This window comes from Lates calcarifer, linkage group LG19 (assembly GCF_001640805.2).
Source record: "Lates calcarifer isolate ASB-BC8 linkage group LG19, TLL_Latcal_v3, whole genome shotgun sequence".
In the NCBI taxonomy this organism is placed as follows: Eukaryota; Metazoa; Chordata; class Actinopteri; family Centropomidae; genus Lates; species Lates calcarifer.
The window spans coordinates 24,052,265-24,188,663 of NC_066851.1; the positions used below are offsets into that span (position 1 = coordinate 24,052,265).

A 136,399-nucleotide genomic window follows, 5' to 3' on the forward strand; every position below is an offset into this window, starting at 1 on the left:
TTGACAAAACCAGGGATTTAACCAGGAGCTGCTGGAATACCACTGCCTCCATCTGTTAGTGTGTCTGTGTTACTGTGAGACTTTCAGTGGTGGAAGAAGTAATCAGATACTTCATATGAGTAAAGGTACCACACAATAAAACAAACAAACAAACAAACAGATGGAGGCAGTGGTATTCCAGCAGCTCCTGTGTTCTGTTTGGTAAAATTCCTCTTTTTGTCAGTGGACTCTGGCATTAATACACAGAGATGTTTCTGGATCTTCCTCTTTAATAAAAAGCTCTGTCTCTGTAGGAATCCTATCATCATGTTGTCAGACTCTTAGTGGACGTACTTGAACATGGACGAACGTCCAGTGGATCATACTGCAGCAGTTGTTCAGTGTTCTTGATCAAAACTGAAGCTCCTGACCTTTCTGTGCATGGTTTTATACACTGTTTGGATTAGTGCATGAATGAGCAGGCTCCTTTTGGCGATTATTGATTATTATTGAATCTGTCACAGTCTATTTCTAACACCTTTTTCTTTAATCGTTTTTGTGCTTATTGATAACAGCCAAGCTGCTTCATTTTTGCCTTTAACAATCAGTTTTTAGTTAAATATGATCCTATATTCTTTTTATTTCCTATTTATTTATGTTTTTGGAGGGAGAGGTCACGTTTTCAGATCCCGCCTTCGACAGAGGCGTCTTCAGATCAGGATCGAAGGAGTCTGAGCCTCGAAACAGCTTGCAGACTCGACCTCTGACCTTACAGTTTGCCGGTCGTAACCTTGATCCGAAGCTTTGCTTCTTTTTTTTCCTTTCTTTTTTTTAAAACCGCTGACTTCACCGTGAGTCACCGAGACGACGAAGCTAAACGTGGAAGCAAAACAAACATTTTAACGATCTGAAACTTCCTGATGAAGACGGAGAGAGAGGGAGGAGAGGAAGAGGAGGGGGATAAAAAGGAAAAGCGAGGATGTAAAGCGAGATGTAACTTGAGAGACAGAGGTGCGAGTTAATGTGTCCATCTCTCTGAGTGTGTGTGCAGTCTATTTATCCATCACAGAGAGTGTGTGTGTGTGTGTGTGTGTGTGTGTTGTAAGGCGATTACAGATCTGGAAGCTTTGGTTACATTCCCCTCTCTCATCCTGCCATCCTGTCCGACCAAACGGCGGTGGGTTTGATGGTTTTAGTGCCTCTCCGCTCGATGCAAATCTCATCACCAGTTTTTAGACACGAACACTGGGAAGCGACAAACAGAAACCGGAGAGAGGCCGCATTAACGCCGCCGCGGCTCCTTCAAGAAAAAGAAAAAGGAAACCAGAGGCTGAAAATATGGCGTCGGGTTTCAGCCGTTTGGAAAATATCCTCAATTTGATCAAAAATTTATAATGTGACTTTTAGAGCAGCTTGGGTTTCCTGGAGGCTGCTGCTGCACATTATACAGCTCCTTTAATGTGGTTAACACACTTTAACACACCGCGCTGCCCTGCACTCTGTGTGTGTGTGTGTGTGTGTTAATGCAATATGACTCGACACGTGAGCGTGTATGTGTGTGTGTGCAGTGGTGTAAAAAGTTATTAATACGTATAATTTTCTGGACAACAAGTTAGAGGAGAATGTTTCTGATTTAAGACTGACTGCGGGCTGTTTTTGTTAATTCAGCAAATAAAATACCTGAGAGGTTGTATTAGCAGCTGTATTTTGTGACAAAGGCTGGTGCAGGACTGATCCTAAAACCAGGACGTAAGTTAGCATGTTAGCATGTTAGCTCTTCCTGTTGTCAGTGTGTTTCTGGTTAAATGTCTGAAATAAGGTCTGTGGTTTTAACACAAGCTCAAGACATTTTCAGGTTTTATTCTCCGACATAAAATGGGTCAGTAAATCCCCCACTCCTGATGTTTGAAGCTTTTACGTGTCTTAAAAAAGGCGGTTGCTAACGAGTCATAGCAAGCTTCTCGACTTCTTAAGTAAAATATTAACAAATTATTCACTAATCTTGTTTCTCAGTGTCAAAGTCTTATTTTATTTATTAATTTTCCTAATGCATACACACATATATATACATATATATATATAAAGTTGTGTCAGTAATTAACTAAAACAGCCGAAGCAGGAAGAAACTCAGCACTTGTTGGGGACTACTTTCAGCGGCGGATGAATCCACGTTTGATGCTCTAGTGAGTATTTGTGGCAGCAGGACAGTGTGTGTGATGAAGATAATGATATATTTTGTTCAATGGCACCTTCCATGACACTAAAGGTCATCTTAGATCACAAACATACAATAACTAGAACTGATGAAGCCTTTCAGATGAGAGGTGAAACGTCTTCAAGAAACCTAAAGGAGTCCAGTTGCCTTCAACCTGTTGGATTAATCTGTTTGACACATCTGACGACCTGAAAGTTTTCTTGGATCCACACTTTTATTTTCTCTGTATTTCACTTGTCTTTTCTTCCTCTCTGCAACCTTTTCTTTTAACAGTCACTTCTGCAGCTCATCCATCTTCCCCTCTCCTCCGGTATTTATCCATATTTTATGTTTTTTCTCACTTTTCATCGTCTCTTCTTTCGTTTGTTTGTTGCTCTGTTTTCTCTGATCTGTCTTTTCTTTCACCTGTTTTGATTTCGCTTTTTACTTTCCTTCCTCCCCTCTTTCCCTCTCTCTTCCTCTCCCTCCCCTTCCCTCCCCCCTCGGTGCCGCCGTGTTTATGTTTCACTTCATATCGAGTTGTTCCTCTGCTGGTATCAATATTGTTCGCTGCCTGCGAATCAATAAGCAGGAATAAAAACTTTACCAACCCAATCAATTACGCCCACTTCATTTTCATAACTCGACTCCATCGTCCTCGTCGCCGCGACAACAGCCTGATGATACGGACGCTCTCCTGGGACGTGAGCCTCCCCTCTCTAACCCCTCCTTCATCCTCACCCGTCCTCCTCCCCCTCCCCCCTCTATCCTGCTGCATTAGGTCCAGAATTGTTAACGAGGTATCGGATTCTGCGATGATGGACGTTACAACGAGACACTTTGAGAAAAATCTGAGGCCGGATCGGTTTACATCTAAAACGACGGGATGGGATCAATAACAATATTTTCCCTGGAAAACAGCAGCCTCCCCCCCCCCACCCCTCACCCATCCACTTTAAAAGCCCTTCCACATTCATTTTTAATGGGCGGTGGGGTTAGCAGGGTTAGCAGGCTGCGCGGTTAGCGGCGGCGGCGGAAGGCTAATATGCCGACAGCTGTGCCGCACGCCGGTGCGAAGACGCCGTTTGGGTCCGCGGGGAGGAGGAGGGGAGGAAGGGGGGAGGTCAGTGTCAGCGGCTAATTGGTTCCTTGGCTGTGACACTCGATCCGGCTGATCCAATCAGAGGAGACAGGATGGAGACACAGAAAAGAGTCTTACATCCAGGGGTTAGATGAAGTAACAGAAAACACCTCATAATGTGATGAAATCCAAACTGCAGCCTCAGAAATGACCACACACCAGAACCAGATCCTCATAAAAACTCTGTCTCAGATGTTTATGACATTAAAATGATGTCATGTAGACCGGACCAGATCCACCAGACCAAACAGCACCGCTTCAAATTCACCACCAACAACAAACCAGCATCCAGGACGACTCCAAATCGATATCCTCTGCTCTGCGCGAAAAGACCAGAACCAGCAGCAGTGGAGAGTAACTGAGTACTTTTACTCAAGTACTTAGGCGAAATTTTGCAGTACTTTACAGCTGTAACTAGTTACTGTACAAAGTTAAATTTTACATTAAAACATAAAACACTATTAAAACTGGCGAATCAGGACTTTGTTTTGCCTTCTTTCCCATGAATCATGTGAAGACCCCTCAGATTTATCTGGTGACCCTTTGGAGGGGCCCAACCCTCAGGTTGGGAACCAGTGGACTAAACTATCTGACCGTATCTGATGTAGTTAAACCAGCTCCACCTGCAGCAGCTACAGCAGGAAAATACCACGGAAACATCGATGACTCAGGATCAATGATCTGATCAGAGATCAATCACAGTACAACAAGTACTTTTACTGTCATACTTTAACTACATGAAGTACTTTTACTGTCATACTTTAACTACATGAAGTACTTTTACTGTCATACATGAAGCTGTGAATACTTGTGTACTTTTACTTTCGATACTTCAGCTACACAAAACTGATACTTGTGCATTTTTACTCAGGTAAAAAAAAGAAGTTTGATTGCCATATATTTACTTGTAATGGAGTATTTTTTTACTTTGTTGTATTGGTACATGAAGGATGCAGATGCTTCTTGCATCATTGAGTATGGAGCTGAGCAGCAGACAGACCAGCTGACACACAGGACATCCTACACCATCCTCTGCTGGTGGTCTCACTCTGCCTGACCTCAGATCTGCTGAATCTGATCCTGACACTAATGAACCGGCCAATTTGTAACACGCCGGCCTCTTGATGTATTATACCAATTAAGATTTACATTTTTGTTTAAAGAAGAGGAAAAGAAAAAAGAATAATGCTATTTTTAATTTTGCTGATATTTTTTAGGAATTTGTTCATTGTTTACAGAATGCAGTCAAATCTGAACACACAGACATGATCCACACATTTTTAGATTCTGTGTGAATCCACTTTATATGTTTCATGTGATTTCCATTGAGGAATAACTCAAATAAAAGACGCTCCATCTAGCTGCAGAACTTCCTGAGTATCATGAAGTTTTCTTCAGTATCACAATAATCCAGTAACAGTCGTCTGTACATTTGTGAGTTCACAAACAGAAGCTGCTGATAAATAACTTGTTAACTTTTAAAGGGGTTAATTTGCCAAAATGTAAAAAAAAACAGGCGAAAAATAAAAATGTTGTAGCCTACAACTAACTCAGTGACTTCATACAAACGTTAAACTTCGTGTTTGTGTCTCTAAAATTATGGGACTTTGGACTTTGAGCATCATTATCACCAAGTAAGACTGAGAATAATAATCAGAGTTTAAAACTCCATTAAAATGAAAACTATATGCTACAGGACATCACTTTGGTTTCCACCTTTGTGTCTACAGTTTGGGGAAGACTGTGATAAAAAGACATCTGTCCTGACAGTCGTGTTTAAACGGCGCTGAAGCAGCGAGGCGTGAAAACATCACGAAGCCAAGATCAGAGACTCTGAGAGAGTCTGAGAGACTCTGAGAGACTCTTGAGTCTGTCAACCACTCGACCCCGAACTCAAGCACTGCTGAAGAGGGGTCAAACACACACTCCACAGGGGAGGGCTGTATTTTGTCTGCAGGGTCAAAAGGAGGATTAACCCTCGGATGCTGCAGTGACATCCTCACTTCCTGTTGGTCAGCTGACCTCACACTTCACTTTAAAAAGAGGAGATGAGCTGGACGGATCCTCTGAAGGACGCAGCCAACAAAGGTTTGACCTCCAGACGACCTGAAGACTGAAGCTTCTCGTTTCGACTGAGCCGGTTTAACCTCAGAGAGATCAAAACTAACTGTCCATTTAGAGGCTTCTTTCAAGTTTAAATGTCTCATCAGAAGTTAGAGACAACTACAACTCAAAGTAAACTTAATGACTCCAGGCTAAATTAAACGTATAATAACTTAATCACAAATTAAACTCAACTCATGTTATCTCAGATTAAACTAAACTGGAGTGAACTGCCATCAACTCAAACTAGATCATACATTTCTACACTCAGCGTATTTTAAATAAAGTTAATGCAAACTAAACTCAGACTAATCTAAACTTCTCCAAACTCAAGTTGAGCTCAAGTCAACCCAATGTGAACTAATGTAAACTCAAGTTAAACTAAACCTAATTCAATTAAACTGAACTTGCCTAAATATAAAAAATCAACTCTGACTCATCTCAAACTACATTAAACTATAATTCAGGTTTAACTTAAACTCAGGTTTAAGTTAACTAATGTTAACTTCTTAACTTAAACCTAAAGTAACTAACCTAAACTGAACTCAACTAAATTCAACTCCGACTAAACTAGTTGAGCTTTAATCATCCCAGAATGATTCTGATCTTGCCAACAGAAATCAGCATTTTCAACTCAAGGCCCAATTCACTTGTTTCAGACCTCTCAAGTATATACCATGGTCTTCATCAGGACAGGTAGTGTTAAAGTGCTCAGAATATTGATGCTGCTGATGAAGGCTGTGTGATATGCTCAAAAGCTCCAGAACAAGTGAGTAAGTGGACCCTGAGTTGTCAGTGGAAATAAAATCAAATTGAAGAGTGAAGGTGTCATTTCAGTCGGATATAAATAAGATCTGAGATGCATCAGGCTCCGCCCACACAGTGTGACTGACAGGTGTTGTCTGAAACAGGAAGTGATGAAGAGGAGGAAGAAGAGGAGGAGGTGGAGGAGGGGGCGGAGGATCTTCTCGTCGTCTGATGTCGTGGTGATTCATCGTCTGAGCGACAAAATGGCTTCCTGCTGCAGCGACGCTGTCAGCAATTAGAGCGAGTTTAACACGTCTTTGTCTCACTGCAAATTACTGTTCACAGTGCTATTAATTTACTCTGTGTGTGTGTGTGTGTGTGTGTGTGTGTGTGGAGGCCCTGCTTGAATCCTGCTGAGAGTTACAGTGAAAACCACTACACATCATCCTGGGAATCACATCCGTTTTTCTCTTTCCCTCTCGTCTTTTTCTCCCTCCACGTCTTTCGTTGTCTCTCTTTCCATCTCTTTTCTATCTCTCCCTCTTGTTATACCTTCTCTTCCTCTTCACGTCTAACGAATCATCTTTATATAAGTTCTGACAATTACAAGTAAAACATACGAGTAAGAGAGTTATCTGGTTTCATCCATTAACGAAGAGGCAGCTGATGTAGCTACAGGTACAGAATCTGACTGAGAACGACCACAAAGAAATGCAAAATTACTAAACAGAGATGCAAAATATCTACAGGGATGGAATATGAAACGCCGTAATATGACCACAAAACAAGGCAAGATGATCATGAAACAATGTGATATGACCACAAAACGATGCAGTATGATCAGAAAGATAGAAAAGGGCCAAGAAACGATGTGAAACGATCACAGATGCAGAAATTAGTCTCGCTATAATGAAGAAGTTTGTTGCTTTGGACAGAAGCTGAGTGACTGCAGTGCTTTTTTTTCTTCATGCTTCATCTTCAACGATGAAAAACAAACATCTTTAAAGAGGCTGAAGTTTTACTTTTATCTCTCTGCTGAGTCCGAACCTTCACTTTTAGCAGCGTGTTCCTTTTCTTCTCTTCCTCCATTTCAATCTTTCTCTTATCTCTCACCAGCTTTTCTCTCCTCCTCCTCTCCATCCCTTGTTCCGCCCCCTCCCCTCTCTCTCTCTCTCTCTCTGTAATTGCATCAGTTTTTTTCTCCTCTCTAATATTTGATCTGTTTCTCCTCCATAAAGTGTCTCATTAAAATTAATCACAGGCTGTATTATATCGCTACCTGTGGTGAAAAGTGACAGATTTGCCGATTGCTGCCGTTCGGTTGAAGGAGGTAGAGTGTGTGTGGTGTGTGTGTGTGTGTGTGGTGTGAAAGGCAGGGGGGGGGGGGGTTGAAGTCAAAATGGCATCGCGCTCTGTGTCAAAATCACTTGAGAAAAACTGGAAAAAAAATAAATTCACCAGGTTCATTTGCTCTTTAATTTTACACCAGAAAAACCACGTCATCGATTCCTTTCTTTGTTTGTTTTTGAACGTCACTTTCATGTTCAGCTGTTCTCAGGTAAAACCTGTAAAGGGGAAAACGGTCGTTCTAATGAGATTAGACTTTGTTCAAAAAAGAGGGAAAATGCTGACAGTTCAGCTTCTGCCATGTGACTTTAAATATGAATAAAATCTCTACAGACTCATGCAGTCGCTCTGTTTAAAGCTGCGTTAAAAACAAACAAAACTATACTTTATATTTGAGCACAGTAACAGTACCTCAATGCAACGTGACTGCGAAACAACACAAATAGTTTTACTACTGCTGGAGTGTTAAAAGTACACACATCATATGAGCGACAACCTGAGGATCCAAACACACCAGACATGTCCTGCTGGTTATCAGTCAGTGGACGGAATAACGCTCCAAACTTTAGCCAGGAGAAAAAGTCATTTGAATGAGCGAGCTCCCTGAAATAACTGTCCACTGTGTCTGCTAACCACTAGTCGGTAGCTAATGTTAGCACTTTGGATCTCGCTCTGCAAAGCTTTACTTTGACACTACACTGCAGAACCTGACTGGAGCTTCACCCCACAGTGAAGCTGTTTTTCACCTTTATATTTCACCTTAAAACCTGTTTACTTTTTTCATTTTGACATTCTGTATTAACACATCGGACCTAAAATCACACAAAAAACATAAAATCTGAGCAGAAAACATTTGATTTTTTCCCTGTGAAAAACACAAACCTGTTTAATGAAATGTCAGAATGCAAATAGAAATTGTAAATTTCAAAAACTTATGTAGAAATTTAGCAAACAACAAAGTTAGATGCAACTATTTACATTAAAATGCAGACAATGCTTTGGGCGTTTTTGTACAACTATTTATAAAACAATCAGGTGTCACAATGATGCCACACAAACTCTTCAAACACAAATCCCGTCTTCCTCAGCAACCAAATGCTGCGCGTTGCACATCATTTTTTGATGCAGGGTGTAAATTATTAATCATAAGTCTGGTCTTACTTGGCCTATCAACACGATTTAAAAACTGGGATAAAGTTTGAAGTTCACTTCTGACACAGGTTGAAACACATGTTGCTGCTACCGCACCGGCATCTTTAATCTTACTTCTACTTCTACTTGAGTCACTCTATTAGAGAGTAGCAGTGCTCTCACTTCTACTGTTCCTGTTTACACTGAATCCCACAGTTAACTTGTAAAGTGACGTACGTGACGTTTAGAAACGAGGTGATTTAAAGGACCAAACTAACGGCTGAGCGTCCAGTTTTAACCCAAACATGTGGCCGTGTGTTGACCCTCCCACCTCCCGCCGCTCAGGCTGCAGACGCTCAGTTTGAAGCCGCGACACATTCAGAGAAGAAAGAAAAGAGGACGAAACAGCTTAAAGTCTTTTAGAGGAAAAAACTGTTTAACCTCCGCTGACCTGCCGACTCTGATTAAAGGAAGATTCCACTGTTGGTTTTTTCTCCCTCTGTCAACCTGCTGTTTGCCTCGCCAGCCTCTTAACCCCGATCACCTCAACACACTCACAGGAAACAAGGAAACACAACAGCCCAAAGACACAGCAGGTAGATGTGTGTGTGTGTGTGTGTGTGTTGTGTGTTTGTTGTGTCCTGCCGAGCTGCTGACCTGCTGATCGACCAATCCACTAATTAGCAGCTTTGTCTCTCTCACCGCTGGCAGCCCCAGCTCCGCCTCTGATTGGCTGAGGGGAGGAAGTAAACAGCAGCTTTGTTTTGGAGGAAATGAGTTTGTCTCTTTGTGTCCATTAAAGTAGAAAAGAGGAGGTTTGTGTTTGCAGGTGAGCTGTTGTTTCTTCTTTTCCTCTCTAGAGTTGAAGTAAGAGGTCGCTCACACACTTTAGTTAAAATAAAATATAAAACATCCTTTAGTCTCTTTGAATCAACAGAAACATCCACAAAACTCCCTTAAACATCCTTAAATTTCATTCTAAAAAACATTTTAAACTCTCCCTTAAACATCCAGAAAACTGAAACTCTCTGCATCAATTAAAACTCCTGTAAACATCCTTAAATCTCCTTGAATGGTCTGAAAAACCCTTGACATTCCTGGAATTATTCTTGAATCATCCGACACATCTTCAAAACTCCCTGAAATATTATTAAATCTCCTTGAATCAGACCTTATTTCAGACATTTAATCAAAACACACTGACTTGGATGAGGAACAGAGTGCTAACATGCTAACATGCTAACTCACTCCCCACAGTTGGAGTGTTTCTGACAGAGCGAGGTGTGTTCTCTTCAGCTTCATGTCAGTTTCAGGAGTCACATTCATCCATGAACTTTAATGAAGTCGGACTGTGTCAGATTTAGTGTCGACAGCTGTTATTTCAGTGTCAGATACTTATTTAATCAACATTTAGGTAAATAAAAGATCTGGATCAGCCGGGACCGAGGCTCAAAAACCTGACTGGATCAAGCTTGTGCAGTTAAGTTTATTTAAGCCTAACTTCCTTGGTTGTTTGGGTTTATATTTTCTCAAGGCGTCCGTTCTGTTTGTCTGGAAACGACTTCAGGAAAATTCAAGAACTTCTTTTCTTGTTTTCAGCAGAATGACCTACAGTCCCTCCATCCATCCATCCATCCATCCATCCATCCATCCTTCCTTCCTTCCTTCCCTCCTCCCTCCTTCTTCTCACAGCTGATTGATCAGCTGAGAGTCCTGATTCTGGTTGTAAAACCTCCCGCCGTCTCATTATTATGAGTTTCGCTCCACCTGTGGCCTCTCAGAGCGTCTGTCTGTCTGTCTGTGTGGAGGTGGAGGTGGAGGGGGGGGGTTAAATCCACAGCCCCGCTGGGTGTCTTGTCGTCTTTTGTGGCCGCAGACAAAGCTCCGTCCTCTGCGGTTCTTCAGGGGGACGGCGGAGCGAGGCCGAGCTGTCAGTGTTTGACGAGGTCGCTTTTCAGACGGAGAGAAAAACACCCGTCTGACATGAGCCCAAATACCAAGACCATCATCTTCATCTTCATCACCGGAGGGAAGCAGAAACAGGGAATTCCCTTCAGGAACCCATCTACTGGTTTTACTTTTAGTAGTTTGAGAGAAAACTGAAGTTATCAGCCTCTTTACAGATGAATGATCTGAAGGTAAAACTGTGAAGGTCCAGAAGGTTTGGACGAGTCACTACCTTCAACACACGACTGGTTGAACATTGTATTGTTTCCATTTTCATTTATGCTCCTGCTATGCTACCTGCAGAGCAGCGAGGTCTTACTTTTCACCAGGTGAGTTTGGGTCTTTATGAAATGGTTCAGGACTCGTTTCGACCCTGACGTTAATCTACAACAAATCTGAAAAAGCAAATCGGTCTCTCTTTTAAAATACTATTTTAAATACTCTGATGCCTTTAATTGCTGGTCTGAAACCAGCACAGAAACTGAATCTCACTTTTCTACCTCTTTCCTTCTTTTAGGAGTTTGTTGTGTTTATTAAAAAATGCTGTGCTTCTTTGTCTAAATAAATTCAGAAACTTAATTTAATAAGTTGTAGTGTTTATTTAAACTTCCAGAACAAACTCCTGGAAAACAACAAATGACTGCAGCAGGTTAATAATCTTAATATTTACAGAGTCGTATTTGAACCTGTCACTTTTCTACGTCAACCTTTCGAGATGAGAGAGGGAGGAAAGAAAAAAGAGAAAACAGGGTTTATGTGGAGGAATGTTCAACAGAGGAGGGAGAGAGGGGAGAGAGGGGGGGAGGAGAGTTAAAGCTGAGTGAGTCCGCTAATCCTCTTACCCTCTGTTTTCTCCTCCGACATGTTAACCAGTCAGAGCAACACTAATCCTCTACAGGGGAGGAGGGGAGGAGGGGGGACAACACTGCTACTGTGGGGGGGTGGAGGAAAGAGGGAGGAAGGGAGGGAAAGAGAGAGAGGAAAGGGGAAAAAGAAGACCCCTTCCTCAGGGAGGAGAGGAAGGGGGGAGGAAGGAAGGAAATGGAAAACGGAGAAAGAAAAGAGGAAGAGGGAGGGATAGAAGATAAAGAAGTAAAAAGGAAGGGAAGAGGGAGGAGTGAGAGAGAGAAAGGAAAAGTGAAAAAGGAAGGGAGGAAGCAGGGAGGGAGAGAAAGAAAGGAAAGGGGGGAAAACAAGGAAAAGGGAAAAAGGAAGGAAAGAGGGTGAGAAAAGAGGGGGCGATGGAAGAAGGAAAGCAAGAGAGGAAACAGAGAAGAGGAGGAGGAGGGAAGGAAGTGAGGAAAGGTGAGGAAGGAGAGAAGGAAAGATGGAGAGGAGAAAAGGAAGAGAGAGAAGGAAAGGTGTCAGAGCTACATCATCTCCTGTTGGTTTGACTCTTTTATCCTGACAACATGGAGGACGTGATGCTGACTGGTCGAGGTCGAGGTCACACCTGTCGAGTTTCCAGGTGAGAAAGAAAAACCCGGCGTGCACCTGAGGAAACGATCACATGACCTCCCCCTCCGTCTCTGAGTCGCTCGAACATCCTGCTCCGCTGTGTTTTATTCTGAGCGACGACGACGATGACGACCGCCCTGAACCGGCGTCTGTATCACGAACAGGAAGCGGCGAAGCTTCGATGGACGACGTCCAGACCGGCGTCTAAATTTACATCTCCACCGCTCGGAGTAAATTTAACTTTAACAACGTCAACACATCAAATAAAAAAAAAAAACAACAAACGCTGAAGTTTCTCTGAGGCTGACGGCCAACTCCTCTTCTTCTTCACCTCCTCTCGCTCTGATCAGGAGGCGTCTTTAGCTGCCGCACTGTTTTCTTCTTCGGTGGTGTGCAGGAGATTTAGGTTCAGACCAGTTTAACACCCACAAGGTTTTTTTTTCTTCTTCTGGAAAATTAAAATAATAAAAATAAAAACAAACAACAAAAAAAAACCTGAGGCCTCAAGCTGAGACCGAACACATCACCGTTACCGTGGTGATGCTTCAATGGAGAGGCTTCACGACGTGACGGGAAGGAGAGGAGGAAGGAAGGAAGGAAAGATGAAGACAAGGAGAGGAAAGAGAGGAGAAAGGACAGGAGAAGAGGAGGAAAGGGAAAGAGAGAAAATGTAGAGAAAAGGTGAGAAGAAGAAGAGGAAGGTTTTCGTTCTGTCGTTCTGTCCTCCACTTCTCCTCACCTTTCTCCACTTCTCCTCACCTTTCCTCTCTTCCTTTTCTTCTCCTCTCTCTTCTTCTTTCTCTCGTTACATTCCCTTTTTTCCTTTCCTCCTCTCCCTCTTATCACCTTCCTCTCCTCCTTCCTCTTCTCCTCAATTTCCTCTCTTCCTTTCCTTTCCTCCTCCTCTCCCTCTCCTCCTTCTGTCCTTTTCTCTTCACCTTTCTTCGCCCCCTTTCCTTCTCCTCTCTCTTCCTCCTTCACCCTGACGACATGTTACATCAGAGTCTCTCTGTCGTCCTATTGGTCAATGTATAAAAACGCATCGCTGGGCAGTGTTTCGCGAACCGTCCCTGAAGCCGAACATGTCGCTCCTGACATTTCCTTAAAAATCTTCGACGTGTTAATTCTCTAATCAAGCAGCAGCTGAACCATGAAAACATGTTTAATGTTAAACTTTAACTGTTTCACTCTTCTGTCGTTCCCTGTGAGAACATTTTGGCCTCTTCAGCTTCACGCACAGAAACACACTCTCAGTTTGAACTCACTAAATCTAAATTTCACTCTGCAAACTCCAAACTGTTTGTCCTTTTGTTCTGTTTCCACTTCAGTCCAAACACATCTGAGTTCACTCCGCTGGATTTAAATAATTATCCTCTGCTTATAATCAGAGCCGACGCCGCAGACTAAACTCTGATGTTTGATTTTTGAGGTAAACTTGGACGGTTTCAACCGGGGGGGGGGCTCCGTTAATGCAGGATTTATGATGACCTTTGAACCCCGAGAGGACGCTCCAACACACACTCATCCATAAAGATCCGATATCAGCGAACACACACGTCCACGTCCAACCTGAAAGTGAATACCGCAGGTCGCTCTCATCTTTCCCCCAGTCTCAACACGTCAATCAGCACACTGCAATTAGCCCAACACCCCCCTCCAACACACACACACACACACACACACACAGTTAAAACAGATCTCATTGGACGACATGATCCTCCGTTCACACCACAGCCTGAACAACACCCGACCAGAAACAGGCTTAACAGACACGAGTAAAACACCTGAACCACGGACTGAAACACACAACCTCAACTTCAATAAAACTCCATGTTCAGGGTTTTTCCGTAGGCGCATCGTAAACTTTCTCACTGTTTGAAGTCACGTCATTGTCACGTTTCATAATGTTTTAACGATAATCGTAAACGAGATGAAGGATTTTTGACATTGGACGTCTGGATCTAAATTAGAATTACGACATGACTCGATATCATGAGAACATACGTTCATAAAATCCGAAATGTGCCAGGTGCCCACCTTCAGAATACCTTTTCACAGAATTTGCACAAACACTCACTACGGCACCAACTGTGGATTAATCCGCCTCTGAAAATAGTCCCTGACAAATGCTCTGTTTCCTCCTGTTTGAGAAGAACAACACTGAGCACTGAACAGTGAAGAGTGTGTGTGTGTGTGTGTGTGTGTGTGTGTGTTGCTGGATGCAGCCAATCGGCTAAAAAAGCAAACGTTGCTAATTCCTCATCGTTCTCCATTACCTCAGATCTGTCCCCAGAGACGAGCAACACTGACGGACGGACGGTGAGTGTGCGTTTGTAGCTGTGTGTGTGTCTTAAAGGTGTGTGTGTGTGTGTGTGTGTGTGTGTGTGTGTGTGTGCAGTGCTGATGGATTATGGGAAACCCTCTGGATGGTATCAAACCAAAGACTCAACAACAGCTCAACACCTCGACAGCCCAAACAGCACGAGTCCTGCGCTGAGAGCAACTGCATCTGTGGTTTGTTTTAGTCTGCCTTCGCACCCAGACGGGTGGAGTTAGGGTAACTTTTAAATAATTTCTAATTTCAGGGTGTGTTCACAGCCTGGGTGTTTGTCCAACTGAACACACACACTTTGCTGCCTTCAAGTGGAGCTTGGAAATTTGTGCTATCACCTGTTGGTGACAAGAATCTCAACTGAATTTTTACTCACCGTTAAGACTTTGTTGTCCTGCCACCTGGTTCACAGTGACGAGCTCCAGTCCTCAGGCGTCAGGTCCTCACTTCTCTACCCTCTTTGACGGAAGGTTAAGGGTCCAAGACCTGAGCTGCATGTACAGTCGTCACCTTCAGTGAGTGATCCTGCCGACAACACCAAGTTTATGGTGGAAATTCCTGTTGAATAAAGCACAGAGTCGACTATTTTTGAGTTAAAAGTGGCATCAAGAACAGATGTTAAACTGAAAATGGACTTATAGATTCTCGTTTAGCAGCCCAAGTAAGATGCTCATTGGTATACAGAGGTGGGGAAGCTTAGACCAATCAGATAAACCTATCATGACCCGATTATTCTATCAAGTCATTTATCAGTAAGGCTTTGGGTCATCTGAGGGTCTTGTTAAGGCTACAGTTATCAGTTAGATTAAGTATTAACACAGAGCTGCAGGAATGAACCTAAAACCAGGAAGTCAGTTAGCATGTTAGCATGTTAGCTCTTCCTGTTGTCAGTGTGTTTCTGGTTAAATGTCTGAAATAAGGTCTGTGGTTTTAACACAAGCTCAAGACATTTTCAGGTTTTATTCTCCGGACATAAAATGGGTCAGTAAATCCCCCACTCCTGATGTTTGAAGCTTTTACGTGTCTTAAAAAAGGCGGTTGCTAACGAGTGTCTAAATGAGACTACAGAGGTTGTCGGGGACGTTAACATGAAAACCCATCTACTCACCAGTCCAGTCATGTGACCGTGGTGTAGTGTAGTTGGTTTATAGCCTAACATTAGCTTCTTACTTCAAACATCAGAACAGTGGTGTTCATCTGTGAAGATGATCTGATCAACTAAACCTGAAGGATCAGAAACTTTAGCTGCTCACTGTTTATTTTCTGGAATAATCCAAAACACTATGAAAAAATCCCACTGGCTTTTTGTGGAGGAACCAGGCTGATGCTGAACTTCAGGTTGGACTACAGAGACACATCATCACTGTGGGACGTTATAGATATTTTTATACTGAGAGTTTAGTTAAGTCGAAGTACACACAGTACAACAGGTACTATAACAGTTATCACACCTTGTATACAGCTACTGAGCAGTATAATGTGGACCATGTGTAAATGAAGGAAAATATTGAAATATAACATTAAAATCTTTCTAAACACCGCCCACTCGTTATAACCCCGCCCCCTCTCCCTCCACATTAAAGTCAGTGACTCAGCTGTTTTCAAATCATAGAAGAAGACTGGTGCAATGGCCGCCGCTGCGTTGACCTCCGACCCTGTTGATTTGCAGCGCGGCGTTTATGAACAGGAAGTGAAACTTAAGTGAATTTAATAGCAGGACTGGGAATAGACGGGAATAAAATGGCCCTCATCAATATTGATGCTGTTCTGTTAATTAGACTTCACATCTCCGACTCACAGAGACACACCGAGGGCACTGTGATTGGACGGCCGCCACCGCCTCGGAGTGTGTGTCTGAGAGTGTGTGTGTGTGTGTGTGTGTGTGTTAGGACAGACTGAGGGCACCGAGCGTTGGACAACAGCCACTGTGTGTGTGAAGCAGTGTGTGTGCATGTAAGTGCGAATGTGTGTGTTTGTATGTGAAATCCTTGGTTAATAAGGAGTTTTCTCTGTGTGTGTGTTTGTGTGTGTGTGTGTGTGTGTGTTTGTGTTGCAGTAAATCAATGTGTACATGCTTGCGTGTGTGCATGTGTGTGTTTGTGTGTGTCCATCGTTGAATGAATCCATCCAGGTCCATCTGTTTGGCAGGAGACATGAATGTGAGGCCATCTGTGCTCTCACAGTGTGTATATGTGTGTCTGTGTGTGTGGTGTGTGTGTCAGCCCTGAGGTGCAGTGTGTAAGAGGCAGAGGTGATAAGAGCATACATAGTCACACACACACACGCACTCAAACACACTGTGATCCCAGCTTGTCCTGTATGAGAAGTGAGAACTTTGGTTTTGGCGTCGTTTCACCCTGAGTTGTAGTTAATGACGTGTGTGTCTGTGTGTGTGTGTGTGTGTGTGTGTGTGTGTGTGTGTGTGTGTGTGTGTGTGTGTGTGTGTGTACGTACTCTGGTTTGTGTTTGCATTCACACTAACATGTGTAGCTAAATGTAGTTTGTGTGTGTGTGACACATGATGGTCACTGCTACAAAATCCAGAGCAGAAGAAGAAGAGGGAGAAGATGGAGGAGGATGTTGTGTAGTTTTGTTGAGATGGTTGTGTATGAAAACTTTGCATCATGTGTGTTTACAACAGCTTCAATGCCGGGTCAGATACCAACTCATATATGTGTGTTGTACCGAGACAGGAGCAGAAAGAAGCCCTTTTATCTCTACCAGACTCCATTGACAAAAACAGGAATTTAACCAGGAGCTGCTGGAATACCACTGCCTCCATCTGTTACTGTGTCTGTGTTGTTGTGTGACTTTCAGTGGTGAAAGAAGTAATCAGATACTTTACTGCAGTAAAAGTACCACACAGTAACACAGACACACTAACAGATGGAGGCAGTGGTATTCCAGCAGCTCCTGGTTAAATCCTCTTTTGTCAGTGAGTCTGGTAGTGATATATAGAGATGTTTCAGTTAAACTAAAGGATCTAACTCTTTAATAAAAGCTCTGTCTCTGTAGGAATCCTATCCCCCTGTAATAACAAAGCAAGAACTTTAGTGGACGTACTTTGACGAGGACAGTTGCAGCTGTTAGATCATTTAAACCCCAAATCACAGAAAAATAGGACGCAGGCTAATTACCCTTTAATCTAGTTTAACTGTAAATGTTTCCACACTGTCGCCGTTCCACCAATAACGTGGTGGCAGTAAAAGAAACGTAGCAATGAAGAAGAAGGTAGAAAACACAGGTTTACACATGGGTTACAGTTATAAACATATACTTTTGTTTTCTCTGATTTTGCTTCATAAACTTTTAATCCTTTAATTTCTGTGTGTGATAATTTGTTTTGTTGAAGTTTTGTTTGACTTTGTGATGCTGTTTCAGCCAAGTGTGAGTAAAGTGTTCAGGTTTTATTATTGAAGGGGAAAAGAGGGAGAGGACAGGGAGGAGGATGAATTAAGAGAAGAAGAAAGAAAAGTAAAAGTTTGGAGAGGAGGAAGAAAAAAGAAGAGGGATGAAGAAGAAGACAAATTGATTGGTGGAGGTTGGCCAAGTTCAACAGATTAAACCTGGAGAGATTTCAACACACACACACACACACACACACACTCACACACACTCTCCCAGCTGGCAGGTCAGGAATAATAAACGCTCTCAGAGTTTATTTTTTCTGTGATCTGAGCTGAAGGAAGATTTGGACGAAACATCCAACATGAGTGTGTGTGTGTGTGTGTGTGTGTGTGTGTGTGTGTGTGTGTGTGTGAAGTGACTGTTGAAATCTGCCCTGTAGAATAAACACACACTCAGAAGGTAACGTACACAAGCAGGAACAGCTGGTAACACAGTTCAGTTTCTCTTCTTCTTTTATTTTCTTCTAAAAACATTTCAACCTGTTTTCAGACTCGTTTCTTGTTTGTTTCCTAAATAACTGAAAAAAACAAACAAACAGTGGAACGGTCTGGGAGAACTTGTGTTTGAATGGAAGTTGTGCGTTGTTACTTTCGAACCTGTCAAATAAAGCAGCACAACAATATAAACATGAATTCTTGTTTTTATGTTTTTATTAAATGTTTTCATTAAAAATGTTAATAGGTGTTGTGTTCACTACCCGCTGACACAGTCGGATGTTTCAGACTCGTACAGTCGCAGAGAGCTCAACTTATTTCTTTCTTCCCACATTAACCCTTTCTCCTCTACACAGTACAGAATGAATCTATGACGACAAAGAGACACAAAACTGTCAAAAAAAAAGATGCAAAACTACAACAAAGAGACACACAACAACACAGAGAGAGGAGCCCCTGTCTCCAGTACTGTGGTCATGACCGGAAAAGTGACTTCAGAGATTTAGAAGTTGATTAAAATCTGTGTGTGTGTGTGTGTGTGTGTGTGTGTGTGTGTGTGTGTGTGTGTGTGTGTTGGAGTTTAAAGAAGCAGCTCGAGGTGAAAAAGGTGGAACAGAGCTGGAGGAGGAGGTGATGAAGAGAGGGGAGGAGAGGGGAGGAGAGGGGGGAGTTACAGGCAGCGATAAGACTCAATGTGTGTGTTATGAAATGGATTTCTGATGTTGTGAAACAAACCACACAGAACTTCTTCTTCACCACAGTGACCTCTTTACAAATGACTCACACTCTTTTATTTTGTTAATTTAAATAAAAATCAAACTTGTTTTATTCAGGATGCTCACTCCCGACTGCCCCGCCACAATAAAAGTCCCCCTCTGTACCATCTACAGACTGCACCACAGTCATCAGCTTGTTGTGTTGTTGCGTATAATTATTTGTGTGTCTTCCTGAGACTCTGAGACGTCGACGCTGAAAAGACAAAGATCCACAGACGTTTCTATACGTGCTAAATAAAAACCTGAATGTACAGTATATCGTCCATACAGCTCAGAGACAGACCGACAGATCAGTCCAGGCAGACGTGACCTCTGTCTCCTCCTCCATCTGCAGCCGTCCCCCATGTTTAGTCTGATCATATATTCATCACAGTATATATAGACACGTATAGACGCACACAGACTGAGTGCCAGCAGCAACCGAGGCCTCCTCCTTCACCTCCATCTGTCTCCTCCTCCCCCTCCTTACCCCCCTCCATGTCGTGATTGACAAGCCAGGCTCAGGTGGAAACGAGTGTGGGGGGGGGCGGGGGGGAGTCAAATGAGCAAATCAAACTGACTGACCTCCAGAAAAACTGCAAACAGAAAGACGACGTCCGGGAAAATACACAGAAATCAAACTTCTGAATTCAGACGTTAACATTTGAACGTTTAGTTTTTGTGATAAAACACAACTTCTGACTTTTTCTAATCAATGAAATCATCATTTATTCACAGCCTGGGACGACGTTTGGTTCCTTAAACACACCATGAAGTAACAGAAAACCTGTTTAAACAAAGTCATCCACTGTCTGATCTGTTTCTGTGAGGACGAACAGAGCTGTATACGTCTCCCTGAGTGCTGTGCACTGATTTAAATACATTAAGATTTAAAGCATGTTTATTCCATAATAATGAGTGGTAGCATTGCAAGACATAAACACAGAATAAACCTCTGTTAGTGCTCGATATTTAGATTTATCAGGATGGAATCTGTGAGTCTGTGAGTGAATCCCCTCTCTTCTATCCGGCCAGTTGGTTCCTCCTGGAACCTTTATGACAGTGTCTGTACCAGAGGGAACTCTTTTGGCCGAACACCCTGGTTTACTAAACTCATGCACATCTCTATAGCACATACAGAACGTGATCTGATCATTGTTCTGGGGCCAGCGACCACTTACAGGGGAGAAAATGACCAATTAAAAAATATGTTTACGGTCGTCTGTAGTCCTAGATGCTGTAGGATTTATATTTAACCTAAATGCTTCAGTCCTGACTGTGGCGTCTTACACTTTGTGATCTGTTGAGCCACAGAATAAGAAGCCCTCTGTGGTTTTTCTGAAGTTGTGGCCAGGTATACAACCTTTCACCGGAAAAAATCTTTTGTTTTGTCCTTAAACTCAGATGCAGCTTTGGCTTTGGCTGCGTCACATCTTCATTTGACAACCCTGAAGACACGGACACACGCTGGTCTTCAGTCGCTGTTCTCAATAAAACTAAAGCAGAAATAACTGTCGTCATATTTTCTCACGTTTAGCTGGTTTGGGCTTAGCATCACTCGATGAAGTGAACAGACTTAAATGTGTATCTATCGTTGTTAACTAGATATGCTAATCAGTAGCAGGAGCTGTGCACCGAGTTAACAAGTCAACATGAGTTACTGCAGTGGATCGACATGAGACCTTTAACCTGAAGTTACAAAGACACCACGGTACGTTTTGCAAAAGGTTCCCCTCCACACGTTTGAGGACATAAATAAACTCGTGTTTTTTCTGCAAAACAACAACATGAGAATAACATGTTTCCTGAGGCCTCTCTCTCTAACTTTACACATCCAAACTGGTCGTAAATCCTGCAGGTAAATCCAGGTTTTAAACTGAGATTTAAAATGAGCCTCATGAAAACAACCTTCTAGAGTCGACTGCACCAAGGTCATTATCAAATGTCCGGGACTGGTGGAGGTGGACGAAACAGCTGAATGAGAACGATTATGTAACTACTGTCCGCGACTGAAACGGGAGGTGAAACGAACAGGATTCAGACGAAAAGAAAAACTGAGAATGCAGGAGGTGAGGGATGAAGAAAAAAGAAAGAGGGATGAACTGGAAAGGGGGCTAAGAACAACAAAAACGGAGAGGAAAAGAAGAGGATTTGGAGATGAAGAAAAAGTGAAGGAAAACAGGATGACAGGATGAAATGAGGGACAGAGAGGAGAAACAAGACGACGAAAGGACAGAAGGAGGAATCGGAGGACAGGATGTAGGAAGCGAGGGAGCGTTGGAGGTATATTTAGGAGTGTGACAGATTGTGTTCATGTGTTCTCCGTCTTTTTATCCGTCCTCTCCACCCATCAACACCTCGGATGATAGACGAGGAGGAAAAGGAGGAGAGAGACGAAGAGGAGGCGGAAATATTTTTAATGTCCTCTGTCATCCCTGAATTTTTTGAAAGTTTTCCTGTCTATTCTGATGGCGCTTTGGGTCAATTTGTTCGTTCTGGAGCAAGAGAATGAAGGGAGGATGGAGGAAGAAGAAGAGGAGGAAGGGGAAGTTTGGTTGTTTTGGGTGGACTGTCCCTTTAAGGACGCCTCTGACTGGATAAACAGATGGAGATGAGTCGGTGCACAAAAGGTTCGGACAGAACAGATGAAAACATGACGTAGGCGAACACATCATCCGCAGCGGCCCCGCTCGGCCCAATGATCCAGAAGTTTCAGCAAACTCAGCAAATGAAGCAAAAACCTGACTCAATACCAGCAGGAAAATATGTTTATGTTTCTTTTTTTGGTGGAACTGACCCTTTAAAAAGGGGAGTAAAACATGAAGCAGATTTATGAATGGTCTGTGTTTCTACAACCTCACCTGAACTCTCTCCCTCTGCAGGTTTTACTCTGAAACTCATGACGTCAATGTTAAAGGGTAACTCTGCCCTTATTTCTCCATGTTTATGGGTGTGAGTGATTGATTTGATTTTGTTTAAGATCCTTTTTATTTACCCAAAAACAGACATTTTATCAATACCAGAGCTCCACTGACAAAAACAGGAATTTGTTAAGTTTTGTTTGTGTTATTGTGTGACTTTCAGTGATAGAAAAAGTATTCAATTAATTTAATGACATGAATTAAATTACCACCTAATAACACAAACAAGCTTAACAAATGGAGGGAGTGGTATTCCAGCAGCTCCTGTGGTCTGCTCTGTAAAATTCCCATTTTTGTCAATGGAGTCTGGTATTAAAATTACTGGTCTGTTTCTGCTTAAACAAACAGGATCTTTAATAAAAATCAAATCAATCATTTACACCCATAAACAAGGAGAAATATGGTCCAGGTTTAAAAATAAAACTTGACAGGTTATTACAACATGAAGAAACATTATGTTTTAATGTTTCTCTGCTTGACTTTTATTGTGAAATCGATCACTGATAACGTTGTTTTGTCATCAGTAAATCCTCTCCATCATCTCTCCCTCTCTCTCTACAAAAAGAGTTTCAGTGTTTTTTTAGCAGCAGATACTGGATCAGCAGCAGCAGGATTATCCAACGCTCACACTGAAGCTCTTTGTGTAAAAAATCCAAATATCACTTTGCCTCCTCGGTTACCTGATGATTTCACTAATCTGCTGCTAAGTGGTTAAGTAGCTGTGCTGGCTCTGGGTGTGGTCTGCAGGGTTACAGGGCGCAGTTATCATGATACAGGTGATATCTGTCACAGCAGCAGATTATTATTTTAGTCTGATCGTGTCATACGGGGGTTTTTTATCGCTCTCTGTCATCCAGGTCAGTTTCAGTTCATAGTATTTTCTCCCAGAGTGAAGAGGTAAAGTGTGCAGGGGAGAAAATCAGGAATTAACTGGAAATTTGGGGGAGAATTTAAACAAACTGCATCATATACAAACATAAACATTTAGTTTTATCATAAGCAAACATGCATGCAAACTAAAACAAATTTTAAAAGACATTTTTGGCTTTGATTTATAGTACAGGGGAGAAATTCAACTGAATTTACATTAAATCTGGATGTTTTAACCAACATTATACTGCAACATTTTTTCAGCTACATTTAAGTTCTCTGTTATAGGCTAACATGCAATTTAGAAAATTTCCAGTTTACTCCCTTTAATTCCCATATATTCCTGTTGATTGGCTAATTTGGCTTAAAGTCTGCCATCTGTACTTTCTACTGTTTTCACTTACTGTGTTCTATTAACTATGGGCTTTAAGGTCACATATATATTATGTGTGTGTGTGTGTGTGTGTATATATATATATATATAATAAAGTGAACTAAAATTCGTAAAGAATTTCTAATTGTCAAGTGTGTCAGCATACTGATTAAAGCAAAGTGCAGTGAAAACAGACTAAAGAATAAATCCTGATGTAAACAAATCATGTGACTTAAACGTCCAGTGAATCAATTTGCATTTTCTTTTGCAGTTTGTCTTGAAATTCTGTTAAAATTTCAGCGGCATGTGACTTCTGTAAATCTGACTACAACCCGGTCGTCGTCCTCTTTCAGTCCAGAGGGAGGTTTGCTGATCGACAAAAACACCAGAAGACAACGAACTTCGGAACTTTCACAGTTTCACAGTTTTATCCATAATCAAATGGATGATTCATTAACTACGAGCGAGATGAAAGTTTTATTGTCTTCACAGCTCTACCTCCTGTCACTCTCTCACCGCATAACGGATTATTTAATGGTTGAACTGTTGCATGCAGGCCCAGGTTACTTTTAAATTTATACCATAACTCAGTCATGATACGTATATATTTAGATCCAGTGTGACTTAATCCTTCAGATGATATCCTTATCTCTTCTAAATGTCCATGACTTCAGGGGAAAAAAACACACCTTGCAGCTGCAAAACTTTCCTCAGGATAATCACGTTTTCTTCAGTATCACAGTAATTGACTGACAATCATCTGAACATCCAACAGTACAACAGGAGATGCTAACGGTGAATTCTGCATATTCATTTTCCAAAATGCAGTCAAATATAAGCTAAAAAACCAAAACTCTTGTTGCCCAGAGTGTAACTCACTAAAACCACGGCAATATTATACTTCCTGTGTCTCGTATCGGTTTACATATAAGCAAAGACTTATAATATTTAATATAACATAGTATAACATATAACATAACTGTCTGCATTTGGCATAAAGTTGGTATTTATTTCACAGTAAACAACACCTGACAAACAAACATTACATTAACATGACTTCAGTAGAGAAACATGACCATTTTTCATAAACAGAAAATAAAAAATAACCAATAATTTAAGTTTTAAGTGTAACTGGGCACTTAAAGTCATATGGATTTAAATTCTGGGAAAACACATGCTATATTTATTATTTTTATGCTTTTTTCCCTGTAGTTTTCATCCCAACAGATGAACTAGTACAAACACCCCACACCTCTGTGTAGAATCACCACTTAGCTCCATGTTTGTTTCTACTTTCTCTGTGTACTTTTTAAGTCTTTGTCATTGTACTTGTGTGTGCGCACCCCCCTCCACAGCAACATTAAGCTAGCTGTCTCATTAATCAAACACAGAGCTGTCTCCTTCTCAGACATTAGCGCTCGATTAGCTGTTAATCTGGTGGCCACTCAGCTCTAATCAGTTCCTGGCTGTAATTAGTGGCCCGTCGAACGTGTTCAGCCTCCACACATAACAATAAAGTGATGGAAAATGAAAAATTACATTTAATGACGACAAAAAAATAATAATGTAATTATGTTTCAGTGTGCAGACTCCTCAGAGGGAAAGAAGAAAAGGAAGAAATCCAGTTTATATTTGGGTTGTGTGTGAGCGTTTGGCAGGCTGTCAAAGCAGGAAGGGTATTAAAAAAATACTCGTCACACTGTTTCTGTCTCTTAAAATACCAGAGTAAAGGAGAAAAACAAATCCAAGGTGCTCTCAGTAGAAAAATATACGACACTTTGCATAAACTGCAGAGCAGGTTCAGTAAGGAACCAGAGGGAAACAAGTGGGAAAAAAGCACTGCAACTAAGTCTGAAAACAGATTTCTACCTGTGGACTGCAGGTGGCAGTAATGAGCCAAGAGCAAGCAAACTAAGCGCCAAAAAAGCACAAGAAGATGGCTGCTAGCTGGAATGAATGAATGAATACAATGCAGGTTTCAAATAGGATTGCAAAGGAGAGACTTTCCATAGGAAGTTAAGATGGGCAATATATGGGAATTAACAGGAATTAATGGGAATTAACTGGAAATTTGGGGTAATTTATTCAAACTGTAGCATAATTCAAATGTAGATATTAACATTTTGTTATAAACAGAGATGCTGCAAACATTCAAATTTAAAAATTACACTTTTGACTATTTATGAGTAAAACTTTTTAAAAACAATTTTTTCACTGTACTACATTTAGGTTTTTTTAAAACTACATTTAAGTTCCCTATTGGAGGCTAACCTGCAGTTTTGCAACATTCCGGTTTATTCCCTTTAATTCCTGTTAATTTCCATTAATTCCCATTAATTTCATTTCTGTTCATTTCTGTTAATTTTTATGTATTCCTGTTAATTCCTGATATTTTTTGGTAATTCTTGTTAATTCCACATATATTTCAGCATATTCCCATTCATTTCTGTTAATTCCTGTTATTTCCCATTAATTACTGTTAATTAATTCCCATATATTTCGGTTACTTCCCATGGAAAGTTACCAACTTTGAAAGTTCTTGGAATTTTGCAACCCTAGTTTCAAACCACACTCGAGTTGAACCTCTGCACTCATTAAACTTTTTATTTTTATTATGTTTAAAGTTTTTTGTTGCCATTTCCTCCCTGTCTCTGACTTTATATTTAAAGGGAACAAGAACGCCTCCATCTTTGCTGTCGCCTAGCAACAGAGTCACGATTCAAACCACCTGGATGCAGATCACGGCGTGTTCCCAACCTCCAGTGTTTGACGCGATGACCTCTGAGGTCGCAGAGTTTATCTGCAGCTTGAATATTTAACAAACTGTGTGTTTATTATTTTTTTTCCTTCTGTTTTCATGTTTTGGTTTTTTTTTTTATTTTTCCCTGATGTGTTCACAGACGACGTCAACAGCAACGGCCTCTCATTTTGTCGACCGCTTTTCACTTTGTTTTTACTCTGCAGCTGCAGGCCACTGTCACTCACACACACACATACACACACACATATATGTACGTATACCCTGCTGTGATGTATATGGGGGTTCAGTCAGGGCTGGGGTTAATAGCTGAGCTGTCAGGTTGATGTGCATACCTGTGTGTGTGTGTGTGTGTGTGTGTGTGTGTGTGTGTGTTAATAATAGCTTGCTAGCTGTCACCGCAGATGAGGGGTGTGTGTCAGGAGAGCGAGCTTTAAATGCTCCTCGTCAATGCACACAATGACAGGCCTGCAGAGTGTGTGTGTGTGTGTGTGTGTGTGTGTGTGTGTGTGTGTGTGTGTTAGCATGTGTTAGCATATGTTAGCATTAGTCGTGCAGAATTGTCATACGTTCTCTGTGTGTGTGTGTGTGTGTGTGTGTGTGTGTACGTGCGCAGCCGCCAATCGTCTCCGAGTGGAAAACATCGTGCTGAGCAGAAAAGCAGCCAGTGTCAAACTACCCATCATGCCACATGAATGGCCCTCTCTCTCTCTCTCTCTCTCTCTCTGTCTCGTTGCAGGCGCTATTATGAAAGAGCGAGCTGAAATATTATTATTCTGCTGTTATTAAGCTGCGCCGACATGTCAAGTTTAAATCATTAGCTTCTCCCTCAGAAAACACCGAAGACTGTGCTCACACAAAACACCACAAAATACACCACTTCTCAACACAGAAATGTGAACGTTTCATGTCTTTATTTCTACTCTGAACGTGAAAGTTGTAACACACAAAGCTTCTCTCAGTTCTGTTCCTTTATTATTTCCCTCTGTTTCTTCCTGTTTTCCTTTCACGCTTCAAAAATATGATTCAAATGGAGACGCCATCTTTAATGGCGATAATGACAATGTGGTTGAAACCTCAGACACAAATGAGAAGTCGACCTTCTGTGACGCGCTGTTTGGGTGTTTTTCTGTCACGTTGAAAAATCAAAACTCCATGTCCACAAACATTTGAGCTATACAGCGTCAGGCCACATTCAGACTGACGGAGATCGCCTGGCAACAAAGTTCAATCTAAGGTTGCAAAATATTGGAAATTCTCAATGGAATATATGGGAATTAAAGGAAATAAACAGGAAATTTGCTAAACTGCAGGTTAGCCTAGTAGTTGGAAAAAAACACAGACACAGACGACATCCAGTCAACCAAGTTTTTATGACTGTGGGTAAATATACTTGATCAGTGGTATTAAAATATTAACTGGGTAAAAAAAAAAAAAAAAAAAATATATATATATATATATATATATACACACACACACACACACACACACACACACACACACATATTTTCTTTGTTAGCATTATAGACCAAGCTGCAGCGTTTTGGCATCTGATAAACAGTCAAACTCACACAACTAAATAACAGAAAGAGGACTTCAACTCATTCAAATCAGTGCCATAAAAACTTCTCCACCACCTAGTGTTTTGGCGGCGTAATTGCAGAGCAACACAGCGAAGGTAGTTATCACCATGTAAAATTTTATTATATTATAAACCAATCTGCATCTAATAAATATCAAAACTCAATGACTGTATTTCAGTAGCAAGGTTGCCTATTCAAATTTGGCACAAATTTCCACTAAAAATTTGTGTGAATATGAACTTTACGAACATCGGAAGTTTCCACTGCACTTTGTCCCATTTTGCTTTTATCAAAACATCAGTTTTTTCACCTCAAACGAGCATAACGAAGTTTTGTTTTTGGTCTGTATGCCCACTTAGAAACCCGATACAGTAATTTGAGTCATATTATCTGCATCTGCTGGGGATATTCCTGCTCTCCAGTGGATGAATCCTAGTAATTTTGGCAGAACTTTCTTGTGGCACCACTATCAGACCAAACTCGCCACTCGTACACAAAAAATATAAAAAAAATTTAAGGGCATTTCTGTTCCCCAGAGGATGAACCTTTTCTGCTCTGAACAGAGAGAAAACCAGCCTTTATGGGAGAGGTATGGACATAGAGTTGGGCCAGGATTCAGCATCTCCCTCTGCAGCACAAACCACAATCTCGTTGTACTTTCAGTATAATGACAATAAAGGGCATTCAATCTGAGGAGGAATCAAACCCGTGACCTCCACCAGCCTCAGGACCAACTAATGTTTCCTTGTCAGTGCATTTGAGCAGCAGCTTCTGTGGAGCCCCTGCCGAGCCCCAGAGCAGCCAGTGTCAAAGTAAGCCGTCAGCCGGATGAATGGCCTGCAGCCTTTTGTTCTCCCCCCGCTATTAAGAAAGACCATGCTGAAATATTATTATTCTGCTGCTCCGAAATATGTCAGATTAAATCGTTACCTTCGCTGAGCCACACACAAAAGGCACAAACACTGAAGCACTTCACAGGCAAAGTCCAGGATGTTTTTTCGAGTTTCCTGAAATATTATTATAAAACCATTGTTAAACTGCTCGGCAACATGACAGCTTAAATCATCACCTTCAGCGGCAAAAAAATAAAAAGCGCAAATGTGCTGCCGAGATTTAAAGTGTAACACCGGAGTAATTTAGGGCTTTTGAATCGCCGCCAGCAGCAGGTTGGACCTACTGCATAACCCGGGCTAACCTAACCTCTCTGACTGCAGTTTAACATCCACACACAGTCCAGGCCTGTCTCTCAGCCTGAAACAGCAAAAATAACAGTTTAGCATTAGAGTGTCAGAGAAGGAACAGGAAAGACTCCTTTCTCTTCAATCACAATGAAAATCAGTTTGGAAAAGTATCCAGCTGAAGGAGGAGATGATACAGGATGTTGGCAATGCAGAAAGGATTGATTCAAGTGTTAACCAACTGGAACTCAGACGACAAAAAGTCTAAATGTCCACACTTAAATTTTCAGATAGTCTCAAGAAAAAAACATTTCTGTTGGACTGGCAGAAATGTAAGATGAAGAGAGAATTCAGACACACCTAACCAATCACTACAAGTGTGACCATCAGATTTGTAAAGTTAGTAAAGACCACCAACAACCAGAATCTGGACTCATGCAAACACAACTTTAGAGCAAACAAACATGGCGGACGACAAGCAGGAAGAAGTGATGATGGTGGTTTGTGACTCCCTTTGATGGAAAATTCACGTATAGAAAAGAAAAAAATGGAAAATTTATGGAGACAGCGCTCGTGTCGCCATGTCTCTTGTTTGCTGTGCATCCTTCTTCAGTCAGCTTCTTGATTGGCCATCGTTCCGTTCCATGTGACAATCCTGAACATAAATATTGTACTATTTCAAATAAGGGCGGAGCCGATCATCTTCAGAGATCAAGGAGGGTGAAATCACACTGAACACAACTCACACCACAGGAAAATCTGGTAAGATAATCTTTAGACACATCAGATAATCGGGCCTTTGCTGACTTTGATCGGGAAGGGGGACTAAGGCTACTTCATCATGTTTTCGAGTAAATCGATTTCCCTCCGGCTCCCAAATCTCTTTCCAGAAAATGACTCAGTTAGGGTTAGAAAAGTTCTACGTAGAGTCATGGGATGGCGTATGAACGGCGAGCAACTTTTAAGGACATTTAGTCCTTTGGTGCGTCAGGTTGATGCATTTTAAACATTTTCGCGTGTCATTCAATGTCATTTATCCCCTGTAGACTTCCACCAGGAAGGGATTACATACAACCACACTTTTACTCTTTTATTCGTTCACAATTGTCTCAGTTCAGTTTTTTTGCTGCATAATGAGCATCACAGCCTCATGCTGCTGTGTACTTTTGGTCTTGTTAAAGCTTGTATTTTTTTCTGTTTTCTGCAGCACATGTTTCAACATGAAGACTCAACAGCTACAATAAAAAGGAAACACTTTTTTCCAGTGTTGCACCTCAGCGGCAGCAACACACCCGTGAATGAGTCTGGACGCTGTTTGGAGCAGAAAGGCTGCAGAGTGCGCCTGCAGATGGGGGTGTAGGGCACAAATTCACACAATCACGTCCTCAATGAAAACTCCACAGAGAACACAGATATTACCACAGTTGGCATGAGACGCATTTTCCGATACAGCTGTCGCTGTGCGAGCCAAGTCTTTTAGTGGGAGCTGTGTGTCCAACTGGCTCAACAACAATAAACTCTTCTGCGTCAATCAGCCAATCACTAACAAATGTCACCTTGTTTTCAGCTGCACACTCTTAGTTCTTCTCTTCTGGGGGCTTCTCACTGTCATTTTGCAGTTTTGAAATTGCCAGAATTCAGCAATAGCGCGCTTTGTTCTTTAAAGGAGCATTCCTGTGTTTATTTTTGCACCATTATCCAAAGCTTTTATCGTAGCTTTTTAGATTGACAAACCAATTTACCGTCCAGCCTGCCCTGTGGCATCCATTTTATTTCAGTTACAGTGTGACAGTCCACAAGCAGAAAATTTGAAACTTGCCCCGACAAGGTAATTCTTTGAAACAGATATTTCAGTTTTGCTCTCACAGGGAGATGAATCAGGAGATGCCTCGAGGCCCCAAATCTTTACTGTTTGTACTAAATCCCAATTAGATTTCAGATAAAGAAGTTTAATGTATTTATTTAGAAGGACAGTGGACACCAGCTGTCTAATTTTCAAGTGCAATCCCCTGGCGAGATGTTCAGAAAATGCTCACATTGGTCATTTTAGCATAGCAGAAATGTACATGTAGTACCTTTAAATGACAGTGATGTTGATAATAGAGAGCAGGAAGAGACAGAACAAAGGTTTTAACAAACTGCGGCAGCAAAGTTAAGAAGACGGCGACTTCAAAATTGAAACGACAGTCAAAATCAAAACGCCGCCATATTGGCAGGAAAGCGCACTGTTCAAATTACTGCCAGCCATACCACTGCAGGCAGCTAACTTGTCTCTTTACCTCTTGTATTTATAAAGAGTGAACATAGTGGACAGTTGTTGTCTGGGACAAGCAAAAGAGAGAGCATTTCATCAGATTCCCAAGGATCCTGAAAGATGACAGAAATGGATTACTGCCATAAAACAAGTTAAAAATGAGCAGAAGAAAACTATGTCATGATCAGATCAGGAACAGAATCCAATTCTTCCTAACTTCAATATCTTACAATTTCTAACAGGTTCTATGTTGAATCGATCAAGTTTGGCGAGGTGTAAACAAACCGAGTCATGTGGCGCCGGAAGCTCTATTGTCTCCAACTTTTAAAGATGACAAATCAGATAATAGATTAAATAATGACATGAAATAATGATTCAGTCCTCAGCAGATGTTGGCTGTGCTGCAGTTTCGAGGACGAAGAAGAGATTTGTACTGAAACCACCTGGAAACACTGATTAATGTAGGTTAAACATTTGTTTAGCACCTAGGAGCAGTAGAAACTTCTACTCTTCAGCTTCTACTCTATGTTTCTGATTTTCAAGAGGTGTTTAAATCAACTTGTGTCTGGCGAATAAATGCATAGAGTCGCTGCTACCAATCCTCTACATCTTATTCTGGCAGCCATGACCTTTGACCCTTGACCTTACACTAATAGCATCTCTAAACTGCCAGTATTTTGCCCTCTGTTTTTACACCGTCCTCGTCTCTTTTCTGCTGTTATCTTGCATACAAAGCCTCTCTTTTCACCTCGTCACCACTAGTTCTAATGTTGATCTCTCAGTTTCCTCTACTGTTGACCCCCCTGTCCCCCACCCTCCCCTCTTTTTTTTATGACTATCAGCTGAAATGATTGAAGTGTAAAATGTAAATGCGAGCGTTGATGTAGCACGCCTCTCTACTTGTAATTTGGGAGGGAAAAATTTCTGCACTTTTCACCATCAAAAACTCCTTGAAAAACTCCTCGAAAACGCAACCGCAATCTTTTCAAATCGCTGTACTTCTGCCACTGCATGAAAATCAAGTCTGATTAATTAAGTCTGCTGACAGCTTCACTGCTAATGTTCACCATTTGTCACGTTTCATTGCCAAAGAATCCCAGGAAAACAGAAGTGAAGAGTTAGGGTGAAAAAGTTAAAAGAAGACTTCTGTTGTCTGTGTTTACAAGTGAGAGTACATGTGTTATTTCTGAGGGCAGAGACAGAGGATAAACACTGGGAGTTCGGTTTGATTGATTCACACAGAGAGAGACAAAGTTTCAAAGTAAAAAAATCTACTTTTAAAATAAAATTTGTCATTCAAATTAAAAACTATTTATGCTTTGTTTTCTTCCTGTTTGCTGCTGTCACGGTGGTTGAAGAAAAATATTCTAATCATATATCAAAGAATGACAAATTATAGAAAAGGTCTGCCAGGAAAAAAATATTACATTAATTTAATTCACTCAATCCGTTCACTTCATTTAAATAGACTTAAAAAGCTTCATGCTTGAAGCTCCATTTAGTATTTAACCGAGTTTTCACTTATACTGTGTGATCTTAAAGTTTGTAGACGTATAAATTCTTTTTTTGTTTGTTTATAACACTAACAATATTTAACCTGGGTCTTGAATGGGTGTAAATGATTGATAAGGACAAAAATCTTTGGAAGATCCTTCTTGTTTAACCAGAAACATCTCTATATATCAGTACCAGATTCCATTGACAAAACCAGGAATTTTACAGTGCAGAACACAGGAGCTGCTGGAATACCACTGCCTCCATCTGTTACTGTGTTTGTGTTGTTGTGTGACTTTCAGTGATGGAAGAAGTAATCAGATACTTTATTTGAGTAAAAGTACCACACAATAACACAAACTAACAGATAGAGGCAGTGGTATTCCAGCAGCTCCTGTGTTCCGCTCTGCTCTAAAAGTCTTGTTTTTGTCAATGGAGTCTGGTAGTGAAATATAGTGATTCTGGTTAAACAAAAAGGATCTTTAATAAAAATCTAACCAAATATTTACACCTAATAAAAAGAGCGCAGATTCAAAAATACAGGAGCTGTATTTATCTTTATTGTATGTTGCCAATTAGTTTTACGTGAATACGTTGATTTGTTCGTGTGTACGAGTCCGCAGCCTCTTGATTTCCTCCGTCAAACAAAGCCAAAATGCAGCAAGTACATGTTTGCTCAGAAATGAACTACAACAGTAAAATGTTACGCTACAGAAAATTCAGTGTAAAAAAATCTCAAAACTAAACTAAACCAGAAGGACAGAAGTTGTTGTGCGACAGATTTCAACACAACTCACTACCAGAGTTTTCTGTAAGCGCAGGCTGCAGGCCAGATGGCCGGACATTTAAATATTTTCAGCCTGCTACTTCCTCACTGTTTCAAGTCACCGTCACTTTTTAAAATAACGTTCTTCACTGGATCAGGAATTTTAGTCATCGGACATCGGAGTCTTCAGTAATCAAAGAAACTTGCTGAGCAAACAGTCCCAACAGCGTCACAGAGAAACACTGATTTGTAACATTCAACTGTTTTTAACAGATTTGAATGATCTGTTTCAGAGAGGAAACCTCTGTGGATAATTTAGCTCCTGGTAAAAACTTCCTGAATGATTCACACTGAAGGAATTCCATGATAAAAACAAGCTGAGCTAACATTAGCATCAGCTCCGCTAACAGCAGAGAGCACCGGAAAAACACTGATTTTTAATATGAAGCTACTTTATTCAGTGGTTTTTCTTGTTTAAATCATCAGGTCTGTTTGTTTTAGAGAAGAAGAGACCTCTGAGGAGAACCCAGCTCCTGGTAAAAACCTCCTGAATCTGAACCTACAGATGAAACAACAGGTTGGTTCAACAATGCAAAAGAAAACTTCAGCTAGATTCATGATTCATGACACAACGAGCAAATATTTCCACTGATGGGAATAAAAACAACATCCCAGTCTGACCATTAACTGAACCAGTAGCCTCACTGGTCCTGGTACACACTAAATCCCCTTCTCACTCACACACACACACACACACACACACACACACACACACACACACACACACACACACAGAGCAGCCTGAGGGTTTTATTGAGTTGTGGGTTGTCAAACTGCAGCTCAACAGGTGCCTCCTCTGTGTGTGTGTGTGTGTCTGGACCTTCACACACACACACACACACACACACACACACACACACACACACACACACACACACACTGTGGTCCTGAACAGCTACTGCCCTCTAGAGGCCAATAACTGACGGGTCAATCAGTCCAAACTCTTTTTTTTCCCACCTGACAGTGAACACAACACCTTCTTCTTCTTCATGTCTTTATTTCTACTTTTTTTCTTACTCATGTTTATTTTAAGCCGACTGACACTCTGACATCGATTTAACAGCTGGAAATGTGTTTTAATTTGTTGAGTAAAATCTGAGCTGAAGTTTCTGTCGTTGACTTCTAACACCACGAAGAAAACGAAAGCAAAGAAATAAAGAATTCGTCGGAAGAGAAAGAACAACGCTGATGATAAATGTGGAGGGAAAACACAAAAGAGGGAAGCGAGAGGAAGAGGAAGGGAGGTGAGGGGGTGAGGGATGAAGAAGAGAAAATGAGAGGATGTTAGGAGAGAAGATGGAGAGGAGGAGGAGGAAAGTTAAGAAAAGAGAGGTTGAGTTGAGGATGAAAAGGACGTGAGGGAAGGAAGAAGCTAAGGAGGGAGTGGAGGAAAAGGGAAAAGAGGAGAAGAAAAGAAGGAGAGGAGGAGAAACAGATGGGAAGGAGGAGGAGGATGTGAAAGGTGAGGGAGAGAGGAAAAAATGAGAGGAGGTGAATGAAGCAAGAATCAGAGGATGTGAAGAGAGAAGATGAGGAGGACGGGGTGAGGAGAAAGGAGGAGAGGGGAGAAAGATGATGGAGGAGGAGGAAGAAAAAGATGAAGAGAAAGTCGAAGGTGGGCAGGTGAAGTGGTGGAGGTGGGGGGGGGGGGTAAAGATGACACCCTGCTGCTGTCTTCCCTCTCACCCTTCTCCCCCTCTCTCCCCACTTTCTCCATCTGTCTCTCTCTCTCCTCTTTTTTCCCTACGTTCTCTTCTCTCCCCTCCTCTCTCTCTCCATCAGTCTTCCTCTCCATCTCTCTCAGTTGTCCCTTCTTCTCTCCTCTTTTCCTTACTTTCTCCTACTTCCTTCTGTCTACACTTTCTCTCCCCGTCTCCCCCTCTCTCTCTCCCTCTCTCCGTCTCCTGCTTCTCCTCCCTTTCTGCATCTCTCTCCCTTCCTCTCTGTGTCTCTCTCAGTTCTCTCTTATCTTTTTCCATCTTCCTCCTCTCTCCACGTTCTCTTCCTCACCTCACTTCTGCCTTTCCCCGTCTCCCCCTCCTTCCCCCTCTCTTCTTCTCCTTTTTCTTCCCTAGCTCACTTTTCTCTCTCCATGTCTCCCCCCTCTCCCCTTATCTCTCCCTCTGTCCCTGTCTCCCCCCGTCCTCCCTTTTTCTCCCAATCTGTCTCCCTTCCCTCCTCTTTTTCCCTCCTTTCTCCTTCTTCCCCATCTCTCCCTGTCTCCCCCCTTTCCCTCTTTCCTCCACCTCCCTCCTCTCTCCCCCCTCCTCCCCCCTCCTGGTCGGGGGTCTGTATTGTCCCGGTCTCGGCTCTCTGTGGGAACAGCTCCTCTGTTTGTCGGCCAATAGGTCCAATTCAGCCGGGGCCTTTTTAGAAAGACCAGCACCACAAAAGCCAACGGGAAACGACCTCCCCCCCTCCTCTTCCTCCCCCCTCCTCTGCTGCCGATCAACGTTTTCTTACCCCCCCCCTCCCCTCCCCTCCCACTGAGGCTCTCTAAGTTTGTTTAAGAGATTGAGGGCCCAAAGAAAGAGACAGAAAGAGAGAGGGACGGAGAGAAAGCGTCCGCCCATTAAGGTAATTATATAGAGCCTGTGTTCCCGTGAGGGCCCTTAATTGATGTTAATGTTTGTCTAATTGGGGGGGATTGTGGGGGAGGGGGAGGAGGAAGGGGGGAGGCAGAAAGAAGGAGGTGAAGGTCCTCCTCAAAAGGTTCCTCTTCCTCACAGGACAAGGAGCACTTTTCAGTCCTCCCTCCTCCTCTCTTCTCTCCGTCTCTGTCGTTCACACCTTCCCACAATAGCTGTCACCTCAAGCTTTCTCACATTACCTTTTCTTAACCTCCTCCCCCAGCACCACCTCCTCCTCCCCCCCCATCCTCACCCCCTCTGGGCAGCCGAACAAACTCTCACAGCTCGCACAACTCTGAGGCTTCGTTAAACTGCAACAACTCGACGAACGACAAGAAACCAAACGCAACCGGCGAACGTTAAAGGGCTCGTTCACTCAAATTATATTAAAATACTGTCGGAATGAAGCGCTCACATCCTTCACTAAAAACTCAGAAAACAGTTTAGAATCGTCACATTTGCCCACAGCTCAAAGTTTACAGTGCTTGTTTTTACTTTTTACTCGACAGACTAAAGAAATGAAATAAAATGTAAATAATTCCAAGGAAAAAAACACTGATGAAACTGGAGCCATGAAAAGTTTTTACATTTTCTCAAGTGATTATCAAAATAAAAAGTGAATCAATTAAACCACTAATCTTTAAAGCTGTGATTGCACTGTACTTTCATCTGATAACTTTCTTTTATATTTTGTGTGTAAAATCTTAATTTGTAAAGTAACTGCAGCTGTCAGATAAATCAAGTAACTGTAGTTAGTTATATTTAACCACCTGTTTAATCAGGCATATATTCCCCTTCTCACATTAATAGAGGAAAAGAAGAAGAGGAAAAACTATCCAGTGTTTTATAAGAAAAGAGCAAAGCTAAAGACACCTGACACTGCAGCTCTGACGAAGGTTTGTTTGTCAAAAGTGCAACAGGATGAAAGCTAAAGCTAAAACTAAAACTAAGACTGTAGTGTTGAGATTATCTTGTGTTTAAGGGGCTCACAGCTTTACACTCTACAGATTAGAGTCTGATTTCTTTAAAGTTTAATGAAAACTGTGTCCAGTGTGTTTTAATTAATTTTCAATGCACAAACTGATTCTATTCACCCCCATTTTTGGGGTGAGGGAGGCAGAAATTCTTGGTAAATTACTGCTAATTTAAAACTTTTTTTCCACAGTTTCTAGAAACGTTTGTGTTAGTCTTCATTTAGTCCATTACGATGGAGGAGAGACGTCAAATCATTACGATGGAGGAGAGACGTCAAATCATTACGATGGAGGAGAGACGTCAAATCATTACGATGGAGGAGAGACGTCAAATCATTACGATGGAGGAGAGACGTCGCCAAATATTTTTGTCCACAGTGATGGACAAGAGACGTCAAACAATTAGGATGGACGAGAGACAACGTCAAAAGATTTAGTCCATTATGATGGACCAAAGACAGCATCAAATAACTTTATGCTTTACAACAGACGAGAAACAACGTCAAATAATTACGATGGAGGAGAGACGACGTCAATTATTTTTGTCCATAATGATGGACGAGAGACGAACACTGAATAATTTTGATGGATGAGAGCCAACTTCAAATTCCACTCAGTGAGGACATCATAGAGCTGCACAGATAAAATCCATTAGACCAGGACGAACCAGTCAGGACGAACCAGTCTGATACACTAAGAGAAAAACTTGAACATTAAGTGACGACTGCAGATGTTTTCAAACAGCTGTCGAGTATCATACGATGTGGCCTTCACTGTTCAGCAGACTCATCGGAGGTGATTCCTGAAGTGTTTCAAGTTTCATTAGACTTTCATTTATCACGTGACAGCCTGACCTCTGACCCCCGATCCTCCACAACCTGAGAACTGAAGGTTTCAAGTTCATGAAACCAAACAAATCAAACCGTCAAATCACAGGACAGAATGAAGCGCATGACAACAAACAAACAAGTCACTCTTTTTCCAAACAAACAAAGTAAACTGAGTTGATCCAGATGAACTGGAGCTAACTGACAGCAGCCATTGTGCTGCAGCGACACGCCGCTCTGACACAGACTGACAGCGATTGTTGGTTTGTGTAGGCCCTGACGATGACGACGATGAAGGTGAGGATGATGATGATGATGATGATGATGATGGCGGCGGAGGGTGAAAGCCACCGTCAGCAACCACAACCAACCACCAACCGCCGCCGCCGGGCCTCATGCTAATTACCGCTACATCTGTCTTTCGGTTTTACTTCTTCTTCTCTCGTTCCTCCGTTGTCTGCCGAACAAATAGTTCACGCCACCTCCCTCCCCTCCTCCTCCGTCTTTTCCCTTCTTTACTCCTCCTGACACCTCCCTGCGTCTCCTCACAGCTGGAGGCAGTGTCAGCGCCGCTCTATTGTGGATTGTATTTGCATGTTTTTGTGCGTCGCTTCAGAGAAAGTGTGTGTGCGGAGGGAGCGTTTGGTATTAAACACTGGTGCATTTTTCTCTCTTCCCACATCCTCTCTCTCTCTCTCTCTGTATATATTTGTGTATGCTAATGAGGGATTTCTGTGCTTGCCAGCCATAATGGAGCTGCTGGATAATAACCCTGCAAAACAAACCGAGCTGCAAAAACCAACAAACCAATTATCTCTGCTCTTGTTTTTTCAATCCCACTGTAATTACTGTACGCAGAATATAAAAAACAGAAGAAGAAGAAGAAGTTGCGTTCAGCGTGTTTTCACCGAGACAAAAACGGGGGTGACCCGACACAAATCATGCAAAATAATCAGGTTTGATTTCATTTTTTTCTGCTTCTACAGAGTCACCCCCCCCACACACACACACTCCCCTCCCTTCACCCTAACCCGCCTCTCCTTTGGTTCAAATTTACCCATCATTCCCATGGAGGGGGCCGCGAGGATCGACAGACAGACAACGAGACGGGCGTTAAAAAAAATGACAGCGCGACAAATAACCTTCCTCGCTTTCTGCCCACAAATTCGACCAAAGACATAAAAAAAGCCTCTAAACTATGTCCTGCGGCCAAATGAGACACCTGTCCAAACCTCTAAAGACCTTTTGTGTCTTTCACAGATTCTTTTGCGCTGTGTTCTAATTGGCTGGCTGGCCTCTGTGTGTTAGCGTGCATGGCATGCCCGGCTGCCGGGGGAAGGTAAAATAGGCAGGCGGGGGAGCTGAATAGAAATGTGATTGTGTTGCTGTCAAGCGCTCCCACATGAACTCCCCTTTTCTTTCTCCACCCGGACAGAGAGAAGTGTGAAGGGAGAGGAGGAGGGGGGGGGGGGAGAAGAAGAAGAAGAGGAAGGGTGAGAGAGAGAGTGAGTGAAAGAGACACACTTCATTTGTCATCCAGCGGCCTGATTGGAGTGGCAAAGCCAATTCACATCTCGAGTGGAGTTCCCATCACACAAGCCCCCTATACCAAACCTCCACTCCTCCTCCATCAACCCCCACCTCCCCCACACACACCCCTCCCCCTCCTCACCCCCTGTATCCTGCCAATCAAGCGCAGCCTGTACAAGCTGCCGGTGTTTCGAGCTGAGAGCTTCATCATCATGGATGGGAGCGGTAATGACTCTCTCTCAGGGGCTGTAATAGCTGCAGCTAATGGGGAAGGGTGGGGAGGGGGGAGGGGGATGGGGGGTGAGGGTCATGTGGAAGGTTGGATGGATGGATGGGTGAAGTGTGTGACTGCAGAACTGCCATCACAACTTTTTTTAGGGGTGATTTTTTTTTCAAGTTGAAAGCTTCAGATCGGCTCGGTGAGTTTCGTCACGTTCAGAGCAATTCTCAACAAATACGTAAAAATCAATATTTTAAAAAGTCTCAAAACCACAGGTCGTGTTTATGAAGCATCTCACAGTCACTCTTAGATACGGTACGCTTCAACACTGACTTTCAGCAAGAAGTTAGATAGAATTATTTTAATCAAATTAAATGCATAAAGTGACACTACGTTCTTTACATGTGGTATTAGAAAACCAGCTTATCTGGAGTCGTGTTTATGGAGCATCTCAGAGTAAGACATGAGTCCGAACTGGCCAAAAATTCTGCTACTCTTAGAGCATTTTATCAGTTTTCTGAAATTACGAAATCGAGAAGCTCCGATCTTTTGCAGGAGTTGCAGGAGACGGGTCAAACTGATGTTTAGCAGGAGGAAATGTTCAGGAGATGATTTGGTGACTAAGCATGGGATGATATGAAACTTTCCTGACGCGATTAACAAACATTAAACATTACATTAGATAAATGTTTAGATTAATGTTAGTATAACTAAACTAAACCTTGCTACGTTACGTTAAAGTTACATGTGATGACACAAGCAGGAAGTAGCTCCTCAGGTAATGCACAGATTTGGTTGTTTCCCCACTGCTCAGGGTGAAAAATAAGTCATTAAATCAGATGACGAAAATAAAAAAATGAGTGTGTGCTGAAATTAAGGTAAAACTAAACTTAAAGTATAAAGCTGATGCTGCTTATTGTGAACAAATCCCATGTGCAGACTCAAATCAACAGTGTCTTAGCCTTTCTGAAGACGTAAATATTTAAAATCACCTCACACACATCAAGTTTCATTTTTAAAAAGACTCTGTAATCTAAACAGCTGCTCACTGCAGGTTCCACTAGGACTACTTTCAGCGGGTATTTGTGGCAGCAGGACGGTGTGTGACAGTATGAGAGAGTCAGTGCAGGTTTGGAGGTTTTCTCTAAAGCGAGTTAAAGCGAATTAACCTCCAGAGCAGAGGGGACAAAGATGGAGGCGATTATTCTAACATGTCTTACACCACAAATTAAATTCTCTGAAATTCAGCGTCAGGCCTTCGACCTCTTTTTAAGATTTCTCTCCTCCTGTCTGGCTCGACTCCCGGTGGATTCACTTCAACTTTTTTGTAATAGAAATACATTCCTATTACATCTCTTTTAATATTCTCCTGTCACCTTCTCTCTGTCCTGTTTTCACTCCTAAATGATGCTGTCAGTCCCCTGAATGCAGCAGCGTCTGTGGGTGCAGGATGAGTCATGTGCAGGGGTTTTTCTGCAGGTCTGGCCTCGGCCTCGTCGGCTGCTGCTGCTGGCTCTGCAGATTATCTGGTAAATAGTTGTGTTGTGTCTGTTGCTATGTTGTTTGTGTGGGTGGAGGTGTGAGTCTGAGAGTCTTTGCAGAGGTTACAAACAGTTTCTCTCTTCTTTTTTGTGTTGTTGCATTTTTGTTGACCAAAAAAAACAGAAAATGTCAAACTCTCTTCTTATCTCTGTAAAATGTTTTTCCTTTTCTGTTTACACCTGAGAACTTGTCTAAAAGAGGTTTTGAATTTACTCACACATCTCTTTGCAGATAAATAATCTTCATTCATGTCCCAATAAAGGAAACGTCACCATGTCGCTGTTTTATCACACTCTCAGCAGCAAAGCACAAATTGTGAGATACTGCAGTTTTCTGAAAGTTTTCTGTTGAAAATATTAGACAATTTAAAATGTATAAACTGTAGGTAAACACAGGTAAATTATTCTCAGAGTGATGTATTTTTGGAAGAGCCTTTTAACAGTTTTGCTAATTTAGGAATTGTCTTATCTCCTGATCGTCTCATCACTTGTTTTCCAGCTGAAATAAGGTTTGGTTTTCCTCATAAAATCATCAAAATATCTTCAAGTCAGTATTCAGAGCTGTCAGATATACGTTCCTCTTCTTTTAGGAGAAATTCTGAGGTTCCCAACATGACCTCACAGTCCTTTCTCATCAATTTGGTGTCATTTGTCACCACCCCTGCCCTTGAGCAAGACACTGAATCTCGATCAGCTCCTGGATGCTGCTCTGTAGCTCACCTTTGACCTCTGACCTCCCTGTGGAGGAGGAGGATCAATAAAGCATCTATTAGAGGGATCATCTGCAGGTTGGAAGAGGATCTTAGGAACCTGTAAGAGGTTCAGGTGGTCATTAATGAGGTTCAAAAGATCCTAGTAGAGGACCTGCACTTCACTGAGTGGATCATGAGACTTTTTCTGTAGCACAAACTTTGTTTTTTCTCCAGCGAGTTCTGGGTCTACCCTGGGGTCTCCTCCCAGTTGGGTGTGCCTGATAAACCTCCAAAGGAAGCCACCCAGGAGGCTCAAACCACCTGAACTGACGTGAAGGAGCAGCAGCTCTAAGGCTGAGCACAGAAACCCAATGAAGGAAACGCATTTCACGTATCTAGGATCTACAACTTTCGGTCACGAGCCAAAACTCATGACCACAGTTGAAAGTCAGAACCTACAATAGGCTCCAGGTCCTTTAAAAGGTTCAGGTCATCATTAATCCTAGTCCCAACTAGAAGACCCAAAGTCCACTGACCGGGTCGGAAGCCTGGAAAGTACCACGGGGTATTCCAGACGTTCCTCAAACCCAGAAACGTTTTCCAGCTCCTTCTGGTGGACCCTGAGTTGTTCCCAGGCCAGATGGGATATGCAATCCCTCTACTGAGTTCTGGCTCTACACCAGGGTCAGCAGGCCTCCGAAGGAAGGTGTCCAGGAGTCTAGGGCTGAAGGAGTTATCGAATTTTAACCAAAATTGCGATTTGAACTAATGCGATTAGCAAACTGCAAAGGCTGTGATTATTTTTAGGTCGAGGAAGAGTGGCACGATTATTCAGCAGCGTTTCAGCTTTGCAAGAAGTGATATGTTGTGCAAAACCTGTTACTTGGAAAACCACCACAGGCAGCAGTACATTCAAAATATAAATGCTAATTATTCTTTCATAAGATAATTGTGTGTTTGCAAAAAGGTTATAATTTCTTGAATTGCTATTTATATATTTTCTTCTCAGCCAGATTTGTTTATTTTTATGATTATTTCTTATTTATTAACTTAAAGTTTTGTGAGAATTGTTCTGTGGTTCATTATTTTTATGTTCTACATCTTTTTTTGTTGGAATAAATACATTTTGAATTCATATATTTTCATTCTCACTCTCAGATTACCATCTCTTATGTGGTAATACTCCATCACGTTTAACGAGTGTATAGCGAATACTGAACTAAAGCTTGTCATTCAAAAATTATATCATAAATAAAATCGCAACATCTGTCAGAAAAGTTGCAATTAGATTTTAAAAATTCGTCCTGTAACTAACAGGGAACAGTTCCCCACTGATAACTTGCTCTGTCAGTGAGCTCCTCACAGGGAATTGAACCTGTAACCCTGTCTCATTGGGGAAGTCTCTGCGTGGAGTTAAAGCCTTTAAAGGACTCGTCCACAATATATTTAAAGTGTTTCTATCAAAGCGTGTAATCCTCCTCCACAGGCCTGCTGGGAGTCTGCAGATCTCTGCTCGTCTTTCTCTTCAAAGAACCAGAGACCACACAGAGGTCACAACCTTTGACCTCTGCCAGGATGAGCCCCACCCCCCCACCCCGAAACTGTCCACCTCACCCATTAAGTCAACTTATTATCTGTTGTTTCCTCACTCCCTGTCTGAGCCTCAGATTTATTTGACTATTTAAATAAAGAGAAAAAATGATTAATATTAGACTGTTAGTCAAATTATTTCTCCAGAAAGTCAAAAAGCCAACGATGATTTTACTTTCTTTCCCTCGCTCCTTCCTTCCTTCCTTGTTCGACTCAAACATCTTCAATTCCTTTTTCCATAAGTTTGACTTCTTCCTCCTTCATTTTCTGACTTTTTTCCTTATATTTTTTCTACCTCCCATCTCCTTTCTTTCCTTTAGTCATTTTTTCTTTACTTTTTCTTTACATTTGTTTATTCCTTACATCCTTTTTTCCTTCCTTTCTTATTTGACTCCATCTTCACTCCATTTTTTTATTTCAACTTTGCTTTTCTCTTCTTTCTTATTTTCTTTTCTTTCCTCCGTCCTTTTTATTTTTCGTACTTTCCACTTTTCCTACTTTCTTTTCCTTCCCTCTTTGCTGTCATCCTTTTCTTGCTTCCTTTTCTTTCTTCCCTTTATTTCCCTCTGAATTGGTCTCCTCTCCTCTTTTCCCTCCATCCCATCTCTCTTGTGACTTTCTATCCATCCTTCATCTTTCTCGTACTTCCTTTCTACTTTCCCCCCCTTTCCTTCCCTCTTTTCTTCCCTTACTTTCCTCTCTCCGTCCCAACTTTTCCTCCTTCCTTCCCTCTTCCTTTTTTCTGCCCTGGGACATTTCTACGTTGTTGTTTTGACATCTTTTATTTCAGCCGTTTACCTGAAGCCTCTACAGGTTTAAACCACAAAAAGAAAACCAACAGTTTTATGGTCCCTCCTCCTCTTCCCTCCATCCTTCTCTCCTCTCCTCCTTCCTCCCTTCCTCCTGTTTTCCCCCTCTCGGAGGAGAACTCGACTCCTCAGCGGCTGTAATCACTTTACTACTGTTTTTGTTCGCGGTAAGTGGACTAAATATTTGGATGCTCATAAGCAAAGCAGAATAATTGAACGTGTGATTTGTGGCAGCTGGCTCCGAGTCTATGGGCTTGTCTCAGCATAATGAAAACAGCTAGCGAGCCGCTGTAAACAAAAGCAACTTGTTATGTTGCAAACCCCTCGCTGTGCTTTGCTGTGTGTGGGAAACAACTAATTTTCTTGATGGCGTACTGTAATCATGGCGAAGCTTTACCACGCGCTGTGCTGAGTACTGCACTGCTTATTAATACGGAGAGAGAGAGTCGGTCCACTCCTGGCAGAGCTACTATTACCGTAAACACTTTAAAGTATGAAGAGAGAGGCAGAGAGAGAACAATGCACCAACCTGAATTATTATAATTATTGGTTGAGTCCAGAGCAGCGGACTGGGCCGGCTGGAGGACCCGAGCCTGTTTACATCCGCCGCTGGAGCTTTCAAATTTGGACTCCAGGACCGAGGAGTCGCTCTGATGTGAGAGTACTCAGGCAAAAAAAAAATAAAAATAACAACAATTATAACAATAAAAATAATTAGAGTTATAATAACGACACAAGGTGAGAGAGACCCTCCCCACAGAGCTGTGAAATGACGCTCGACAACTCACAGGAGGGGCTGAGATCTAGGGATTTTTTAAAACCGAACTAAAGCTCAACAAGATCAGAAATATAACAAAACTATAATAAATATCTTTACTCAAAGTCTAGTTACAAGCTTCCACCCTCTTCAACAAACCTGATCAAAGGTCAAAGGTCAGTGACTTTGGGTTTGTTTATGATGTGTTTCTGTAGTCCAACCTGAAGTTAGCATCAGCCTGGTTCCTCCACAAAAAGCCAGTGGGATTTTTTCATAGTGTTTTGGATTATTCCAGAAAATAAACAGTGAGCAGCTAAAGTTTCTGATCCTTCAGGTTTAGTTGATCAGATCATCTTCACAGATGAACACCACTGTTCTGATGTTTGAAGTAAGAAGCTAATGTTAGGCTATAAACCAACTACACCACGGTCACATGACGTCAACGTCTCCACCACTAGTCTTCTTGCCTCCTATCAAAAACTGATAGGATCGGTACAATCTCTCTCACTTCCAGGAATGTCCACAAACATTCGGCCCGACAGTGAACAGCAGTTGTCAAAGAATAACTCTGGTATTTTTGAACCTGGGCCCATTTCCCCATGTTTTTTGGGTTGCAGTACAACCAATAGCAGCGTACCCTGACAGGCTCAGAACATTATTCCTACAGCCTGTCATCCTCTCTCTCGTCGGTCTTCTCTCCCTCTTTTCCTTCAGACAAACAAAAGCTGCTCTCAACATCACTTAGTCCTGACCTGCACCTGTGGAGGGGCAAGAGACCAGCACTAACACAGGTCTGGAGGGGGGGTGTTGTTGCAGGCTGGTCAACCCCTGAGAGGGGTCAAGAGTCGGGGTCAGAGGTCAAGAGGAAGTCCTCTCTAGTGAAGAAGAGTCACTTATCATTCTCATCTAATGGAGCAGCCATCTGTCAATCAGGAGGAGAGGGGGAGGGGCCAACAGGTATCACTGGCCTCCTGATGCTGTTGCCGTTGTCGCTCGAGGGGCCACAGTTTCTAGAAATATGGCTCTGGGGTCCAAATCAGGTCGTGGGATTGTTTATGGTGTCCCCGACCCTGAACGACGGAGACGGACACAGAGGGTTCGTCGTCAAGTTTAATCGAGTTTCACAGACCTGAGCCGGAGACATGATTAAACCTGAGTTAAATCTGAGCTGAACCAGGCACCAGGCTGACGTGAAAGTTTCCTGAACGCAAAACTGTTTCTTGAGTGTAGAAGAAACTTTAGATTTTATTTTATTCTATTAATTTATTTTGTTTTTTTGCTCTAATTACGATAACATTGGGCCTAGAGGTACACTCATATTTCCAGACAATGAAAACTAAATTATACTGATAAATATCATCTGCCTGTGTCTCCCTCCCAAAAGATAATATAGTGTTTAATCTTGTGTGTACAAGCTATTAATCTTTTGTTAGACTGTTGCTAGGGCTGAATTATTTATTGAATTTTAACCAAAATTGCGATTTTGAACTAATGTGCATTTGCAAACCACGATTATTTTTATTATCATGATTTTACAGTCAGTGAACAAGTCGTTTCACTCACAGTTGGCGCTTGGCTCCGTATAAATAAAGTCTTTTTTCCCTTATAGTTTGCAGCGTAAACAAGATCTTTTTTCCTGAGCATGTGGTACACACAATATTTTATTAACGTCACTTCAGGGACTCCGTAGATAATCCTCCCTCTGCTCTCAGACAGAAAACAAAAGGTTGAACTGAAGTGAAACTGATGTACAAATGACCAACAGTTCATCTGGATTCTCATGTGTGACAACAAACCTGAGAAGCTTCCTCCTCCTCCCAACCCACGAACTAAACTGATCCAGAGTCTGTGTGAAAACTGAAAACTCAGGGCTGTTTGTTGAGCCACCGTTGCACAGTTAATTCACCGATCCCTCAATTATCCCGAAACACAATCTGCCGTCACCTGGCTAATACCAAACAATCCCACTGTCAGACGAACTCCCTGTGGACCTCCTCCTCCATCCTGCACCTCTAGACCACGAGGATCTCCTGTTTTCTTTTATAACAAATCTCCCCCTTTAGATAGTTTCTGGTTTATTTTTGTGCATTTGTTTGGTGCTAAACTTCATTTAAACCTGGTGAAACCTGAGTTTAAAAGCGGCCGACAGAGAACAGTGTCTCTGGCCTCTAATGATCAGATCGGTGATTTAATGACAGCCTGGTTGGTCTGGGAGAAACCTCTCCCCGTGTTTCTCAGAGCTCCAGTGCCCCTGCAGGGATTAGGAGAGCCGGGGGGGTGGGGGTGAGGGCTGCTGTGGTGGCGTGGCCCCAGAAACCACAACCTGTCCTGTGGGGGGGGGTAACCCAGAGACCTGGAGAAACAGGTAGAGGGTGGGAAAAAAATATCTGGAGAGGTGAATAACTGTACTAAGCTGTGACACACTGTCCTGCTGCCACAAATACTCAGTACTGCAGCAAATGTGGATTAATCCACCACTGAAAATAGTCCCCACTTCAATCAACACCCGCAAATATCCCGAACCTGAAGCTCCACCGTGGTCGATTGTGGACATATTTTTTAGGATGTTTGTGGAACAGTTTGAGGTCCTGTGGGAGCCTCTAACAGCGTGTGACTGCGATGCATTTATTCACGTTGCGGAAAAAAATTGAATCACTTTTTTTTCGGGTAGTATTCGTGTAATCTGCAGGAGTGTGTGAAGCTGCTGTAACATGTTCTGCTGCCACAGAGGAAATAAATTCATGACAAGTGAAAACGACGTATTTGCTGCAGAAATGAAACATGAAAAATCTGTCAATCGGCCGAGTAGTTACAGCTGTAACTCTGTTCCAGCCACGTCATTGGTTCGGTGCTGCGCTATTTATTTTTGTTCCATCTGTGAAAACACGGATGGAACGAGTTCTATCAACACTGTATCGATCATGTCTTATATTCTTATCGAGGAAAAGTTATTTACCGTCATCGCTCTATCGCCCAGCCTTAGCTCAGGGTTAAAGGTTCAGGGTGGTTTGTTTCTGCTTCTGTTATGACAACAAACATCTAAAACACACTCACAGCTGCCTCCAACTCACACAGAAAATATTTGAACAGTGGTGAGGAGGTGAATATGAAACCAAACACCTCATAAAAGCAGCATCATATCATGTCTCCTCTCTCCAAACCTCTGTCCCTGCAGGTCCTGACATAAAAAACCTGATTAAACCTTCTTGTTCTTCTGTGGTGTTGGGGGCAGTCTGCTCTATTTACACCACAGTGGAAATGAAATTATCTCTGCTGGAACAGAGCTTGATTGAGAGAAGACGGGATGGAAAAAAAAACACATGATGAGTATTTTCAGGCTGCTGATCTAAATACTCTCGGCTTCAGGTTTGGCGATGTGCAGATTCGGGGCGTTTATTCCCGCGGAAACACACAATCCCCCCTTTTATTTCCTGTACGTCAATCATCGTTTTTTTTATTTTTTTTTATTAAACGATTAGTTAGGAAAAGAAAAACACTGTGATTCTGCGGCGGGATCTCCAGGAAGCGAGGAGCAGCGGCCTGATTGCAGCGCAGCTCGGCCCCTCGCCGTCCACGGCCCTCGTCGGCTGAATGCCAGTAATCATTTGTCTGATTTGATACGAGGAGGAATGAGCCGAGCCGTCCTGATTAATGCTGATTTGGACGGATGGGGTGGATGGATGAATGGATGCTTGGCCCCCTTCCATCCCCTTCCCTCCCCTCCACACCAGTATCACCAGCGCCGACCCCCGACAAGGAGACGACGGCCCGCTGGAATATTATTACACATCGACGGCCTCCAATCAGCTGATGGCAGGTCGTCAGATATCCGACCTCCGACCTGAACACACAGCCAACTCCTGTTTGGATCCAAACACCAGGAAACAGGAGAAAACTCTGCAGACACTCCTGCTCTCCGATCAAGTGCGATGTCTCTTTCCGTTCACTGGCTTTAGATAATAAAACGTGTAGGAAACACTTAGATAACGGGCCCTGCAGGCAGATTTTATGGATAAAAAAAGCTAATTTTTCCGCCTGGTTTGCTTGAAGAAAAGACTGAACAGCAGCTTCACAGATTCAGTATTTCATATTTCCAGAAACTGATAATAATTATATCTTATTTTATGAAATAACACGCAAGGAAGCAAAGAGAGCAGCACTTTTAAAACACGGTGATCTATATTACAGTATTAGTATTAAATTTTATCTTGAAAATATCTTGTTTCTCTCAGCTGACATCCTGGAGCTCTTCTCAATCACTCGGGAAAAAAGTCAACAGGGGTTCTGCAGATTTACAGGTATAATTAAATGCATTTCTGAGCTGTATGTTCAAGGTGAAAGAGGACAGACTAAACTAAACATTAAAGGTTGCAAGTATTAACGAGACGTGAGTCTGTAGGTTTGACTGCACTGATTTTTGTTGGTCGGCTCAGACTCAGCTCCGTCTCTCTCAGACAGCTGATCTCTGTTTACTGCGTCAAATCTTTCCAGTGCTGCTCTGATGGTTTCTCTGCCCGCTGAGCTCCTGAAAAACTCCTGAGCCCGAGAGAACCGGCAACTGTTAATATTTCTCGTCTGAGAGTCACAGAGCTCAGCTGGACGAATACAAGGGCATGTAAAACTATTCCAAAGAGGCAGAATGACGGTACAAAGATGCAAAACTACAGCAAAGAGATTAAAAACTGCCACAAGGAGGTAAATAATAACAGTTTGTTTAATTAATAACAAACACACTGTGGTTTGGAATCTACAGATATTTGTTTGTACTAATACAGAGTACTGCATCCTTTTATTATTGTTTGGTAGTACTGTACATGCACCTGTACTGTGTACAGGTGCATCACTATGGACAGAGGGAGATCAGAGACAATAATCAGAAATGTTGAACTGTCGTACTACAGACTCTCTCCTGTGAATCAGCTGATAAAATCAGAGCTGGTTTTGTTGGTGTTTGTCGCACGGCTCCATCATTCAGCCTGAGCCTCCATCAGCTGTCAGCGCCGCGCTCCGCAGAGCGAAATAAACGCCTTCATTTTTTATTCAGGAAACAACTTTGATGAAATTTGCTTTACCCAGTGGTGCTTGAATCAAAGTGCAAATCAGGGACACTGAGAGCAGGCTGCAGGTCGGTGATAAGAGATGATGGAAAAGACATCTGATCAGGAAAAATCAAAGTGTGGCTGCTTCGCCGCTGAGAGAGGGAGAATAAATTCATCCTGGCTCCTGGAGGCTGATGATGATCTAAAAATATCTTTTTTGGTACAGAACTACCTGCTTAAACCTGCTTTTTGGCAGAAAACCTCTCTCTGTTACCTGACAAATACACAAAAGATTTTAAATACCTTTTTCAAAACGACGACCAGACGACCAGAGGCGACTCCTGTCCTCCAAGAGGCTAAAGAGTCCGAGTCCATCAGAGGCCGATTCATAATCCTGTAGAACAGAATCTATGAGTCAGGGTTTCACAAGTCCAAAAGAAAAACTACATACATGCTTTATTCACACACATTATTTTTCATTTCATTACATGAGAACTGAATCTGAGACAAGGACTTTTCTACATCTCAAACCGCACATTAGAAAATAAAACAGGTAACACAGTCAAATCAATTAATAAACAATCAGCAAATATTAACATGATCAACTGTTTCAGTATTTTTTAAACAAAATAAAGGCCAATTATTCTGACTATTATTATTCTGATTTCAGACTGTTTAAACAAGACATTTGAAGACATCACTGTGTGAAACAAGTTTCACCATTTTTTGATGTTTTATAGACACAGTCAGTCAGTGATTAATCAATAGAATAATTGACAAATGCAGCTCTAGATCTGTATTGTATACACGGGGAAGAAAAGATGTCAAGAGAAGACACAAAGTGATCAGATCACCAAATATAAAGTTATAATATAAATAAAAAGCTAAAGTGTTTAATGTGACAATGCTCTGCTTTTATAGTATTAAGTTCCTCACCTCTCCTACGCAAACTTTGTTATGTTTGTGTATTTTTACTGTGGCTCATTTAACACCAAACAGAAAGTTAAGTTTGATAAAGGAGGAATATGTGGCACAGCCGTTATGTTGGATTGCATTGGATTGTATAGGTATCTAATGAAGTGGCCAAAGAGTGTATATATCTATACATCTAGATAGATAGACCAATAGATAGATACACAGACTGAAACGAATTGAGTGTGGATGAATTAGGGAAATAATATAAATAAAATATTTAGCTTCCTTAATTTCTTGTTTGTTTGTTTTTCTCTTAGGTTTCCTGTGGGAGGGAGTCATGTGGGGCGGAGGAAACACTTAAATATAGATTTGTTTGTCCTGTGAGGGTCCAATAATAATTTATACACAAATACTTTTAAATGAAACCACTTAGCAAACAAAAACAGCGCAGTATTTATGATGCTGATTGTGTCAGCTTTTCAAAATAAAATTGTTGTGCTAGCTTATCGGTGTGCCATTAGCCATGAAGCTAACCGCGGGTTAGCTTGTTCAGCTATGCTAGCTAACCGCGTGCTAGCCTCATAGCAGAAAGTCACGTCTGGTTTAAATCACATCACACACGTTAATGAGGGTGGAGTTCATACGTGACTCGTTTACGTATTTATTAATCTGATATTCAGCGTCAGGTACCTAAACGTTTGCTGAACGTGCTCCCGGTCTTGTTACCTGACGGTAAAGGTGCAGACGGTCAAACAGGTAGTTGTCGTCTTGCTGCCGCCAACAGGTGTTACGACGCCATTGCCACTTTCGCCATCAGAAGCCCTGTATGCAATGGTATTGATATGTAAACAGGAAGTGGGCGAATCCAACCGGCCGTATAGAGAGGGGAACCTGGACTGTACTAAGTGGGACAGAGCACATCGTTTTCTTTCTTCTTGTTTAAATAAATCATGTTTATTAGTGACATCATAGTTAAAAGGTTTTTTTTTTTTGCCCTTTTTAGTTACATACACAACCACATTTCCAGAAAATCTTCAAAAGTAACGCGTTTCCATCCACGATGAATATAAGCTGACTGGTTGATGGAGAAAAACCTGGTGGAGCTGATCCTCCACTCAAAACCACCACAGAAGAAGAGGACACAGCAATAAGAGTGTCCTCTCTGCACAGGAAGTGACGTTTAAGGCTCATGATTCATTTATTCAGTTTGTTTCAGTTGCACTTTCTCACATTTTGTTTTTATTGATGCCTCCTGTCAGGGAAAGGGAAAACATTTTTGCAATATTTTGCCCTTTTTTTCATTAACTTCTGGTGTTCACAGTTTGTTTGTTTTTTAATGAGCAAATTTAAAATACTCATAAAAGCAGGTGGATGGAAACTCAGTTGGTGCGCTGTGCCAGGATGGAGAGATTGACAGGCAAATATGAGGAGGTTGGACGGGTTCAAAAGTATGTGAGACACTGTTTTTCCCACAGCTAATATTTTTAGAATCAGCATGAAATTAAATAAGACCAAACCAGATCATCAAATTCCCTCTTGGTGCACTTCTGTCCAACAAAAACTAAAGCTGGGTCCGATGAGGAGGCCCCTGAACCTGCCTCAGTCAGCTCCAATCAGCTGCCAACCGACGGTTGTCAAAGCAACGGGTTGAAAAGGTGTTTGATGTGGGGCAACACGACAGTAAAGCTGCCCTCACTTAACGAACCGGCCAATCAGCTGCTGCCCTGGCTGCTAACATGTGACAGCGCTTATAGCCCCGCCTGCCTTGACCGGAGACCCGTCTAAGTGTCACGAGACTGTTTAATCTGGACTGTGTGTGTGAAAGAAAGTAAGAAAGAAAGAGGTACAGACAGGAAACAGGCAGCGTGAAAACAAGATGGAGGAGCTGAGGCAGGAAAAAGTGTGTTTGATGTAAACAGTAGAGGTCATGTCCAGTCTCTGCAGCTCTGGGTTTTAATTTCCTCCGATTATCTCGGCTCAATGTTTGTCAAGTCCTCTGGATACCAACAACATACCAGACTCCAGAAGAACTGAGATCCCTCACTCTAAAGCATGATCATGCAGCTATATAGCGGTGCAGGAATGAGTCCTAAAACCAGGAACTAAGTTAGCATGTTAGCTCTTCCTGTTCCCTCGTCCCAGAGTCAGTGTGTTTCTGGTTAAATGTCTGAAATAAGGTCTGTGGTTTTAACACAAGCTCAAGACATTTTCAGGTTTTATTCTCCGACATAAAATGGGTCAGTAAATCCCCCACTCCTGATGTTTGAAGCTTTTACGTGTCTTAAAAAAGGCGGTTGCTAACGAGTGTCTAAATGACACTACAGAGGTTGTCGGGGACGTTAACATGAAAACCCATCTACTCACCAGTCCACCTTTACAGCCTCGTTGTGTTTCTACTCACGCTCTTTCAAACTCTCACTAACTTTCTAAGAAGAAAGGCTTTTGGAGAAGAGCTCAGAGCTAAGTGAAATCCTACTTCCTGCTCCAGAAGCCGGGGATCATGGGTAAAATACACTTTTTTTTTTCTCTACATGAAAACTGCTATCTCTTTAACTGGAGCTTTACCAGAGTTGGAGCTTGTTTGTCCCAATGGTGGCGCTATAAAGAGAGGTCATAAGGTCATTAAAATCTAAAGGTTTCACCCTCAGCTTGCCATGAATATCCTCTGAAAATCTGTAGTTGTCGTCCTGCTAACAGATTATCAGATGGTCCAAAGACACACAAGACACTGTGAGTCTGAGTTTAAATAAATAAAAGGGAATTTCATTTATCGCTGTTTACTGTTCCCTGAACTCAGCCGACTGAAGCCTGACACTAAACAGGTGCTGATTTAAAGCTTTAATGTCTCATTTGCATTTAATTTCTTGTGTCACTTCTCTTTTTCATTTATATGTGCAGATAAAGCAAACTGTGATGAAACATATGGGCGACATAACATTTAATTATCTACAAAATGACTGCTGTTCTGTAGAGAGACATGTTCACCGCTTCCCTTTAGCAAAGAAAAATTTAATAAATAAATGCATAATAATGATTCAACATAATGAATAATGTTTCTGTGCTTTAAAAATATTGAAAGCAGCAGTGTGTTAGTGTAATTACAGTCTAATTTCCACCAAACACATTCTAATTGAGTGAGAATAGGAGGCTAGTGGAGTTTTAATGACCATGTTGTTTTTCTTCAACTCTTTTCAAAGTCTAAATTTGCTCTTGAAATTACTTTTGAACATAATTTTCAATTAAAGTTGAGAAATACTGAAAGACACTGACATCAGCTGCAATATCCAGTTTCCCCACAGGGATCATCGTCTCATCATCTCGGCCCTGAAATAGAACAAAACCTGAAAAACATCAACAGCAAACTTCAGCTAAACTCAACTACACAGGTCTGACATTTATTCACAGAGAGCTGGGATTTAAAACCCCCCATTTGTTTTTCTGTTCAAACAGTACAACAATATGTTGTCTTAAATTACAAGACAGATAAAGTTTATAGTAAATCTACTAAAAGCAACAACACCATCACAATTTACTGCATGAATTTGTTATTCCTTTATAAATCTACCAATAATGTTTTTCAAATACTGGTCCAAGTCTTAAATAGTAACAACAGCCATGATCAGTTCACACGAGCTTTGAGCTAAAACCTCCGTTAGCTCTGAGCTTGAGGCTGAAACCTCTGTTAGCTCTGTGGCTTAGCGGTTGGGGCTAAAACTGCTGTTAGCTCTAACCTTTGAGCTAAAACCTCTGTTAGCTCTGAGCTTGTGGCTAAAACATCTGTTAACTCTTAGCTTTGAGCTAAAACTGTTAGCCCTGAGTTTTGAGCTAAAACCTTTGTCAGCGCTGAGCTTGGAGCTAAAACCACTGTTAGCTGTGGGGTTGGAGCTAACGGCTCTATTAGCTCAGGGCTAACACCTCCATGAGCTCAAGATTGCCAGGTACTAAAATAATTAAAATTCAAACAAAAACCAATCAAAATCCTGTTTGTAACATAGATAAATTACAGCAAGGAGTGTTAAAGGGTCTGTGGTGTGGTTCACAGTACATCCATGTATTAGCATTTGTATTACAAGCTACATTATGTATCCTAGCATGTACACAAATAGGTATCTTGAGGATAACCAAAGCAAACAATGGGCTGACCACAAATCAACTGGAGAAACAGTAGCAAAGAGTTTTTTAAGAGGACATTAGCGTCTAAAACAATTAGCAACATGAAGCTGTAATTTCAAAATTAGATGTTCATTTCCTTTTAAGATTCAAAGCCTTTTCTGCTTCTATATTTTGACAAAATTCCTGAAGACGTCTAACATCTCAACACACATGCGGTAACATGTCGATGTGTGACATCATTCAAATGTCAAAGCGTTGTAAAATGAGCCGAGGCCGCCGACGGCGTCTGATCTGGGAAAGCGGTCGGTCCCGTTAATTCTCCTCTACACTCGCTGTTTGCACCTCTTCTCTCAGATCACCTCCCCATCCGTCTCCATGTTCTCATCGTCTCTCTGTAAAGGTCACATCCAATCGCTTCACTCTTTTCTAAATAATTTTTTCACCTCAGCAGCCTCTGAAACACAGCCAGTGTCAGAGAACAGAAAGAGGAAGAAGGGGGAAAAATCACCTGAACATCTAATTTAATCATCCCAGCTTGCTCTGAATAACATCCCTGTGCAGCTTATTTGAAAAAGTGATTTACTGTAAGTTTAGTGTGATGAGACTGAGGGTAAGTAACTGTACTGGAGAAAAGTACAGAGTGTGGAGCTCATTTGACTTTGTCAACGGAGGACTACATTCAAGTACTATACATTTTTGATTTGGTTTCTGGTTGACATTTTTCAGGATTAACCACACACACAAGGTTTACCAGCAGCATATAACCCAGTGTTAATGCTTTTAGTTTTGACCTTCTTTAGCCATAAGATAACAATGATATTAACCTAACATTTCCTACTGCTTTCCATTGAAAGACTTGGCTGTGTCCGACATCACTCACTACTCACTATGTAGTGAGTTTGCCATTTTGTAGTGCTGTCCGAATGTATAGTGAGATTATTCCACCCTACATAGTGCACTAAAAGTATCACACAGTGCATCGTGAAAAGAGGTGAACAAGCTATGGTCACTAACCAAGCAATATTTCCCATCATGCATTGCAGGGAGTGAAAAACAGCTGCAGGGCAAGTGTATTTGTGCAGCACATTTCAACAACAAGGCAATTCAAAGAGCTTTTTACATAAAATTTGAAAAGCAAAGTGTAAAAGAAACTCAAACAGACATTCACGTACAATTAATTATAATTATTGAGGCATTTAGAGATTAGAAAATAAAAATAAGCTAAAACACAGTAAAACAAATAGAATATAAGAATAAAAGTTACAATGCAGAGCAATAAATTTATCATGTCTCACATTTGATTTAATAGAAGGCAGCAGCAAACTGAAAATATTTATTACGGATCGTTCACCAGACATGGTTTAATTGTGCGACAACAGTGGCGTCATTAACGGTGCAGAGAAAACAACCCAAGTAGTGTCCAAAAGTGTTTTAACACTTTAACACCGATGAGCCCACTATGTAGTCCACTATATTGAATTCCCTATATAGTGAGTAGGAGGTAGGAAATGAGTGAGTGATTTTGGACACAGCCTTCAACTGGAGAAACACAAGGTCCTACAAATCTCTGATGTGATGAAAATATTCAAAAACAAACTAAAATTACCAGCAAATGTGTTTTTGTGGAGATACTGACTGAAGTTAGCATGTTAACCAGCTAGCTGCAGCCCATCCCAACTTGTAATACCACTTTATACCTCCAGAGGTGATAATGAGTCACTGTAGCATCAAGTCTGTCCTCAGTCCAACATGAGAAGATGAAGTAGCGTGGCCTAGATGTGCAACCATTAGCACCACCACCTGTTCCCAATGAAACCACATTTGGTGGCAAAGAGTGATAGAAATAGAGGAGAAACAAGAATTAACACTGGTGTTGCTTTCCACCGCTGGAGACAGCTGTTGGTGCATGAAAGAAGTAAGTTTTGATGCTAAATTTCCCATGTTTCTTCCAAACTGTAAGTAAACAGTTGTTAATGCTAACTTTAGCTACGTAGCAATAACAAAAACCTGCCATATAGCACCTCTAGAGTTTAACTCTTTTTTGGGAAGATACAGGAACATCTGTTTGCAAATTTGCACAGAGAAGGGTATTATGGGTAATCGTAAGAAGCTCAGTAATGCTTAGTGCAAATTTCTGCCTCAAGCTAACTGATTGGTTTATCCAGCATCTTGTTGGAAAGTTTCTCTACTGTTTCTTTCTGTATAGCAAAGTAAATTCCTCTTTGTTACCTGTCTTGTTGTTATCCTGTTGATGAATTCAAACAGTTTCAAATATCACAGATGTAGTGGTTTCTTTATGTTTGTCATCATGGTGACAGCCCTTTTATATCCTGATTTCTTCTACATTTTCTTCACGTGGTGGTTTGCTTAACATCACACCGCCATTTGTATTTGTTCCCTGTAGCACTGAAAGAACGCAATTTCATCTCATCAGCTGCCTCAGTCTTGTACAATCACCACTGTATATAGAAAGAATGGCAATAAACCATAGCTAACAGAGTCGTTAGCATGTGTTTACCTGCAGGTTAATATGTATATACCTTGAGCTGAAGAGAACTGAATCAGAGAAACTAAACTATTTTCAGCCTCCGCGGTACAAGTTGAAAACATAATCCCCCCCACCCACAAAATTGTTTAGCTAATGAAAACTAGTTGGATATGAAAGTAATTCTCAGGAGAAAAGGTTATATTAGCTTTCTAATTTAGCAGCTAGCATCTCTGATTGGTTGGGGGAGTGGAGTCACCCTGAGAGACAGAGAGACAAAGAGTGGTTTAATTCCCTCAGTAAAGGCCGGAGCTGCATGAGAAACCAATCTGAGAGCTATTATCTTCCCTTCTCTCATCAAATTGGAAGCAGGTCTGATTTGGCCTTAATCGAGCTAATCTCCCCCGCTGCTCCTTCACAAAACTGGCTGCAGCTCAAATCATTTCCCTGCCCGAGGAAGAATATTGGTCATTTTCTTTTAGCACCAGGACTCTTATTAAGAGCCATCTCTAATTTTCCCTCTGTCTCACTGAGGGGTTCATGGGAGGAGGAGGAGGAGGAGGAGGAAGGGGACCGGGCGTCAGAACGGTGATTACAGTTACCTAGACGACGGTCCAGTGGTGCCCCCAGGATCACGGGCGGGCGGGGTGACGGAGAGCAGAGGGAGAGCTGAAATTGCATTCCATTAGTGCTAATACAGAGACATTAAGAATCCGTCTAAAGCTCGGGGCCGCTAACGATTACGGTCACTAATTCATCCAATCAGCTCGTGAGCAGACGCCTCATGAAGTCATAATGACCTCACCGCCTCTCCTCGCTCGGCTATTACCGCCGTGATTGACAGCGGCCAACGCTTTGTTTTAAACAGAGCGAGAGAGGAGAGAAAAAGGCCAAGAGGAGAAACATCAACGTCACTCAACGACAAAGACGTTTCCTGTTTGATTTCCCTTCCATCCACCACATTTTCTTCATGTTCATGTTCATGTTTTAACTCTCCTCCGTGTCGGCCTGGGCTTCCTTCCATCCATTTTTTATGGAAATCAGTTCGCGGAAATCTGAAACTCACTGCAGAGAGATAATTAATTACAATTAGTCAACAGAGTTTAGCTCAGCGTTTATAACTGAGGTTGTGTTTAAAGGCGGTGTTGTACTGGATTACATTACATCAAGGTGTTTCTAATTTTTTGTTTATTCACATGACCTCGGTGCTAAAACATAATTTTAAAAACTGAGCGTTATATGGGTAACAAAAGCAGATTTTATGACAGAACAGTTGTATTAGATTAAATACTCTTGGATTTTCATGGGGACTTTTTAACTGTGGTCCCTAAAACCAGGAAGTCAGTTAGCATGTTAGCATGTTAGCACTTCCTGTTCTCAGTGTGTTTCTGATTAAATGTCTGAAATAAGGTCTGTGGTTTTAACACAAGCTCAAGACATTTTCAGGTTTTATTCTCCGACATAAAATGGGTCAGTAAATCCCCCACTCCTGATGTTTGAAGCTTTTACGTGTCTTAAAAAAGGCGGTTGCTAACGAGTGTCTAAATGAGACTACAGAGGTTGTCGGGGACGTTAACATGAAAACCCATCTACTCACCATCCAGTCATGTGACCGTGGTGTAGTGTAGGTTTATAGCCTAACATTAGCTTCTTACTTCAAACATCAGAACAGTGGTGTTCATCTGTGAAGATGATCTGATCAACTAAACCTGAAGAATCAGAAACTTTAGCTGCTCACTGTTTATTTTCTGGAATAATCCAAAACACTATGTAAAAATCCCACCAGCTTTTTAGTGGAGGAACCAGGCTGATGCTAACTTCACGGTTGGGCATCAAAAATACATTCATTGCTGCACTGCTCTATTAGGTTGGTGGAGTGTCACATCAGCACATAGTTCTGTTGTCCAACTCTTGGGGCTGGTCACTGAAAAAGCTGCATCTATATTTTTACTTCTACCCACGTCATGGACGTTTTGTTCTCAAGCTTTCAATCGCATCACATGACCTTCATCTGCAGCACATGAAATTGCAGTTGTTCAAATGACCGTTTTTCTGAGCACAAAGAGGACTCGTTGGCATAATAGAAAGCTCCAGAACAGCTATTAAATGGACCCTTGCCATGAGATTGTTTTCAACTAATTTGAAGGGTTTCTTTTGTTCTAGTAGAGATAAACTTTACTTATCTAATCTATTATTAAATAAGAGAGTAGCATTACTGTCATTGTTCCAGTAACCTCTGTACTCTGGTTCACAATCTTCTCTGCAGTCTCAGTCGCACACACACACACACACAGACACACACAGATCTATAGGTTTGCAGTTTAGAGTTGTTGTGGCGAGTAAACAGCGTAAACGGTCAGTCGGTGTGTATTCAAAACCGAGAGTCCTTTCAAATCCTCCCCCGGGAGGCAAAACAGCAGCACTGACACAAAATCAATCCGGCTGACGGAACATGAAAGAGTCTGAGAGAGAGAGTGAGAGAGAGAGAGAGAGAGAGACAGAGAGAGAGAGAGAGAGAGAGAGAGACAGAGAGAGAGAGAGAGAGAGAGAGAGAGTGGGGGGGGCTTGTACCTCAGAGCAGAAATAATCTGCTCGGTTAAAGTTTGTCTTTAAAAGAAAGGAAAGTCTGTTTGATAGAGAACTTTTAAATCTTTTCACATTCTGACTTCCTGATCAGAAGTCTCAACTGGAACAACACAGAAAGTCAGAGCAACTCAACCAATCCCAACATAAGAATTCAAGATGGCTGCTGCTGTCATCAATAGCAGTGAACATTGCTATTTGTCCTGATGCTCCAAAAGAGCAACAACAAAGAGTTTCCTGTGAGCGTCCATGTTTTTCAAACTAGCTATTAGTAATATAACAACTGAGCAAAGTATGTGAATGCCAAATTAGCTAGCAACCTACGAGATGAGAAATTTATAACCTAACAGTGTGATCTGCAAGCTGAACACCAGGTCATCTTTTCAAGGATACATATTTATTTCCATTTGTTGCAACAAAACTCAAGATTAATTGGAACTTTGAGGCCTAACATTGTCTTTAAAAACCTCTTGAACTTGCTCAAGATTTCCTAGGACATGAGAATTGTTGTTTGTGATTTGGTGTCAGGGGTCTGGTCAACATTTTAACCCTTGCAGCACACAGTACTGCTTCTCAAGATGCCTAGAACCTCCTTTAGGAACTTCCTCAAGGACTTCTAGAACCTTCTGAACCTCCAAATTCAGATTTTAAGTTACCACCAGCTCAACTTGCTCAAGACTCTTCGAGGATCCACTGAACTTCTTCACGGACTACTAAACCATTTTCAAGTTCCTGGGGCAGGAAATTTGTGGTTTGTGATCAGTTGCAGTATACAATACTACTTCCCAGGATCCCTGGAACCTCCTCTAGGAACTTCTTCAAGGACCTCTACGACTTTAGTACTTTCTACAACCAAGTCCAGTTGTCCTCGGTTCCGGTCTTCTTGGATAACCGTGACCTGGGAATCTTTGGAGACTTCTTTGAGGACGCCGGGTACTCTGACACCTCAAACATGGTTCAGGAGTATTAACCTGTAAGTAACCATAGCAACAGCACCAAAGCCTCAGGTTCTGTTGGCTGTTAACCGAGCCCTAACACACTTTAAACCACAGAGCAGGATTTGATGGTGAAACTCTGGAGGAAACACCCACCCCTCTGATGCTCTTTACCTCCACATTGTCTATTATTTTTAATTCATCTAGAACCTCTTGTTGTGCATTATCAGTTGCATAACTTCCATTTATTTTCTTGTGCAGTGATGAACAACACGCAGGCTGTTCACAGAGGACGAACACTTCATGCGATTCAGAGACAAAGGCTCCAGCTTCCCATTGTTTGGAGCTGGATAACCTGCTCTACACATTATAATGTATTCAGAATTAAAACATGGGTTTTAGAGCTTAAATTAGAAACATCAGTATGCCTTCAACTGAGGTGCCTCTGAGTAAATAATGTACCTATGAGCTCCCTTTTTATAAGTGGTTTTACACCGTGGACCAGCCGTCCATTAATGCAGGTATAAGCTGACAAAAACAAGACCAACTCTCAGGTGTAGTTATTGTCACAGGTGATGCTTTTGTCTCCACTGGTTTCTGGAGCTAAATTTGGTCAGTACTTAACTCAGGTTCCATTTACTTACAGAGAAACCTTTTCTTCAAAAGTGTTAAAGTCGTGAAACCATATTTTCCGCGGAAAATTTTACACTGTGTATAACAACTGACATCCTCTGTCCTTAGACCCTTGATTTGGATCAAGAAAACCTGCACTTGTCTCCTACCAACAGACGATGTTGGTGTCTTTACCCAACGCAGTGGTCCCCAAAGAGGTCGCAAGCCAACAGCACATCTTAATGTTAATTAATCATGAGTTTTAATAGTATTTAATCATGTTTGCACAACATCCAAGATGGGAAAACAGACCACAAAGCAGTCAACCAAAAAAAGTAAAATCACAGTCAAAACTGCAAAAAGTTTCAGCTACTCATAGAAGACAGATATCCATAATCCTGAATTCCCATTAGTAGAGTGAAACCTGCAAACTCACGTCTCACGTCTACCTGAAACCTTTATTGGTGAGGGGTGATGAAAGCTTGGAGACTGGCAGGCAGACCGATGAAGGGGAAAAGGTGGAGGCTGGCTGGTGGTGAGCAGGTGAGTTTGGCATCAGAGACACAAGGCCAGCACAGGTACAAGAGAATAACTCAGGAGAGGTGAGATACTGAGCGGCTGAATAATGTGAAGACGAGCGGTAGAAGACTCAGGATTTTTATATGGCAGCTGATGAATGATGCGACGCAGGTGTGCAGGTGGGTCAAGTGAGCAGGGAGGATAAGGAGGGAGAAACCCAAGGAAAACCTAAAGCCACTGGTGGAAGGTAAACAGGAAGTTTACCAAAAAATAATATATTTTATTTAAAAGGTCACCTTACATCACACAGTTATAAAACATACAATAAACAATAGGGTGGTGCAGGAATGAGTTAGCACAAGTTAGCAGAAAAGCTTTTGTAGAAGAGCTCAGAGCTAAATGAAATGACCAGTTGGAAGCTTAGTGGTGGAGACGTTGACGTCATGTGACCGTGGTGTAGTTGGTTTATAGCCTAACGTTAGCTTCTTACTTCTGGAGGTTGGATTTAGACCAATCTCCAGATTTGGACCTTTAAATGTAAATTTAAATGAAATGTTTCCTTTGAGAGGGTGAAGCTGAAAACACATCACTCAGTATTTCAGTGTTTTGGGCCGACTCTCCTTAACACGCCCCGTCCTGCCTCCTTTATTCTCCATCTTTTTTTGTCTGTGCATCAGGTCATTTTCTTTGTCTCCCCGCTGAGATCAATAATGTTTCATCTCAGCTCGATGGAAAACCCACAAAACAACAAACATCTGAGGAGGAAGAGGCGGCAGGCCGCTCCGGCTCGACGGGCCGTGGCGATAATTGGGAGGCTCGATTCATTTGTTTTTACTCGTCTGTTGTCTTTTCCGTCACTGTGTGTAATCAACATGCGAGAGAGAGAGAGCGAGTAAGCATGGCGGACAGACGGAGGGATAAGGGAAGGATGGATGGAGGGATGGAGAGAGGGAGGGGTGTTCATGTTGTCTAGTCTCATTTTGTTTCCTAACAGACACAACTAAATCATGTCGACGTGGGAAAACTGTTGTATTTGCGTGTCGTCATCGGGTGATGCTGCTGGTGCCAACAGAGCTGAATGGAGGAGTTACTACGGCAACAAACCCATCATCCCTCCGTCTGCCAGAGAGAGAGAAAGAGAGAGAGAGAATAGACAGGGAGAGGAAAAAGTGAAAGACGACGGCGAGAGGATGAAGAGGAGGGAGAGAGGAAAAAGAGCGAGAGATGAAGACAAAGAGATGGCGGAGGAAGAGAAACTGTGAGACAGTGACAGAGAGATGAAGAGGCTGAAAGGTGCTGAAAACAGAGATGAAGAGACAGAGAGACGGATTCTCCTCCTTCCCAGTGAAAAACAGAAAACGTTAAAGCCCCAGTTAGTTAAAAAACACTTTTACTGTTAAATATCACAAATATCACTTATCTCAGCGGCTGTTACTTTAAACACGTGCCTCTTCCTCAGATTCACGGCCATGTTGGATGATTAAAAACAACCCAGATCTCTCTTTGACCTTTGACCTGTAGCTGACTTTATTGTCACTGTAGTTATAAAAATAAAATACAAAAATATGTATAAATAGAAAAAAACATATATATAAACATACTATACATATATATATATATATATAAATACAGTATTTCACAGTGTTTTGCCTCTGCACGGACAAATTCAAGCAGGTGTTTCAACCCTGTCTACAAGATATATTCAGAATACACTTTCTGCTCTTCACTGATATTGAATAAACTCCTTAACAGTTTTTATTCTGTTACTGTATTTATCACTGTATTTTCAGTTTTTTGGAGCTATGTCTGGCACAAGAATTTCCTTCGGGATTACTGAAATTCTATCTCATGCTAAAGCTCTAAAGGTCTTTTCCCACTGGGGGTGTTTATTTCGTGTGATTAATTCGCATGTCAATTTATTCTTTTAAACTGTTGTTTGAGTTCTTTAACACAGTACGCGAATATTACACGGCAAAAAAGCAATGTGATTTTTTTTTTCTCCACGAGGTTGATTTTTCGGAGCTTCCGTATCGCGTCCTCCTCAGATGCAGCGCGGGTATCCTGAGAAGGACCTCCAGCCGTGGTTGAGCTTCAGCTCAAGTATTTGGCATTTTTTTCATTTTTATTATTATTTTTTTAGTTATGTCTGGCATGAGAATTTCCCTCGCGATTACTAAAGTTCAATCTTATGCTAACACGGTAAAACTCTGGACACTAAAGATGTGAATGTTTCCTGTTTATAACTTAAAAAGTGTTCACATTTGGTCACGTGACCGATGAAAACACTGTGCATTTTAATATATATTATAATGATCATGCACAAATGGACAACTTCCTCAGACCTGCCAGGGTCCTAAAGGTTCCCGGGTTCACTGCTTGTTTATCGGTTTTAATGCTTGCACCATAAAAGTTCCTGATATCTTTTGATTATTATTATTTCAAAACCACGATCACAAGCCTCCACGCCTCAACCTGTAGCTGTTTTAACTCATGTTATCACTGTTTAACTGATCGTAATTTAACTTTACCTTTAGTTTTATTGTGTTTTTATTATTTTTACTTATTTATATGGGGTTTTTTTTTTTTTTTTAATGTAATCTTGGCTTAACTGAAAATGAGGGCTACTCTCTATTTATCCCTGAGAATTACATACAGGCTGAATGAATGAATGGTAAATTGGTAATTTGATTAATTGCAAATTTGATAAATTTCAGTGTCAAAGCCTTTTTTTGGTTTTACTTTCATAAACTTAATAAACAAAAAGTAGTGTCAGTCATTATCTAAAACAGCTGCAGGAGGAGGAAACAGTATTTGTCGGGGACTACTTGTGTTGGCGGATGAATCTGTGTTTGGTTCTGTAGCATAAAGAGAAAATAAAAAAACATGTAATAAAGTGGAAGTTTACATTAATTTTGGCAAGTGTTTTGGCAAAACTGACGCAGAATTTACAATAAAACGCTTCTGAATTATAAAATTTGACAGTGAAAGGAAGAAATAAATCAATACAGCATGAAAGATGAAGACAGAAAGAAAGAAGGGGCATAAAAAGAGAGAGAGAGAGAGTAATGAAGCGAGAAAACGAGAGGCAGCAAGAGACATATGGCGGCTGGTGGTTTGCAGACTTTTATGCCCGGCGGCGTCGAGCTGACAGCTCGCCTCAGCACTCTGAATAACACGGGAACACAACATGTAAAAATAGAAATAAAAGGTAGAGACAATAGAATCAGGCGGCAGTGGAAATGTAAAAAGCAGCAGCAGCAGGAAAGAAAAAAAGAAATGCACAGGGAGAGCGGGGAGAGAGGATGGAGATGAATACAGATCTGTGTGAAATGTACAGGTGTGTGTGTGCAGAAGTCAGATATTAACACAACAGAGGAGGAAATATAATAACACACATACACACACACACACACTGAATTACAAGAGAAAACCAGGAATGAAATCAAATTAAACAGAAACTACCAGCTTAATTCAAAACTAAGCAGCAGCAGCCATCACTGAGATAAACATAATGTTTAAATAAATGACAATTAAAAATAATATCACAGCAGGAAAAAACACTGAAGCAGTAAATAAATAAATAATAATAATAATAATGTGCTTGACTCTGTGTTCTTAGAAATTAATTCTTTGTAATTTTCTTTATTCTAAACAATTTTTCACTCTCATTTCCAATATTTTAATGAGAAATTCAAAAAGAAGGAAAACTGATGAAATAATATAAAATAAAATCTTTCAATAATAATAATAATAATAATAAATATTTTAAAGGATAAATTTTTTGAATTATCCATCTCATGTGTTAATGGTCCTCAGACACTAAAATATGGATAAAGATAGAGATAAAGACAAGAAAAGAATAAAAAATAAATAAATAAAACTTGAAAGAAACAAAAGAAATGAATCATAGCAATTAAATAATGATAAAACAATGTGCAAACCAGTCTGCTGTGTACCAGACCCTATTATTACAAGTCAAATGTTTTTTTTTTTATTGATTTATTTAAGGAAAATTAAAAGAAAGATTTGTTACAAGATCTGTTAAAAATACAAAATAACAAAAAAACAGAAGCTCACACAGGAAACAAAGACAAAAGCAAGATAAATAATCTTATATTGTATCTTAATGTTTAATTAAAATGATACCAAGTGACTTCTCTGCTCTGTAACTTTGTTTTTGGATTTATTATTTTAATTAAAAATGAATTTGCTTGTTCATGTTTTACATCTCATGACACCACAAGTAATAAATACATGTTTTCCTTTTTTTAAATATAAAAAAAATTATTTTCGCCTCAGCGTCTGAGCTGAACGCAGCTTTAATTCCCTGATTCATTTTCGCGGCTGTAGAATAAACTGAGGTTTGATCTGTAGGTTTCTTTACGGTTCGGTCGCTGCCTCAGCAGGCGACGCTTAACGAGACTCAACACAAAGAATCTGAGGTTTGTTTTTTTTTTCTTCTTCAGTTGAACAGAACGAAGCTTCTTTCTGTTCAACTGAAGGAAAAGAGAAGAAGGAAGAAATCAAAATTAAAATGTAACTCAAAAACAACGACCTGAAGAACACCTGTTAGTAAAACATTAAAAATGTTAAATCATATTTTAAAATATTTTATATTATAATCTTGTCATATTCATGCTACAACTAATATCAGTAACAATAAAGATTTAGTCTTTTTCACATAAAGAAACATACAAATGAATAAATGTGTGTAAATACTGATGCTTTTATTTATTATTAAACTGAGCTCATTAAACAGAATAAAACCTCAAATTTACAAAATTAGCAAATAAATAAACTAAAAACAGAAATATGTTTTCATTTACAAACTTATTATTTAGTATTTTATTTATTTACTAGTTTACATTTGTTCATTTTAACAAAATAAATCATATAAAAAGCATTTTGTTTTTTATTAATTGTGATATTATTATGGCTATAATTAGAAGTCATTGAACTATAAATAATTTATTTTATTATTTGTAACACACTGACATATGTTTAAGTTGTAACTACTCACACATATTTTATTTATTAATCTGTTTTGTCATAATAATTCTATTATCAGTATCAGTTAGTTACAGATAACAGAAATAATCACCTGACTCAAATGTTCATTTATTTTTATTATTATGACTATTATTAAACACAGTGCCATGAAGAGGTTATGACTAATATTAATATTGTGTTACTTGTATAATAAAGATAAGAATGAAATTATAATAAAAGAAGAATTTAGATTCAGTTTGTGTGTTAATGTATAATTTAATGTGCATTTTTGAGGATTAGAATATTTATCATTTTCTACAGTGTGAATTGAGTTTAGTTTATTATTATCATTATCATTATTATTATTATTATTAATCAAACTGACTCACTTTGGCTCAAAAAACTGAGTAGCTTTTTGTATTTGTTATAGTTGTGTAGTTATTGTGTGTGTGTGTGTGTGTGTGTGTGTGTGTGTGTGGACAAAGAGGACTCAGTTCAGTTTTTCCTGCATCTGCTTCAATTCAACATCTCATTTACACACATGACAGCAGGCTGCACTGTGTGTGTGTGTGTGTGTGTGTGTGTGTTACACCGGTGTGAACACACAATGCTCAGGCATCGACGTGTGTGTCTGTGTGTGTGTACTTTTGTTGTTGTTGTTTTGCAGCAGAAAAACAAACCGAACAGTTTGTGTTTAACTTCCTGTTTCCTGTCTCTGATTCTGATTCTGAAATCAGCCTCAAATAATCGTTGTCTTTCTTTAATCGCACAAAATAAATCAGTTTTTGTCTTAAACCCGCCTCCCCCCTCTCCCTCCCCCCTCCCTCACCCCTCTCTCTCTCTGTTTTTTTAATTGGCATATAGGGAGGCTTGTTTGTTTTTGTTGTCTGCTGTTTCTTAAATGTGTGTGTTCGTGTTCATGTGGCCCCCGGTGTCCCAACAAGCACCGCGGTAGGTGTTGGGAGGCGGCGGCAACAAACACACAACAACACAACAAAACAACTCCGACAACACACACAAAAAAACAGACTCATACCATGGGAAATGACGCACAAACACAGACAGACACACAACCCAGAGACAAAACCTGTTAAAAAAAATCAGAAAAAAGAAACACACACATCTTCATGCACAAGAAAAATGACACACAACTCTCTCTCTCTCTCTCTTTCTCTCTCTCTCTCTCTCTCACACACACACACACACACACACACACAGATGAAACCAGTTGCCTCTCATACGGCGCCATCTTGTGGCGATCGTCAGAGAGCAGGAGCCTGCAGGTTGTGTTGCTGTTTCTTTTCTTTTTTTCACAATCTACACAATATAACACCACAAACACCTGAAGGCAACACAATATTACCTGCAGTATTAAATATCACTGTGGCCTCTGCTGAAAATGACACAATTATTATAAACATGTCAAAATATTTCATTTTATATTAAATATCACTAACATGGACTGATACTGTCAATATTATTGTCTGACTGTCAAAATAAAAGCCTAAAACTGACATGTGCTTTTGTATCTTTGGTTTAGAGTTTTATTTTTTAATTGTTTCACACAGCTGCAAGAAATTATCAATAAAGTTTAAACTGAAGAGTTAACTGGAAAATAATAAAAATGTAAACAACAAATTCTGAATAAACTCTAAAATGTGTGCTGAATATACTCAGTAATACACTGTATATAAGTAGTACAGGTTATGTTGATATTATGCACATATATTAGTAGTAATGGTGTTACTACTACTGGTACTGGTACTGATATTATGGTAAATGTAGTAAAAGTACCAGCAGTAGTAGTAGCAACAATCGCAGAGAACTGTAAATACTACATGATTACTTCCTCTAGTACTACAGCTGCTATTGTAACTACTAATACTACTGCGACTGCAACTACCAGGCCCTGCATTACTGCACTCACAGTACTACCCATACTGCTGTGGCTAGTACTACTGTACTACTATTACTACTGCTGTTGATGCTTATAAGAGCAGTAAATAAGTAGGTAAAAGTACAGGATAAATACTGCATGATTAACTCTAACTAGTAGTGCATTGATTAACTACTATTAATATTACTGCTACAGCTGTTAGTACTACTGATGCTGCTGTACTAGGAGAGTAAATACTGTTTTAATAATTATTTCTAGTACATATGGTAATAGTACTGCTGCTTCTCTTCTGCTGATATTACTAATACTCTTTGTATGGCAGTAGTAGTCATACTAGTTCTAGTAGTGGTATGAGTAGTAGCTACTGGGCTTTGTGGTGTTAGAAGTGGCAGCAATAGCACAGGACTAACAGCAGCAGCAGTAATAGTACTGCAGTATTAAAGGCACTCTTGCAGTTCTCTCCTAGTGCAGTACCATGAGTAGTTTAAGTGCAGCAGTAGTAACAGTAGTAACAGTAATGGTCGTAGTGGTATTAGCTGTAGTTACACACAAGAGCCCTATAAAGTGACACCATTGGTCAGTTGTTTGTCAGACGTTTCCTATTGGTCGTTGCTCCGACAAAATTATCTGCGTGAACAGTTTCTGTGACATCATTAGGGATTACGATTTGTCAAGGGAACATGCACAGCTAATGCTAAAGCTAACAGTTCCCTCAGTCAGCAGTGAGCATGTATGCGGGTTAATTCAGTAAGAAAATGCCACCGAACACGTCTTCAAGTTGTTTTAAAATAACTTTATTTAAACATGATCCGGAGAAAAATACATCTTTAAATTTCCTGCAGATAGATAGATAGAACACTTTGTGAACACTTCAGGCAGGTTGTTCAGAGCGCAGGCGCCAGAGGAGAGAAGCCACATACCAAACAGTCAACCATTCAGCACACTGGACACACTTTAGCCACTGGAGGCTAATGGAGGCTAACTCCTCCCCATCATTCCTCTATTAATACTGAACTGAAATCCACTGCACACTGTTTTTTACTTTTATAGGTCAGGATCCCGCCAACACACCGATCCAAAGCCAGTGTTAACTCTTATTTTGATTCTATTCATGTCACTTCTTTGCTTCTGCTGAAATTAGCATGCTAACCGGCTAGCCCCATCCTGTTAGTCAGTTCTCAGGGGAGAGGATGAAGAAGTAGCTTTGCTCAGAGGACATATTGTAACTCCTTGTCTTGTAAACACAAAGATGGCTGAAACTCTTGGCTGTTGATGCTAACGTTTGCTGTATAACGATAGCAAAAACATACATATAGCACCATTACGGAGCTGTCGGTGGATGTTACCCAAAAACCAAACACTACAGCTAAAAATATACTCATGTTAAAGGAACAGTTTGATATTTGAAGAAACGGATGAAAGGATCAACACCACCATCGCATCTGTCCTCTACATGAGAAGCTATAGCCAGGAGATGGCTAGCTTAGCTTAGCAGCTTGGAAAAATGCAGTTGTGATTATGTGTGAGGTTATTTCTTATTTAATTTTTCCACACCTCTGGGGTGGACATTCTTGCAGAACCTTCACATATTTAATGTTTTTTGAAGTTACGAGAATGAGCTAGCAGCTGCTAATCTCAACATTTAGCATTTAAACATAAGATATACCAATAAAATCTAACTTTTGTTGCAGCCAAACAGATTTATTTGAAGGTTAAATTAAGGTTATTTTTTATTGGACAGTTTTGGCTCATGTTTAGAAATCTCAACAAACACTCACCAATTAATAAAAATATATAACTGAAATTAAATATTTGCTGGGATTTTGCAACTGTAACGCAAATCTGCAAACTAGTTTTGGACATTTTGAGTTATTTTATTATTTCTGTTTTAAAATTTTGGCGTTTCCCCTCAGGTATTAAGTTCAAATTGAAATGCAGCTATTGGCAACTTGGTGTCAGATATTAGATTCTGTATATCATAAATATATGTTACAGGTGAAGATAACAGGTGTTTATGAGTTTGGACTCCCGAGACCATGAGTTAAAGGCCTGTTTCCTGGTCACCTGATCTAACCTCACCTTTATCACCCAGAGCTCCTGTACGCCCAGTCATCTACAGTTTCTTTACAATAGATAACACACACACACACACACACACACACACAATTAGAAAACAAGTATTTCAACAAATGCTTGATAAGTCACGTCCTTACAAAGAAAAAACATACAAAGACGTTCAACATTTCTGCTCTGGCTGAAGCTGAAATGTCGGTTTGCGAAAAGACAGAAGCATCAATCAGCGAGAGAGAGGCACAAAAAAGAAGTCAAGGCCATGAAGGCTTCAGAGAAACAGCCCTTATTTTTCAGATCTATGGCAGTATCCTAACAACGCTACAACCCCTGATACACATATACTGCTCCTTTGTCTCTGTATGGGAGGAGGTGAAAATGTGGTGGTTCAACTTCGCCTTTGCTTATCGGTAAACAGACATCTCGTGGAGCGTGACGGGAGGCCTCCTCTTCTGAACCCATTACTGCCTCAGACCGAGCAGCACACAGGGGCAAACAAACTGTAAACTTTTAAAATGAATTTGCAGTGATCACTGCCGCCGCTCACCATGATGGAAGAAGACTGTAGGAGGTACATTGAGAACACTTGACATTTCGCATGCTGAATTGGAAAAAAGGTCTGAAGTCATGAGAAAAAGCAGAAATTAAAAACCAATGTTGTTGTCAAATGTTCTTGGTTTCTGCATAGAGGCCAGAAACACAGCAAGAAATACAGGGTGTAATTATTTCCACATAACAAGCTTAATTTTCCTGTTTTTCACATTACAAAAACGTTTTTAAAGCAGCATAACAAAGTGACCTGACCAATTGTTCTTGAAAAAACAAACATTATGTCAAAATATTCCCTTTAGCCTCCTGTAGGAAAACAAAAACCCACATTCAGCGCTCAATAGGAATGAAAAAAAATAGTGATTATTGGGCGTGTTGGCGAGCGTCTGTAGCGGACGAGCTAATAAAGCTAATTTTGGTTCCAGATTTTCATATATTCACTCTGATGTAACCGAGCCATGAGTATGAAACCTTCAGTTTTCAGGCGTCTTAATTCCCATTTGTTTATCTCAAAGCAAAGGCCACTGGACCGACAGAACTTCACACAGACCATGATCAGATGTGAAGCTTTTTCTTCCTTTTTCTGTACTTTACTTTTAACTGGAAACAGACAGACAGAAAGCACATTCTTATGCTATCCAGCTAGCATTAGCTAACTTTAAAATGGTAGTTATTTTAACCCTAACACAGCTATCAGCCCAGATCTTTGTGTTTCAGTTGTTGGTCTTTTTTTGTGCTGCCTGAAAACAGTGATAATACCTTGGCCATCTGTTTTCACCTTAGCTGGGTGAAAATAGCTAGCTAAAGCCAGCTTTATTCACCTTAGCTGGACAGCACAGAAAAGGACTTACAACTGAAACACGAAGATTGGGGCTCATTACAAGAAACACCCTGTAGAACCCATAGCTTATTTAAGGAGGACCACTCCAACATTAGCTTGGTTAGGTAGATAACATTAGGTAGCTAGCCCCTCCTGGTGTCAAACTTAGTTTTCCTTTATTTATTTAAAATAACTGTAACTAATCAACTGCGTTGGCCTTAACGAACCAAGATATTTACAAACTTGGAATCAGATCCAAAATGGAACCAGCTGTCAGAGCATTACAACTTCATCCACTGGGCGTTACAACAGCTCTTCCCCTAAAGCTGTGGAGATTCTGAACAGGCTGAGCTCATCTACAAACTATATTCATGACTAGTATATGTAGCAATGAAAAAAACAAACTCAAAATTAAACTTCAACTTGAAGTTTCTCACGTTTTAAAATCTCATCTAGGAACTCTATGAAAAACCCTGTATGTGACTCCTTAAGTGAAGGTTGACGGTGTTTAATGTTCAAGCCGAAGCTAAAAAAAAAGAAAAATGCTCAATTCTGAGATATAATTGTGGCACGTTGCAAAAAGCTTCTAATGTGATCATGGCCTTGAAGTTACTTCCCATACAAAGCAAAAGCAGTGTGTATTTGAGTTATAACGCACAGTAAAATGTGAAAATGTGCTGAAACTAATGACAATCATACAATTAGAAGAAGACAGCACGTAGCATTCGGGTGAACCTCCTGTCGAAGTGAAGACAATAGACACACCATGCTCTATATTTGTTTTTTTGTTTGTTTTTTTAACACAGGAGTTTTTTTTTAAACATATTCTAGTAACTATTTTCCTAGAAAAAAAGACTTGAAAATACAATGGCCTTCTGACTGAGGGACAGATGGCCATTTTGTTGTTCAAGCACAGTTAGCAACAACTGCTGGCTAGGAAAAATACAACCAGAAAAATACTGACAGAGTAAAATATTTATCTCTTGTAGTTTTTTGGTTTTTTTAATTGGCACAGATTTTTTGAGCAATTGAGGATTTTCATTCCAAAATGCTACATATCCATATATACAGATGACATGGCTATTTTAATCATAGAGCAGTCTGTCATCATTTATTCATGAACAGTTTTGTTATTTTTGGATATCTCCTTTTTGGAATGAAACCCTGACTCTTGACCTTTCATTGCTACTCAAACAGCAGGAACTCCATTTTGTATCGTCAACTGTCCTTGGTCCAGTTTAAATTTAATAAACAGAAGACATTTGTAGCTTTAAATAATTATACATTACACTCAAAACAAACAAAAAAAAAAAGTCAGGGCTGATGATGGTTTTCTTAGTTTCGTTGCTCACAACTTTTGAGCTTTAACTATTAATTAATGTAAAAATTGTTTTATTCATTAAGCAGTTAAACATTTATTCTACACAAGCTCAAAACTAAAAGGAAGCTGTGGTAAAATGTTTGAAAGACGTTGTGATACCTCAAGCTCTGGTGTAGAAATGGCTCAAAGATTCTGTTTTTCTAGTGAAAATGATAAAGAATCTGAAAATTGTGGATGCGTCTTCAAACACTTTTTATGTTTTAATAATAATCTGCCTCCAAGTTTGATGCTTTGCTTAGGTTTAATCTTGAAAAAGAGCCGTGGCTTGTTTCCATAACTTGACTGTAAAGTCAGTGCAATACTTAGAAAAGTGATTATATTTGAGGCACAAACTGGGAAGTTTGGTATTTTTCCAAATGTTTTTTCACTGCGTCTTTAATCATCTGATTGTCTTAAAAGAAGTCTTAGCGGCTTTTAGTCTTGGCAATAAATGACTTCAGGAGTCAAGGCTGAAATTTAGAGGGGCGCATTATCTACTTTATCATCATGACTCAGCATTTCATAATTAGAAGAGCTGTATACAGATTTTATAGATCCTTGCCACTTATGTTGTCTTATAATTAAGACTTAGCATTGTGAATAATCTGTATCTTGTTGGCACAAGATCCATATTGTAGTTATGAGATCTTTGTAATTACAAGATCATTATATTTATTTGCTATTTTAACAATACTGACAAAAAAATGTTACATTATCAAAAAAGTAGTTAAAATCATAATGAGATTCTTAAAAGTATGAGATAAAATAATTATTAAGAAATTAATAAGAAATAAGAAATTCTTAACAAGGACCTCATCAACACAAGATCAAATAATTACGACATCCTTACCTTGTGATAATGAAACAAGGATCTTACAAGATAAAATAATGAAAATATACAAACAAAAAAAATAAAAATAATTAAAAGATCTATTTATTTTTATTACTGACCTAGTAGTAAAAATGAATACAATAATTAAAAATCATTATCTTATATTACAAATAAATTAAATAGGTGTGAGATCTTAACTCATTATTATAAAACGAGGATTTTCTAATTAGATATAATAAAAAGATCCCTACCTTGTAAAATGGGGATCTCGTAATTATGAGAATTATGAGATTCTTACTTTTTAATTATGAGACAATGACCATAATACAAATAATTCTGAGATTTTTACACAGTGTTTACAGTTTTTATTCCATATTTAAGAAATGTCCTAAGGCGTCTATCTGAGGCTAAACTAAAGTGGAGATATTTTTTTCAGTAATTATGAGATGCAAAGTCATAATCATGGGATAAAGTAGTTTTTCTTTTTGCAAATTAAATGCACTTTCATAGAAAATAGGTAGGTTTACAACTTTATATTATGCTTTAGTGAATATTCTTCCTCTCTGTCGGCTCTAAAAGAAATTTTTCTTCTCCTCCTCTGTCTTTAAAATGAACCATATTAGTTTTGATGTTCTGTTTTTTGTTGTTGTTGTTGTTTTCTCAACTTGTATCTAATTTTGTGCTTTTGTTGTTTTGTTTTTTTTACTGTTGCTGTATCTCGTCTCATTTAGGAGCAAACCTCTTCACGTGTGGTCGCTGCCGTCGTCATCAGAGTTCGCTGACCCTCTCGCTGAGGGTCTCCAGCTCCTCCTCCTGTTCTTTGTAACGCTCCACCCCGCCCGGCCCACCGCCGTCACCACGGGGACCGTTGCTGAAGTGTGGTGGGTAGTCGAGGCCGCTGAGCTGGGCATGGTGATGCCAGCGCAGGTCGTCGCTCTCGTGGGTGATGTAGCGCTCGTTCATGCGGGACTCCAGGTTCCTCAGGTCCAGCCACATCTGGTAGTCCTGGTGGAGAAAACAAACACACCCTCAATGAGAAATGTTAACATTATGATCACTCATTTGTCAGACACTTTTATGTTTCTGGGTTCAACTTCTCTGAGTCTCTCCTGTTTTCAAGATGCTGCAGTGCTGTGTCCTGTGTTGTTTGAACAGATCTGAGTCCAAAAAACTATTCAGTGTCATTCTGCTGCTTTCACTATGACAAGAAAGAGGAAGAGGCTGCAGCTGATAAAGTTCAATTTCTAAACAAATGAAGAAAAACAAAGTTAGCTAGCTAACCTGTCTAACAGCTAACAGAAATAAATGTGACCCTAGTTTGCTATCTTCTCTAAGCTAAGGTCAAAATAGATGGTCTTAGCTATTTTTCTGAGATATAAAGCTTATAACTGATACATGCTTTTATCAGAGTGAAACCGTTAACCAAAACTAACGCTAACTAACCAAAAACTTGTAACTTATCAACTGCAACCTCTTCCTCTTTTTTCTTGTCACAAGAAAAGCCAATATCAGCTAGCTAACCTAGATAATGTTAGCACCTGCTGGTAAAAGCAGGTACCCCTAATAACCCCTATGGGTTTTTATGGTGTTTCTTGCTATGAGCCTACATCTTCATGTTTTCGGTTGTTGGTCCTCTTCTGTGCTCCCCAGAAATAGCTAAAATAGCTAGCCAAGTCCAGCTTTCTTCGCCCAGGTGTTAGCTAGGTTAGCTATCTAATTTTCTTTTTCTTCATTTGTTTGAGAAAAAATGTGACGAGAGAGAAGAGAAAATGGCTGCAGTTGATAAATTACAAATATTAAATGAGTAAAGAAAAATAACCTTAGCTAGCTAACCTAGCTAAACCTCACTAAAATAGTTTTTTGGACCTGGAAGTGGAAGTGGAAGTGGGACCTGGAAACAGTATTTTTGGCTGTTGTGACGTCATGACTTAACAAGAAGAGATTGACAGTCCCCAGATGATGAGCTATAATAATCTTGGTGACCTCCCATGTAGTGCCACCATCAGGACAAAGTTTCGCCCTTGCAGACACCAGGGTCTGCAGATTTTGAAGAGTCTTAAGGAGGTTTTTGCAGACTGACATTACTTACAGCATGTTTTTAGTTACAGGATGTTCACTTACGAACTAAGTGTGATTTGTGCAACTGTCTCACCTGTAACCAGGGGTGACTGAGGGTCTTGTCGACACTGTACCTCTTCCTCATCTTCACCTGCAGCAGGTTGTTAATCAGGTCGATCGCTACAAGAAGGGAAAGACAGAAAAAGAAGGAAGAAGTGATGAGGGAGGAGATTTTGAGGAGGAGGACATAGAGTCTGCGTCCCCCCTCCTGTGTGATGGGCCAGCCGGGGTTAATGAGCAAAGCTAACATGATGTTAACATTTCTTCAGGGGTCAGCGGTCTGAACAGCTCCAGGACCCCGGGCCCCTCAGGTCTATAGGAGGCCTCCATCGCTTGGTATTATGCACATGAATGGACCACCACATGAATAGATAGCCCTCCCTCCTCCCCTTCCTCCCCCCTTAAAATATGTCTGTCCAACTCTCTTTTCAAGAAGTGCCTTGACTCTCAACAGCAGCTCATTCCTCGCTCTCAGGGGAGTCACATGACCCAACTTTAATCTGCATTCTCCCCCCGTTTTTTTTTTTTTTTTTTTTTGCAGTGGGGCCGAAGGATGGCGACGTCAGTCCATCCAACACTCACAGGCTATCTGCAGATCTGGAGAAGTCTTAAGTTTAAGTTAATTAATAAATAATTCTGAGCCTGGTTTTCATTTGGTCAGTATGATCATATATGTGGAGCTGGAACAGTTTTAAAAAGCCTTAATTTAATTTAAGCTTTAATTCAAGACTATGAACATTTTTCTGTGAGTTTGTCTCATTTTTATAGGAAAATATGAGTTTTCACCATAAATTTTGATTTGAAACAACTGTGAATAATTAATTGCAAAATGTTTATTCTTATTACCTTCTTATTCTTATCGTATCCAGTATGAACAGAGCATGATTGGATGTTAATTATTAATTATTGACTGTATCGTGCTTCACTCCTGAATGGAAGCATCTGCCTTTGTGATGCTTCACCACTCATTTATTCAGTAGAAACATGGCGGTGCAACATGGCGGACTCTATGGAAAAGGACCCTACACAGATGTGAAGGCAGGGTACACACAAGTTATCAGGTCTGTGTATCTTATGGTTGTAAAGATGATCTTGTTAATTCTCCTGTGGTGTGAGGTGTGTTCAGAGTGATTTTACACTCCCTGATCTGCTCTGAAGACGATTGATGTTCAGTATTTCCGATCAGAAATCCTGTTGTGTGGGGGGAACACCAAGGAGGATTGTCATGTGGAACCCTAACCCTAACAATCAGGAAGCAGCTGATTGAAGACGGAAGCACAACAAACAAGAGAAGCCGCCGTCCACCATGTTTGTTTCCTCTAAAGTTGTCAGATGTGGAGTTGTGAGAGTCCTGAGTCTGGTTGTTGGTGGTGAATCTGTTAGTGTGTGGTGCAGCTGTGTTGGTCTTTTCTCTGCACATCACACACTATCAGAACACACCTGTGAAATTTGACATTATCTGTCGTCATGTGTGTGCTCGCTCACATTTTCTACATCAGTTAAGATTTTAAAATCTTTTAGTGTGAGCCAGACTTAAGCGAACGGAAACACTAACACATTAGTCACTAATGAAAACATAATTATGAGTAAGTAACGCTCAAGTTCCGCTGATGGATCCTGCACACTGGGGAAACAATGTAGACGAAAACTCAGGCAGATCAACTTCTTTGGAATATAAATATTAAAAGAATGAGAACTTAAATCGTGTTTGCATGTAGGCAGGAGACAAACTGAGTTCTCTGACAAAGGGCCTTTTAAAGTGCCCTCTTCTGAAGTGATCTTTGAAAAATGCAGATTTGTTGACGCACTTAGAGTTTATTCTCCGACATGTAATCCCCCTGCGGCTGACAAGAAACAACTTGCATTTATTCTGAAGCGCAGCTGAAGGCGCTCTGTCAGGATGAGGAGGTGGAAGGGAAGGTTAAGAGCTCTTTCGGGAGGGGTGGGGGATCCGGGCCGAGGAGAAAGCGAGTGTGAGTGAGCAGAGAGTGAGTCAGGCTGATTTAAATCTGTCTCGTATAGTCAAACAGGACAATTCCAGCCAACACACACACAGTGCGATGCATTTAGAGACAATGACGACAACAATGTGAGTCACTCAGCAGCAGCAGAGAACGGCTCAAACTGACTTCAAGGACGTGTTGGGAGTTTTCATACTGCGGCAGGAAAAAAATGTGTGCTGATGTTTGACAACGAAAAATAACGATTGAGTCACACAGAAAAAGGTGAAAATAACCATTCATCTTTCATCACAGCAGAAGAGGAGGAAGGCTGATGCATAGTTTTTATAACAACCTGATAAGTTGTTATATTAAAAAAAAAGGTCTTTAGGGTACAAACAAGTCAGGAATGGTGCAGGACTGATCCTAAAACCAGGAAGTACATTAGCATGTTAGCATGTTAGCTCTTCCTGTTGTCCAGTCAGTGTGTTTCTGGTTAAATGTCTGAAATAAGGTCTGTGGTTTTAACACAAGCTCAAGACATTTTCAGGTTTTATTCTCCGACATAAAATGGGTCAGTAAATCCCCCACTCCTGATGTTTGAAGCTTTTACGTGTCTTAAAAAAGGCGGTTGCTAACGAGTGTCTAAATGAGACTACAGAGGTTGTCGGGGACGTTAACATGAAAACCCATCTACTCACCAGTCCACCTTTACAGCCTCGTTGTGTTTCTACTCACGCTCTTTCAAACTCTCACTAACTTTCTAAGAAGAAAGGCTTTTGTAGAAGAGCTCAGAGCTAAAGGAAATGACCAGTTGGAAGCTTAGTGGTGGAGACGTTGACGTCATGTGACCGTGGTGTAGTTGGTTTATAGCCTAACATTAGCTTCTTACTTCAAACATCAGAACAGTGGTGTTCATCTGTGAAGATGATCTGATCAACTAAACCTGACGGATCAGAAACTTTAGCTGCTCACTGTTTATTTTCTGGAATAATCCAAAACACTATGAAAGAATCCTTTTTGTGGAGGAACCAGGCTGATGCTAACTTCAGGTTGGACTACAGAAACACATCATCACTGCAGGACTCTATTCACACAAGGGTTTAAATATTTTTCCTATGAAGTCATTGGCTGTAATATTACGTTTAAAATGTGGAAAACCGCTCTTCTAAAGCTCTGACCTGATGTAAAATCCATGTGAACCTTAGAAATGAGCTATTTTTAAATTTCCATCCAATTTCCAAATTTTCCAATCCATCCATTTTCTGCTGCTTATTCAGGCCCAGGTCATTTTTAAAGATTAACTAATGATATTAATAGGAATTACTGTTATATACAGCTGGGAAATAATGATAAAAATGTGATATAAATGTCAATAAATTCATGTACTTGGTGAATAAAATTAGTAAGTGTATGAAAACCATGAAAACAGGTTTTAAATTACAGTCAAGAAGAACCTGGTCTTTCATATCTCTGATCATAGCAGGATCTGGGGTTGTCCTGGATTTTGTCGTTCATCTTATTGTGTTATGTTATTAATGTTGTGTTACAGACCACAGATGAGGTTGCGGTACCTTCCTGGGAGATTTTCTTCCAGGGGTGAGGAGGGTACATGAAGGCAGCGTTTTGGATCTGATCGTTGATGTCTTCATCTTCGTTGAAAGGGAATGTCCCACTGAGACTGCAGCACAAATGGAAATTAAAATTAAAAACAGACAAAAGGAAATAAGAGCAAGAGAAAGAAAAAAGAAATAGAAATCAACAGAAAGTAAGAAAGGAGGCAGGAGTAGGAAAGAAAGTGTGTCTCCTCCTACCTGACGTAGATGATGACTCCGACCGACCACATGTCCAGGGAGCGGTTGTAGCCTTTGTTCCTGAGGACCTCTGGAGCAAGATACGCCGGCGTGCCAACCACCGAACGCCTGAACGACTTCTCGCCGATGATCCGAGCAAAACCAAAGTCACAAAGTTTTACCTGCAACAGGAGGAAAAAAAAAAACTGTTACTGAAAAACCTCCAGAGCTCCTCATCACTGCCTCCTGGAGGTTAAACTGGGTTAAAAAAACAAAAAAAAAAACAGCTAGCCTAGCTTGATTACAGGTGCAAACAACCCATAATTCAACACCCTACAGAAATTTTTTGCCATTAAAAAACAATTTAGAGAACTGGGTCAACACTTTTCAGATAAACATCATTTTTTAAAAGGTATCGTTACAGATAGAACTCATTTTCCTCTTTGTTTTTTTGTACTTTCACCAGATTGATTTAATAATGAAGAAAACTTAAAAACAAGATTCTCAGGTAAGTTCTGATTTCTAAGCAGGTTTATGGACGTTAATATGTGAGGCACATCAAGAGATAAAGATGTCCTCCACCATCCTGCAGCAGCAGGAGCAAGTGTTTGGATGTAAACATGGGAGAGAGGATGGGTGTAATGAAGCCGCTGACAGTGAAGAGCTGTTGGCTGCTAATCTTTGCAGGATGATTCACACGCACTCAGGAGGAAGGTGGAAGCGAACGGGGGATAACGTCGACTCTGTTCACAGGCCTGTTGTGATCAATCAGTTCTCTTCTGTCATCTCAACTGCTGCATCTCTCCATCCAGGTACTACATACTCAAACATGGGTGGACTGACCCTATTTTTGAAGAGTTGATGTTGGGCGAACATCAGAGGAAATAAAAGCTAATTTTGTGTTTCAGAGTCTTGATTTATGTCAATATCTGGACCTCAGCAAACCACAGACGTGTCCTGGTCTGGCAGCAGGTTATTAATCATTAAAACAAACAGCTCCGCTGCTAACTGTTGCAGCACAGAAACGTTCACTGCTGTCTCTAACAGGTGATGCAGAGAGAAAGACCAAACACTCTCTCTTAAAAACACAGAAAAGGAAAGAGGTGAAAGGAAAAACCAGATGCAAAGTGAACAAAAGCAGCTATAGACAGTCCATTAGCCGTCAGCGTAACTATTAGCAGCTCTCTGCAGCTTTCAGTCTCCTCTCCAGAAATAGCTGTTTGTGTCAGACAGACTAACTGTTAACTCTAATGATGCATCAGGCCGGCTGTTGATTCCTCACACACTTTACTGACTTACTGTGTGTCGCCTGCACAGCCTGCTCCTCTCAAATACCAGGAAACAAACACAGCGCTAATGTCCTGAAGAGGCAGTTTGGATTCGCTGTGTTCACATTGGTGAGCAGTTTGTTTCACAGAAATGAAGGCAGAACCAGGAAACTCCACAAACCCGGTCACCACCAGGTGTCGCAGTGTCTGAGTACAAGCAGTACATGCATTTATGTAATCAAAGCAGCAACTACTGATCCATAAGGTGCTTAGCAAAAAATGAATCAGCAGCTGTTTATGTTTTTAGTTACTTTTCAAGGCAAAAATTCAAAACAAACTTTCCATTCACAGCTTCTCAAATGTGAGAAATTTCTGCTTTCCAGCGTCTTTGGGTTTTGGAGCGTTGGCTGGACGTCACCTGGGATTGTTGGAAGTGTAACTGTTACAGCTGCATCTGTAAAATACGATCCAGCTGATGTCGAACGACGGCTGGTGCGGCACGTACCTGTGGAAACGAGTCTGCAGACGCCAGCAAGACGTTTTCAGGTTTCAGATCACAGTGGACGATGTTCTTGAAGTGGAGGTGACGCAAAGCCACGAGGATCTGATGATGACACATACAGAGGAAAGAATTTAGTAATAATTCACTTTAAGAACAACACGGTCTCACTCTCGAGCTCGTCACATTTGGACACTTGGTCAGGAAACCTTTAGGGTCATTTTTTAACATGCCTGATACACTACATCATTATTAATCTGTATTATGGTTTAGGTGCTCTCAGCGTTAAAGGTTAGGGAAAGATCGTGGTCTTGTTTACTACAGAAAAAGTTCAAAACCATAATCTCTCCCTAACCTTAAACTGTCCCTAAACGAGGAGTTACCGCTGCAGCTTGGACGATATATATTGTTATTGGGATTTGAGATTTTGGTCATATCGCACAGCCCTTAATTTTCTTTGTACAAGGGGTCATTTTAATCCTTATAATTAACAGTAAAGGTCATAGAGAAGTGTTGAAACATCTCTGTAGTACGTCCTGCTGCTAGTGGAAGTTTAAAACGTAAAATTAAATCTGACTTTGAGCAGTGGTCTGGTTCGTGCACCTGTGTGACAAGGAACTTGGTGATCCTCTCGGGCAGTCGTCCCTTCTCGCTGGACAGGATCATCTCCAGCATGTCTCCGTGAAGCTTCTCCATGACGACAAACACTCGCTCCGGCGTCTCAAACATGCAGTCCAGGTTGACCACGCCTGGGTGATGCAGACTCTGCAGGGAGGAGGTGTAGCCAGCTTTGTGAAAACATTAGGACCTTGTTGTGAGAACTCATAAGTTCGCTGACAGTGCTGGTGCATTCATGTGGTGTCTGAATAATCAGAAAAATTTGTTAGAGCAACAACTGGGCATCGTTGACGTCATATTCAGGGTTTAACAATATTTAGACAATAAAATATTTTCAGCTGTTTCAAGTCACATTTTTTAACGTTCTACTGTAACTCTAATCTTAAAGCAGATCTTCAGACATCTGGCTCTTCAGTAATCAGAGAAACAAGCTGAGCAAACAGCCGCTCCTGTCTGTCCAAGAGCATCTCAGAGAAACATCGCTTTTTAACATGCAACTGTTGTATTCAGTGTTTTTACTGATTTTAATCACCTGGTCTGTTTGTATTAGAGAGGAGGTGACCTCTGTGGATACAGACAGAGACTTCTGCAGAAATGATCATGGAGAAAATAAAAAAATTAACATCTTAATGTGTATTCTGGATGTTTTCTTTACACTACTCTGAAAGAAGATGTGTTATAGACACATATTAGACCAAAATCTAAAATCTTTTCAGGTCTCTTTCAGTAATCACCCGCCGTACGTCTGTTAAAAGAATCGATTGAGAACTGATGTCAAATGAAATCGTTTTATTTCCCATCAACAGAAGAGAGAAGATATAAACTGATCTGAGGTGCTCTGTGTTTTCTGTGCAGGTGTGTGTTGCAGCAGCAGCTTCGGCAGGTTGAGCAACGCTGAAATATTATAGGATGTCACACCCCCACAGTGTTGCCACGGTAATGAAGTCGTTCACGACAGGAAGTCTCACTCACTGCCAACAGGCTCCTGAGCAGCACCGCTGTGTGTTAGAGTGTGTGTTAGAGTGTGTGTGTGTGTGTGTGTGTGTGTGTGTGTGTACCTGCAGGATGGCCACCTCGTTGCGCAGCTGACTCTCCTGTTTGGTGGGGAAACGGAGTTTGTCGATGATTTTGATGGCGACGTCTCGGCCGGACTTCCTGTGTTTACCTGCAGAAAAACAACACAAACATTAAAACATTAACTGAACTAAATGTGAGGGGATATTTTTAGATCCGTGTTTGTCCAGGACGTTACTACTAAAAATATTACAACTTTTTCACAAAATACTTTCTCTTTATTGTCAAAATATTGTTTTATTCTGTGGCCCTATGAGTAGGGGATCTGGTGGACCTGGAAAGCCTTAAAAAAAAAACTTGATTTCAGGCCTTTCCAGATATGAAGAAGTCTTAAATTGCAGGTATAGAGTCCTGAAATATAGACAGTGTGTTTAATGGGGCGTGTCTCTCTTCTTGTTGTACAGGTGTGTTTTCACCTCCATAGACGATGCCAAACTGTCCCGAGCCAAGAACCTCGTCTGGGAAGATCTGATACACAGAGTTTATGTCCTGAAAAACACAACAACAGGACAATCTGAGGAGAAGTTAAACTGCTGGTTTCAATTTAAAGCAAATTATTAAAGAATCACTGAAGGTGACATCGAACTCTGAGCCGAGTCGAGGACCTGAAGGTGAACGGAGGGACTGATACGATGTCCTGTGCATTTTAATTACTTTCTGAAGGTGAATAATTGAGCCAATTTATTGTAAAAATTAGTGATTCAATACAATAAAGTATTATATTATTGTATTGTATTATGAACTGTTACCTGGTTGTCTTGGGTCAGTCTGAGAAAAACAAAATAAACGTGTCGCCTAAAGTTGTGAACTGTTTTGTTTGATTTTGAGGCCTTAGTAAGCAGAGTAAACTCCAAAGTTCACTCCATTTTGAGACAGAATGACTTGTGTTTGCAAATTGTCTCAGGATTTAAACTGCAGTGAAAACAGAGAGTTTCGGTGATTAGAGTGTGAGGTCAGAAGCTGTTAAATGACAAGGCAAGTTGATGGAAAGAAACCAGGTCCAACAACAACAACAACAACAAAAGCATCAATTCATCGCCTGGTGGAGGATCTTTCAGGAGGTTTTTTTTTGTGGAGGAGCAGCCTACTGCGCGCCTCCTCGAGTGTAACTACACAGCGTCAGTGATCTGCCACAGCTTTGACACCAAAACTGCAAAATATTTTCTCCTTCATTTGTCTGCAATCACGTCTCCCTTTTCTCCCCTGTTAGCTGACAGCCTAATATCACACCTCAGGCAAAAGAGGACAGAAATACAATATTATAAACCTCCTCCTCCCCCCTTCCCCTCACCTCCCTCCCCCCTGAGCTTGCTGCCTAATTACCATCCGTCGCCATGGAAACCGTTTGGCTGAGTGAGTAATCACAGTAATCTCCATTTGAGGTGCTTGAAGACGTGCTCACCTTGGAGACGGCGAGGTTCATGGAAATGGGACTTGATGTTCTCTGCAGGTTACATTTACATGAATGGAGTTTGCAGACATTTGAGGCTTCATGTAAATCTTTATGATGTAAATGTACGGACTGTTTGAAACATACTGATGTGTCCTCGACCTTGTTTTGCAAACGGGTGAAAAGTAATGATGAAAAAAATCAGACGGAGGAGAAACGATGTAGAAACAGGATGTGGTTTCAAAGACAGAACCAAAACCTGAAGCTGACCACAGGCAAAATGTTTCAGAAGAAGTAAACCAGCAGTAATCTTAAGGTCAGATGAGCTACGCTAGACCACGACCATTTCAGAAGTCCAGCTTCTTAAATTGAAACGTCACAACTGGGGAAAATACTGTTTTCAGATCCAACTTCTCTGAGTCTCTCCTGTTTTCTAGATGCTGCAGTGCTAACCTGACTAACGTTAGCACTGGTACTTCTGATATAAGCTATGGTTTTTACAGGGCGTTTCTTGCTATGAGTTCACATCTTCGTGTTTCAGTTGTCAGTCGTTTTCTGTGCTGCCCAGGTAAGGCAAATAAAGCTGGCCTTAGTTAGCTCACCCAGCTAAGGTGAAAATAAATTATCTTAGCTAGCTATTTTGGGTTGGTACACACAACACTGACAACCAAAAAACGAAGATGTGGTACCCACTTTTACCAGCTGGTGCTAATTTTAGCGAGGTTAGCTAGCTAACTTTAAGTGTTTTTCTTTATTAGTTTAAGAATTGTAACTTCTCAACTGCAGCTATTTCCTCTTCTCTTTCTCGTCACAATTCTTTCTTGAATGAATGAAGAAAAACAAAGTTAGTTAGCTAACCTAGCTAACAGTTAAGGCAAATAAAGCTAGTCATAAGTAGCTATTTTTGCTATTTTGAGGCGACTGACGAAAGGAAGATATGGCCTCAAGAAACACTGTAAAACACATTGCTTATATCAGGGCTTCTAGTAGCACCTGCTGGCGTTAAACTTTCTTTTTCTTCATTCATTTAAAAACTGTAATTTATGTAATGTATGTATTTGTGTGTCTTTGTGTGTTTTCTCACCACGTTCTCCTGGATCTGGCAGTTGGAGACAGAAATACTGATGGAAACTTCCTCTGTTGATGAGATACAAACAGTTAAAGCTGCAGGAAAACTCTTATAATCAAAGCAAATTAATTAAACATCACCTTTAAAGACAGTCTTGGGCGACAGTTTTGCTCCCAGAAGCTTCTTTTCAAGTGCATTAACCTGTGTATTTACTCTATCTCCCTGGATATTTACTCTGTATAAAAAATAATTGTTAAAAATCTGAAGCCTGTAGCCTCTGGCAGCTGAGACACGGTATTATTTTAGTGTATTTTCCCCGCAGGTGAACACACAAGAGTCAGAGAAGGTACTGCGACCACAGCAAAGTGTTAGTCATGATCGGTTTGACGTCAGCGAAGGTCTGAAATATCTCTGATGGGGTTTGTGTGGGTGTCGACGGCCATGAGGGGAATCTGAGTGTCTGCAGGAGAATTCAGCGGCAACATGAACATTAATACCTGAGCTGTAAGTGTGTGAGGAGTCATTTCAGAGACGGATCAGAGCTGTAAAGACATTTATATCTGTCCAAGTAAATCCTCTACGACACTGACGACTGCACAGAAAGTGAAGCACGTCCTCTGTTCATATTACAGGACGGTTTCGGTATTTTTGACTTAATAGGGACTAAAATGGTGTCAGACAACATTATGGATAGGATTCCTGCAGAAACAGAGCTAAAAAGGACTAAGATCCTTTTTGTTTAACCAGAAACATCACTATATATATCAATATCAGACTCCGCTGACAAAAACAGGAATTTTACAGAGCAGGAACACAGGAGCTGCTTCCTCGATCCATTGGTGTGTTTATGTTGTTGTGTGGTACTTTTACTTCCCTTAAGTTACTGAACGCCACGTAACACAAACACGCTAACAGATGGAGGCAGTGGTATTCCAGCAGCTCCTGAGTTTTGCTCTGTAAAATTCCTCTTTTTGTCAATGGAGTCTGGTGTTAATATACAACGATGTTTCTGGAACAAAAAAGAACAAATACTAGTGAAACTCTTACTGTGTCCACTGCGGTGAGAACTATGGGAAACTCCCGTAGAAACAGCTGGCATCAGAGCGTGCTGGATGGCCATCTCCCACATCCGAGCCACATCCTGCCCCACGCCACTGACCTGAAATCAACGAGAAAAAAAAAAAACAGGTAATACACCTTTTACTCTTTCTTGTTGAATGATGCCTGTAGCTGCATTTGTTTAACATAAATGTGCATGTATGTTAAATTCTACAGTTTAAGGAGTTTAAGTTGTTTGCAAATATCTGTAGTATTAAATGTTTGAAGGTTCATATAGAAGTGATGTGTTCCAGCACTTTCAAACAGTCAGTGCATTTATGAAGGATTCTCTGAGATTTCAACCACATCTCATTGGTTTAACAGGGCTATTTGTAGGGGGTTTCACCAGAATGCTGCTGCCCGTCACAGACGATTCAGCTCTCTGCAGGTTCTCTCCGACGTAGTAAACCAGTGACGCTGTGGCGATCTCGAAGCAGTGAGGGTTAGCTCCATCAGGAAGCAGAGAGAAGGTCTGGGCCGGTTCCAGAGATAAGATCTCTGACAGAGGGATCTCCTGCAGACACAAGAGGAGGAGGAGGAGATGAGAACAAATGCATGGTCAGTCAAATACTGATCAGATTCATACCTTTATTTACTTATGCTTTTGATCAGGGATGGGAATCTAAAGAGATCATTGGGAAAATTAACTTAATTAAGTTTTTATACCAAAAATGGCAGAGAATAGGTTGCTAAAGAAAGTGTGTTTTTCCTCAATCAAATCTTTATTCCAAGAAGAAATGATTGTCCAACAACAATCCTCTTAAACAAAACCTTTAAAGTTGAACTAACAGAAAGTAAAACAACAAAGATCTGCAGCCTCATAAAGTCAAACTCAACACACTCGACACAAACACAACTGAGAGGCTTTTACACACAAGACAACAAAGTTATTGATCATAGTAAATGTTAATAAAATGTGTTCATAAAAATATCATATTAGGCTAATCAGAACAAACAAGTTTCCCAAAATGTCACTTGTACGAATCCAAAAGGCTGTGAAGATCAGTTAACTCCAAGTCTGAGTTATTATTCAACCATTTGAAAACTTCTCTTTTGGCTGTGGAGGAACTTCAAACCAACTTGATTTGGAGTTAAATTGATTTAGCAGCAGATTAAGAGAGAGAGTTATGCAGATCCTCTTACCTTGTAATATTTACCTCCGGTGTCGTTCTGAAACAATGTGATGCATTTACTGTCCAACCGCCAGTAATGTCTTTTCCTCTGAAATATAGAGAGAAGAGGAGGACAAGAAAAAAAGGAGAGAAAGATGGAAACAAAGGTGAGATGAAAACAGAGAAGAAGGAGAGGAAGGAGAAATGAAAGTGTCCAGAGATGGAGGGAGGGAGGAGGAAAAGAGGGGGAAAAACGCTGACATCACTCAACAATCACATTCAACTCGTTTCAACTTTGACACAGAGCTGAACGATCCAGATCAGCAACACCTCCACATCCCTCCATCGCAGTTTGAACTAAACCACATGAGAGTGGGGAACGTTTCTGAGCAGAGATCTGACAAAAAAATCATCATTCAGACATTTTTGTTTCAGATAACATTCACCTGTTGTCATCCTTAATATTTAAACTGATTATTCGGCTGCAGGATGAATGTTTCTGTTGTTAAAAATAATCCTAATAAGTTTGTTCCTTAAAAATGTGGCTGCTCAAACATCTTATAAATAATTAAATCCTTAAATATAATTCCTGAACGATCAATCAATCAATCGGAGCAGTAGGGGTTCAGCTCTAGTTCAGAGAAATCTGTGTTGATGTCAGTGAAAGCAGCTGAACTCGGTCCGGGACACTCTGTCCCGTTTCTGACCCGACTCATCCTTAACGGATGGATGAACAGTTCGGGGGCCTCCCCTCCTCCTCCTCCTCCTCTCCCCAATTCCTATGACCGCTGTTTCAAATTAAAAGCCCTCTGCAGAGTAATGTAAATGCAACTGTATAACACTGCAGCGGCCACATTTTTCTCACCTCTAAAAAAGTAAACAGCAGAAACATTGCTGACATTTTTAGAGTCAAATCAAGGACTTCTACCTGATGCATCAAACAGTCAGCCCTAATGAAAAGACAGTTTGGTTTCCAACCATCAGGTCACTGACGGTGAAGCAACCCAACTGTGGTCAATGAACTTGCTTTGTACCAGCATTCGTAAGGTTTTATCTTGAATTAATAATTCAATGTGTGAAAATACTACAGGTAAGACAGACAGGTGGACAGGTAAAAGAGACAGGTGGACAGACAGGTAGACAGGTAAACTAAACAGGTAAGACAGACAGGTCGACAAAAATACAACAGACAGGTGAAGTGACAGTTAGACAATTAGTACCAGAGTGTCTTTGCTGGTGTAGTGGACCATCCAGCCCTCCTTCATCACGTTGCTGTTCTTCCTCTTTGTGTGTTTGACGGACTGAACAACTCGCATCAGAGGGATGTTGTTACTGGTGGAGGGGCTGCAGGGGGCGGGACAAAGCACAACCTCAGATCTACGAGTGTGTGTCTCTTTGCCTTTATATACATCTGTGTGCTTCCTTGTTGTTACCTGATGGCTCGGGGCGATTCGTCCAGGTCGGGGTCGTGCAGGTCGCAGAGGTCGCTGGGCCCCGCCTCCAGCAACAGACCCCCCTCTGACGTCAGCGCTTCGTCCATGTCGTCCAACAGGCCGCCACCTCGGTCGACGTCGTGGTCGTCTAGGCAGCCCTCCACCATGACGACATCTGACTCCGCCCCTGGGCTCAGGAGCTCTACAGGACAAAAACAATGTTCTAGGTTCAGGTTAATGTTTGTAGCTGTATGGGTAAAGATGTGTATGAGTGTGTTGAGACTTGCCTCCATTTTTAGAGACTTCTCCCAGACAGTTGTTCGGCACTTTGGGAGCACATCGCTTGTGGCAGTTAAATTTACAATCTGAGAGAAAAGGAGAGGAGTTGTTAGGTCACATTCTCATTTTTAGTTCCTTCTAAATGCTATGACTGTTTGCTCTGTCCAAGTCTCTCATATCCACCTGTTAAGTCGTGATGTAGCAAGAAACACCCTGCAAAGCCATAGCTTATATTAGGTACCTGCTGTTACCAGTGGGTGCTAACCTGTGCTAACATTAGCTAGGTTAGCTTAGTGATGTTACTAGTAGAATGACACTGAACTTTTTTGGTCTCAGATCTGTTCAAACAACATGGGACACAACACTGCGGCAAAGTTGGACCTGGAAACAGGATTTTTGCCGGTCGTGACATCAGATTGTGAACAGTGCAGATGCTAGAGTTGTACTTTGACATGAACATCTAAATAATGCTGCTGAGGAAACATTATGCTCACCTTTACACTGGAGTCCCTGTCTGAAGAGGCCTTTCAGCAGCTTCTTGCAGTGCTGACAGACGGTGGGTCGGGTGTACGAGTGGATGAGGAAGGTGTGGGGAACTTTGACCTTCGACAACAAGATCTTGTCCAGTTCAATGGGACGGCCAACGTACGACTGGGAGCTGGAACGACGCTCTCTGCCGGGAAAGTAATCCAACTGGTTCTTCTGCTGTGAAGAGAGAGGGACACAAAGACCAGTGTCTCTCTCAAATAATGTACTCCATAATAATCAGAAGCATAAATGCAACTGAGGCGTTCTATTAGTTTCATTATTACAGTATTATCATGGGACTTACCTCCATGCTAGGACTGACTGGAGACTGGACAATGAGAGGAAGCGACAGAGAGAAAAAAAGACATTTAAAGTGGGGTTCAAAAGCTTTAATGAAAGAAAATTACATTTTATGTCATAGAATAAAAAGTGAAAATGTCTTAAGCTCAGTGTTAAAAACCACAGACCTTATTTCAGTGCTAAAATGCTAACTAATTTCCTCCAGTCTACTGACCAGTAAAGCATCGTCAGTGTAGTGAGGGGGTGAGGGTTCAGCAGAAAGGGGGCGTCCAATGTTGACCAGCCCCCCCGTCAGGGAGACGTTGGAAGGGCGACGCCTCCTCACCCCACTGCAGTTATTTGGGATCTTAAAGGCACAACGCTTGTGATAGTTCAGACCACAACCTGGACAGAAAGAAGACGACGAGAGGAAACTGTGTGCTGGAACAATTTACCCACGTGAGCCTCGTCATCAATACATGAACAAACATCCGCTGTTTGTCATCTGTACCTTCACATTTGAGTCCCTGTCGTACGAGTCCCCACAGCATCTCTCCACAGTGGTCGCAGAAGGCCGGCGCTCGGTACGAGTGGACAAACAGACAGTGTGGACGGATCTGGAAGTCCTCCACCGTGGCTGACGCTGCAGAAACGATATTAAGGAACCAATGAGTTTCAGCCCGGCCAACAGATGATTTCTTTACCCAGTGTGCTGAATCCTGGTTCCTCACACAGAATTTTATTTATCTTTTCTTTGTGTTGTTTTCTTTGCTTTTATCACACACCCTGTATTTTATTCTGAATTGTGTGTGGCCTCTGCCCTTGTTTCCTGTCTCTCCCTCAGCTGTTGATTATTAAATAAAAACACAATGCCAAAACATCCACAACAGGTGGATCCTGTGATATGAAATGAAAATAAAGCACAAAAACAGAAAGTCCGAAACTCAGCAGAAGCTTCAGGTTGCTTTAGTTTCAAAACTGTTGAATGGGTGACTACAGATGTTAGCATCATGTTACCTTACCAAACTATTTATTATTCTGACAAAAAATAATAAATAATTTAAAAAAAAATTGATATGCAAATACTAAATATTTTTCATAAAACAATTTGTGTTTGGTGGAAGTGCATTTCCACACAGATCCATATTAGTCATTGTCATCACTAACGCATCAGAAAATAACAATAACTACGATTAAAATACTTTTTTTATTGTTAAGGAACTGTGATATAATGAAGTAATGAGGAAGTACTCAGTTTGATGTGGTGGTGCAGAGAGACAGAGAATAACTAATGATTAAGTTATGAGTAATGAATGAGTCGTTACTAGTTTCAGTTAATCAGAGTCTATTTTTGCCTGACAGACAACATTATGGATAGGATTCCTACAGAGATAGACCTTTTTATTAAAGAGTAAGATCAACACGAGACTCCATTGACAAAAACAGGAATTTTACCAAGCAGTTCTTCACTGTGGTGTTGCCTGAAGCGATTTCTCTACTCTGTGTTTTCCCTAAATGTTTTTAAAGCGTCTTAGAGACGAGCAGCTGCTGATCTGGGGTGACTGGGCTGCTGGCCAGAAGAGCCATCTGAGCCCAAACATCCTCCAGCTGTTTTCACAAAAACCCAGTTGGGTACACTGGCAGCACCAAGACATTTGGTGCTTCAGGTTCAGGTTTCAGTTTGCCTCTCCAAATTGAAAGTCTTAAAGAAAAAGTTCTTATTATCAACAAATCCCATGTGCAGATTCAACAACAGAAACCAACAGTAGACAGTTTTTCATCCACCTGAACCGACTCCTTACATTAGCATAGCGGTTCTGTCACAATTTGTACTAGATTTAGATCTAGTCTCTTAACCAGATTTCACAAAAGTTTCACATGATTCTTTTTTTTCAACCATCTTTTTTTAATCCATGTCATTTCCCGGGCTCCATAGTATGTCAATACTTCCTGATTTCCCTACTAGGCCTGTCTCTCAGGAATGTTTTTTCAAACAAAGGAGGAAATAGCACATTTGTCGGAGAATATTTTCAGCAGAGGATGGATTCATGTTTGGTGCTGTAGTGAGTATTTGTGGCAGCATGTCACCTACTGTGTCTCTGATGTGTTTTAAATAGTTTTTTGGAAACAACGGAGCTTTACGACTCAGAGGAATCAGATATATCTGACTCTGGATACACAGTGGAGACGTTCAGCGCTGGTTCGGAAAACTACAGAACATCATCAGAGTTTTCCTTCGACCAGCCAGAGATGGAGAGAGAAAGAAGAGGAGGAGGAGGGAGATAAACACAACAACAGAGAGACAGAGTAATGAATGGGTTGTTAGGGATATTTTGTAAATGTTTTGGAGGTATGAGAGGCTCTTAGCAGGCGCAGATGGACCGAGTGTTTGTTTGGTTGGCCAGCAGGCTTGGCAAGGCATGATGGGTAGTTTGGGATATGGTTTTCGCTCCATTCCTCTCTCTCTCTCTGCATGATATTTCTGAATCTCTCTCGCTTTTTTCATTTTCTTTCACACACACACACTTCCACACACTCTCTCGCCCTGTGCTGTGGTCCTCCAGCAGAATACGGCTCTGATTAGACATTCTGCTGCAGGAAATTACCTCCATTTATTCAAATTATTGTTTATGCCTTTTGTTTGGAGGGCCAACATACGTTTGGAAGTCTGAACAAGCTCCCGAACTGTTATTATATGCTTCAGAAAATGACTTGTGTGTGTGTGTGTGTATGTGTGTGAGGGTTTCCTAGGTAGTCCTTGTCTGAATATAAATGCCTGTGTTTATGTGTGTGTTCTCTGTGCTGGAATTAGGAGCATTAAGGAGCACTCGCTGCTTTGCTTGTTAACCCACAACCAGAAAACAAACACTGCGGGTGGAGAAACTGTAAACCAGCGGTGGTGGAACAGCCCAGAGTGGTGCGCTAATAATTACATTCACGGTTTCATAACAATAAACTAAACTTTAATTGTGGGAAAGCGTGACTTGCAGTTCGTCAAACAGTCACGGTATTTAATGTATGGATTTATTTAGTCTACATGGACAGGAATTGCCCATTGTCCAACCATCTATCCATCTTTATTGACTATTGATTGATTTGCAGTCTATCCATCCAACCATCTATGCATTTTCTTCCTCATATCCAGATGGGATATGTAATCTCTTCAGTGAGGTCCTGGAGGATCCTAATCAGATCCCCAGACCACCTCAACTGGTGGTGGTTTGGTGTGATGAGGAGCAGTAGCTCTACTCTGAGTTCCTTACTCTGGCTGAGCCCAGACACCATACTGAAGAAACTAATTTCAGCCTCTTTCTTTTGATCACTACTTGACCATGGTGACCACAGGTGAGTGTAGATCAACTGGTAGATCTGCAAAGTCTGCATCACTGCTACCCTCATTCATGAACAAGGCCCTCAGATATTTGAAATCCTTCACTTGGGGAAGCATCTAACCATTTTCTGCCTTCTAGTGACTCCAACTTTTTTTCTACCATTTTTCTGGTTCTGTTTAGACTCTCACAGCTCCTGGTTCAGGTTCAGGGAAATGGTCTGGACCTGGTCTGGTTTAATACAAAAAAAGTTCACAGTGATTTCAGACACAACCAAAACCACCATCTTCCCCTGATCCTAAACCAAAGAAAACTTTAAATGAGTTTGAAAGTCGTGTTCACTGTCACAAAAAAAAATGTGTCCGTGCACATGAAATTTGTATATTTCAGTAGAGAAATAAAAGCTTCACAGTCATAATTGCAACTTGGATGCTGATGTAAACACTGTTCACACATTTAAAATTAGTAACTGCAGCATGCATCTTTGTTTTGTTTGATTTTTTCTTTTTTCAAGTTTGCTCATTTGTCATTTTTAGGGATTTTTCTCTATGCAAAACTGAATCTAAACAATAAATGAGGGAGAAAGTGCAGCTGACTTGTGAACTCCCATCATCCTCGGGGTTTATTCTGTACTGTAAACAACTTGAATCAACATATACGCTGAGTAGGAGGAAACAGCAGAGTTTGTTAACCAACTCACAGCCAATAAAACCTGTCTGTCTGAGTGTTTCAGGAATCATCAGGATATTTTTTTTACAGGTCGTTTGTGACCAATCAGCTCGCTTGGCTGGAGCTGCCTGTTACACCGTACAAGGTTAATTTCCTGTTTGTTTCCTCCACACCTCGAGCTGTCAGTGGGACTGGCAGAGAGCCGTTAACAAAAGTGTTTTTAAGTGTCAGAGGAGGAAGAGGAGGAGGGAAGGGGGAGGAAAGGTAGAGGAAGGGGAGGAAGAAGGGAAAGGATTAGTGCAAGATGGTGGGAGATTGTAAATGAGGTGGAAAATATCAAGGACGAGGAAAGAAAGGAAGAGTTTTGGGTCAGGGATGAGTGGAAAAGAAGGAGAAGAAAGAAGATGAGGTGGGGGAGAAAATGCAAAAGAAGGTGTTAGATGGAGGTGAAGACAGAGGAGGAGAAGTAAGACAAGCACATAGAGGTTGGAAAAGAAGGTAGACGATGACAGAAACAAAAGGAATTGAAGAGGGGGAGAAAAGACAAACCGAGCATTTGAGAGGAGCAGGATGTTCAGTTAGCTCCAGCACTAACATTAAGCTAATTAGACCTGATCCAGGACCAGAGCTGTCTCACCTGACCTGGATGTTTCAGGTGCTCAGGTGTGAATTCTGAAGAGACAAACTTCTTTAATCTCAACAGTCAACTGTCGTCTCTGCTCCAGTCCAGCAGGTAGCAGTATTTCTGCATTGCGTCTACATTTGTGAACACAACCTGCCTCTGTTACAGTTACGTTATGTGTTGTGTATGGGTGGCTGTTCCTCACTTTACCTATTTACTCCACAATGTCTCATTGACAATTCTGCCACCACACAAGAGGTCAGAGGGTAAAAGAAGGGCCGGAGACTGTTGGTGCTGAAGGTGACCAATCAAAGGAGCTGCTGTTTACACAACAACAGTTTTACTAAAAACATAAAAGTTTTTCCTTCGTGTTTTTGAAAAAGTTCTCCCTTCCATGACACTGACATCTGGTAGTATGTGCCCAGGCCAGTAGGTGGCAGGCTTGATAGTCTTGCTATTGTTGTTGTTCTGTTTGTAGGTATATGATGCAGTGATGATGTGTTTCTGTAGTCCAACCTGAAGTTAGCATCAGCCTGGTTCCTCCACAAAAAGCCAGTGGGATTTTTTCATAGTGTTTTGGATTATTCCAGAAAATAAACAGTGAGCAGCTAAAGTTTCTGATCCTTCAGGTTTAGTTGATCAGATCATCTTCACAGATGAACACCACTGTTCTGATGTTTGAAGTAAGAAGCTAATGTTAGGCTATAAACCAACTACACCACGGTCACATGACGTCAACGTCTCCACCACTAAGCTTCCAACTGGTCATTTCATTTAGCTCTGAGCTCTTCTACAAAAGCCTTTCTTCTTAGAAAGTTAGTGAGAGTTTGAAAGAGCGTGAGTAGAAACACAACGAGGCTGTAAAGGTGGACTGGTGAGTAGATGGGTTTTCATGTTAACGTCCCCGACAACCTCTGTAGTCTCATTTAGACACTCGTTAGCAACCGCCTTTTTTAAGACATGTAAAAGCTTCAAACATCAGGAGTGGGGGATTTACTGACCCATTTTATGTCGGAGAATCAAACCTGAAAATGTCATGAATGTCTGACGAGGGAACAGGAAGTGCTAACATGCTAACATGCTAACTTACTTCCAGGTTTTAGGATCAGTCCTGCACGAATCACAGCTATTCACACGAAGGGGGGCAGTGACGTCACAGTTTTCACAAGAACTATGTATTGCAAGTTTACAAAATGACAGTAAGAGTGGCGTTTTCAAAAGATTACTCAAAGATTGTCAAGGAAACAGGGCCTGAGTAAATGTCGTAAACCCAAACTGTTGGAGAGTTTGGAGAATGCGTTTTTATTATTATTGATGGGGATGCTGGACCAAAATATATCCATGAGCCCCAGACTGTGATAAACCAGAATTTATACACAGAGGGGAAAAAAGTGGGAAAATGCAAACATCTTCATTAAAACAAACACACAAATTCAGACAAGCAATATGCAAATGTCCACACACACACACACACATATACACACACTGACTGGGTGGAGACTGAGAGGCAGGAAATTGGGGAGCAGCAGCTGTCAGACCGTTAGTGTAGCGCCGTGTGAACACCTGAGTCCTGAGCTGGACGGCAGCCAGACAGACGACAGAAACGACACCGAGCTCAGACAGAAAACCATCATCAGACACATCTGGAGACTTTTAGCTGCATTTCAAGCTGCCAAAAAATGTTTACAGTATAAATCTGAGGTTTTTTTTTTAACCAATTAAGCAGTAAATCTACACCTGAAAGAGATTTTCTTTGGTTTGTTCAGATTGAGTTTTACCCAGAATCCTTTGTGACTTCAGTTCACTGATTGCTTTGTTCTTTTCATGAGATTTGTCGACAATAAGAAAAACACAAAATGCTGCCAGAGTAGAGAGAAAACTGGAGAAGGCTGATGAGGTTTATAGTGTTGACATGTGTGTGAGCATCACCCAGGAGGTGACAGCAAAGTGAGACATCCTCACACACACATACTCATCCACCCACCCATCCATCCAGAGAGGTGAAGTCCAACCTGCTGAGCGTTTGACACCTTTACAGAATCAAACAGGCGACACACAAACTCCAGACTAAACTCTGAATCTGAACCTGTTTTCACTTGATTTTCATGTGTAAACAGGAGGTGGGTGAGTTTCCCACCTCAGTAATAATTACAGCTATATTGACCTCCTGGTTTTTATGTGAACTTTAATTTCAAGAAACTTTTGCAAGATATCATGAAACTTTATCGAGATCTGACAAAAATACATCTTTTTGTTTTTTCCATTAGATTTTGTTTTTCTTTTCACTCCACATACCTTCCTAGGAATTTTTCCCCCCTTTTTAAATTTAGCCTGTATTTGTTTGCATTTTGGCAAACTGTCTTCATTAAAAGTTGCTGTATTATGTAACAGCAGCTCCTGTTTTCAGACAACAATCACTGTGAAACTGAAGGAAAACTTAACAACATGATGATTCTTGTTATGCGTCTTTTTTCTCTGATTTCTAAGTGGATTTCGGGAGGTTTACTCTGGAGATAACGACACTGAATCACATCAACGTCAAGACACAGCAGGGTCGATGCTGTAACCTGTCTCACCTGACAGCACGGCCTCCACCAGGTCTCCCTCCTGGATCTGAGAGGCGGAGCGCAGCAGCTGCAGCACATTCTCCGACGTCTGGTCATGACGAAACAGAAGGATCTTCTCGTACATCCCATAGAAACCACACTCCGGTAACTGACGGAGACAGAGAACAGAGCAGAGATCATGTTAATATAAAACAGTGCTTTCATTTGGTTGCCTTTGGGCAGAGCCATGCTAGCAGTTTCCCTCCATTTCCAGTCTTTATGCTAAGCTAACTTAGCCAACTGCAGGTTGTAACAGACACAAGAGTGTTTTCAATCTTTCATCGAACTCTCTGTGAGAAAGACAATGAGTTCTCAAATATTTCCTCACATCTCAGACCTTCCTTTGAGTATCTGCTCTTTATCAAATAAAACAGGAATCACACAACATTTCTCTTCTGCTCTTTTGCTTATTTTCTAAACTTATAAGAAAATAAATGTCATTTTGTGTTTTATATAGTAAATATTATATAAGCTGCATTCACAGTTCCCCAAATGTATGTCCTTGTATTTCAGAATAATACATTTAGTATATTATGCATTATTAATTTGAATTTGAGATCAAGACAGACTCATAAAGATCAAACAAAAAAAGACGGGAGAGGGACTGAGGTGAGCTTTAATCTTCCTCAGCAGATGAATAATAATTTAATTTTCAGATAATTTAAATTATCATCAGGAAGTGATGGACAGAAACGTCAAACAGAACAAAGTGGAAAGTGAAACACTGATGTGATAAATTTACAGAGTGAACTCGTGTTCATGTCAAGAAGTTCAGGTAATTAACTGACGACCTCAGACTTTAACGATCCAATCACATTAATCAGCAGCCTGACAGTTTTATTACAGTATCTGACAGTGAATTACATTTGTTATGATTTTAAAAAAGTTATAATTTCACAAATATATGATTAAAAATGTCACGTCTGTCGCAGCTGCAGAGCAAAGATGAACTTACACTCGTTATCTTAAAATTATACCTGGTCCTCACAAAGATAGAAGTGTAAGAAACACACACACACACGTGACACCACAGGAAGTTAAAGGTGCAGTTTGCCGTCATGTCGAGGATCGATGGCGCGTTGCTGAAACGAGCAACACATTGACTGACTGCAGAGCACCGCTGAGACTGCTATCGACCACACACACACACACACACACACACACACACACACACACACACAGCTGCTAACCTGTTGTGATGCTCAGTGATCTCAGGCAACACAAACTGACCAACCACGCCTCCTAAATAAAAAGTAACTAAACAACCCCCAAAAGCCTTAACTAATTACTCTTCTATTTTTGAAACTTATTTTTCCATCTTTTTGGTGTAAATGATTGATAGGGACAAAAATATTTGGAATCCAGAAACATCGCTTTTTATCAATACCAGACTCCACTGACAAAAACTGGAATTTTACAGTGCAGGACACAGGAGCTGCTGCCTCGATCTGTTGGTGTGTTAGTGTTGTTTCAGTGGTGGAAGAAGTAATCAGATACTTCACATAAGTAAAAGTACCACACAGTAACACAAACACACTAACAGATGGAGGCAGTGGTATTCCAGCAGCTCCTGGTTAAATCCCTGTTTTTGTCTATGGAGTCTGGTATTGATTGCTGTAATCCTATCCTCAACACTGTGTGTGTGTGTGTGTGTGTGTGTGTGTGTGTGTGGCGTTGCCATAGCAGCGCTGCCCTGTTGTCATGGCAGCAAGAACTCAAGGCTGATTCCTCTCCTTCCTCTCCTCCATCTCTCTCTCTCTCTCTCTCTTTATTCCCTTCAGTTCAGTGTCTTTCTGTACTGGATGTGCTGTACAGCTCTGTGATCGCCCTGCAAGGCATTGTGGGTAACAGAGTCATTGTAGCTACAGTTGTTTTCAGAGCAGAGCAGAAGCTAAGCTAACTGCTTTCGTTCTTTAAACCTGAACGTTTCTGTCTCTGACATTTCTGATCAAAGTGTAAACTGATTGATGTATTGATCACTATGTAAAGAGCTTGAAAGTAATGATGTCACTTCCTGTCTAGTTCACTTCTTCTAGCCTCTCTAACTTTACAACAGCAGATAGAGAAAAGTCTTTGCCCCAAGAATTTTTTTCCCAGTACAGCGTTTGCCATGCTCACCGTCTTATTTTAGAGTGTTAGCATGCTAACATTTGCTAATTGCGTTTGCTAAAACATTTGCGATGAGAATTAGAGACAAGGAAATGGCCACAGTTTTAAGTTACAATTTTAAGCAAATTAAGAAAAACCAGCAGACCAGACTCGTACGTCACTGATCAGACTTCATGTAAAGTTTTATTGAATTACGACTAACGACTAGGTCTAAGGTTTTTTTGATTCTTAATCTTTCCTCTGCAGCTTAAACATGAAAACTGGAGCTGTGAGGTTTTCACGCGACTAAAGCAGCGATGCACTGGTCCTCGCTTAGAACACCTAATGGGGATGAGAGAAGGCTGTCACCATGACAACAGGACATGCTGCATGATGCCATTTATAAAGGTGCATGTGTGTGTGTGTGTGTGTGTGTGTGTGTGTTTAAGGTATAAACCTGAGTGAGAGACACGAACATACAACTGGAAACAGAGAGAGAGAGAGATGTTACTTGTCAATAGGCTCTGATGAGAAGAGTCAGAGGACTGATGAATATGTACACACACACACACACACACACACACACACACACACAACAATAATAACTCTGGTATTTTTGAACCTGTGTTGTTCTGAGGTCTAAATCATTGACAGGGACAAGAATCTTTAGAACTGTGCGTGCACCAGAAACATTGCTATATATCAATACCAGACTGCATTGACAAAAACAGTAATTTTACTGAGCAGAAAAGAAGAGCTGCTACTTCAACCTGTCAGTTTGTTTGTGTTATTGTGTGGTACTTTTACTTATTTTAGGTATCTGACTACTTTTTCCACCAATGAAAGTCACACAACAAAACAAACAAACAGATGGAGGCAGTGGTATTCCAGCAGCTCCCTGTAAAAGTTCTGTTTATGTCATTGGGGTCTGGTACTGATATATAGCAGCGTTTCTGGCTAAACAAAAACAATTTTACTCTTTAATCAAGACTTGTTCTGGTTTTCTTAACCTTCATATTAACCTGTAGGTAGACTCACTGCTTTGGCATGATGTTATTTTGTCTGCAGTGTTAATTAGTTTTGTGTAGATGACACTTGTAACAGAGGTGTGCCATGTGTGGTTTGGGATTGTGGGAGAGCACTTGTGTGTATGCTTTTGTGGACTGTTTTGTGTCACTTGGATTATCATCACCATTATATTTACTTTTGTTTAAACCCTTTTGTGTCTAAGGAACCCCTTGAAAATGAGAGGATACATCTCGAGGGGTTTTATCCTCAAATTAAAATTAGAAATGGAGAAAGTATCTGAGTTAGAGTCGGCATTAAACCTGGTTTCCTCACAGCCAGCGACAACTGCCTGGCCATGTATTTGGGATGTATTCGTAAACTTAGACCTGTTGTCCTTGTTAAAGGACTCTTTTTTTTTTCCTGCAATCAAACATCACAAACTTCTCAACAGCGTAAGAACAAGATGGCAGAAATCGCTGTCAACACACTCTACAGACGAGATCAAGATAAAATGGTGCGTTCCAGTTGTACTTGGAAGTCAGAATTTCTGAGTTTCTCATCAGAAGTTTGATCAGATTCAGAGTCAGATTTCCACCAACAACTTCCTGTTCAAACAGCTAGTAGAAACTAAACATGCAGACAACATTCGGGTTTTAGGAGGATTTATTCCACATATTTAAACCCAGAGTCTGACCACAGCTGCAGCCTGTAGACTGTCCAAATACATCTGTTACTGCAGCTGACTCACAGGTCAGGCAGAGATCTAATTATTGAACCATCTAAACACTGATTTCCTCGGTTTAACCTGGTTTCTTGTTTGCATGTAAACGTACTGGCTGGTTGTGCATCATTTTGAGTCTGAATTCGTGAAACAAAAGCTTACAGCTAGTCGCTAATATGAGCGTTTTCTAATTTGGTGAAATGTTGACGATACACAACTAACACTGTTCCAAACTAAATGTATCTGTGATCACCTTTGTCTGGTGGATAAACATCAGCAGAATTATCCTTTCAAGGAAGGAAAGAGACAAGAGAGGGAAACAGAGATGAAGTGAAAGGATGAATAAAGGAACATGAATGGATGAAAAAAGTGAAGATGAAAGTGAGAGAACAATGAGACGGAGAGAGAGAGAACACACACACATCTGTTCTGTACTGCTTCATTCAGAGTGTGTGTGTGTGTGTGTTAATGGCCCTCAGAAGGACACTTCACAGCCGCAATCATCATCAGTTGCCAGGCAACAAGGAGAAACCGTTACCGACAGAAACACGGCGGCACACACAGCTTTATTATTACTGTTAGAGTGGCATATAGGTGTGTGTGTGTGTTAGAGACAGATGTGGTAAGAAAACATGAATGCTCAGTGAAACCAGAAGTCTTTCACCTGCTCCACTGGCTCTTTGTAAATGTATATTTCATAATCCTGCTGCACTGGACTGTAACATACAAACACCTTATCACCTTAACAAAGACAAAACATCCAATACTGTAAATTTCAGGGATGTTCCAGTCAAGTATTGTTGGCCACGATCCCGATACACGTCCACTGTGACCCATAACTCTGCAAAGGCAAAGTGTAAGAGTCTATAACTCTGTAGTCAGTGATTTGGAATTTCCTGATTGTGTCCAATTGATTTTAGAAAGACTGAACTGCAGAAAACCCACAGTAAATCTTGCAAATCGGATCCAAACAACATTTGCTGGTTGTTTGAAATAAGGCAGCAAAGTGTCTTTTGCGTCAGGAGTGACAATGTCAAATCCACAGTGACAGAACGAGCAGGATTCATGCTGCTACTGCCAGAGCACCATCAGTGACAGAGGAGTTCTGCACTGACGGTGAGATGATGGACCTCCCTAAAGTCCTGCAGGGATGATGTATTTTTGAGATGGGTTTTTTTTAGATGGGTTTTCATGTCAACGTCCCCGACAACCTCTGTAGTCTCATTTAGACACTCGTTAGCAACCGCCTTTTTTAAGACACGTAAAAGCTTCAAACATCAGGAGTGGGGGATTTACTGACCCATTTTATGTCGGAGAATAAAACCTGAAAATGTCTTGAGCTTGTGTTAAAACCACAGACCTTATTTCAGACATTTAACCAGAAACACACTGACTCTGGGACGAGGGAACAGGAAGAGCTAACATGCTAACTGACTTCCTGGTTTCGGGATCAGTGCTGCAGCTCTTTCTCACAGCGTAGGCTGGTGACGCGTGGACGTACAAATATGATCTGATCGCCTGCAGTAATAACAGAACAGAGAGTCGAGGATCTGTCTGCAATATGAGACTGTTTGATTGTCTGTGTCGCAGTTGGAGCTACAGAATCAGCCGGTCCACTCTGACTGAGCAGCTGTGTTACAGAGTGGAGCTTCTTCCCTCGCAAAAGATCTTTGGCTGAGTCCAGACGCTCGTCTGCAGAGAGCAGTTATTTGATCTTTGCAGAGAAAAGTTTGGTCGAGTTTCTGAAAACGTTAGTAGAAAAACAAAAGCCATTTCAAACTAACTTGTTTTCACACACACACAGACACACACACACCTTATGTTGTTAATCAGTTCATTTGGTGCTATTTGAAGTGTTAAGTGTTGCATGTTGCGAGCGATGTCACACAGGTTTGGTGTGTGAACAGGTGTCGAGGTGACCTGCTGTACTTTATCTTCCTCTATAGAATATAAAAAACCTGCAAATAAACACTTCCATCAACAACCTGTGTGTGTGTGTGTGTGTGTGTTGCACAGTGTCAAGCCGTTAGCATCCTGGCTCTCAGGTTTCAGGTGTGTGTGTGTCACGTTCAGGTGTAACAGTCTCACCGTGGGGAAATGAGGTGATTTTCACCTGAAATGAGACAATTAGTAAATCTGAGCAGATTTAATGGACACGTAACACCGTGAGTGTGTGTGTGTGTGTGTGTGTGAGGAAATGTCCACACTAAAGTGTATGAGTCTATTTTCATCTCCACTTCTAATTCTAACCTGCCTCCACACTACACCAGTGTTCTCCACCTCTGAACATAAAGGGAAACACAGATCTGAAGTCTTCTTCCTATTCTGCAGGTGAATTAATGAATTAACATGTAGGAATAACATAGGAATTGATGGGAATTTATGTGAATTAACTGGAAATTTGTGGTACTTTATACAAACTCTATCATAGACAAATATGAACATATTGTTTTGTTTTTGTTTTGTTATAGTCCCAAATGAATCCCAGTTTCAGTCCTGAACCCATCCCAATCTTGATCCACTCCCATTCTGTCCCAACCTTGATCCTGATCCAGTTCCAACCCTTCTCTACTCTCCTGACTTCCTCTCAGTTCAGTCATGATCCAACCATCACAATCCTATTCCTCTTCTTCCTGATTCTGTTTCGTCCTCTTCCTTTCAGGTCTTAATCCCATTTCTGATCCCGTCACAGTCCCATCAGGGTTTCCTGCAGTACCACATATTCATAGAGGGTTTTGGTTTTGAGAGCGGGGGAAAATCACATTCATAACGACAGTGTTGTTTGTGTAAATGAGAGAAAAACAATCTCGCATTCACAAACTCCTCCTGTGATTTTTCTCTGCTTGTCTGCGTGAGAGAGAGGACATCTATCACATTCATAAGGACACTGACACTGTCTGTGTTTCTGTGTGGTTTCGCTGCAAGCGCTTAGCAACAGCTTTTCAGTTCAATTCAGTTCATAAAGCAAAAGCCAGAAAAACAGAGAAACCCCTGCAGAGCGAGCGAACAGAGGCAGAATTCATCTCGTTTTCCAGCGAGGAGAGAAACCAGCCTCAGAGTGAGTCACTGCACTGACTAACACCGGAGCACATCTCAAACACTGTACACTTTACACATGGAGGGAAACACTGCTAAACACACTGCGAGCCATCAGAGGGATGTGTTTGTCCTGCTGCTGCAACTCTAATCTCAGTGACATGGACGTCTGATCAATCATCAAACCACTGATCGATCATCTGGTTCCAATCCAATGTTCTGCTGGGAAACTTTGGGTCCTTCATTCATCTGGATGTTTCTTTGACTCGTACCATCCATAAACATTGTGGTAGACCAAGCACACCCCCCCCCCGGCAGCAGGGGCCTCCACCAGCAGGAAGCCACTGAGCCCGCTCAGAAATGTCTCGACGAACACGACAAAGAACCCAAGGTGTCGACCTGGCCTCCAAACTCCCCAGATCCCAGTCTGATCCAGGATCTGTGGGATGATCCAGAACAAGCCAGATCCATGGAGGCTCCACAGATGTTTTGTTTAATGTTATCATCCCTTTTTGTGTCAGGAACATAACACATGGGCAGAGCAGTAACTGATACATCCTGAGCTGAATGTTGTGGGCTGATGAACAGTTGTGCTGCCTTCTGTACTCTAAACTCTGTTTCTGCTCTCTCAGACGTTCCAGGTACCCACACAGTGACTCTCTGTCGAAGGTCATACATTCACTTTCACTGGAAGCCAAAGCATCATCAGTCTGGAGAGTCCGACAGTAGCTGTTTATAACTGGTTAGCTTCGACTATCAGCAGCACAGGAGAGGTGCAGAGAGAGGTTGTAGTGGTGATTTGTCAAAAATCAAAAGTCAAACTCAAAAATCAAAGAGCCACTGATGCACCGTGGGTGTGTAATGTACACAGGCAAAAGAAGCCCATTGTCCAAACAGTTTGTGTTGTTTTTTTCCATCCATGTCAAGTCTCCTGCTGCCTCTGTTGTACTGGTAAAAAACCACTGACCCTGCTTGATGAATACTAATAAACTACTCCTACTAATAAACTAACAAATGAAAATAATTCAGCCAAAACAAACATGCACCTAAAGTAATCAGACTCTCAAATAAATCCCAGTTATTAAACAACAAAATAATAAATAGCTCTGAGGTGATAATTCACCTGAAGCTGTTTGATAAACGCTAAGGAGCTGTAATCCGCCTAAGAAGTATGAAGAGGGAAACTGGGAATCTGTAGAGCCTCAAATCTTGTTAGAATATCACGGCCATAAGGTTTCATCAGACCATGAGAAGCGTCAACAGTGAAAATAGATATTGTGCACCATGTAATAAAAACTAAAACTGCAAGACTGTTAAGACCGAACCTTCACAAACGACCTCCACCTCACAGAAAGTCCAGACAGGACAAACCAAACATCTCTGAGCACAAAACAGCCTTAAATTCTATAGAGGCCGGACATGGCCGACCATCCTCCTCTCATTTCACTGGCCTCAGAAAAGTAGAAGGCCTCATCATAATGTTTGGCTCTTGGTGTATTCTTGTCTTTCTATTCTTCTTGTTGGACTGTACTAAAGTGCTGAAGCTCTTGTCCCTTCCTTTGTGGATGTTTGAGAGTGAACACCTCTTTGGGAGTGGTCTCCTGCTCGTCTTGTGTTGTTAAAACTTTAACGCTCTGCCCAGCAGGAGCTAGAGAAGCTGAGAGTCCCACAGGTCACAAAGGTTAAAGTTATGTGTCAGATAATGAGTGTTACTATAGACGGCATCGCCCGTGGCACTGCACATCATCCATACATGTTATTGAATATTCCTCTCTCTGTCTAACACACAAACACATATAACATCAGCTAGCATGTCCTGACATGATGGAAAACGTCACTCTTTGGTTTCCAGCTGTCTCTTAAAGGATTTTTGAACCTGGAATCGGTGCAGCATTTGGGTAAGAATCACGTCAAAGTACGTCCACTAAAGTACCTGTTTTTGCCACTGATTGTTCTTCTCAGAGTCTGACAACAATTCCTGTTTTTGTCAATGGAGTCTGGTACTGATATATAAGATTGAACACCTTCTCACTCTGGATTTTAGTGGACTCTGACCCAGTGGTTAATCTCATCATTCTCACCAATCAGAAGTCAAAGCGAAAGTGTAAACACCCGCTGGCAAAAAAAAAAAATTATGCTAGCTTAGACTAGCATGCTACGCTAAGTGCGAGAAAAGCTCCTACAAGCTTCTGTAATTCACTGTAAAATAACAGACGGACAGATGTTTGACCTCCAACGTCCAAAAGTCAAAACAAATTATCTGCATTTTTTGTTTTGTTCCGTTTTTTTTTTTTTTTTTGTTCGCTCTGCTAACAGGGAGGCTAGTCCTAGTCCACTACTCCATATATAGCTATACAGACAAACTGCGGGCTTGATTTCAAAAATTTTATCGACATCAAATCACAATATCTTTCAGAAAAATTGCAATTAGATATTATTATTAATTAGTGCAGGAAACAATTAAAAGTTTTTCCCTTCATCTTTTTGTATTTTATTCTATTTTATTCTCTCCTTTTTCTGTTCTTTGACACTCACACTCCTTTACTGTGTTTTCCTTGTTCTGAAAGTTTTTCTGTATCATGCATATTTTTTTGCAACTGACATCACAATCAACAGACACTGACTTTTCATTTGTAGGTTTCTAAATCAGAGTAAATGTGTGGGTTTTATGGTGAGAAAACACTGACAGCACCTTTAATTCATTCATATTTAAAACTGAAAACTTCACCACACCGAGAATAAGTACTTTTACTTGTATTTTTACCACTAATGGTACAGTATTTGCTGTGTAGTCTAACTTTCAGCAGGTATTTTTCATTCTAGTACATTATGAGAACTTCTGCAGGAGTTAGAGGGTCTGAGGAGGACTTGGTTTACACTCTTTACCTTCTGGTCCACGATGGAGCACGCCACCTCCCGGACCTGACTGAGGCTGAGCTCTGCGGCGTCCAGCAGCACCGGCTCCCGGCTCAGACCAATCTGGATGTGGAAGGAGATCACACCGCCGCCACCTCCTCCTCCTCCTCCTCCTCCCCCGGTGCCGGTGTTGGTGTTGTTTGTCCCCCCTGAGAACGGGAGCGGGCTGGGCGCACGGATCAGCGGAGGCGCACTCATATGAGCCTTTTTCCCCGGTGGTTTCCAAACCCTGCCAAGAAACAATTAGGAGTCACGACGATTAGAAATGACCGCACGGGTGACTGGATGGGGGGAAATAAGCCTCGCGGGGTCCAGGTGGTGCAGCCAGAGAGAGAGAGAGAGAGAGAGAGAGAGAGAGAGAGAGAGAGAGAGAGAGAGAGAGAGAGAGAGAGAGAGGAGGGGGGTTAAAACGCTCGGACGCACGAAAACTCCCCGAAGCGTCAAAAAAGAAGAGTTCCCGACTAAAAAACGACTGAAAAACTACACGAAAACTAGAAGAAGAGGCGCAGAGGAGAAGAAGAGAGGAGACAAACAGAGGGAGGATGTGAACAGAGGGTGAATTAACAGAGCCATAATGACTACATGACTGGACCAGAGAGGAGCAGCGTGGAAACCGGTGATGCGGGTGACAGAGCCACGGACGTCAACAGTGGCTGGAGAGGAGGAGGAGGCGGGAGGAGAGGAGAGAGGGAAACCTCCCGGACAGATGGAGGATGGATGGAGGGAGAGATGGTCTGCAGATTGGAGAGAGTAATCTATTACTGGGAATGAAGTGGTTTATTTTTATTAAATTATATCATTTAGATTGAATTCATTCATTTCTACCAGTAGCTTTGGACCATAACCAGGAAAAACAAAGTGATTCCTCTGCATGTTAAAAACCCAGTGAACCTGGAACAAACTGAAACAAACTGCTCTCTCTGTCCATCTTGTTATTTAGGGGCTACAAACATTAGAATCAGATTAAAAACCGGTACAGACAGCTACAGCTCTGAGCGCTGATTAAATACAACAAACCATGTGAATCAGAAAATGAACAGCTGAGCAGAGAAACCAAGTTTTTAATGATCCACCTCAGAGAGAAATGGATCATCAGCAGAGGATAAGATGCCCGTGACCTCCTGACCTTTCCTGTTGTGTAGAGAGTCACCTGGAGGGCGTGGCACGCCCGCCTCCTCACCTCTGATTGGTTGGTACCTCTGCTGCCGCACACACTGATTCCTGTTTCCCCCGTCAGACCAATCAGAGGTCTGTGGGCGGGGTTAAGAACGGTCATCTTCCTGTGTGATGAGTGTGGATGAGAGACAATGAGGTTGATGGGTTATTCATCTCTCTCTCTATACCTGAGTCTGTGACACACACACCTGTTGAATCAGAGACCAGATTCCTCGCGGCGCTGCCTCCGTCGCCTCAACACAGACAGAGTGAAGTCTGCTGGTTGCTAGGAGACAGACACACACACACACAAACAGATATATACACAAAGCAAAGACAGAACTCCCACGCTTCAACCTCGCCTCCATTTATTATCAAGGATGATGCCAGAATCATCGCATATGGTTTTTATATGTGTGTGTTTTCTGTGTGTGTGTGTGTGTGTGTGTGTTCAGGTCAGTGTGCTTGAATTAAACTGAAAAGAACAAACAGCTGCTGATAATAATAATTATTAATCATTTGTTAATAACTCAGCGAGAGCTGCAGAACTGATCCTAAAACCAGGAAGTCAGTTAGCATGTTAGCACTTCCTGTTCCCTCGTCCCAAAGTCAGTGTGTTTCTGGTTAAATGTCTGAAATAAGGTCTGTGGTTTTAACACAAGCTCAAGACATTTTCAGGTTTTATTCTCCGACATAAAATGGGTCAGTAAATCCCCCACTCCTGATGTTTGAAGCTTTTCCGTGTCTTAAAAAAGGCGGTTGCTAACGAGTGTCTAAATGAGACTACAGAGGTTGTCGGGGACGTTAACATGAAAACCCATCTACTCACCAGTCCACCTTTACAGCCTCGTTGTGTTTCTACTCACGCTCTTTCAAACTCTCACTAACTTTCTAAGAAGAAAGGCTTTTGTAGAAGAGCTCAGAGCTAAATGAAATGACCAGTTGGAAGCTTAGTGGTGGAGACGTTGACGTCATGTGACCGTGGTGTAGTTGGTTTATAGCCTAACATTAGCTTCTTACTTCAAACATCAGAACAGTGGTGTTCATCTGTGAAGATGATCTGATCAGCTAAACCTGAAGGATCAGAAACTTTAGCTGCTCACTGTTTATTTTCTGGAATAATCCAAAACACTATGAAAAAATCCCACTGGCTTTTTGTGGAGGAACCAGACTGATGCTAACTTCAGGTTGGACTAACTTCAGGACTGGACTAAATGCAGTGTTTACACTTAATGACCTCGATGGAAAACGTCATTAGGTCAAGGAAAGCAAGAACTGATTGATGGAGAAGTGCTCAGGAAAAGGGGGAATCCAACTGCACTTATACTTGACTGTTTTTTAAAACCAACTTTATTTATAACACATTGAAGACGTACAGTGACAAACTCAGTGCTGTACGCTACAATTCAACAAGGTTTCCTGTCCAACACAGAATCACAGGCAACATTTAACCATCAGTTACTCAGAAGAAACAACAACAACATGGATATTGTTGAAAACAGAAACAGACAGAGCAGATTATACTCAGACAGAAGCGTATAGAGTTTCCTGTCATGGCTTTCATAAGCAAAACAAAGATTATTCAAGTGCAGGCCCAGTACCAGGTTCAAGTAAATCAATGATTTATTAACAACAAAAAGGCTTACTGACTGGTGAGGAAGGCGAGGGTCTGGGAACAGAAGAGCAGGGAGAAGTCCAAAACCACAAAATACCAAAGTGTAATGTTCAAACACAAGAGGAAGAGATCGGACTGGATACACACAAGGGATAATTAGCTAATGAGACACAGGTGATACGGAAAACAGGCGGGAAAAACACAAAGACAGGAAGCAAAACCAGAAGAGACACACAAGGAAAGTGATTCCAAAATAAAACAGGAAGTAAGAGTCTCAGTGAGGGCAGGACACAAAACAAAACCCCAGCGATATGTTTGTCAGGTCGTCCGTCCAAACAAATGGATGGCCAAAGGTTGAGGCTAAGGTCAGCACTGTCGACCCGATCCAGGGTTTCTGACAGATCATCATCAGTATGCAGATTTTAAAATCATTCAGTTCAGTCTGAGGTATATTCATATAAATCAGGATCATTTGAGAAATCACCTCCAGGATTAATCCAGGCGCCGTGAGTCCTGTATGAACTACAGATTAACCTGGAGGAAGTGATTTGCTCCAGAGTCAGATTAAATTTCCAGCGATAATCCCATCACCAGAGCAGCTAACAGTGTGAGTGAGATCCAATAATCTTCCTGCTTTATGTCTTAGTTACACAAACAAATCTCTATAAAAGAAATCTTCGTCGGCATCAGACAGATCCACCGTCTTGTTTTTCCTCTCTGCAGTGATTCACTCTGCCAGGGTTCAGCTCCCTGTGGATCCACCCAGGCTGAAAAATGTGGAGCGTAGTAATCGTCCTTATTTATAGATCCGTGTGTTGAAACAGTACGATGATGATGAGTCAGAGCAGATGATGCTTTGGCAGTAAACTTCATGACGGGAGAACTTTATTTGTCAGCAGCAGAGATAGAAAGAGAGAGAGAGTCTACACCGGAAACAAAGCAGCATGGACTCACACCATTAATGTTTATGGCCTCTTGTGTCAGATTTACATTGATATTGTTTTACCACCAGAGCAAAACGTGAACTGAGGTCCAGAAGCATAAGTAGAGTGGGTTTATTTATGCTGTACATTTCTGAGTTTCAAACATGCAATTCCCTGCATTCAGGTGAATTTTTAATGCATGTGCAACTTACATCTTCATCTGTCTTTTATTTTATGAAGCTAGGTAGCTTGCTAGCTAATTTAGCATTCACGCACTTTACTAAACTGTGATATTACTAATAACTATTTAGCTCTCAAACTAATACAGATTCATCACATCTCTTCTGACCAAATGAATTTTGCCACCAAGCAACCAACTTTAGTTAGCTAGCTAGCAACCCCTGATTCACCTGAACAGCACCCTGATTTTTTTAAAATTAGATTAGCTAACTAGCTAGCTAATATAATGGTGCGTTCCATTTAAACCGGAGGTCAGAACTGGGAGTGATGTCACCTCCGAGTTGACCGTGTTCCAGTTGAGAAGCTGGAAAACACTCACAGGAAAGTCTTTGCTGTTGTTGCTCTGTCGGAGAATCAGAAGAAATCTGCTCCACCTGAAGAACAAAAACAAAAAAAACAAAAGGAGCAAAAGATATCTTTGTTTTTCTCTGTGTAAGTGTAAAAAACATTTTGATTACATTTATCATTCTTCTACCAAAACACAAAACTGACTTAATGTTAAACTATCTATAAACAGTAACATTAGCAGGGTGTTCACTACTATTGATGCGAGTAGCAGCCATCTTTAATTCTTATGCCAGGGTTGGTGAGGTTCCTCTGACTTTCCGAGCTGGAAATCCGACTTCCAAGTACCAGTTCCAAATAAAAGCTTTGAGAGGAGGGAAATTATCCAGATTACAAAATACAAACATTTGGGACTGATCAACAGAAAACCTGTCTGAATACTGAGTTTTCCTAAAATCTTCCAGGGATTTTACTCAGTTATAGTGAAACTGCTCCACTTCCTTCAACCTACAGCTGCATTTGAACTGAAACAGAGCTGCTGCAACACCCTGCTGCACGTTATCAGTTAACATTTCAAGCTCCACCCCTGATCTGACTTCCTGAAACAAACCAGGAAACAGTTTGTTCCTCGTCACTAAAGAGAGACACAGGCTGAAAAACATTTGATCAGATTCACCTTCAGACCAAACTAACAGCTTCCTCTGAGTGAGTCCAGCTACAGGAGAGAAAAGAGGAAAACTACAATACTGCTGCTTCAACCTGCTGACTCTCCACACACTGAAGGTGAGTTTGACTAAAACCACCACTCAAAGTGAAAGTAAATCTCAGTGAAGTTAGTAGAGGAGGGAGGGGAGCCATGACTGACTGTACTTCCTGTCTGCTGTGTTTTCAGCTTCACTCAGACTAAATGGCTTCCAGATCAGAGGAGGATCTCTGCTGTCCGGTCTGTCAGGAGGTCTTTAGAGATCCTGTTCTTCTGTCATGTAGCCACAGCTTCTGTAAAGACTGTCTGAAGAGATGGTGGAGAGAGAAACCAACACCAGACTGTCCAGTTTGTAAGAGTTAGAACCACCTGTTAGTCTGGTGTTAAAGAAGCTGTGTGAGTCCTTCTTACAGGAGAGAGATCAGAGATCTTCAGAGGCTCTCTGCAGTCTGCACTCTGAGAAACTCAGACTCTTCTGTCTGGACCATCAGCAGCCAGTGTGTGTCGTCTGCAGAGATTCAGAAAAACACTCCAACCACAGCTTCAGACCCATCGATGAAGCTGCACGACAACACAAGAAGGAACTTCAGGAAACTCTGGAGTCCTTAAAGAAGTTAGAGAGTTTAGAAGAAGTTAAAGTGAAGTTTGATCAAACAGCAGAACACATTAAATTCCAGGCCCGACACACAGAGAGGCAGATTAAGGAGCAGTTTAAGAAGCTTCACCAGTTTCTAGAAGAGGAAGAGGAGGCCAGGATGGCTGCACTGAGGGAGGAAGAGGAGCAGAAGAGTCAGATGATGAAGGAGAAGATGGAGGCTCTGAGCAGAGAGATAGCAGCTCTTTCACACACAGTCAGAGCCACAGAGGACGAGCTGAGAGCTGAGGACGTCTCATTCCTCAACAACTACAAGGCTGCAGTGGAAAGAGTCCAGCAGCGCCCCCTGCTGGAGGATCACCAGCTGCTCTCAGGAGCTCTGATAGACCAGGCCAAACACCTGGGCAACCTGACCTTCAACATCTGGAACAAGATGAAGGACATGGTCTCCTACAGTCCTGTGGTTCTGGACCCAAACACTGCTCATCCAGAACTGATCCTGTCTGAAGATCTGACCAGTCTGAGACCAGGAGAGGAACAGCAGCTTCCTGACAATCCAGAGAGATTTAAATACTTCCGCTCTGTCCTGGGCTCTGAGGGTTTTAACTCAGGGACTCACAGCTGGGATGTCGAGGTTGGACAAAGTACAGACTGGATACTGGGTGTGTCAGCAGAGTCTGTCCAGAGGAAGGGAGACATAGCTTCTGGATTATGGAGAATAAGGTTCTATAAAGGTGAATACTCAGCACGGTCACCATCAGCTTCATTCACTGTTCTCTCAGAGCAGAAGAATCTCCAGAGGATCAGAGTGAATCTGGACTGGAACAGAGGAAAGTTGTCGTTCTCTGATCCTGATACTAACACACACATACACACCTTCACACACACTTTCACTGAGAAGATGTTTCCATACATTTTCACTGTGGATAATCTCCCAGTGAGGATGTTACCAGTGAAGGTCTCTGTGACAGTGGAACAGATCAGTCAGAGATAAAGAGGATGATCAGATTTATAATGTTGTTTATTTCTTAAAGGGAAAAGTCAGAGAATTTAACGTCTTAAACTGCACCTGTCCTCCTGCTGTCTCATTATTCCAAAGCTCTGTTTATTTCTCTTTCACTTCTTTTATTTCCATCTTCTTCTTTTCTAGTTGAACTATTTGCTTTTTCTTTCTATTGTCGAACTTTTCATATGTGAAAAATGATTTCACTCATTTTCTGATCTTTATATTTGGTTTGTTTTTATTGATTCTGTGTCATTTTAAATTGTTTTTAGGTTTTTTGTCATTGTGACTTTGTGTGGAGCTGTGAAGAGCAGCAAACTGATGGAGATCCAAATATGTTTTTTTTAAAAACCACACATTTATCAATAACTGCAGGTTTGATCATTGTTCAGATTCAACAAACTTTATTTTAAATTCTCGTCCAGACGATAAAGTTTCCAAACATGAAAAGTGATTCAATGGTTAATTACATAAATGAAATGTTTCAGAGATATAGATTCTATGTAATGTTTTCTACTTGGATGAAATAAAATGAGAATAAAACATTGTCTTGGTGTTATATTCTGTTTTCTGCTTTCACTTTTGCTACATATATCACTACCAGACTCCACTGAAAAAAGCAGAATAGAGAATAACAGAATAACAATCTGTCTGTCAGTGGTAAAAACAAGAACTTTAGTGGACAGACTAAAGTTAATTTCACAGTGAAGCTCCTCCATTAGGGAAGATTCCAGTCAATAAACTTAAGTAAAAATAAGAGAGCAGCAGCCTGATACTGAGGCATGTAGAGACATAGAGGAAGAGGGTGGAGGATAAAGCAAACACAGATATTAGACAGATTCATTTTTGTTTATCAGGTCCCATGTTAACACCTTCACCTGCTGATGTGGTTTTCTTCTGTTTGCTGTTTGTTCAGAGGCTTCAGGGCAGCGTCCACAGCGTCATTTCACACAACAAGCTGAATTATTGCCCCAATAAATCTGTAGAACAACCAGCGCTCCCGGCTGAATTACAACCACGAATCATAGGATTATTATCAGTGTGTGTGTCTCAGCTGAATTACACTTCAGACAATAAATGAACCTGTTTCCATGGAGATCCTTGTAATAACAACAAGGTTGGGTGTGTATGTGTGTTGGAGAACGGTGGAGAGGGAGGTGGTTATTCTCCTGTCTTAGTTCAGATGAAGGGAAATCTGAATGATGGTCTCTGCAAGAAGAAATTATTTCCCCAGTTTGGTGTAGAGGAATTCAACCGGTCTGAACCCTATCAAACAAAAAGGGAGGAAAGAGAACATAGCATAATACAGACTCTGTACTTGTTGTCTAGAGGAACCAAGAACTCACTGTGCAAACTGAGCAACAGGAAATCCAACAAATTAAAGTCCACAGAAAAACACAGGGAAAAACACCAGGGACGCGGGAGGACGATCAACGAAAAATAACGTAATACTCTGGCTACTGAAGAGCACAGACAAGATATATATACACAGAGACTAATGAACAAATTAGACACAGGTGAGACTGAAAACACATGAGCAGGAAGTAAAAGCACAAATGACACGCCAGGAAGTCATTACTAGAATAAAACAGGAAGTGAGCAAAACACACAGAAAAATGGAACACCAAAATAAGACAACAAACAACACCAATAACACACAAGAAGGATAATAAGAACATAAGTCTCTGAACACAAGAGAAATTCAAACAACCCAACTAAAACCAAAAACAGAGTCTCTCAGGGAGGGGATCACGACAATAGAGTTATACACAATATTATTAATAGTAATGAAAGTTATAAAAATAATAATGAAAGTTATAATAGTAATAACAATAATAGCAATAAGATGTTGAAGTTTTCATGTAACAACAGTCATTGAGCAGGACTGTGGGAGCAGCAGGAGGCATGACGTCACAGATCAAACTCTACCTGCAGGAAGAGACAAAAGAGGAAGAGAGGAACACAGCGACAATAACGTGACTGAGGGAAGAAACAAACAAAGTGATGCAATGATTTTATGACAGTTTGCAGTAAGGACAACCTGGATTATACTGAATCCTAAGAACCAAACCACTAATGCTAAGAGAATAAGGTGCTAACTGAAGGTTGAGGCATAAAGATGAGTTTTAAGTTTGGTTTCAAACATCTGATCAGTCACAGTCAAAGGTAGGCAGTTAATGAACTGTAATAATCGAATTCAGGAACAACGGTGATAAGCACAAAGCAAGCTCAACTCTTGTAGAGCTTGTAATGTTATGGTAACCATCTGTTATCAGTCTTTTATTGAAACTCTTTAAACCTTTGATTTGTTGGTTTGGTGGGCTCTCTGTGAAGGATGGAAACAGTCTGAAGTTTTTCCTTTATGGGATAAATAAAGTTGAATCCGATTCAGTCGGTCAATTCTAATACTGAAACATCTGATTAACAAATCCAGTATATCACACAGAGCAGCTGATCTGCAGCTAAAAAGGTTTCACAACTGGTTAATCAGTCAAACAGCTGATCAGCCAATCACCCAATCACCTAATCAAACAGCTGATAAAACACCAATTAAACAGCAAATCAACACAATCAGTCAAGGTATCATTCAGAGAGAGATGCAGCCGTCTCCTCTCCAGATCTGTGACGATGTTCAGATTAGTCCACAGACCCTGAAGGACCTGAAACCAGCAGAACGAGACGACCAAGAGTCACATGAGGAGATGCTGGACCACATGGAGTGACAGCTAGGAAACTAGGCCAGAAACAGGACCAGAGGGAAAAACCAGGACGAAGCAACTCCAAACTATCTCCAGTCCTAAAATCGTCTGACAAGCTTCAGTCCCCGAGGATGACGAGACGACTGTTGACGTGTGAATCTGATCTGATGAATCAGCACCAACTTCACCTGCCACCACCTGGCTGAGGGGAATTCACCTACAGTAAAATACAAACCAGAGAGAGGGAGCCTGCCACCGGCTTAACGAGCAGGTGAAGAGAATCAAACCCAACGATCTGAGTTTTTTCAGACTCTTTGAGGGAACAACATCATGTGAGCAGCACTTAGATAAAATGGGACAGAAGGACGCAACTATCTTGCGAAGGAAATTAAGACACTAACCTGTGTTTCTAATGATTCCACTGAAAACTTCCACCTGTGTCTGTGCTGTAACTGATTACTTTGGTTCCTGTAGTTGCAGCAGTTCTGAGTGAAGTGTGGTGATTAGTGAACACACTCTCAGATAATGACATCTCTCATCTGAAACAGCTGTGTCAATCACAAGGAGGTGAAACGACGCACGTAACCTGAATGATGATAGAAATAAACAGTACAATCAGTCAAGAAATCCACAAAATTCATCCGTTTTCTTCCACTTATCTGGGTATTAACAGGGTACTTTAGGCTTCCAGCTCCTCCTGGAGGATCCTGAGACGCTCCCAGGTCAGATGGGATATGTAGTCTCTCCAGTGAGTTCTGAGTCTACCTTGGGGCTTTCTCCTGGTTGGACGTGCCCCAAAACCCCCTGAGCAAGACGTCCAGGAGGATCGCGATCAGAATCCTGAACCTCCACTGGCTCCTTTCAATGTGAAGGAGCAGCGTATTCCTGCCCTTGGCGTTCCTTGTGTAGTACTTCCTGTTTTATTTTGAAGTCACTTGTGTTTTTACTTCCAGTCTTGGTTCTGTTTCCCTCCTCGTTTCCTGTCACACCTGTGTTTAACTGGGGTTCTGTCTTGTGTTGAGTGGACTTTTGTTTTTCTGAATTCGTACGTTTTTCCAGTAAACCTGGACGTTTTGTGTTTCTTGGACTCCCTTTGAGAATCTGCATCCGCATCTCAGGTCTTCTCTCCTTCCAGACCAGATCCTGAAATAAGGCCCTGGGTTTATCTGAGGAGGCGACACACAACTAACACAACCGAAGACAAACATGACACTCCGCCACACAATCTGTTAAATAAATCCTCAATCTGTGATTTAAACGTCTGACTTTCTATCTACTCCAACATGGTGGCTGTCTGCCTCGCTACAGAGCACGCTCAGAGTGATCAGACTTCCTGCAACACCTCAAAACACACACACACACACACATGCACACACCACTCAGTTGCTCTGTTATTCACACACCATTGTGGCAACATGAACATTCACACTCATACATCACTGAAGCCGAACGCACACCCTTCATTCACACACACACTCACAGAGACGAGCACACACACTCTGACAGATTTGACACCCACCACCCGTCGTTACATTTTTACAGCCCCTCCTCCCTCCACGGGTGCTATTCCCGTCACCGTGGGGTGTGCGAGATGCGGCAAAAGTGCTAAAAAGCCGCCGTCTCTTCCCAGTAAACTTGGTGTCGTTGTTGTATGTTGTTGTGCAAATGTTTTGAGGGGGAAGTTTGCCGACGGCGGCGCATGGCGAGGTACAACAGTAGTCAGAGGGCAGCGGCGGGGGAGGAGGGGCTGGAACACGCTGCGGGAAACCCCCCGAAACGTGTCAGTTTGTGGGTCACAGGTCACGCCTCCCGCATGTTACAGTTTGTCTTAATTACTTTCACATTTTCTGAAATTGTACCTCACTTTCACAAAATATTAAAAACACAGACTGCAGCATCACTGAGACACAATGTGAGTGTGTGTTTTCACAGCCACAGATAAATATTCTGATTGTTCCTCCACATCAGGACTTGGACGGCACGACTGGTCAACAAAACTGATCTGGGATGAGTTGGCCTGAGTGAAGGTCACATTCATCTTCCTGCAGAAGGAGTCAAATCATGGTTGAAGATGAAACTCAAACCTGACTGCAGAAGTCATTAAAAACCAGCATTCATCTCTGATCCAGCCAGGAAACTGATGCAAATATCAAGAATTAGAGACAGAGTTGTGTGTTTGTTACAGCCACAGCACTTCCTGCTCCAGGAGGAGAAGGGGATCATGGGTAATAGGGAGTCTCAGCTCGGCCTCCAGGTGAAGTTGGATGGAGCTCAGGTCATCCATTCCTCCAACCTCCAACCGTTCACACCTGCAGGTAATTCAGAGTCACCGTTTAACCTGCATGTCTGTGGACTGTGGGAGGAAGCCGGAGAGAATCCAGGGAGAACATGCCGACTCCACAGAACCGGGGTTCAAACCCACAACCTTCTTGCTGTGAGGCGACAGTGCTAACCGCTGCACCACTGCACCATCTGAACCACTGTCACCATGCCACATAATGACGGAATTAAACACGTGAAGACTAAAGGTCTTTTTGCGCTGAGAACTTTTTTTTCATGCGATTAATTTGTCAAACTGTTGTTTTTGTTTTGAGACATGGAGAAAAAAATATGTACTTTTACGAGATCTTGAGAAAGTTTTTCTGGATCTGGCAAAAGTACTTTTGTTTTTTCAACCTTCAGAATGTTTTTCGTGTCTCCTCCTGTAGAAAGTGAATGTCTCGCAGTAAAAAGGCGATGTAACTTTTTGAAAGGAGGTTGAGTTTTCTGAGCTTTAGCGCAGTGAATGAAGGCATCACAGTCACTCAGACTGTCAGAGGCTTCAGCTCCTGGATTCTCAGTGAGTATTTTACACTTTATTCTTTATTTGTCAGGTACATGAAAAGACCTTAAACCAAAACTAAACCAGTCTATATGAAACATTCACCACAGAAGAAGAGGAAAACTAAAAAACTAAAAATTCAACAAATACAAAAGTGATGTGTTAGAGTTTTCTGTTTGGATAAAAATAAATAAAGTAAAATAAACCCATTGTCATCAAAACTACTTTCTGTTCAAAGGCATGGTTTAGTTTTAAATTTATCAGGTCTGACGCACCAAAACAACAGTTCAACTTGAAAAGCATCACAAAATATATTATAAATATATTAGAGTACAGATTCATTACAATTTAATTCTTATTCAGTTCAACTTTTAAAAAAAGCCTGAATCTTATTTTTCAAAACATGTTTAACGATGCAGTAAATTATTCTGTCAACATAATCAGATTTTTCCTTTTTTAAAATTATTTCAGCTCAGACGTGTGCAGGTGATGTGAAGGTGATCTGTGAGCGCACCTTTGTCCTCACGTGTTATTTTTAAAGTATATTAACGAGTCTGTAACAAAGGGCCTCCTCAGGAGAAACGACATTTTTTCTCACGACATATGTTCCACCGCAACACTTTGGAATAAATTACCAAACAGTCTTTATTTAATCATCTCAGAGACTGTCGTCTCTCTGCGCCGCCGGTCACAGCATCACATCTCCAAACCTACGCTGGAAAAAGTGACGGGATTCTGGGAAAACAGTCACATCTGGGAAAATGTTCTTTACTGCTTTTACTTTAAGAATTAATCAGAGGTGGAAAAGAACAATTTATGGTTCTAGTAGAGGTGAGTTTGTGTCGGCGTCGTCAAACTGCTCTGTGTAGTAGTTTTGTATCCTGTTCATGGAGTTTATTTTTTTCTCTTCGTGGTTGTTTTACATCTTTTTGTTATCTTTGTGTCTTTGTGTGTCCTCTGTTATGAGAATTACTGATCCACAGTGTTAAGCTTCATTGGGAAACACTGTAACTTTTTACTCCACTACATTAATTTGACAGTTGTAGTTACAGTTACTTTACAGATAATAATGACCACTGCCAACATCAACATTGTCCTTCATGTTAAAGCATCAATAACAAAAACTACACAGTCAGAGGAGAGCGATGAACAGAGGCCACTCGTCTCTTGTTACAGAGCTGCAAAAGAACTCGACAGGTTTCAACACAAGATAAAAGTCACATCCGAGGCTCGTCACCTTTTCCAGCAGCAGCTCCTTCCTGCCGTTCATCAACATATGTCAAAGGAAATGAAACATGAAAGCTGACAGCTCCTGCGCCGCTGCCGCACGGCTGCAGGCATCGACGCTTGTCAATATTTACACACAACTCACCGGGGAAACAGCTAGCATGGAGGAGTGTCAATGTCACCCTGATATTCACAATGATGTGTGTGTGTGTTTGCATGCCCCTGGGTTAGAGTTGAATCTTGTGTTTGCTGTGATTCAGAAACTTCAGGACTGTTTTGTTGTTGTTGCCTTTTAGAGAAAATAATGAAGCAGCACAGACAAACAAACACAACCCCACAACACTGGACGAACATCACAACACAACTGTACTGATAATTAACAACTTGTACTTTCTTTTTTTCATTTTCATTAAGACGTACAGAGGATTCAAGATGCGAGTAAGAGCTGCAGGACTGATCCTGAAACCAGGAAGTACATTAGCATATTAGCATGTTAGCTCTTCCTGTTGTCAGTGTGTTTCTGGTTTAAATGTCTGAAATAAGGTCTGTGGTTTTAACACAAGCTCAAGACATTTTCAGGTTTTATTCTCCGACATAAAATGGGTCAGTAAATCCCCCACTCCTGATGTTTGAAGCTTTTACGTGTCTTAAAAAAGGCGGTTGCTAACGAGTGAATGTAATAAACACTGTGAGTGAGTGAGTTTGCTCCTGCAGGTTAAACTGAACGAACCAAACACTTTTAAGGCTGATTAAGTTTGAAAAAACTCACTATACACAGACCGACAACACTTACTAGCTTAGCAACACTATAAAGCTAGAACAACCCACAATGCAACACTCTAGTTACACTGGTACTCGCTCCACTTAAAAAGAAAATCTGTCCTAAAGGACAACCTCCATGTTTAAACCGCAGTCACGTCTTCTTGTTAATCAACATCTAGTGACCGTAGTTGTTAAGACATTATGAAGTAGATGGAGGAGGGAGGGGTGGATGGTTGGGTCAGACCCAGGACTTTCACAAAAGAGACTCAAGTTTAGTTTCAGTTTGAACCTGTTATACGAGTGTGGAAGGGGATTTCTTCTACATTACAGTTTTCTTATTTAAGGAGACACCAGAGCTTAAACTTCCACATACACAATGTAAACACATCAATATTAACACAACAGAGCTGCTTCCTGCTGTCGGAGCCCTGAGGCTTCAGAACTGTGTAAAATGTTCAGATCCTGTATGATTCATAGACTTTACTCCACAAACATAAACCTGCTGCGTGTGCTGCAGACTGTGATCCATCCTGCTGTGAATCATTTATCAACTTACAAACCAACAACAACACACCTCATATCACGTAAACACACAAAGCCCGAGGCTCCAACAGGCGATCTGGATTTCAAAATAAAACTCAACCTTATAAAGACAAACTGTGTTTTTTTTTTACAGAACACACGTCGCCTGCTGAGAGAGCAGAGTCATGTTCAAATGAATATTTAACATTTTCACTCAACAATAAAGAACAAACAGCAGCAGCAGCAGAGCGGAGGTGAAGCTCTAATCAGCCTGTTTATGAATGTTGGAGTGATTGTGTTGTGTTTAAGAAACAGACCTCCCACTGGAAACACACACACACACACACACACACACACACACACACACACACTGTGTGTTTACAGACAAACATTTGAGGAAAACATGATGTAAAATAATCATCCAGAGACAAACAACAACACTCGTTTTCCATAAAAACACTTGACAAACACATGATTTATGAATTTGTTTTACAGGTAAATTAAAGGATAAAGATCGCAGCTACTTATTGTTATAAACTGCAGCGTTTGGTTCTAAACGTTTCACAGAAATAAAAATACTCCATGAAATTTTTAAAATAACAAAATCAAAACTGAAATTTTGCAGATAGGAGAAAAGACACAGTTCAGAATCTGCCTGAGATTTCTCATGTTTTGAACTTTGTTTTAGTATCACAGTAAAACAGGAGCAGCTGTCTGTGAGTTCACAACAAACTGGAGCTGCTGGTCAATGATTCTGCTGCTTTTAATGTTGGACAGGAAATAATATCATCAGACACTTAAACATACAACACTTACAAATACAAATATTCAGTTTGATTATTTTTATTTATCTATTTGATCAGATTTATAAATTAAATTAAATTAAATCTGTATATTTCAGCTGTTCTGTCAATAAAGATTATTTGGAGTGAACGAGGAGAGAGGGAGTAAAGTGAGTTAGAGTAATGAATGAAACACACACACATACACACACACACACACACACACCAGCATCCCTAAACAAACAGCAACAGCAGTGAGAAGGCCTCTTTAATTATTTTCCCTCTCTGACAAACAACTTTAATTGGCTGTGTGTGTGTGTGTGTGTGTGTGTGTGTGTGTGTGTGTGTGTGTGCTGTTGATAATGGACAGTTGCAACTTGTTCCCAGCTTGTTAATGATCACTGTCTGACACACACACACACACACACACACATTTTACCTTATTTAATATTAATGAAGATGAAGATGGAAACATGAACAACAAACTCCGTCGCAGCCTAAACTGATCCAGGTTACCTGTGTGTTGCCATGGTTACCACATCCAGACCAGTGTAGGTGATGCAATTCATCGTCATGGTTACAGGAACAAACATGGCGTTAAGGCGATGGAGCTGTCGACTGGTTAGGTTCAAGGACAGATCATAGTTTGGGTTAAAGTACTTAGTTACTTAGTAACTATATTACTCAGACCACAGGACATTCACTGTCCCAGACAGACGATGTGGACTCAAAAGTTAAGGTTTAAAGGGGCAGAAAATTTCTGAAAAATTTCCAGTAAATTTCCAGAAACTTTCCAAGGGAATGAACAGGAAATTTGATGTAATTTATATAAACACAAATATAAACGTTTTGTTTTATCAGAAGGAGACGCTGCAAAAAACAAATTCATTTTTTCATTGAGCCAAAAACTGTGTGAAAAATGTGATTTATTTACATGAACGATTATGTTTAGTTTCATCTTTATTCTCATTAATTCCTGCTTATTTCCATAAATTCCCGTTCATTCCAGTGGAAAGTTTCTGACTTTTCCAGAATTTTGCCACTCTGCTCTCGCGGGTCAAACAGTTGACTGTGAACCAACAGACTCGCCCTCAACAGTCGCCATCTTGGCTTCGTAGCTGATATTTAAATCTGTGAAGAACAGGTGAGGGAACACGTGACGGACTGAGCTCACTCGAGTCCTGGATGATGTTTGAGACGTGTCTGTGCAGGTTTGGTAAAAGTGTGTGTGTAGTGACCCCTGGTGGCAACATGAGAAACACACAACACACGACACGGGAGCTTTGAACCTGACTCTCCTCGTTTATTAAAGACACTCTCGCTGTTTTCTCTCCGTGCAGAACCTAAACACACACTCGCTTTTTCTCGACTTGTCATCTTGTTTTGAAAATAAAGCTTCACCCGCCTCCACCCAGATCAGCATCAACATCCAGTCAGTGACTGAACAGATCAGCGAGGAGGAGGCAGGGTTAACGGTGAGGTCTGCGCGGCGTCCCATGATGCCGAGCGGCGGCATGATGAGAAAACATGTTTGTTAGTGGAAGCTGGTGTGAATAAAGAACAGCCTCATTTACAGCGTGTGTGTGTGTGTGTTTGCTTTGATTGCACTGGTTTACATGTGTGTTTAATATCGTGTGTTTGTGTTTTATGATTGTTTACTCACCTCTGCTCCCACACACACACACACACACACACACACACGTTGTTTGTCAGACTGTGTGCACATATTACAACATGTTTGCAGGAGTTTTCTTGCTTGCCAGCATCTTTGTGTTTGCACTGCTGATCACCCAGCTCTGTGCCCACAATGCCCATGTTGTTTGTGCATGTGTGTGTGTGTTAGTGTGTGTAGGCCATCAGTCCACGGCCCAACACACACAGTAATAGAGCCCACTGGGACACAAGCAAGTCTACAGTTGCTAGCTGTAAATTGACCTTAGTGTGTGTGTGTGTGTGTGTGTGTGTGTGGAGGGGGAAAGACCACAGAGAGCGATAATAACTGTTATCTTTCCCACAGGCCCTTATCGTTTCACACACACACACACACACACACAGCAGCAGTAATAATTAGAGAGCTTTCAATCCTCCTCAGGTCAGAGGCAGAGTCACTGAGGCAGACAGATCATCAAACTGTAGAAATGAATAAAACCTGCAGGACCTGAAACCAGGAAGTCAGTTAGCATGTTAGCATGTTAGCTCTTCCTGTTGTCAGTGTGTTCCTGGTTAAATGTCTGAAATAAGGTCTGTGGTTTTAACACAAGCTCAAGACATTTTCAGGTTTGATTCTCCGACATAAAATGGGTCAGTAAATCCCCCACTCCTGATGTTTGAAGCTTTTACGTGTCTTAAAAAAGGCGGTTGCTAACGAGTGTCTAAATGAGACTACAGAGGTTGTCGGGGACGAGGGATGAACTAAACCTGAAGGATCAGAAACTTTAGCTGCTCACTGTTTATTTTCTGGAATAATCCAAAACACTATGAAAAAATCCCACTGGCTTTTTGTGGAGGAACCAGGCTGATGCTAACTTCAGGTTGGACTACAGAAACACATCATCACACTGCTGGTGTTTTTGAATCAAACCACAAACTATAACTGCTGATGTTGGAGGAATCGGACCCCGCGGTCTCTCAGTCTTGTTCCTGACTGACAGTAAGAACAGACTGTGAGATGTGGTTTGCAAAAAGCCTCTGACCTCTGTATTTATTTAATCACGCTGGCCTTGCAGCCATCTTTAAATTAAACTGTTAACAGTCGACACAAACTGAAGACAACCAGCTGAGGATCTATCAGAGAGCAGCACTGTGTTACAGAGCGAAGAACCTTTATTCATCTTTGGATGAATAAACAGAGAGAAAGGAACACGACTTTTACTTTGATGGGGTGAAGCACTGACGAGCTTCCTCTTCCTGTAGCAGATTGTTCAGCCTCAGATTCAGATCATTTAGGAACAGTAGAATCAGAATAAAAACTCATCTGAACAGCTGAGAAACAGCTTCCTCCTCCTGACACCTCACCTTCAGTTGTGTGTGTGTGTGTGTGTGTGTGTGTGTGTGTGTGTGTGTGTGTGTGTGTTGTGTTTAATTGCAGCAGCTCTCTTCGGCCCACGTCTGCAGGTTGTTGTTTAATTGGTGCTGGAGGCTCAGCTCGTTAACTCTGCTCTCATCTGCCTCCCAAACAGCCTCACACCAATTACTACTGCTCGCTCGCCCTCTCTCTCTCTCTCTCTCTCTCTGTCTCTCTGCCATGACCATAATTAAGTTTTCAGTATTTCCAAAGCAGCTCAGGTTTACAATGTCGGAGTGAGAATCTGAAATGCACAATTTTAGTTTAACCAGAAACATTACTTTATATCAGTACCAGACTCCATTGACAAAAACAGTGATTTTACAGAGCAGAACACAGGAGCTGCTCACTTTGTCTGTCAGTGTGTCTGTGTTACTGTGTGGTACTTTTACTTCAGTAAAGTATCTGATTACTTCTTCCACCACTGAAAGTCACACAGTAACACAGACACACTAACAGATGGAGGCAGTGGTATTCCAGCAGCTCCTGGTTAAATCCCTCTTTTTGTCAATGGAGTCTGGTAGAGATATATAGAGATGTTTCTGGTTAAACTAAAAGGATCTTAAAATAAAATTGTATATTCATATATGTATATTGCTTTATTTATATGTATGAATATTATATAAGCCTGTCCCTCTCTTTCTTTTTCTCTCATCCCTCTTGACTGACATCTAAACAACCTGTGTTACCATGACAACCCTGTCTCCCCCTCTCTCCTCCAGCTCGTCTTTCTACCATTTTGTGACGCCTCTCACTCTCTCTCTCTCTCTCTCTCTCTCTCTCTCATTTCCTGTTGTGTGTCCGGACCAATAACAGATCAGTGGGCTGGGGGTTTACCTGAGGCCCCGCCCTGTGTTTCCTGAAACATGACCCAGGTGTTTAATTGTCTGATTATTACAAACACCTGCTGCCTGTCAACCAATCAGAAACTGGAAAAATAAGTCAGCGTCACAACTTTTTCCTTTTCTACTAAAGTTCTTGTTTCTGTCTCTGACAGACTCAGATTGTTCTTCTCAGAGTCTGATAACATGATAGGATTCCTACAGAGACAGAGCTTTTTATTAAAGAGGTCAGATCCTTTAGTTTAACCAGAAACATCTCTATATCTCTCTACCAGACTCCATTGACAAAAACAGGGATTTAACCAGGAGCTGCTGGAATACCACTGCCTCCATCTGTTAGTGTGTCTGTGTTACTGTGTGACTTTCAGTGGTGGAAGAAGTAATCAGATACTTTACTGAAGTCAAAGTACCACACAGTAACACAGACAAATGAACATCTGTTCGGCAGCAGCTCCTATAATCTGCTTTGTGAAATTATTGCTTTTGTCAGTGGAGTCTGGTAGTGATGTGTAATTGAAAGTAGAAAACAGAATAAAACACAAGAAGTCAGGACAATATTTTATTCTCATTTTATTTGATTCAAGTAGAAAACGTTTCATATGTGTAATTAAACATTTTATCATCTGGATGAGAAATTAAAATAAAGTTTGTTTAATCTGAACAATGATCAGATGATCAAACCTGCAGTTATTGATAAATGTGTTTTTTATTTGAATTTAAAATAATAAAAAAACAAATATAAAGATCAGAAAATGAGTGAAATCATTTTTCACATATGAAAAGTTTGACAATAGAAAGAAAAAGCAAATAGTTCAACTAGAAAAGAAGAAGACGGAAATAAAAGAAGTGAAAGAGAAATAAACAGAGCTTTGGAATAATGAGACAGCAGGAGGACAGGTGCAGTTTAAGACGTTAAATTCTCTGACTTTTCCCTTTAAGAAATAAACAACATTATAAATCTGATCATCCTCTTTATCTCTGACTGATCTGTTCCACTGTCACAGAGACCTTCACTGGTAACATCCTCACTGGGAGATTATCCACAGTGAAAATGTATGGAAACAGTTTCTCAGTGAAAGTGTGTGTGAAGGTGTGTATGTGTGTGTTAGTATCAGGATCAGAGAACGACAACTTTCCTCTGTTCCAGTCCAGATTCACTCTGATCCTCTGGAACTTCTTCTGCTCTGAGAGAGCAGTGACTGGAGACTGATGGTGAACGTGCTGAGTATTTACCTCCATAGAACCTTATTCCCCATAATCCAGACCATATGACTCCCTTCCTCTGGACAGACTCTGCTAACACACCCAGTCTCCAGTTTATATTGTCTCCAACCTCGACATCCCAGCTGTGAGTCCCTGAGTTAAAACCCTCAGAGCCCAGGACAGAGCAGTTAGAATCAAATCTCTCTGGATTGTCAGGAAGCTGCTGTTTCTCTCCTCGTCTCAGACTGGTCAGATCTTCAGACAGGATCAGTCCTGGACCAGCAGTGTTTGGGTCCAGAACCACAGGACTGTAGGAGACCATGTCCTTCATCTTGTTCCAGATGTTGAAGGTCAGGTTGCCCAGGTGTTTGGCCTGGTCTATCAGAGCTCCTGAGAGCAGCTGGTGATCCTCCAGCAGGGGGCGCTGCTGGACTCTTTCCACTGCAGCCTTGTAGTTGTTGAGGAATGAGACGTCTTCAGCTCTCAGCTCGTCCTCTGTGGCTCTGACTGTGTGTGAAAGAGCTGCTATCTCTCTGCTCAGAGCCTCCATCTTCTCCTTCATCATCTGACTCTTCTGCTCCTCTTCCTCCCTCAGTGCAGCCATCCTGGCCTCCTCTTCCTCTTCTAGAAACTGGTGAAGCTTCTTAAACTGCTCCTTAATCTGCCTCTCTGTGTGTCGGGCCTGGACCTTAATGTGTTCTGCTGTTTGATCAAACTCCACTTTAACTTCTTCTAAACTCTCTAACTTCTTCTTTAAGGACTTCAGAGTTTCCTGAAGTTCCTTCTTGTGTTGTCGTGCAGCTTCATCGATGGGTCTGAATCTGTGGTTGATGTGTCTTTCTGAATCTCTGCAGACGACACACACTGGCTGCTGATGGTCCAGACAGAAGAGTCTGAGTTTCTCAGAGTGCAGACTGCAGAGAGCCTCTGAAGATCTCTGATCTCTCTCCTGTAAGAAGGACTCACACAGGTTCTTTAAGGCCCGGTTTATAGGTGGTTCTGACCTTGAAGATCTTCTCTTACAAACTGGACACTCTTGTGTTGGTTTCTCTCTCCACCATCTCTTCAGACAGTCTTTACAGAAGCTGTGGCTACATGACAGAACAACAGGATCTCTAAAGACCTCCTGACAGACCGGACAGCAGAGATCCTCCTCTAATCTGGAAGCCATTTAGTCTGAGTGAAGCTGAAAACACAGCAGACAGGAAGTACAGTCAGTCATGGCTCCCCTCCCTCCTCTACTAACTTCACTGAGATTCACTTTCACTTTGAGTGGTGGTTTTAGTCAAACTCACCTTCAGTGTGTGGAGAGTCAGCAGGTTGAAGCAGCAGTGTTGTAGTTTTCCTCTTTTCTCTCCTGTAGCTGGACTCACTCAGAGGAAGCTGTTAGTTTGGTCTGAAGGTGAATCTGATCAAATGTTTTTCAGCCTGTGTGTCTCTTTAGTGACGAGGAACAAACTGTTTCCTGGTTTGTTTCAGAGAGTCAGATCAGGGGTGGAACCTGAAATGTTAACTGATAACGTGCAGCAGGATGTTGCAGCTGCAGGTTGAACAGTTTCACTTTCTCTTTATTGAGCCTGTTCTAAGAGCTTTGAAATGTTCTCTACAATGTGTTAAAACTGGATTTTTACTCTCCTGAAGCTGCTGAGACGGCGGCGGGAAGCTTCAGGATCTCTGACGATGTTTTTGTGTCGGAGGGAAAGTGCGACAACACACCAGCAGGCCGACCAAAACTGTCGCATCATTGCACAAACAGCTTGTACACATTCTGTCTGTGTGTGTTTCAACACACTCACACAGCCGTCACACATCCTTCCTCTCTTTCTCTCTCTCTCTTTCTGCTGCTACTCTTGAGTTTGTCGTCACATTGAGAACCCATTAACATCTCTCTCTCTCTGTTATTTTTATCTCTCGCTCGCTCAGTGTTTCTTACACAAAGACACACAAAATCAAAAACAGAGCAAATTTTCTTTTGTTTGTTTTCATACTGAATGTTTGTTCCTTCCTCCTTTTCCACCCCTCCCTTTTTTCCCTTTTTGATTATGGAAACGCCGATAAAACACAAACTCTCACTTTTCTTTTATGACAAGTCATCATTTTCTTGTGCATTTCTCACCTGGTCCTTCACAGGTGTCCTACCTGAATGACCCCACCTCTTCATACCATCATTATGAAGTCACGCTATAGAAACCATCAATAACACACAGAAACACAGTTTAACTGAGCTCTGCATCATCAGGTCATGGAGCCAGAATAAATACCATCACTGAAGCAATGCTATAAAAACCCTGTTACCACAGTTCAATAGTCCTCCAAACACTGCAGCCACATCGTCTGCAGCAGAAGCATCAATATTAACTCATAAAGTGACAAAAACATAAACAGTAAAATATAAATAAAATACATTTTACTCACTGAAACTGCTAAAAAAAAAAAAAACAGCTGTTAAATCTGTGCTAACATTGTTTAGCTTGCGCTAGTAGCTATAGATATAGTTTGCTAGCTCTGAAAATGCTGATTATCATAGGTCTGATAGAAGGCCTTGGCCTTGCCAACTCAAAATCTGATTGGTTAAAGGAGGCAACAGTTTCATCACCATTCATTTTAAATCACCGGGGCCTGAACTGTTGATTCTGAAGGCCTCAATTTCTGTTACCATGGCGACACAGGGCTGAAATCTGATTGGATAAAAGCTCCAACATAAACAGACTACTGGAAGCAGCTCAACCAAGAGGAAAGCTATGAGATGAAGAGAATTTAATACATAACGTGTTAATGGAAAAACATATCACTCAGTGATTGTGACAGTGTTTAGGCCTGACAGCCCACCACTGCTGCAGTGTCATGTCTGTATGTTCAGTGGTGTCAGGATGTGGTTAGCCTAGCTTAGTGACAGGAAACCATAGGGAAAATGCACCAGGACTATGATCCAGCAGGAACCTGCCCAGGTTTACCACATCTAATTTGGATCTACAAAATCCCTGTTTTTGTCAGTGGAGTCTGGTAGTGATATATAGAGATGTTTCTGGTTAAACTAAAGGATCTTCCTCTGTCTCTGTAGGAATCCTATCATCATGTTGTCAGACACTGAGAAAACAGTCTGAGTCTGTCAGAGTACACTGTTATTGATCAATACTGCACCGATCATCTATCATTTATACTCAAAAACATGAGAAAATAAGGCCCAGGTTAAAAAACACCAGAGTAATCCTTTAGGTCTGTTTCCAGCAGTGGGTTATATATAGAATACAGAAGACTATATAGAAAGAAAATTACAGGATGTAAACACAATGAATACCTGCTGCAGTCTGTCGTTCTTCCATCTCCCTCCTTCTCTTTATATCTCTATTTATTTATCTACATGTTTTCATTGTATGTCTCACTGTTTTGTTACAATGCACTCGCCTCCTCCCTCTCTCTCTCTCCCTCTCTCTCTCTCTCTCTCCCTCCCTCTCTCCTTCTCTTATTATCCTGCTGGTTGAGAGTGTGTGTGGGCAGATTACAGCCTTTTCAATGAAATCCTCGTCTCAATAGGAAGGTACAGCTGTGAGTGTGTGTGTGCGTTATTGAGTGTTTGCACGTGTCTCACTTGATGATGTGTGTGTGCGTGTTGTGTATCTTCGCCTGGGTGTGTATACATGTGTGTATATGTGTGTGTGTGTGTGTGTGTGTGTAGAGGTGGAGTGTAGAGACCCATTAGTAAGCACTTGATTGACAGACTTGAGGATGGAGCGAGCTGCTGCTCAGCTTCATTAGCACAGGTGTTGGAGTGTGTGCACGAGTAAGACTCTATCTATCTATCTATCTATCTATCTGTCTATCTATTCTGTAGTCTCATTTAGACACTCGTTAGCAACCGCCTTTTTTAAGACACGTAAAAGCTTCAAACATCAGGAGTGGGGGATTTACTGACCCATTTTATGTCGGAGAATAAAACCTGAAAATGTCTTGAGCTTGTGTTAAAACTACAGACCTTATTTCAGACATTAAACCAGAAACACACTGATAACAGGAAGAGCTAACATGCTAACATGCTAACTTACTTCCTGGTTTTAGCATCAGTCCTGCAGCTCTCTATAACAACACCAGGGACAACATTCAAGTGACAGTGCCCTCTTGTGGCAGTACGAATTATGATTCTTGTCTGAGGAGTTCGGGGTGAATGGACGTTCAACCAAATGTCAGATACATGTTTCCTGTTCCTGCCCTGACTTCAACCCTGACCAACACCTTTGTGATGACCACTTGTGCTCTTATGTGTCTGCAGCAGGTTCAGCTGGGAATGCTCACACGTCTTTAAACACTGGTTTTAGGGACTCCTCCTTCAGAGCAAGTAGACAAACCTCCAGCGACTGCCATTGGACAGTGATGTAGCAGGTCTTTGTTGGTCTTTGTACTGATTTTGAGATCCTGCATTCTTCGTCAAATTGGACCTCAGTGTTCTGCCTTCAGAGACAGACCCTCCTGGGTCTTTTAGTTCAACATGCACTTCAACCCAGAACAGGAAGTCCTGACCCCCGTACTCATATGAATTTGACTTAGCAGCAGTTTCAGAATAACACCTTCAGGAACCTGTGTGTGACATCATAGACAGGTGTACTGTCAGGTGTGGTCTGCACACAAATAAACAGTTTACATTTTATATCAGCTGCCACATACGATAAGTAAAACTCACGTTAAGTTTGAGGCATCACAGAGAGAAAACAAAAGAAAATTTTGAAAACTGTTTGCAGACTTACGACACCCAGCATGTACACAGACCGACTCTCTGTAATTGTTTTCTTTACCGTTGTGTGTGTGTGTGTGTTCCCGGTGTGTATTTTCAGCCGCCCTGTGAGAGAAGGTGTTCACAGCAGCTCCCAGCAGACTCCACACATACAGCTACTGAAGCCTTGTTAGAGCTTATAATGAGCCATAAAAGTGCTCAGCTGTATCTAACATGCATGTGAATATCACCTGTCTACACACACACAGACACACACACTGCTCTCCCGCAGGAACAAATAAAGCCATATTGTCCCTGGTCTGATTGCTGTGATAATTAATGTAGCATACGACCAGAAAAACACACTGAGACCAATTAAATAAGAGAGAGTGAAAAAGAGAGGAGATGGAAAGAAAAAAATCAAGTAATGAAAGGGCATTAAATTATATATATTATAAGAAGAGGGAAAATAAACTTTTTAGATTTTAAAACAAAGGTTCCCAAGTGCTTCACTGATAATATATCAATAAATAAGTCTTAATAACTGATAATACAAGAGGTTAGAAAACGCCCTCTTCAGGCCAGTCTGAACGCTACAGTGAGTCGCTAACTGCCAAAATGGGCTCACGGGGTCGGGGCTAGCTAGTTAGCATGCTAACTTCAGTAGAAGAAAAGATGTTTTACAAGTAGAAGGAAAACATTTGTGCTGCTTTCCACCGCTGGAAACAGCTCAGCGAGTAAAAGGAAAGTGGTTCATTGCTGTCGACGTAAGTAGCAGCCATCTTGGATTCTTATGTCGGGGTTGGCGAGGTTGCGCCGACTTTCTGAGTTGGAAATCTGACTTTGGGGGCCGTCAAAGTTGAAACTTCCAACTAGGAACTCAGAAATTCCACTGGTAACTAAACAACTATTAATTCTAATGTTTGGCTTTGTAGCGATAGCAAAAGTCTACATATAGCTCCTCTAAATATGGTTCTCAAAAGTACTGGTAGTGTTTGGAAGATTTTACAGTGTAAAAATACATTTATTGGTGCTCTCCGATGGACAAACTCATTTTGAAATACTTTCTTTGAAATACTTACTTTTTTAAACATGTCTTTGTTAGTACTTCCTGTTGAGTATTTCCTGTTAGTCGATTTGAAGGAGGTTGAGGGAGGTACCATCCTCCTTGATAGCATAAAATATCGAGGTATGTATACCTCCATTAACCTGCCATCCCTCATGCACACACACATATAATTTCAGTCGTGAAATAACCGCCTAAAATAACTCTACTGTGATGCTGCAAAGATATTGTACAATGTCAAGATCACTGACTCCCTCATCTGATCACCTGCATCATCGTTTGTGTGCGTCCGTGAGTGGAGTGAACTATCTTGTCGTCACGACAAACTCTTCGATCAACACGGTGGTTGTTTGATTTTTGTCAACAAACCGGACAGATAAGAAGCAGAATCCGCTGAAACCTGACAAGGTAACGAGATATTTTTTTTACTAACAGAGTGTTTGTAGTTCAGTGTCATTCATCCCCAGACAATAACTGACCGGCAGCTGCGCGCTACGTGAATCAATAAGTTATTTAGCTAGCTAGCTAATGGACGGATGGAATTGACGCTAGCTAACCAGCTTAACATCGCTAGCTAACTAACGGCAATTCCAACCTTCCGATATCAGACTGATAAACTTTAAAACAAAGTTGAATCGCTTTTCTTTCATTTCGGTTTGTGTACAGATTTAATTGCCTGTCAAAATAAGGTTCGTCTCTCTTTTATTTTGATTGTACGATCGTTCTGGATGAGGCAGGTAACATTTAAATATCAATTGACCCTGTTTTTATTTATTCACTTACACAGATTAAAGTGAAACGACGGAACATTATGAGGAGGCAGAGAAAAAGAAAGAGAAGAAGGTTGCAGCTTGTATATTGTGAGTATTTTCAGCTTTTCCTTGTTTAACATCGTCATAAACTTATCCTACTAATTACGACCCATAGTTACGTTTTACTATTAATATATGACCTGTGTGGTTGTTATGGTTGAAGCACTTGTTGAAGATTGAAAACATTTGATTACATTACTTGCGGGAACTTGTGAAGGTCATTTCTTGTCATCAGAAAGTTTATAAGCTGAACAACTGATCAAAGTAATCAATTACAGTAAGTACTCATTAGTTGCAGCCCGACAGGTCAGAATCAATATTACCTCCTGTGCAAAACCTTCATTACTGATGGACATGACTCTATATTGATATTTTTTTGGAGAGAGAGTTGCATTAAAATCAGTTATCTGATTTTAATGAACGGCTGAACTCCCTCCCTCCCTCCCTCTCACCATTGGTTACATTCACTGTGGGAGTGACGTCCAGGTGTAATTAAAAGCAGCAGAGCCACTTTCAACTCACAGCCTGGAAACATGTGGCAACTTGTTAATTTACCTCCCCCCTTCCTCCCCCTACTCCCTCCTCCATGTCCCTGCGGAGAGCAGACAGATGGGCTGAGAGTCACCTGAGGCAACAGGAGGAGGAGGAGGGAGGAGGCAGGAGACTTTTTATTAAGACAAGGTTTAGTTTTCATGCATGAGCAGGTACAATATCTATCTATCTATCCAAGATAAACTCAGCGTTGCTGTTGGTCCGTCCAAAACATCTCTACAGATATTAGTTTCATGTTTCCATATAATTTGCTTTTTGCTGTTCCTGGTCCCTCGAGGATGAACTCTTACTCTTGATCAGTGCTGCCACCAGAGCAAAAATTCAGTTTTTACACAAGAAAACAAAATCTAGATTGAAAATTTGGTTGTTGATGTCCTAATCACAGGATTTTACAGCTCTGTGATGTTCTCCTAACTTAAACTGTGCTGCATTTACCAGCGAGAGTTTTAAAAATGTCGTCACTCAGTATAGGCCGAGTACAGAATTGTCCAGTGTCGACTCGCTGTTGTTTTGTTGATATGTTTGTATGTGTGTGTCTGAATTCATCTTTAGTTTTTAGAGAAAAGGAACCAACATGAACCTTAATTCCTTGACTTTTCACTTTAGCACCAAAAACAAAGAGTCACCTCTGTTAGGATATATATATATATACAGTTGTGTATCATCTGCATAACATGGAGATTAATGTATGTTTTTATATGATTTGTAGTAAGAGGTGGGAATCTCTATGCACCTCATGATTAGATTTGATTACGACTCAGAGGGCTGCGATGCAATGATTAAACAATTATCGCTGCATCTTGATCCAT

General features: G+C 41.2%; 2 protein-coding genes, 1 long non-coding RNA gene and 1 pseudogene across 3 annotated transcripts; 2 read left to right on the plus strand and 2 right to left on the minus strand.

Annotated features, from left to right (window-relative positions):
• The first annotated feature begins 52,838 nt into the window (after positions 1–52,838).
• Positions 52,839–110,049, plus strand: LOC127143588 (uncharacterized). Its single transcript, XR_007815150.1, has 3 exons — positions 52,839–52,934; positions 58,766–58,914; positions 109,961–110,049. It is a non-coding gene; the product is annotated as an uncharacterized LOC127143588 (long non-coding RNA).
• prkd1 (protein kinase D1) lies at positions 74,879–108,245 on the minus strand. Its single transcript, XM_018673002.2, has 21 exons — positions 107,985–108,245; positions 98,216–98,354; positions 91,531–91,662; positions 91,255–91,424; positions 91,045–91,068; positions 90,707–90,917; positions 90,221–90,298; positions 89,934–90,135; positions 89,721–89,844; positions 88,532–88,609; positions 87,735–87,902; positions 87,338–87,449; positions 86,306–86,358; positions 84,248–84,320; positions 83,816–83,922; positions 82,743–82,904; positions 82,146–82,244; positions 80,394–80,554; positions 80,154–80,260; positions 76,674–76,759; positions 74,879–75,526 (listed from the first exon to the last, which is right to left on the minus strand). Exons 1-21 carry the CDS (start codon positions 108,210–108,212, stop codon positions 75,290–75,292), a joined length of 2,751 nt encoding a protein of 916 aa, XP_018528518.1. The 5' UTR covers positions 108,213–108,245; the 3' UTR covers positions 74,879–75,289.
• Positions 110,050–112,801: 2,752 nt separating the features above from the next.
• On the plus strand, positions 112,802–115,081 carry LOC108881170 (E3 ubiquitin-protein ligase TRIM39-like). Its single transcript, XM_018673001.2, is given in 3 exon segments — positions 112,802–113,015; positions 113,125–113,293; positions 113,296–115,081. Coding segments are annotated over 2 exon segments (1,383 nt in total). The 5' UTR covers positions 112,802–113,015; positions 113,125–113,139; the 3' UTR covers positions 114,525–115,081.
• Positions 115,082–127,939: 12,858 nt separating this feature from the next.
• On the minus strand, positions 127,940–130,144 carry LOC108881153 (nuclear factor 7, ovary-like; annotated as a pseudogene).
• Positions 130,145–136,399: the final 6,255 nt, after the last annotated feature.

Excerpts from the sequence above, each read along its gene's own strand:
- prkd1 (XM_018673002.2), bottom strand. The coding sequence starts at position 108,212 with ATGAGTGCGCCTCCGCTGATCCGTGCGCCCAGCCCGCTCCCGTTCTCA. Across the intron at positions 90,299-90,706 it reads ACAGGGACTCCAGTGTAAAG|ATTGTAAATTTAACTGCCAC; the intron begins GTGAGCATAATG and ends CTTTTCTCTCAG. Across the intron at positions 82,245-82,742 it reads CCAAGTTCCTTGTCACACAG|ATCCTCGTGGCTTTGCGTCA; the intron begins GTGCACGAACCA and ends TGTCATCATCAG.